Source organism: Ovis canadensis, chromosome 9 (assembly GCF_042477335.2).
Source record: "Ovis canadensis isolate MfBH-ARS-UI-01 breed Bighorn chromosome 9, ARS-UI_OviCan_v2, whole genome shotgun sequence".
Lineage (NCBI taxonomy): Eukaryota > Metazoa > Chordata > Mammalia > Artiodactyla > Bovidae > Ovis > Ovis canadensis.
In genome coordinates, this window is record NC_091253.1 from 65,914,797 (window position 1) to 66,058,975 (window position 144,179).

Sequence of the window (144,179 nt, forward strand, 5' to 3'; positions counted from 1 at the left end):
ACCATCTCATCCTCTGTCGTATATTACCTAGATGCAAAAGAAGATAAAACAGAAGTTGCTGGGAAATGGTATCACAGAAAGTCAAAGAGGTATACAAACCCATGTGTTCAAGTGTATTACAAATAGTAGCTCAATTAATACTCACCAAAGACTGTATAGTAGACCCTGGTCAGACCCACTTGGTCAGACTTCCTAAAACTTCCATAAGCTATTGGTTGTAGCTTTCTTAGGTGTTTCCTGGACACCATCTGAAACCTGCCCCCATACATGGGGAGCAGAGAGAGACCAAAGAAAGAGGCAAATCACTCCACATTGGTAGCTAACAAGTTTTACAAGCAAGGGAACTTATTTGTGCAGTTTTTCTTCAGCATCCTCAAAACAAGTAAATTTCCATGCCCCCACCAAATCGTACAAATTTATATGGAGGCTTTAAGGGTTCAGTCATATACACAGTTTGAATGGCTGAAACATTACAATGCTGTCTCAAAACTGTATCTTTAGGTAGCTTCTAGGGAGGGGAAGGAAGATGGAGCACACATTCCAAGGGCAGGCTGGGGAGTGAGCAGTCTTCCGATATCAGGTTCAGCTCACAGGTCAAACCAATGGTCACATCTCTTTTTAAATTGGAGTACAATTGCTTTACAATGTTGTGTTAGTTTCTGCTGTACAACAAAGTGAATCAGCTATATGTGTATATATATATATATATATATATATATATATATATATATATCCTCTCAGTCTTGAACCTCTTTCGCATCCCTCCCATCCCACCCCTCTAGGTCACCACAGTACTGAGCTGAACTCCTTGTGTTATACAGCAAGTTCCCACTAGCTATCTATTTTATGGTCATATCTTCTCGACGACCTTTCCCAACACACACCTACAAAGATGTCATCATTTTATGGTTACAATATGACTGGGCATGCTAGATGACTACTCATTATGATAGTTTGTGATAAATGTTTCTTTTGTTCTTATAACAGCAAACAATAACCTCAAGAAGATTTATATGTTCAATAATCTTCAACTCAGTCCTTTGAGAATTCACTTCATCTTGTGAAATAGGTTTTTATTTTGTTTCCATTGTACAAAAAAAGAAGCTGCAACCCAAGGAACTGGGAAGTCAGCTAAGGTCATGCAGGTACCATGCAGTGGAAGAAGACTAAGACAGGCCTTCTGCCTCTTACTGTTTCTACTGCACCAAGTTATGCAAAGTGGGTGAAGATGGAGAGAGAGAATGTTTATTCATGAAAAAGGTAAGGGTAAGATTTAGTGAATGTGAAGAAATGTCAGCTAAGTAGCAGATAAAAACACATCAGCAATCTGTAAGATGGAGCTTGGTTGGTAATGGCAAAATCCAGGATATGAGAGTAATAAGAGCAATGTGAGGAAATGGAAGTTAGGGTCACTGGCATTATATTGAGTAAGGAACTCTGATTCAATATCTCATAATCATTGTGGATATTAAAGTCACTATTTAGTGGGAGGTAAGAAATATGAAGAGTTACTATGTATAAAACAGATAACTAGTGAGAATCTACTATAGAGTGCAGGGAACTCTACTCAATGCTCTATAGTGACCTTAATGGGAAAGAAACCCAAAAAAGAAGGGATATATGTATAGCTTATTCACTTTGCTATACAGTAGAAATTAACACAGCATTGTAAAGCTACTGTACTCCAATAAAAATTTTTAAAGAAAGAAATATGAAGAGAGTAATATAAAAGTGTGTTCTCTTTGCCAAGAGAGTACACTGGTCATAGCAAACACCCTCTTCCAACAACACAAGAGAAGACTACACATGGACATCACCAGATGGTCAATACTAAAATCAGATTAATTATATTCTTTGTAGCCAAAGATGGAGACTCTATACAGTCAGCAAAAACAGGACTGGGAGCTGACTGTGGCTCGGATCATGGACTCCTTATTGCCAAATTCAGATTTAAATTGAAGAAAATAGGATAAACCATTAGATCATTCAGGTATGACCTGAATCAAATTGCTTATGATTATGCAGTGGAAGTGACAAATAGATTCAAGGGATTAGAGCTGACAGACAGAGTGCCTGAAGAACTATGGACAGAGGTTCATGACATTATACAGGAGGCAGTGATCAAGACCATCTCCAAGAAAAAGAAATGCAAAAAGGCAAAATGGTTGTCTGAGGAGGCCTTACAAATAGCTATGAAGCAAAAAGTAAAGGAAAGATATACCCATTTGAATGCAGAGTTCCAAAGAATAGCAAGGAAAGATAAGAAAGACTTCCTCAGTGATCAATGGGAAGGAATGGAGGAAAACAATAGAATGGGAAAGACTAGAGGTCTCTTCAAGAAAATTAGAGATACCAAGGGAACATTTCATGCAAAAATGGGTACAGTCAAGGACAGAAATGGTATGGACCTAACAGAAGCAGATTTTAAGAAAAGGTGGCAAGAATACCAGAAGAACTATACAAAAAAAGATCTTCACGACCCAGATAAACACGATGGTGTGATCATTCACCTACAGCCAGACATCCTGGAATGCAAAGTCAAGTAGGGCTTAGGAAACATCTCGATGAACAAAGTTGGTGGAGGTGATGGAATTCCAGTTGAGCTATTTCAAATCCTAAAAGATGATGCTGTGAAAGTGCTGCACTCAATATGCCAACAAATTTGGAAAACTCAGCAGTGGCCACAGGACTGGAAGAGGTCAGTTTTCATTCCAATCAGAAAGAAAAGCAAAACCGAAGAATACTCAAACTACCGCATGATTGTACTCATCCCACACACTAGCAAAGTAATTCTCAAAATTCTCCAACCAAGGCTTCAACAGTACATGAAATATGAACTTCCAGATTTTCAAGCTGGATTTAGAAAAGGCAGAAGAACCAGAGATCAAATTGCCAACATCCGCTGGATCATCAAAAAAAAACAAGAGAGTTCCAGAAAAATATCTACTTCTGTGTTATTGACTATGCCAAAGCCTTTGACTGTGGATCACAACAAACTGTGGACAATTCTTAAAGAGATGGGAATACCAGACCACCTGACCTACCTCTTGAGAAATCTGTATGCAGGTCAGGAAACAACAGTTAGAATTGGACATGGAACAACAGACTGGTTCCAAATCGGGAAAGAAGTACATCAAGGCTGTATATTGTCACCCTGCTTATTTAACTTCTATGCAGAGTACATCATGAGAAATGCTGGGCCAGATGAAGCACAAGCTGGAATCAAGATTGCTGGGAGAAATATCAATAACCTCAGATATGCAGATGACACCACTCTTATGGCAGAAAGTGAAGAAGAACTAAAGAGCCTCTTGATGAAAGTGAAAGAGGAGAGTGAAAAAGTTGGCTTAAAATTCAACATTCAGAAAACTAAAGTCATGGCATATTGATGGGGAAACAGTGCAAACAGTGAGAGACTTTATTTTTCTGGGCTCCAAAATCACTGCAGATGGTGACTGCAGCCATGAAATTAAAAGACACTTGCTGCTTGGAAGAAAAGTTATGACCAACCTAGAGAGTGTATTAAAAAGCAGAGACATTACTTTGCCAACAAAGGTCCATCTAGTCAAAACTATGGTTTTTCCCATAGTCATGTATGGATATGAGAGTTGGAATATGAAGAAAGCTGAGTGCCGGAAGAATTGGTGCTCTTGAACTGTGGTGTTGGAGAAGACTCTTGAGAGTCCCTTGGACTGAAAGGAGATCCAACCAGTCCATCCTAAAGGAGATCAGTCCTGAATATTCATTGGGAGGACCGATGTTGAAGCTGAAACTCCAATACTTTGACCACCTGATGCAAAGAACTGACTCATTGGAAAAGACCCTGATGCTGGGAAAGATTGAAGGCAGGAGGAGAAGGGGACAACAGAGGATGAGATGGTTGTAATGGCATCACTGACTCAATGGACATGAGCTTCAATAGGCTCTGGGAGTTGGTGATGGGCAGGGAGGCCTGGCATGCTGCAGTCCATGGGGTCACAAAGAGCTGGACATGACTGAGCAACTGAACTGAATTAACTGAACTGAATATGAGAAGTAGCATATAGAAGAAGCAATGGCAGGAAACAGCTGAAATGCAAAAAGCACTGAAATGCAGAGAATGATTCAAGCCTTTCTGAGTTCATAAGAATCACAAAAGAAGGCAAAAAATCTATCATCTCTGCATGTATCTATACATCCATGTTGTTTTCATTGCTGTTCAGTCGCTAAGTCATCTCCGACTCTGAGACTCCATGGACCACAACACACCAGGCTCCCCTGTCCTTCACTATCTCCCAGAGTTTGCTCAAATTCATGTCCATTTAGTTGGTGATGCTATCTAATCATTTCATCCTCTGCCCCCCACCCCATTCTCCTGCCTCCAATCTTCCCCAGCATCAGGGTCTTTTCCAAATGAGTCAGCTCCTCACATCAGGTGGCCAAAGTATTGGAGCTTCAGCTTCAGCATCAGTCTTTCCAATGACTATTCAGGGTTGGTTTTCTTTAGGATGGACTAGTTTGATCTCTTTGTGTCTATATTTATACCTATGTGTATATCTATAGTGTTATTTGAGGAAGTCACACAAAGAGTCGGACATGACTGAGCAACTGAACAACAGCAACATTTCCACTGAAGGTGTAAAGAAAGTCTGAAGATGAAGGAAAGTTTCTAGCAGTGAACTAAAGCTCACATAAAAAAGCATGGGAGAAGATAGCTAAGGGACAGGCATGGACAGCCCATGAGTGGAATTAATGGGTAAGCTGAACTAAAATGAGTATAGAGGTGTGGAGAAAGCAAGGAAAAGGATAAACCAGGGAGACAGAAATGGGTGATGTCAGAGCTTGGGAACTATAGAGATAAAAAGGAGTAGTTTTGTGATATTTTAATTTCAAAGTAAGTGGATGATCACAAGAGTAGAGTTAGGCAGAGACTCCCATCAAATTTCAAAATAAGGTATTTTTTTTTACTTCAATGAGCTCTCTTTGTTCATGTACTTTGTACTTTATAGAAAGATCAAGCATTTTCTCCTGCCTGTCTTGTTCTTAAATATACCTCAAATTAGAATCAAGGTGTGTGTGCTTACCAGAAATATGCGACACATCAAACCCAGACCATGAATTTTTTATAGGCACAGAAGAATTAAAAGATCAGATTAAATTCAGAGCAATAACTGAAACCCTGCTCAGAATTAATGTCCCTCATTACTTGAGTGAATTTTTCAAGAGTAAATACTGCTCATTTCACAGTCAGAGCACTGAACTGGTGACATGTTTCTAGTTCGCTCGAGCAATCCACTCACACTTTAATATGATATTTCTTAATTATGATAAAGTATTCAAGGATGGAAATTATGTTTGGCCATTTATGCAAACTTTCATTTTGTGCAAATTAATACAATTCATGACCTGGTATGCCTCAGGGCTTAAATATTTAAATGATGTTTAATATAATCTTTCCCAGTAGACAAAACAATTCTTGGGGAAAAAAAAAAAAAGCAAACTTTGAATGATATTAAGAAAATGTTTACTTAAATCTGTATCTGCTAATGTTGAGAATAAATGCTTCAATTTATTTTATAACTTTCTACTCTGCTTCTCTGTGCTATTTTATTTATTTTTAAGCTATTTGGTTTTCTCTGGGTTTTAAATAATCATATACAAATTTTTTTCTATCTGTGGTCAGTCATTTGCAAAGATAACCCCTCATATACATGCACTATCAAGAGGTGAAGTTTTGTTTTTTTTCTTCACCTTTTTAATCTAGGCTTGGCCATTTGACTTGCTTTGGCCAATGAGATATTAGCAAGCATGAGATAAACAAAGACTTCAAAAGTACTTGCGCATTAGAGCTTTCTCTCTTCCATGCCTAGGTGGGAAGACTATAATGTGAAAGATCCTGAACTCACCTACTAAGCAGACCATTTAGAGTAGAGCAGAGTACCCAAGCTGGACAGTCTTATTAACCACCTCTCTTGTGTTGAGGCCATCTTAGACAATCTAGTCTAAGATTAGTGAATGGCTCCGGGAAGACAATGAGAACTACCCAGCAGAGCTCAAAACCTGCCCAAATTGATGACCCATTGAATGGAACCCATGGAATCATTAGCAAATAAAACTTTTGTTTTTTTACGCTAATAAGTTTTATAGAATTTCTTACACAGCAATAGATAAGTGATAACACTAATACCTATTATCCTCTGAAATAAGTAGCATTCATTTAACAAGGCTGGTAAAGAAGAGTCATGGTAAACAAAGTAATGCTCTAATTGGAAGAAAATGAGGAAATTGAAATATGAGCATTATATTCATTCTCAGTCTGATCCAATTGCCATTTATATCACCACTGACCCTGTTTAGCAAATCCTTAGTCTTCTAAATTGGCTTACAGAGTGCCAAAATGATAGAAATATGTAACTTCCAAATGGTTTCAATTCCTATCCTGCCATCTGAGTAATGCACATAGTAAACCCCATTTCCTAACTTGTTAACAATGGTACCCTGGGAAGCAGTCTCAGTAGTAGATTAGTTTATGACTGCGTGACTAGACTGATCACAACACACCTGCCCCACTACCATTCATCTCATATCATGAATAGGAACGGCTGCCAGGGAACATGGTGCTACCATGAGTTAAACTGAGTTTGGGCCAAGATTGCCTCTAAGACAAGATCCATAAGACAAGAAAAATTAATTACTTATCAGGATTTGTGCTAATGGTTTTTAACCTGGAACAGGCATAATAATCACCAGTGAACTTTTTTTAAAACTACCATTTATTCCCCATCTATTGGAAATTTTAATTCATTCAATCTGAGATAGGGTGCTAACATAGGCTTTGGGGTTTTTTTTATTGATTTGCTCTACAGTTAAATGTACAGTTCTGCTGTGCAGTTAAATGAATCAGGTGTGCGTGTGTGTGTGTGTGTGTGTGTGTATACATATATATCCCGTCCCTCTTGGACCTCCCTCCCACTTTCCCCTCCCACCTATCCAGATCATTACAGAGCATCACCGAGCTGAGTTTCCTGTGCTTTATAGCAGGTTCCCACTAGCTATTTGACAGGTAGTAGTGCATATACATCAATCCTAACGTCACAGGAAATTGCATGCACACTGCTACATAAGAATAACCAGTAAAAGCAAAGGAGAACATTAACAATGTGATATGATTTGAGGGGTAACAAGGTAATTGCTTTAATAATACAACCCCCACTTGCTTAATATCATGCTTAAAGTTACACTGTATCTTCTTTGGCTGAAAATATACTATCCAGAGTCAGAGATCTTATAGTCAAAGGAAAAGGCTTGCAATCAAGAGTCTTGGATTTTCTAATTAGTCACCTAATCTCCGCCCCCCCCCCCACCTTGGGCTTCATTCTTTTTTTAATATAAATGTATTTATTTTAATTGGAAGCTAATTACTTTACAATATTGTATTGGTTTGCCATACATTGACATGAATCCACCACGGGTGTACATGTGTTCCCCATCCTGAAACCCACTTGATGAAGTCATTTAACCTCTCAGTTTCTTCCACAACAAAACAGGGAAAGATTTCTGCTTCCTAGGTTTCTGTGAATGTCAAATGAGATACATGGGAAAGTATTTGGCAAACTCTAAAATTCCATCTAAAATAATTATTGCCCTTCTATAAGAAAAAGCCAGTAATGTCTCTGAACAGACTTACTTACTTGAATTGCCAGCCTATTATGTAATAAACTGATGAATAAAAGAGACTAGGTACAAGCAACTTTGGATTTCCTGGAAGGAAGGAAACCTCTGATGTGAGATAGTATCTAGGAAGGAAGAATCAAGAGTCATCTCCCCCACTTGGGGGACCATCCCCGAGCACCTGAGGACAACAGATGAATGGAACAGAATCAGGAGCCTCAAAAAGGATGCTAAGTGCAAGCACTTCCTACTTCCCAATTTAGTCCACAATCAGTTTGACAAATGGCCCTAAATCAAAATGGTTCAATGGGTTCAAATTATTCTTCAATAATAGAACAGGTTAGATAGAGGAAGAATAAAATAAGATATACCTTGGAATAAATCGCTTGGTTGGATGTTTGAGTTTCATAGGTTTCTCTATCATTTTCCATTTGAAAATCAAATTATTGCCATTTTTCATATTTGAAAGCATAGACCTATAAAAACAGAGTCAGAGGAGGAATTCTGCAAACACAGTAAAAATAAAAGTGAACTGCTCTTGTAATTGCCTGGCAGACTTAGCTTATATGAATAATTATTCATAATCCTTTTTGATTCTGCAGTGTAATAAGAGGTTTTCTTCTTTTGATGGCAATAAAGTAGGTTCCTTTATTAAGGCTATAATGATCAAAATGAAAATTTGAAAAATTATGGGCTTATGCACCAGGAAAAAAAAAAGAGTTTGAATATGTAAAATACTGAACCACAGAAGCAAAGTTTTTCTTACTATAAGCTTTGAAAATGTTATATAAAGGTGAATCCCATGCACTTGTTTTGTTTTTTTAATTTTAATAATATATTTTATTTTACCCAATATATTCAAACATTATAATTTCAATATGCAATCAATAGCAAAATTGAAATATTTTACATTCATTTTTCACACTTAGTCTTTGAAATTCAGTATGTATATACTCACCTCATATCTCAAATTGGCTTAGCCACATTTCAAGTGCTCAGAGCTGTACTGGTAATAGAAAATTGGAAGAACAGGTTCAGAAGGTAAGTATATTCCTGGAAGAAGGCAACAGTTTAGCAAAGAAGCTGAGTCAATTTACATAATAAGGAGCTCAGAGGTGTAGGGAACATGGAATAGGAAGAAATGCCTCTGGACTTGAGAGGGAAAGTGTGGTGGGGTGGGGAAGTGAGAGTAGGCTCTAAGAAGTTGAGGTACTTGGTTGTCCAGTTGAACTGAACAGTCAATGGGGGGAAAAAAGGAGGATTTAAAGGAGTATGGAGGGTTTATGGGTCCTTTTCATAGGGTTAAAGAAAAACAATGATCTTGTTATTTTACTTATTTTTTAAACAATTTCTAAAGGTTACACTCCGTTTATAATTACTGCAAAATACTGGTTATACTCCCTGTGTTGTAGAATACATACTTGTAGCCTATCTTATATCCAGTAGTTCATACCTCCCACTCCCCCACCTTATACTGCCACTTCCCCCTCCCTGACTGATAACCACTAGCTTGTTCTCCATATCTGTGAGTATGCTTCTTTCCTGTTATATTGACTAGTTTCTGTTATTTCTTAGATTCTACACATAACTGACATGTGTGTGTGCATGCTATGTCACTTCAGTAATGTCTGACGCTTTGCAACCCTTTGGACCATAGCCTGCCAGGCTACTCTGGCCATGAGATTCTCCAGGCAAGAATACTGAGGTAGGTAGGTTACAATGCCCTTCTCCAGGGGATTTTCCCAACCCAGGATAGAACCCGTATCTCACATTTCCTGCACTGGCAGGAGGGTTCTTTACCACTAGCGCCACCTGGGAAGTCCAACATCTAAGTCATATAATGCACTATTTGTCTTTCTCTGTATGGTTTACTGCACTTAGCATAATGCTCTCCAAGTCGATCTATGGCACTGCAAATAGCAAAATTTCCTTCTTGTCTATGGCTGAGTACTATTCCATTGTATATGCATTCCACATCTTCTCTATCCATTCATCTGTTCATGGACACTTAGGCTGCTTCCATGTTCTGGCATATTTACAAATATTATAAATATGTTTAAATACTTAAATCTGTATGAACTTTATTCTTCGTCAGGTGCACTGCTCTGGAACTGAGCCACAAGGGTAAAAGCTTCAAAATATTAACAAATATTATAAAGGAGGGCTTTAAGTCAAAGGGCTGTGGGTGGGGAGATAAAATCCCTAATCCATCCATCTTTTCGTTTTCATAGAACATGGCAATGAATGCTTCCTGCTGCCTTCTCCATTGTCATCCACTGCCCTCCATCCAGTAGGTGGGGGTCTGACACTCACTGGGTCTCTCATTTCTGGTTGGAAGGGTCAGATGTTAACAATCACTGGCCCAATATTCTTCCATCCAAGCTGACAGCCACAACACAGGCTCTTCCTTTGTGTTCACCAAATCCTTCCACACCCTCACCCATGTGATAATGGACATGTAATTCCAATGCAATATAGTAACTGCTTTAATGAAACTTTGGTCAAAGTAGCATTAGAGCAAAAAGAAAGGAAGGCCCGGGGTTTGGAGGACATGCTTTGCAATCAATGGGACTCTTTCACTATTCACATCACTTTATATAATGTAATCTTGTCATTCAACATTACTATGGAAATGCTATTTTCTTCCAGCTTTACTGAGATAAAATGGACATTGCAACATCATATTAAAGCATTGTATATAAATTTAAGATTTATAACAGAATGGTTTTATATATATATATATACACTTCAGAAAAATTAAAGATTCAACTCACATAGTTACAAAGCTACAAAATTTTCTGTATGGTAAAACCTTTAAATCTCTCAGTTCGTGCTCAGTTGTGTCCCACTCTTTGCAATCCTATGGACTGTAGCCCACCAGGCTCCTCTGTCCATGGAGATTCTCCAGGCAAGAATACTGGAGTGTGTTGCCATTTCCTCCTCCAAGGGATCTTCTCGACCCAAGGATAGAACCCAAGTCTTTTGCAACTACTTCATTGCCAGGCAGATTCTTTACCACTGTACCACCTAGGAAGCTATATACACCTCCAAGTATATACAGCATAACAAATGAAGCACAGCCCTGTTGGTCATGAGCAGGCTGGATTTCATGCCCCGCTCTTTCAGCCACTGCCCTTATCTATTGAACAGGCTATACAGTAATTGTATTCAGTGGCCTTGAGGGAAGGACTGTAGAGAAATTTGGGTAGGGGGCAGCATAGTGTTAGGTCTCTGCCCCAAATGCCTAACCATAGATCCCTCTGGAACTTTAATGCAGCTTCTTCTAAGGCTTTCTGCAGTAACCCAGGTGATGGCACATGGGTTGGTCTGCCCTGAACCTGAGCAGATGCTAGGGCAAATTTTAAATCTGGCAGGTCTTAGCGGGAAGAAAGATGGCAAAAGAGATGCAAAAAGTGAATACAAACAGGAGAAAAGTGAACTGAAATTATAGAAGATGGTAATAACGCTGTCAAGAAGAAATACAGATGTAAAGGGAAAAAAAATCCAAGTTCAAGAATATTGGGATTTTATCAAAGAGAGGAGTTTTGCATTGGAGAAATTCAAAATAGAACAAATCTAACTTATACACCAACAGAGTAACAGACTCACATGATGAAGACTTCAGACTTCCAAAGATTTAGAGAAGAAAAGAACTGGGAAAAATGTCCTTTTCCTGAAGATTATTTTGCTTTTTTTATAAAGTGGAAATTTTCCTCAGGCTTTCATAATTCTAAAATTACAGTTTTACTTCAAAACCAAGTTAAGTACAATGTATTTCAATATTCATGAACTAAAATGACTTTAAAGCTAACTCTATACATGGTATTAATTACTAAATGTATTTTTATTTTTCCAAATAATAACTACTTTTCAAGTACCTACCATATGCTAGGCCATGAATTTTATAAACTTTGCCTCAATTAATCCTTCCACCTCTGGAAAGTAATAATTAATATGCACATTTTATACAGAAGAAAATTGAGATGTCAGAATATCAGGTCAACCTCCAAGGGCCTCCATTCTATTGCATATTGTGACCCATGCTTCCCAGGAGCTATACAACCTGGTCGTGTGAAGTAACTTGCCCAAGTGCACCCTTAAACTTTATTTTTTGAGGCTCCAAAATCACTGCAGATGGTGATTGCAGCCATGAAATTAAAAGATGCTTACTCCTTGGAAGAAAAGTTATGACCAACCTAGAGAGCGTATTCAAAAGCAGAAACATTCTTTGCCGACTAAGGTCCATCTAATCAAGGCTATGGTTTCTCCTGTGGTCAGGTATGGATGTGAGAGTTGGACTGTGAAGAAGGCTGAGCACTGAAGAATTGATGCTTTTGAACTGTGGTGTTGGAGAAGTCTCTTGAGAGTCCCTTGGACTGCAAGGAGATCCAACCAGTCCATTCTGAAGGAGATCAACCTTGGGATTTCTTTGGAAGGAATGATGCTAAAGCTGAAGCTCCAGTACTTTGGCCACCTCATGCGAAGAGTTGACTCATTGGAAAAGACTCTGATGCTGGGAGGGATTGGGGGCAGGAGGAGAAGGGGATGACCGAGGATGAGATGGCTGGATGGCAACACGGACTCGATGGACGTGAGTCTGAGTGAACTCCGGGAGTTGGTGATGGACAGGGAGGCCTGGCATGCTGCGATTCATGGGGTTGCAAAGAGTCGGACACAACTGAGCGACTGAACTGGACTGAACTGAACTGAACCCTTATCGCTAGAAGAGGAAGTCTCATTCCTGCCACTCTTTGTACTGCACCAAAAAGTAAATTTCCATTGCTTCAAAGTTTTAGGAAATCTTACAGTTGTGACTTGAGTAGCAGTTTATGGAGTTACACAATCATTAGGTATTTATTGAACCCTCCCTGTGTGTTAAGCACAGTATTTGGTGTTCTGCATGTTATTTTCATTTAATCTTCACAGCTTTCTGATGTAGATCCTAGCATTACGCTCATTTCACACACAAGGATACTGAGATGGAAGGTTAATCATCCTGTTCATGATAGTCAGGCGGGAAGTGATGGATTGAAGATTGAACCCAGGTAACCCTGACTCATTGTGCAAAGGTAATCTCAGCACACTCCTCAAGTTGACTTCCCTACAATGGTTAATCTGAAAGAAACTTCCATTTATCTCTTTCCATATAAACTGTCAGGCTATTTTACAGTGATTTATCACCACATATCAGATTTTATAGTCACCTCCATACAAACCTGTGGTTGATTAATTAACTAAAATTGGAAGACATTTTGATGATGAAAAGCACTAACTATTCCTATGAATAATAATTAGTGTAGGACTGCAACTAAATTATGTATGTCAGTATTGGGAATCAATCAGACAGGCAGGGTGAGACCTCAGACTCCAGAACTAGGTAAGATGGATTAGTCAGGGCAACATAGATGACTAGAGCAGATATTAGCAGCAAAAAAGCAAACTTACTAGACTGCTAGTATGTGCCAGGCACCACTCAGGACTCTAGAGATACAAGGCTGAACAAGATAGGAGCCAAGTCTGCCATCAGGGGTCTTGCATATCTCTGCCATCAGGGGTCTTACAGTCCAGAACAGAGCGGACTTCAGAGGTGGCCCTATCACAGGGGAGCATGGCATCAAGGAAATCTTGCTTGGTCAGCAAGCCAACAGTAGGAAGCAAGTACATGGCCAAGGTGGCTGTGATTTAGGGTCTGCACTCCAGTCCCTGGGAGGGTTGAGATGGTATGAGGCAAGGCTGCAGTATCAGAAAAGAACCAGGATGGATGAGGCATTATGAGTGGGACTTGCCCACAGGAAGTCAGCAAAAGCTTGGTTTCTGGAAACAAATCAGGTCCTGCCCATCAGTGAGGTGAAAGTAAAGTTGATCTTCAGGACTAGAATTTCATAAATCTTCCTGCAACCTTCTGGAAACAGAAATGATCCCAGAGGCTAAGGTACACATGAGCCTCTGTCTTGTGGTACAGAACTGGAGAGCTGTGAAAGGAGAACTCCTAATCAGCCATCTCCCTCCCCCAGAGGGAGCTTTTTTCTCTCTCAGATGGCTCACAACATTTATGTAGCTGTAATGAGAGATCTGGAGAAGGAAAAGGCAACCCACTCGAGTATTCTTGCTGGAAAATCCCATGGACAGAGGTGCCTAGCAGGCTACAGTCCATGGGGTTGCAAAGAGCCAGAGGAGGCTTAGTAACTAAAAAACAAGAGATCACACCACCAACTAAGTTCCAAACCAGAAGCTGCCAAATAGTAGGCTCACATAGGACTTTCCTCCTTGCCTACCAAAGAGACGCTTTGTCTAACCATCAATTAGAAAGATGGCCCACAAGAATTCTTGATCAGTAATTCCACTCAGAAGCAATTACAGTCTTCTTTCCTGGAAGCTGGACTCCCATCTTGAAATGGAGCAGGACCCTGGTACTCCTGGGCATAAAAGTTTTTCTGTGCATGCACTCCCCTCCCCTCCCCATTTTCTTGCTCTCAGGCTAAGCTTCATTCAGCCTCCATGACTTCCCTTGAGTTCCAATGGGCAATTCAAATAGTTGCTAATTAAGGAAGGGATGGGGTGCAGAAAAAAGGGAAAAACAATCAAGAAACAATAGTACAGCCTTGGAGCAAGGTTCTGGTTCCCCCCAAGGGATATGTATGAAATGAAAGTGAAGTCGCTCAGTTGGGTCCTACTCTTTGCGACCCCATGGACTGTAGCCTGGAAAGCTCCTCTGTCCATGGGATTGTCCAGCAGGAATACTGTAGTGGGTTGCCATTTCCCTCTCCAGGAGATCTTCCTGACCCAGGGATCAAACCCAGGTGTCCCGCATTGCAGGCAGACTCTACCATTTGAGCCACCAGAGAATCCCATGTATCTCTGAGCTGTTTTAAAGGCACTGAAGCCCCCAACCAGGTGGAAGAAGCTAATGGTATGCTGCCCACAAGCAGAAGACCCCAGACTGGTTCGAACAAGAAGGTTGATGATGCTGACTCCCACTTACCTCACCACCAACCAATCAGAAGAATGTTCACAAGCTGAGCACATAGACAGTCTCTTTGGGTCATTTACTAGGAAACTCCCAACAAGACCCTCTGGGTCAGGACTCACAGTTTAGAGTGCATTAGCCCACTGTGGCCCCTGTTTGCCTGGAAAAGCAATAAGGTTCTTTTTTCTGCTTCACTCAAAACTCCACAAATGAGATTTAATTCAGTGTCAGAGTACAAAGGGTAGACTCAGCTTAAGCCTTTGCTCTAAGTGATGAACTTGCTTTAAAACATGAAGCAGTCCTGGTCTTTGGAGCCTTACCATTTCTGGGTGTGAAGAGTTCGACCCCACAGCCCCAAAGCCAGAAACATCACCCGCCTGCGATACTACTTTGAAATGAAAATATCTCCTACCATACACAAGAAATGTCAGTCAGCAATTTCTGGTCTCCAAATTTGAATGGGGAATCCCGAAACTGCAGTCCAGCAGTTGCCGCCAGCCTCCTCGATCAGTGATTGCTGAGGAGCTCGGGGTATACAGGAATCAGTCATCTGCCACTCCATAAGGTGAACAAGGAAACAGGATTTGGCCCCAGATAGCTGAGGTGCATATGAAAGGACTCTTGCATCTTCCCACACAGAGAACACTAAATTCCTTAACTTGATACCTGATCTTTGTTGTTCAGACTGCCTGTTCCCTTTGTTGCAAACTTGTATATAGCCTAACTCCTGCCTCCTTGGAGCACTTTTCTCACAGAGAGTTCAGCTGGTAAAGAAGCTGCCTGCAATGCAGGAGAATGAGGTTTGATCTCTGGGTTGGGAAGATCTCCTGCAAGAGGGCCTGGCAACCCACTCCAGTATTCTTGCCTGGAGAATCTCCATGGACAGAGGAGCCTGGTGGGCTGCATCCATGGGGTAGAAAGAGTCGGACATGACTGAGCAACTAACCATAGCACTGAGATGCTGTCTCCTGGACTTGGAGTCCTAAACTTTCCCAACTCTCTACTTTCAAGTTGTGACTATATTTTTTAGTCAACACTGATGTGCCATTCATGGCATCCGGTCCCACCACTTCATGGAAAATAGATGGGGAAACAGTGGAAACAGTGGCTGACTTTATTTTTCTGGGCTCCAAAATCACTGCAGATGGTGACTGCAGCTGTGAAATTAAAAGATGCTTACTCCTTGGAAGAAAAGTTATGACCAACCTAGACTGCATATTAAAAAGCAGAGACATTACTTTGCCAACAAAGTTCCGTCTCGTCAAGGCTATGGTTATTCCGGTGGTCATGTATGGATGAGAACTGGACCATAAAGAAAGCTGAGTGCCAAAGAATTAATGCTTTTGAACTGTGATGTTGGAGAAGACTCTTGAGAGTCCCTTGGACTGCAAGGAGGTCCAACCAGTCCATCCTAAAGGAGATCAGCCCTGAGTGCTCATTGGAAGGACTGATGCTGAAGCTCCAATACTTTGGCCACCTGATGAGAAGAGCTGACTCATTGGAAAAGACCCTGACACTGGGAAAGATTGAGGGCAAGAGGAGAAGGGGATGACAGAGGATGAGATGGTTGGATGGCATCACCGACTCAATGGCCAAGGGTTTGGGTGGACTCCGGGAGTTGGTGATGGACAGGGAGGCCTGGCGTGCTGCAGTTCATGGGGTCGCAAAGAGTCGGGCATGACTAAGCAACTGAACTGAACTGAACTGATGTGCCCAACATTGCTGTAGAGCTGCATAGCATCACCACAGGCCAGGGCCCAGCCACACCAGAGAGCTACACTGAGCTGGAGTCCAGCCTACTGGTCTGGACTCCTGACTCTTCCACAGCTGAGACCCTAGAACCCCACCCCCAGTTTCCTTCTCCTTCAGACCCAGACGTCCAGCACCACACCCTCTTCCCCCAACATCTAGAAGTCCAGGCTCCCCAGCCCCCGGAGCCCGCAGAACTAGGTGGCAAGGTCCTCAACACCTCCCCACCTCCAACAGAACAGACCTCTCTGCTTGCCTTTCCCTGGGACCAGACTACCCCAGGTTCCTGCTCCCTCAGGACCCAGGAGCATGGGGGAAGGCATGGAGCAGGATCCTGTCCCGAAGCAAGAGCTCAAGCCCGCTGCCCCTTTTCTCTCCAGGCCTGCCTTCCCACCCCAGTCTCCTCTTCCTTCACAACCAACTGTCCTGGATGGAAGCTCCCCACCCCAGTCTCCTTCCATCCCTGAAGGCAGGACTCCAGGCGCCTCAGCCTCTCTCAAGACTCATGGGCCCAGAGCCCTCAGCTCTGTCATTATTCGGTGTTTGTTAGTCACCCAGTCGTGTCCAACTCTTTGCCACCCCATGGACTGTAGCCTGCCAGGCTCCTCTGTCCATGGGATTCTCCAGGCAAGAATACTGGAGAGGGTAGGCATTCCTTTCTCCAGGGGATCCTCCCCACCCAGGGATAGAACACACATCTCCTGCATTGCAGGCAGATTCTTTACTATCTGAGACACCAAGGAAGTCCGCGTTCATTCAGAGAACAGAAATTCCAGCCTCCAGTCCCATCTCTGCGAATCCAGAATTCTGCCCCCCGTCCCCGCCCCCATCGGGGCCACCTCCACCTCCACACGTACCCAGTCCAGGCGTCCAGACTAGCTGCAACAAGTTCCCCAGAAGCTGGAGCGGTATGGAAGGGCCCCCTGCATCCGGGGGCTCTGTGCACCCTAAGCCCGCCAGGCTAGCGCCTTAACAGGACCAACAACAGCTGCGCTGCCATGCTGGTGATCACCATGCCCTCGATGCCTGTGCTTTTTGGCCTCTATTTGATTCCCTTGGGGTCTTAGGTGGAACAGGGGCGGAGCCTGAGAGTGGGAGGGGTGGGCCCCTGTGAGATGCTCATTCTGCAATTTCTCAACTCAACGTCCCTAGCCCTATCGCTATTCTGCTTGGCTGCTCCTGGCCTCTACGTGTGTGTGTGTTCCTCAGCCTGTTTGGCATTATCTTTGCATTGCATAACAGTACAGAGCCCTGGCAGCCTTAATGCATTAGCACTTCCGTGTGAGCACACCTGGTCAACAGGTGCACCCTCCTGAACCCCTATCACCTGGCCTGTGGCTGTGCATTGCTGAATTCCCTGGACAATTCTGAGCACATGACCACTGAATGCTCTACTTTGTACTTCTGATTCCTAAATACATCCTAAATCCTAAATACACTTCTTAAAACAACAAAAAAGTGAGGCAGGCCTGACAAAGATGTATACCCAGATGTGCACTGTCTTGCTTTGCAGATGGCCTTCCGTAAGACCTACTCAGTTCTCTAACTTGAATTCTCATCAGGGAGTCAGTTTCTTCAAAGGCTCCATTTCAGTCTCTTCCAATTCTGTGATTAGTCCCCTTTCCTACTACAGAGGAAATAGCCTCTCTTTGCTTTGACCTTACTCTCCATTCATTTTTCAAATACAATAAGGGAGTAATTTTCCTTCACTGATGCTATATGTATATCTATAGGCTACAATCTCTGACAGTGAAAGGCACAAATTGCATTTATTTGATCCAACAAGTTAGAACTATTATCTTTTCCAAAGCTTTGTTTTTGCAATGTTTTTCCAAAAGATAGGATTTTAAAATAGGATGTTTAAGCTGTCACTTACCCCATTTTCTTTTAAGGTATGTCTTCTCAAGAGAGTAATTAGAAGCTCTCAACTCATTTGCATCTAAGCCTGGACTTATACATTGCCAAAGCTGTCAAATATTTCACAATAAGTGTTTGTAAATATTTCCATTTAACATATATATTAAAAGTCTAAGTGACTCTTCTGTGAGCACATGGTAAATATTCAAGAGTCAAATAATCTGCATAACCCTGGATGGTTTAGCCAATAACTTCCAAAGTTTTTTCATACTTCCAATTATGTTATGCTTGAAACAGAGCAGGTATGATGCCCAACCGGCGGTGACATCTCATGTGAGACACGTGGAGTGTCTATGATCAGAGTGACTGTAGCTCATATCTCCTGGCTGAGTTCAGTGCTCCTCACTCAGGCGTCCTATGCTCAAAACCTGTTATCATTTGTCAATATGTTTCTATCCTTTGAGGAAACTATGCTATATTCTGAATTTTTAATAAATCTTTTCCTATGGAAGCTTTATGGAAGAAATAAATGTGACAGCTGAGTTGCCACTTTTTATGACACGCTTACAGGCAAAGCACAATTTATAGTCCATCTTAGTCTGTTCAGGCAGCTATAACAGAACACCACAGACTGAGTGGCTTATAAACAACAGAAATTTATTTCCCACCGTTCTGGAGGCTGGGAAGCCCCAGGTCAGGGCGCCACCGTGATCACATTCTGCTGAAGGTTCTCTTCCGGTTTCTTTCATGATGGCACCTTCTCACTACATCCTCACTGCGAGGAAACAGAGAAGGATTTCTCGGAAGCGTTTTGTAAGAGCACTGATTTCAATCATAAGGATTCTGCCTCCTGACATAATCACCTTCCAAAGAACCCACCTCCTAAAATCATGGCCTTTGGGAGCTGGGCTTCGACAAACGAATCGGGAGCGGGGGCCTAGGATACTGAACTTGAGCAAACTCCTGGAGATGATGAGGGACAGGGAAGCATGGCATGCTACAGTCCATGGGGTCCCGAAGAGTCGGACACAACTTGGTGAGTGAACAAGCTAGGATGCATTCAGACCACCGCATAGTTCTTTGTAGTCTACTTGCTAGGCTTTTTTTTTTTTTTTTTTTCTGCACTCAGCCAGTCTTAGTTGCCTGTGGCACCCAGAATCTTCGCTCTTCATTGCTGTATGCACGATCTTCATTTTGGCATATGGGATCTAATTCTCTGACCAAGGATCGAACCCAGTTTCCCCGCATTGGGAGCACGGAGCCTTAGCCACTGGACGACCAGGGAAGTTCCTTGCTAGGCTTTTCAGTGTCTTTCATATGTGGACCTCCATACTACCATGAGAGAACTTGACAGACATCCAGATTTATAGGCATGGGTAAAATGCAGATTTGTATGAGAAGTTACATATATTAAAATAAAGAGCATGGCAGCGAGATAAATTGCTGTTATCCTTAGCGTGACTGAGGAAATTGAGGCTATCTCTGGGTATACCAGGTCTTGAAAATACTGAATCCTTTTCAAGAATGTTCAGTTGGTTACCTTTTTTCTGACTTGGAAATTTTTAAATGAAAATAGATTCTTGAGGATACCCCAAAGTAGACTGGAAGTCTTATTTTTTCCCCTCTAGGCTGATCAAATCCCCCAGGCAAAGCTGGTAAAGAATCAGATAATGTATGTATAGAGGCCATGAAATATCATGGAGAAATAGCAACCCAGTGTACTCCTTTCTATATTATACCATAAATGATGGAGAAGGAAGATTATCTGTTAAATTATATTAGTAATTAAATACCTACCAAGTAAGTATGAATATCAGGTACTACTGCTCTTTGAGTTTTACTGTGAATTATCACATTTAATTCTCACACCTTGATATAGGTACTATTATCTCAATTTTGCAGATGATTAAACTACATACAATGTGGTTAGGAAGGTAACTCAAAGTCACAGTTACTATATGATGTTGCCTGGATTTGAACCAAGTCGGTATAACTCCAGAGACCAGACTCCTAACCACTAGACCCCTTGCTCCTCACTGATAAGGCAACACACACAGACACCCACACACAATGTGATTTCTACATGCCAGTCACCACAGTCAGGACTTTTACATGTAATCTCACTGTGTCACCATAATAAATGAGGCATAATTTCATTATTTCCTTGTTCTATTTTTGTATATAAATTTCCTAATTTCAGAAATACAAGTGTGAGATGTATTGAACTCCCACTTTTCTAGTAGGTGAGATTAATTATTTAAATTGGGTAAATAATTAGGCATTTTTAAAGAGCAAAAAGTGAAATTCCCCAAAGGAATAAAAAGAGAGGAGAATAAATACCTCACAATGAAGGAACTTTCATACCTCCAAAGGGAGTAGAGGGGAGTAATTCAAGACACTAGAAAGATGGAGCTATAGAGGCAGTTTCCATCAGGAAATTAAGGAATAAACAGACAACACAGCAAAAGGCTTTGTCATAAACTTCAGAGAAAATAAATCTACAAGTAATTGCATTTACAAGCTCTAAAGTGTGAATATTTGGAAGAAGCAGATTTCTGAATTTCTATTAAAAATCAGAGACAAATTCAGATGATTGATAGTAAATGGAAGCCTCAACTTCACAATTCTAAAGTGATAGTAAAAAATCATTATTCTGCCTTGCTATCTCCATCTCTCTCTCTCTCTTTCTCTCTCTCTCTCTCTCTCTCTCTCTCACACACACACACACACACACACAAACACATACACACTCACAACACACTCACACATTTTCTACTATGTGCACAAGTGAGTATCAATCTGCTAAGGAGAAGGAAATGGAGGAGCCAAGAGAGAGAAAGAGAAAGAGCAGAAATACCACATAAACCCAAGGGAGAGAGACAGAGAGCAAGGAAGGAATGGATGAAAATGACTTTACACTTCAGGTGTGGTGTCTGACTTCACTTCTTTATTGTGGTTGTTGTTCAATCGCTAAGTCATGTTCGACTTTTCGTTACCCATGAAACTGCAGCACACCAGGTTTCCCTGTCCTTCATTTCTCCCAGAGTTTTCTCAAACTCGTGTCCATTGACTCAGTGATGTCAACCAGCCATCTCATCCTCTGTCATCCCCTTCTCCTCCTGCCCTCAATCTTTCCCAGCATCACAGTGTTTTCCCATGAGTCGGCTCTTCACATCAGGTGGCCAAACGTTTTGGAGCTTCAGCTTTAGCTGAATGGATAATGTATTATCAATGGATAATCAGGGTTGATTTCCTTTAGGATTGACTGGTTTGAGATCAAACCCATCAAATCAGTCAGTCTTCTCCCTGGGTCACTGTATCTTTTTAAAATATTTCCATTTTTGCTTAAATTAATGTGAGTGGGCTTTGGTAAGTGGCAAGCACCATTCATGAGTCTGAGAACATGACTACAAAAAACAAAATTATGGACTTTTCTACAGACTGGTCTTAGTACATAAGAATGATGAACAACATTGATTCCACAGGAAATTGTGTACCAAGTCCCTGGTAACCAACTTATGGGGATTTCCCTGGTGGCTCAGATACTAAAGAATCTACCCGCAATGCAGGAAACCTGGGTTCGATTCCTGGGTCAGGAAAATCCCCTGGAGAAGGGAATGGCTACCCACTCCAGTATCCTTGCCTGGAGAATTCCACGGACAGAGGAGCCTGGTGGGCTATAGTCTATGGGACTGAAAACAGTTAGACATGACTGAGTGACTAACACATACACACAACCAACTTATAACATGCAACAATCCCATTAGTCAGCTAAGGAATTTTTATATATCTCTATAACTATGCATATATTAATAGCAGTTTCTCAGTTAAACATTTACTACCCCATTTATTCATCCATACACACATAGCTAAATAAATCTTGATGTTTATAATCCACAGTCCATAGAAACTGGTGTCCAGATCTCAAATGCCTGGTCATGACCTCTTGTCATTTTTTCCGAAGATATTACATCAAATTTCTAATATATATTTTAAGTCTAAAATAAAGTTCTAAATTTCAAATATTTTTAGATTTCCGTATAAAGCATAGTTCTAAGGACATGTGTTTTTGTTTGTTTGTTTGTTTTTTTCTTAGTTTTCTGAATGCTGAATTTTATTTTATTTTATTTATTTATTTATTTTTAGTTAAAATTTTTATTTTTTTTCTTTTTAGTTTTTTATTTTTTTAATTTTAAAATCTTTAATTCTTACAGGCATTCCCAAACATGAACCCCCCTCCCACCTCCCTCCCCATAACATCTCTCTGGGTCATCCCTATGCACCAGCCCCAAGCATGCTGTATCCTACATCAGACATAGACTGGCGATTCAATTCTTACGTGATAGTATACATGTTAGAATGCCATTCTCCCAAATCATCCCACCCTATCCCTCTCCCTCTGAGTCCAAAAGTCCGTTATACACATCTGTGTCTTTTTTCCTGTCTTGCATACGGGGTCGTCATTGCCATCTTTCTAAATTCCATATATATGTGTTAGTATACTGTATTGGTGTTTTTCTTTCTGGCTTACTTCACTCTGTATAATCGGCTCCAGTTTCATCCATCTCATCAGAACTGATTCAAATGTATTCTTTTTAACGGCTGAGTAATACTCCATTGTGTATATGTACCACAGCTTTCTTATCTATTCATCTGCTGATGGACATCTAGGTTGTTTCCATGTCCTGGCTATTATAAACAGTGATTCGATGAACATTGGCGTACATGTGTCTCTTTCAATTCTGGTTTCCTCGGTGTGTATGCCCAGCGGTGGGATTGCTGGGTCATAAGGTAGTTCTATTTGCAATTTTTTAAGGAATCTCCACACTGTTCTCCATAGTGGCTGTACTAGTTTGCATTCCCACCAACAGTGTAGGAGGGTTCCCTTTTCTCCACACCCTCTCCAGGATTTATTGCTTGCAGATTTTTGGATCACAGCCATTCTGACTGGTGTGAAGTGGTACCTCATTGTGGTTTTGATTTGCATTTCTCTAATAATGAGTGATGTTGAGCATCTTTTCATGTGTTTGTTAGCCATCCGTATGTCTTCTTTGGAGAAATGTCTATTTAGTTCTTTGGCCCATTTTTTGATTGGGTCGTTTATTTTTCTGGAATTGAGTTGCATAAGTTGCTTGTATATTTTTGAGATTAGATGTTTGTCAGTTGCTTCATTTACTATTATTTTCTCCCATTCAGAACGCTGTCTTTTCACCTTGCTTATATTTTCCTTTGTTGTGCAGAAGCTTTTAATTTTAATTAGATCCCATTTGTCTATTTTTGCTTTTATTTCCAGAATTCTGGGAGGTGGATCATAGAGGATCCTGCTGTGATTTATGTCTGAGAGTGTTTTGCCTATGTTCTCCTCTAGGAGTTTTATAGTTTCTGGTCTTACATTTAGATCTTTAATCCATTTTGAGTTTATTTTTGTGTGCGGTGTTAGAAAGTGATCTAGTTTCATTCTTTTACAAGTGGTTGACCAGTTTTCCCAGCACCACTTGTTAAAGAGATTGTCTTTACTCCATTGTATATTCTTGCCTCCTTTGTCAAAGATAAGGTGTCCATATGTGTATGGACTTATCTCTGGGCTTTCTATTTTGTTCCACTGATCTATATGTCTGTCTTTGTGCCAGTACCATACTGTTTTGATGACTGTGGCTTTGTAGTAGAGCCTGAAGTCAGGCAAGTTGATTCCTCCAGTTCCATTCTTCTTTCTCAAGATTGCTTTGGCTATTCAAGGTTTTTTGTATTTCCACACAAATCTTGAAATTATTTGTTCTAGTTCTGTGAAAAATATTGCTGGTAGCTTGATAGGGAGTGCATTGAATTTGTAAATTGCTTTGGGTAGTGTACTCATTTTCACTATATTGATTCTTCCAATCCATGAACATGGTATATTTCTCCATCTATTAGTGTCCTCTTTGATTTCTTTCATCAGTGTTTTATAGTTTTCTATATATAGGTCTTTAGTTTCTTTAGGTAGATATATGCCTAAGTATTTTTTTCTTTTCGTTGCAATGGTGAATGGAATTGTTTCCTTAATTTCTTTTTCTACTTTCTCATTATTAGTGTATAGGAATGCAAGGGATTTCTGTGTGTTGATTTTATATCCTGCAACTTTACTATATTCATTGATGAGCTCTAGTAATTTTCTGGTGGAGTCTTTAGGGTTTTCCATGTAGAGGATCATGTCATCTGCAAACAGTGAGAGTTTTACTTCTTCTTTTCCAATTTGGATTCCTTTTATTTCTTTTTCTGCTCTGATTGCTGTGGCCAAAACTTCCAGAACTATGTTGAATAGTAGTGGTGAAAGGGGATACCCTTGTCTTGTTCCTGACTTTAGGGGAAATGCTTTCAATTTTTCACCATTGAGGATAATGTTTGCTGTGGGTTTGTCATAGATAGCTTTTATTATGTTGAGGTATGTTCCTTCTATTCCTGCTTTCTGGAGAGTTTTTATCATAAATGGATGTTGAATTTTGTCAAAGGCCTTCTCTGCATCTATTGAGATAATCATATGGTTTTTATTTTTCAATTTGTTAATGTGGTGAATTACATTGATTGATTTGCGGATATTGAAGAATCCTTGCATCCCTGGGATAAAGCCCACTTGGTCATGGTGTATGATCTTTTTAATGTGTTGTTGGATTCTGATTGCTAGAATTTTGTTGAGGATTTTTGCATCTATGTTCATCAGTGATATTGGCCTGTAGTTTTCTTTTTTTGTGACATCTTTGTCAGGTTTTGGTATTAGGGTGATGGTGGCCTCATAGAATGAGTTTGGAAGTTTACCTTCCTCTGCAATTTTCTGGAAGAGTTTGAGGAGGATAGGTGTTAGCTCTTCTCGAAATTTTTGGTAGAATTCAGCTGTGAAGCCGTCTGGACCTGGGCTTTTGTTTGCTGGAAGATTTCTGATTACAGTTTCAATTTCCGTGCTTGTGATGGGTCTGTTAAGATTTTCTATTTCTTCCTGGTTCAGTTTTGGAAAATTGTACTTTTCTAAGAATTTGTCCATTTCTTCCACGTTGTCCATTTTATTGGCATACAACTGCTGATAGTAGTCTCTTATGATCCTTTGTATTTCTGTGTTGTCTGTTGTGATCTCTCCATTTTCATTTCTAATTTTATTGATTTGATTTTTCTCTCTTTGCTTCTTGATGAGTCTGGCTAATGGTTTGTCAATTTTATTTATCCTTTCAAAGAACCAGCTTTTGGCTTTGTTGATTTTTGCTATGGTCTCTTTTGTTTCTTTTGCATTTATTTCTGCCCTAATTTTTAAGATTTCTTTCCTTCTACTAGCTCTGGGGTTCTCCAATTCTTCCTTTTCTAGTTGCTTTAGGTGTAGAGTTAGGTTATTTATTTGACTTTTTTCTTATTTCTTGAGGTATGCCTGTATTGCTATGAACTTTCCTCTTAGCACTGCTTTTATAGTGTCCCACAGGTTTTGGGTTGTTGTGTTTTCATTTTCATTAGTTTCTATGCATATTTTGATTTCTTTTTTGATTTCTTCTGTGATTTGTTGGTTATTCAGAAGTGTGTTGTTCAATCTCCATTTGTTGGAATTTTTAATAGTTTTTCTCCTGTAATTGAGATCTAATCTTAATGCATTATGGTCAGAAAAGATGCTTGGAATGATTTCGATTTTTTTTGAATTTATCAAGTTTAGATTTATGGCCCAGGATGTAATCTATCCTGGAGAAGTTTCCATGAGCACTTGAAAAAAAGGTGAAATTCATTGTTTTGGGGTGAAATGTCCTATAGATATCAATTAGGTCTAACTGATCTAATGTATCATTTAAAGTTTGCGTTTCTTTGTTAATTTTCTGTTTAGTTGATCTGTCCATAGGTGTGAGTGGGGTATTAAAGTCTCCCACTATTATTGTGTTATTGTTGATTTCCCCTTTCATACTTGTTAGCATTTGTCTTACATATTGTGGTGCTCCTATATTGGGTGCATATATATTTATAATTGTTATATCTTCTTCTTGGATTGATCCTTTGATCATTATGTAGTGGCCTTCTTTGTCTCTTTTCACAGCCTTTGTTTTAAAGTCTATTTCATCGGATATGAGTATTGCCACTCCTGCTTTCTTTTGGTCTCTATTTGCGTGGTATATCTTTTTCCAGCCCTTCCCTTTCAGTCTGTATGTGTCCCTTGCTTTGAGGTGGGCCTCTTGTAAGCAGCATATAGAGGGGTCTTGTTTTTGTATCCATTCGGCCAGTCTTTGCCTTTTGGTTGGGGCGTTCAACCCATTTACGTTTAAGGTAATTATTGATAAGTATGATCTCGTTACCATTTACTTTATTGTTTTGGGTTCGGGTTTATACACCCTTTTCATGTTTCCTGTCTAGAGAATATCCTTTAGAATTTGTTGGAGAGCTGGTTTGGTGGTGCTGAATTCTCTCAGCTTTTGCTTGTCTGTAAAGTTTTTGATTTCTCCTTTGTATTTGAATGAGATCCTTGCTGGGTACAGTAATCTGGGCTGTAGGTTATTGTCTTTCATCACTTTAAGTATGTCTTGCCATTCCCTCCTGGCCTGAAGAGTTTCTATTAAAAGACCAGCTGTTATCCTTATGGGAATCCCCTTGTGTGTTATTTGTTGTTTTTCCCTTGCTGCTTTTAATATTTGTTCTTTGTGTTTGATCTTTGTTAATTTGATTAATATGTGTCTTGGGGTGTTTCGCCTTGGGTTTATCCTATTTGGAACTCTCTGTGTTTCTTGGACTTGCGTGATTATTTCCTTCCCCATTTTAGGGAATTTTTCAACTATTATCTCCTCAAGGATTTTCTCATGGTCTTTCTTTCTGTCTTCTTCTTCTGGGACTCCTATAATTCGAATGTTGGAGCGTTTCATATTGTCCTGGAGGTCTCTGAGATTGTCCTCATTTCTTTTAATTCGTTTTTCTTGTTTCCTCTCTGATTCATTTATTTCTACCATTCTATCTTCTATTTCACTAATCCTATCTTCTGCCTCCATTATTCTACTATTTGTTGCCTCCAGAGTGTTTCTGATCTCATTTATTGTGTTATTCATTATATTTTGACTCTTTTTTATTTCTTCTAGGTCCTTGTTAAACCTTTCTTGCATCTTCTCAATCCTTGTCTCTAGGCTATTTATCTGTGATTCCATTTTGATTTCAAGATTTTTTGGATCATTTTCACTATCAATATTCAGAATTCCTTCTCAGGTAGATTCCCTACTTCTTCCTCTTTTGTTTGGTTTGGTGGGAAACTCTCCTGTTCCTTTACCTGCTGAGTATTCCTCTGTCTCTTCATCTTGGTTATATTGCTGCGTTTGGGGTGGCCTTTTTATATTCTGGTAATTGGTGGAGTTCTCTTTATTATGGAGCTTCCTCACTGTGGGTGGGGTTGTATCAGTGGCTTGTCTAGGTTTCCTGGTTAGGGAGGCTTGTGTTGGAGTTCTGGTGGGTGGAGCTGGGTTTCTTCTCTCTGGAGTGCAGTGGAGTGACCAGTAATGGGTTATGAGACATCAAAGGTTTTGGAATAATTTTGAGCTGCCTGTATATTGAAGCTCAGGGGAGTGTTCCTGTGTTGCTGGAGAATTTGAGTGGTATGTCTTGTTTTGGAACTTGTTGGCCCTTGGGTGGAGCTTGGTTTCGGTGTATGTATGAAGGCATTTGATGAGCTCCTATTGCTTAATGTTCCCTGAATTCAAGAGTTCTCTAATGTTTTCAGGCTTTGGATTTAAGCCTCCTGCTTCTGGTTTTCAGTTTTATTTTTACAGTAGCCTCTAGACTTCTCCATCTATACAGCACCGATGATAAAACATCTAGGTTAAAGATGAAAAGTTTCTCCACATTGAGGGACACTCAGAGAGGTTCACTGAGTTACAAGGAGAAAAGAAGACGGAGAGGGTAGTTAGAGGTAACTGGAATGAGATGCAGTGAGGTCAAAAGAGGAGAGAGCAAGCTAGCCAGTAGTCACTTCCTTATGTGCGCTCCATAGTCTGGACCGCTCAGAGGTATTTATAGAGTTATACAGGGAAGAGGAGAGGGAGGAAGTAGACAGAGGTGGCCAGAAGGATAAGAGAGAGGAATGAGAAGGAGAGAGACAAATCCTGCCAGTAACCAGTTCCTTGGGTGTTCTCCACTGTCTGGAACACACAGAGATTCACAAAGTTGGATAGAGAAGAGATGGGGGAGAAAAGAGACAGAGGCCACCTGATGGAGAAAAAGGAGAGTCCAAAGGAGGAGAGAGTGGTCAAGCCAGAAATCTCGCTCTCAGGTAAACTTGGGTAGTGAAGTTTGGGTTTTTAAATGTACAAAATTGACAACAAAAACCTAAGAGCAAAGATTAAAAATCTAGAGTAGAGGTTGGATTTTCAAAGATACAATATTAAAGAAAAGCAGAAGGAAAAAGGAAGAAAGAAAAAAAAAAGAATTATTAAAAAGCAAACAAACAAAAAAAACAGCAAAAACAAACAAACAAACAAACAAAAAAACACCAACAACCATCCAAAGACTATATATGGTGTTTGCCTTAAAAAAAAAAAAAAGTCTTTTTTTTTAAATAGTAATAGTAGGTTATAGAAATAAAAATTAGAGGAGAAATAGAAGACTTAACAATTAAAAAAAAGGAAAAAAAAGAAAAACAAAAAACAAAACAAAACAAAAAAACAAAAGGAACGATTTTAAAAATAGTAAAAATATTTCTAGCCCTTCTCTGATGTTGTGGGCCATGTGGGATCACTTCCAAGGTGGTTCCTTCTGTTTAACTTCTTCTGTTTGCTGGTTTTTTAGGCTCACTAGTTCAGTTGCGCTGTGGGGAGGGGGAATGCTGCAAACAAATAGCACTGTCATGTGCACACAGTGTCTCAGCCCCGCTTGACCTGTCCCTTCTCGTGGCGCACAAACCGCTCTGGCTCTATGATGCTCAGCCGGGAACCGTCTGGGGCCAGCCCTAGGCTGCGTGCACTTCCCCGGTCCAAGCCGCTCAGGTTCGGCGCTCAGGCAGCCCTCAGAGGCACAGATTCGGCTGGGACTGCGCTTTGTGCCCTTCCCAGGTCCAAGTAGCTCAGGAGTTTGGCGAGCGCGATCGCCTCGGCTTGTCACCTTTTCTGCCGCTGCTGCTCAGCTTTCTGGGTGGACCGCTGGCGCCCCCCGTGAGGCAGATTGTGACTGTCCAGCACCCCCAGAAGTCTTAGCAAAGGAGCCTGCTTGCAGTTAGGTAAGTAAAGTCTCTCCGGGTCTGCAATTGCCCCTTTCCAGTCCTTACGGCTCTGGCTGTCTGTCCCCGGCGGGGGATGGTCTGCAGCCGGCTTTTTCCGCTCCGTCCTTTGTTCTGTGCTCGGTCCTGGCGGTGTCTCATGTTCGAGCTTTTCGTGCGGTAGCTATCCCACAGTCTGGTTTGCTAGCCCAAGTTAGGTCGTTCTGGTTGCGCGTGGGGCGTTCCTGCCCGATTCTTACAAAGCTCTGCAGCCCGCGCCTCCCGCGCGTCCCTGCCCTGCCCCCACTTCCCAATGGCGGATGCAGGCGTCTGTGCTGCTTTTCCGCTGGGGGAGTTACTGTTGGGCTTGTAATCTCTTGGTTTTAATTATTTATTTATTTTTCCTTCCTGTTATGTTGCCCTCTGTGTTTCCAAGGCAGACTCGTCAGGGAGAGTGTTCCCTGGTGTTTGGAAACCTCTCTTCTTAAAATTCCCTTCCCGGGACGGGCTTCCCTTCCCGGGACGGAGCTCCCTCCCCACCTCCTTTGTCTCCTTTCTCGTCTTTTATATTTTTTCCTACCTGTTTTTGAAGACAATGGTCTGCTTTTCTGGTTGCCTGATGTCCTCTGCCAGCCTACAGAAGTTGTTTTGTGGAGTTTGCTCGGCGTTGAAATGTTCTTTTGAGGAATTTGTGAGGGAGAAAGTGGTCTTCCCGTCCTATTCCTCCACCATCTTTACCTCCTTCCTCAGGACATGTGTTTTGAAATCAGACAGATTGGTGTCCAAATCTTAGCTCTGTTACTTTGTGCATAGTATTAAACTCTACTGGCCCATAGATTTCACATCTGTAAAAGGAGGATAATCATCTTTATCATATAAGATTAACATGAGGGTTAAATCAAATTAAGTAATATATAGATTAAGCCCATCTCTTCTAGTACAAAGTGAGCATTCAAAACTTACTAATGTAAAGTAGTCACATGTGTGCACATGCACACACGGGCTTAGTCTCTCAGTCGTGTCCGATTATTTGCGACCTCACAGACTATAATGCACAACAGGCTCCTCTGTCCATGAGATTCTCCAGGCAAGAATACTGCAGTGGGTTGCCATTCTCTTCTCCAGGGGGTCTTCTGGACCCAGGGATTGAACCCAGGTCTCCTGAATTGCAGGTGGATTATTTACTGTCTGAGCCATCAATAAAGCCTATAAAGTGGCTACATTTTACTATTTTTTGAGCTAAACATCAAAAGAATTAGTTGACCTGGAAGCCCTTGAGAAACAATAGGCTTCTGTGTCCTCTTCTGATGAGAATATATCAGAAAGTGAAAGTAGACAAGTCCTATTTTGGAGCTAAGTGGTCAACTTTATTTTTCTTTCCACTCTAATTCTCATTATTTTATTTCATCCTATGATATGTGGGATATTCTCACATTTCTCCTCTACCATATTTTAAGGAAGCAAATACAGTAATTCCATGAATACAAATACAACCTCAACCTGGGAGATCAGCCAAACTGCAAAAGAACAGCTGAAAGTGATATATTTTTTTTTAATTAAACCTCTAAATCCATCTTACAAAACCTAGGGGGCAGATGTGGATATAAATGATGTATGAATTGCCATAAAACCCCTCCCCATAAATAATCTTACTGGACCTGGAAATGACACTGATTGGGAAATGACACTGATTGAGAAATGACATGCTATTTCTCACTTAAGGTTATTAACTAAGATACCTCTTTAACATTCCTTTCTTTCACCTCTCTCCTCAGGGCAGCATTTCACTATACAATGCTAGTCTGGAATTGACATTTGTTCTGAAGGAGAAATTCATTTATCTGCAGCTCTTCTTGAACAACTTCTACATTAAGGAAACAACCTCATATCCTTCCTTCAGTTAGCTTCCAGAAATCCATCCTTCAGTTAGCTTCCTCAGCATCTGACAAATGAGGAAAAGTTTTTCTAATCATTCAAATGTCAAGCAAGAAGGAATAAAATTGATCTTTAATTGACCTTCTTAGTAGAAAATTAGAACTACCCTTTTCCAATAATGAAAGTCCTCTTAAACCTTCAAAAGGGGAGGAGGGGTCAATTAAAAGTCAAAAAGTGCAGGCAGAAAGCAAGTCCAGGTGACTACATGGTTAGAAACTATTCAGTCTAGTACATTATTGCAGGTCCTGGGACTGACGATTCACCAAAGGGTAGAAACCTCTGACTAGGTGGGAAAACATTCAGATACAGAGAGAATTCAGAGTTTCTGTTTTCATAAAGCGCCCTGGCCTTGAATACAAAATACAGAGTTTCTTCTTCACCAGAATCCACAGAATTTATCAACCCTGTGTTCTGCCTTTCACACCAGTAATTTTTTTCTTATTTGCATATTGTTCTTAATCACTAAATCACTCAATCAGTCTGTTAGGGCTATTTTGAAAATATGAACAAACAAGATCAATAATAATCAAGGCGTAGGCATAAAATAAATACAGTTGTTTTGTCTTCATAGTTTCTTTACATCTTGTTTTTGAAAACCCCAAGTCCACGTATATTAATATATCTTTGCAAATGCTTTGGGCTTCCCTAGTGGTTTAGACTGTAAAGAATTTGCCCATAATGCAGGAGGCCAGGGTTCGATCCCTGGGTTGGGAAGATCCTCCTGTTAGGTAGTTGGAATAGGATAAAGGAGTCCAGCATGGCGGTGGCTAAAAGACAAAGAAGGGAAAAATCCACAAAAATAGAACAAAGGAAGGTCCGAGGAGACCTCAGATAGAACAAACAGCAATCCTGGCTAGCCCAATTTACATAAAGCAGGCCCAGAAAGAGGAGAAAAAAACATATAAAAAGAGGAGCCAAAGGGCTGGCGGGGGGTCTCTCTCTTTCTCTCTCTCTCTTCTCTTTAATTCTTTTGGGTCAGCATGCCCTCACGCCTCAAGGATGTATTTTCCTTTATTTTCTAAATAAAACTGAGCTGTAACAGGGAGCTGTAACGCTGGTCCATCTGAGGGATGTAACATTGGTCTATAGCTTCAAATTTTTGTTGTGATGAGGCATAACCAAGGAAATTACACCCCCTCAACACTCTGAAGGAGGGCATGGCTACCCATTCTACCCATTCCAGTATTCTTGCCTGGAGAATCCCACGGACAGAGGAGCCTGGCAGGCTACTACAGTCCATGGAGTCACAAAGAGTCAGACACAACTGAAGCAACTTAGCACACAAGACACAAATGTTTTATATGGAAAAATACATTGAAATAGTCTTTTTGCATATCCACCTCTCTTATTAAACTATAAGCTCCTAATTACAAAGGCCATGCCTTATACATCTTTGTAGTAGGATGTAGGATAACATCTTGGAAATTTTACTTCTGTTTTTAATCTATTTGCATTTAAATAAGCCAAATTTAAGGATGAGTTTGAGTTGAAGTTATTTGAATAGAAGGCAGATTATTGAACAAAATACCTAGCTTTGATACCAGAAAAGTTTGTATAAACTTTTGACCATTAAAAGTATATATGATAAAGGTGGCACTGCAAATTTATGAGGAAAAGATTGACATTTTTATGTAGTGTTGGAACAAAAGGCAAACATTTGGAAAACGATAAAATTGGATTTTCATTTCACACTCACACCAAATAAATCAAAGACCTAAAATATAAAAATTAATTTCCAAATTATATCATGGAGAAATAAAATAAGGATGAACTTCTTTACAACTTGAAAGTTGGAAAAATATTCAAAATTCAGAAACAATAAAAGAAATAATGTTTGACTGCACTAAAATATGAAATTTGTATTGAAAAAATATCATAAACAACTGCAAAGGATATACTGAGAAAAGATATACAATTTACAAAAGGATGACAGTTCCCAGTACAAAGATATTCTAAAAATTGAAGCAAAACAACCACAACCAGATAGAAACATGGGCAAAAGATGTAAATAAACAGTACATAGAAGAAGAATGAAACATGAGTTTAGCAACATAATCATAAACCAAATTTTATTACGATATCACTTCTCATCTATAAGATTGGCAAAAATCCAAAAATTTGAGCCTATATTCTTTTATTGTGACAGAGCAACTCCTTGACAGTGAGAATACAGAAAGAGATAACACTGATAGAAGAGAACTTGGCAGTAACTAGAATTGTTTATGCTTTCTTTTTGACTCAGCAATTCCACTTACAGGTATCTGTGAAGAAATGGCAAAATTAAGAATTTTTTATATACAAAATTACTCATTGCAGAACTATTTTTAATACCAAAACCTCAATGGTAATCAGACAACTCAAATGGTCATCAGTAGGGACTGATTACATAAATTATGGTAAATTAAATATTATATAGTCTTGAACAGGATTGAAGAAGATCATATCATACACTGATACATAACATACATTGGCACATACACGAATATACTATTAAGTGGAAACTTAAAATGCAGAATAACATAGACAGTCTGCTATCTTTTATATAAGAAAAGAATTCATATTTATTTGGCAAATTGCATTTGAAGTAAGAATTTGTTATAGTAACCTTATAATGAGCAGCAATTTTAAAAAGAGAGAGAGAAGGTAGAGGATCAATGAAATTAGAATTGAAGAGCCCTTAAATATGAAAAAAAAAGGTGAAAGCATGAATCAAATTGTACATCAAGTTAGAGACACAAGAAAACACAGAAGAAATTGTTTTGCACAGGTTTTTAACTTTTCATATTTAATTGAGTATAACATATTCTGTGAATAAAAAGAGTTTAAAAGAAATCTTAAACTATACAGTAAGTAGTATACTTACTCATAGCTTTATTTTTAACATATATATCTATGTAAATATGTAATTAAATTTGATATTACATAGTGAAATACTTCTTGTAAGAGAAAAAGTACAAGTATAAAATCAAAAAAGTTAAACTATTTTAATGTTTGATCTGAATTTGAAAAATCATTATAAACTCCTGATTTTTCCCTACTTTGGAAAATGCAAATTTCCTAGCTCTGTTCACTGAAGAGGCCTAGAATCAATAGAACTGAAGAGGCCTAGAACCAATAGAACCAAATAGAACTGAACACAGTTAACACCTAGATTATGGTTCCTAAATGTCATTTGCTATTAAAACATCTTAGCAGCTTCAGAGGAATAGCTGATTCTAAATGTTAATCTGGAAATACACAAGACGAAAATTTTACTGTGCCAAAAAGCAAGGAAATTATCAGTCAAAGAATCATTTCCAAAAGTCAAGGAGCCAACATAAAGGAATGGCTACTGGCCAAATTTGAGATGATTTGATTAGCTAATATAATAATGAGCATAACTTCAAAACATATTGAATATAGATATATTTTAAACAAGTAAATAATAGTAAAGTTAAAAAATGAAACCTAGTTAATATATAGCATTTTAAAAATCTCTACTTCATTGTGATATGTATATACAATGGACTAATCAGTTCAGTTCAGTTCAGTTGCTCAGTCGTGTCTGACTCTTTGTGACCCCATGAATTGCAGCACACCAGGCCTCCCTGTCCATCACCAACTCCCGGAGTTCACCCAAACTCATGTCGGTGATGCCATCCAGCCATCTCATCCTCTGTCGTCCCCTTCTCCTCCTGCCTCCAATCCTTCCCAGCATCAGAGTCTTTTCCAATGAGTCAACTCTTCACATGAGGTGGCCAAAATATTGGAGTTTCAGCTTCAGCATCATTCCTTCCAAAGAACACCCAGGACTGATCTCCTTTAGAATGGACTGGTTGGATCTCCTTGCAGTCCAAGGGACTCTCAAGAGTCTTCTCCAACACCACAGTTCAAAAGCATCAATTCTTCAGCACTCAGCTTTCTTCACAATCCAACTTTCACATCCATACATGACCACTGGAGAAACCACAGACTTGACTAGATGGACCTTTAATACTCAGCCATAAAAAGGGACGAATTTGTGCCAGTTATAGTGAGATGGATGAACCTAGAGCCTCTTATACAGAGTGAAGTAAACCAAGAAGAGCAAAACAAATATTGTACCTTAATGGATATATATGGAATTTAGAAAAAGGGTACAGACGAACCTATTTGCAGGACAGAAATAGAGACACAAGCATAGAGAAAGGGCTTGTGGACACAGTGAGGAAAGGAGAAGGTAGGGCAAATTGAGAAAGTAGCAGCAGCAGCATTGACATATGTGCACTGCCATATGTAAAACAGGTAGTTAGCAGGAAGCAGCTATATTGTACAGGGAGCCCAGCTCAGTGCTCTGCGATGACCTAGAGGGGTGGGATGGGGGTTGGGAGGGAGGCTCAAGAAGGAGGGGTATATGTATACTTATAGCTGATTCACAGTGTTATACAGCAGAAACAGCACAGCATTGTAAAGCAATTATCCTACAATTAAAAATAAATTTTAAAAAATACTGCAAAAAATTTCCGTTGAAAATTATAAAATTAAGTTCCATCTTGCCTTCACTCTACTAACTATATTTCAAGGATTCAAAATCTTCCCTCTTAATGAGACAAAGTTCTCCTTTATGGAATAATGTGGATGAAAGTATAGAACTGTGGTATAGAAAGTATGTATGTGTGTGCTCAGTTGCTTCAGTCGTATCCTACTCCTTGTGACTCCATGGGCTGCAGCCTGCCAGGCTCCTCTGTCCATGGGATTCTCCAGGCAAGAATAGCGAGTGGGTTGCCATGCCCGCCTCAATATAGAAAGTAGAGAATTCTTTAAATGATGTTTTATGACCCCAGTGAAATAAGTGATTCAAACATCATCAACAGATGAAATCATTGGATGACAGGGACCTTTACAAGGAGAGATCAGGCATCCAAAACTCACTGATTAATCTTAGCACCACAAAAATTTAGATAATCCGTGTACCCTAATGTGTTGTGACATGGGACACATAGCACTATCTCTGAGAAATTCTTAAAAAATTTTTGAGGGAATCGATATGAAGGGAAGGAGGCATTCCTGGCTTAACTATGATGGAGACACCAAAAGCAGATGTTCAGCAGCCATTACCCAGAAATCTACATACCACACACGTTCCACAGTCACAGGGTATTTTGAAAATAGCTAAAAATGCCTTCCTGATAACTGTCAGTCAGCTCCAGGGCAGGTAGCCTTTCCTGAGATCTGCAGTCAGGCAGAAGGAAGGCAATAATAAGGGGGGAAAGTACAAATCAATGAGATATGAAGCAGAAAATACTATAGAGAAAATAAATGAAACCAACAGTCAGAACGATTAAGGGGGAAAAAAGGGAGCAAAGACACAAATTACCAATGTCAAAAATGAAAGATAAAACTTAAATAGAAATCCTACAGACATTATAAGGATAATAAGCGAGTAATATAAACATTCACATTACTTGAAAAACAAAAAAATTCTAATTATTTGTATAACAACTGAGTAAATGCTCTGATAATATGCAGTTGGGATTGGATTTCTGGCTTCTGGGTTGTCTGAAGATTCAGGACCTCCTAAAAAGCCTGAACTTCTCTAATGCATGATTTTTTTCTCCTCTCTTCAGAAAAGAAATAGAGTCCCATAGAAATACACAAAAAGAACCAAATCAAGATGTAAAGAAAGCATTTCATGCCAACAACAAAATGTTAGTAAAACTTGAAGTTGAGTTACCCCTTGTTTAGTTTAGAGAAATAGTACATATTTAAAAAGGAAAAATCCCAGTTTTTTCTGAGAATGCAATAAGGTTTTTTCATTGAGTAAGTATGAAATACTTTCAAAAAATATATACTGGTATACCTTTGTCCTTTCCGGAGAATATTAATAAGCTAGATTATAAATTCTCAGAGTTTGATAGAGCCTATTCCATGATTGGTTTATAAAGGCTCAGATCAGTTCAGTCACACAGTTGTGTCCAACTCAACTGCTGGAGCTTGCTCAAACTCATGTCCGTCGAGTTGGTGATGCCATCAAACCATCTCATCCTCTATCATCCCCTGCAGTCAAATGCTGCTCAAATCTAAATCCAGCTACCTCACTTTCCCTTTTTGGTAAAGGTGAATTCCATGAATACTTAACCATTGTCCAATACTTTATTATATACTTGAAATGTGGTAACAGAGCAGATCTTAAATGTTCTCACCACTATAGAAACAAACTAAAATGACAAACACTTATGACAGGAACAAAATGGAGATGGTCAACACAAACACATAACGGAAGTTTAAACAAACTTTACAGGAATTTACAGCTCTTCTCAGAAATCATAGGAGGACAGCAATCAGTTTCCAAACACCAAATCTTTTCACACCATCTTGGAACTTCCTTGTTCTCCTCACTCAGCTATCCTGATTTAAATAGGGAAGAAAACCACTAGGGAACTAATTAGCTGAAAAAGCCAAATAAATTACATGCTCACCTTACAAAAGCTCCTGAGTCTGTGAGTAACTTGGAATTCGTTGCTACCATAGCTTTGATTTTCCTGGCTCACAGGTCGAAAGTCTTTCAATAGACTTTTGACTTTATTCTATCCAGTATGCAGAGCCAAAGCAAAAACAACACCCAGTTGTGGATGTGACTGGTGATAGAAGCAAAGTCTGATGCTGTAAAGAGCAATATTGCATAGGAACCTGGTATGTCATGTCCATGAATCAACGCAAATTGGAAGTGGTCAAACAGGAGATGGTAAGAGTGAACGTCGACATTCTAGGAATCAGCGAACTAAAATGGACTGGAATGGGTGAATTTAACTCAGATGACCATCATATCTACTACAGAGGGCAGGAATCCCTTAGAAGAAATGGAGTAGCCATCATGGTCAACAAAAGAGTCCGAAATGCAGTACATGGATGCAATCTCAAAAACGACAGAATGATCTCTGTTCATTTCCAAGGCAAACCATTCAATATCACAGTAATCCAAGTCTATGCCCCAACCAGTAATGCTGAAGAAGCTGAAGTTGAACGGTTTTATGAAGACCTACAAGACCTTTTAGAACTAACACCCAAAAAAGATGTCCTTTTCATTATAGGGGACTGGAATGCAAAAGTAGGAAGTCAAGAAACACCTGGAGTAACAGGCAAATTTGGCCTTGGAATGCGGAATGAAGCAGGGCAAAGGCTAACAGAGTTTTGCCAAGAAAGTGCACTGGTCATAGCAAACACCCTCTTCCAACAACACAACAGAAGACTCTACACATGGACATCACCAGATGGTCAACAGCGAAATCAGATTGATTATTTTCTTTGCAGCCAAAGATGGAGACGTTCTATACAGTCAACAAAAACAAGACCAGGAGCTGACTGTGGCTCAGATCATGAATCCCCTATTACCAAATTCAGACTTAAATTGAAGAAAGTAGGGAAAACCACTAGACCATTCAGGTATGACCTAAATCAAATCCCTTATGATTATACAGTGGAAGTGAGAAATAGATTTAAGGGACTAGATCTGATAGACAGAGTGCCTGATGAACTATGGACAGAGGCTCGTGACACTGTACAGGAGACAGGGATCAAGACCATCCCCATGGAAAAGAAATGCAAAAAAGCAAAATGGCTGTCTGGGGAGGCCTTACAAATAGCTGTGAAAAGAAGAGAAGAGAAACGCCAAGGAGAAAAGGAAAGATATAAGCATCTGAATGCAGAGTTCCAGAGAATAGCAAGAAGAGATAAGAAAGCCTTCCTCAGAAATCAATGCAAAGAAGTAGAGGAAAACAACAGAATGGGAAAGACTAGAGATCTCTTCAAGAAAATTAGAGATACCAAGGGAACATTTCACGCAAAGAGGGGCTCGATAAAGGAGAGAGATGATACGGACCTAACAGACGCAGAAGATATTAAGAAGAGGTGGCAAGAATACACAGAAGAACTGTACAAAAAAGATCTTCGTGACCAAGATAATCACAATGGTGTGATCACTCACCTAGAGCCAAACATCCTGGAATGTGAAGTCAAGTGGGCCTTAGAAAGCATCACTACGAACAAAGCTAATGGAGCTGATGAAATTCCAGTTGAGCTATTTCAAATCCTGAAAGATGATGCTGTGAAAGTGCTGCACTCAATATGCCAGCAAATTTGGAAAACTTACTAGTGGCCACAGGACTGGAAAAGGTCAGTTTTCATTCCAATTCCAAAGAAACGCAATGCCAAAGAATGCTCAAACTACCGCACAATTGCACTCATCTCACATGCTAGTAAAGTAATGCTCAAAATTTTCCAAGCCAGGCTTCAGCAAAACATGAATCGTGAACTTCCAGATGTTCAAGCTGGTTTTAAAAAAGGCAGAGGAACCAGAGATCAAATTGGCAACATCCGCTGGATCATGGAAAATGCAAGAGAGTTCCAGGAAAACATCTATTTCTGCTTTATTGACTATGCCAAAGCCTTTGACTGTGTGGATCACAATAAACTGCGGAAATTCTGAAAGAGATGGGATTACCAGACAACCTGACCTGCCTCTTGAGAAACCTATATGCAGGTCAGGAAGCAACAGTTAGAACTGGACATGGAACAACAGACTGGTTCCAAATAGGAGAAGGAGTGTGTCAAGGCTGTATATTGTCACCCTGCTTATTTAATTTATATGCAGAGTACATCATGAGAAACGCTGGGTTGGAAGAAGCACAAGCTGGAATCAAGATTGCTGGGAGAAATATCAGTAGCCTCTGATATGCAGATGACACCACCCTTATGGCAGAAAGTGAAGAGGAATTAAAAAGCCTCTTGATGAAAGTGAAAGAGGAGAGCGAAAAAGTTGGCTTAAAGCTCAACATTCAGAAAACGAAGATCATGGCATCTGGTCCCATCACTTCATGGGAAATAGATGGGGGAAACAGTGGAAACAGTGTCAGACTTTATTTTTCTGGGCTCCAAAATCACTGCAGATGGTGATTGCAGCCATGAAACTAAAAGACTCTTACTCCTTGGAAGAAAAGTTATGACCAACCTAGATAGCATATTCAAAAGCAGAGACATTACTTTGCTAACAAAGTAATGAACTGAACTGAACAGATGCAGAGTTGGGTTTTTGATAACACAAAATTGAAATGGTAATTAAATTATGTGATGTCATTGAGGCGTTCTCTAACACTTTATGGTAGTAACCATCTTATTCAGTTCAGTTCAGTTCAGTCACTCAGTCGTGTCCGACTCTTTGAAACCCCATGAATCGCAGCACGCCAGGCCTCCCTGTCCATCACCAACTCCCGGAGTTCACTCAGACTCACATCCATCGAGTTAATGATGCCATCCAGCCATCTCATCCTCGGTCATCCCCTTCTTCTCCTGCCCCCAATCCCTCACAGCATCAGAGTCTTTTCCAATGAGTCAACTCTGAGCATGAGGTGGCCAAAGTACTGGAGTTTCAGCTTTAGCATCATTCCTTCCAAAGAAATCCCAGGGTTGATCGCCTTCAGAATGGACTGGTCGGATCTCCTTGCAGTCCAAGGGACTCTCAAGAGTCTTCTCCAACACCACAGTTCAAAAGCATCAATTCTTCAGCGCTCAGCCTTCTTCACAATCCAACTCTCACATCCATACCTGACTACTGGAAAAACCATAGCCTTGACTAGACTGACCTTAGTTGGCAAAGTAATGTCTCTGCTTTTGAATATGCTATTTAGGTTGGTCATGACTTTTCTTCCAAGAAGTAAGCGTCTTTTAATTTCATGGCTGCAATCACCATCTGCAGTGATTTTGGAGCCCAAAAAACTAAAGTCTGACACTGTTTCTACTGTTCTTCCATCTATTTCCCATTGAGTGATGGGACCAGATGCCATGATCTTCGTTTTCTGAATGTTGAGCTTTAAGCCAACTTTTTCACTCTCCTCTTTCACTTTCATCAAGAAGCTTTTTAGTTCCTCTTCACTTTCTGCCATAAGGGTGGTGTCATCTGCATATCTGAGGTTATTGATATTTCTCCCAGCAATCTTGATTCCAGCTTGCGCTTCCTCTAGCCCAGCATTTCTCATGATGTACTCTGCATAGAAGTTAAATAAGCAGAGTGACAATATACAGCCTTGACACACTCCTTTTCCTGTTGTTCCATGTCTAGCTATAACTCTTGCTTCCTGACCTGCATACAGATTTCTCAAGAGGCAGGTTAGATGGTCTGGTATTCCCATCTCTCTCAGAATTTTCCACATTTTCTTGTGATCCACACAGTCAAAGGTTTAGGCATAGCCAATAAAGCAGAAATAGATGTTTTTCTGGAACTCTCTTGCTGTTTCCATGATCCAGTGGATGTTGGCAATTTGATCTCTGGTTCCTCTGCCTTTTCTAAAACCAGCTTGAACATCTGGAAGTTCACGGTTCACATATTGCTGAAGCCTGGCTTGGAGAATTTTGAGCATTACTTTGCTAGCGTGTGAGATGAGCGCAATTGTGCAGTAGTTTGAGCATTGCGTTTCTTTGGAATTGGAATGAAAACTGACCTTTTCCAGTCCTGTGGCCACTGCTGAGTTTTCCAAATTTGCTGGCATATTTAGTGCAGCACTAAGTTGAACCCTTTAAACTTACACAGTTTATACAAATATTTCTCAAAAAAGCTGGCAGAAAAAATAAATCGAAATTAGCAGTTGTCTATAATGACCCATCCTGTTGTGACTATTTTTCTCACAGAAGCCCCAATATATTATTTGTTGATGACACTGCTCAAGAAGCTATACAAGATGCTTACTTTAAAACAAAACTTGACTTATAAGCCTCAAAGCCCTGGAGAAGTAATGAAATTTTTATATTTTTAAATCCACATTTATAACAAAGAACAATTCAATTAATTTCTGTCAATTAATTCCTACATACCCTATACCAACATTCATTAATTGTTAACATTTTACAAATTGCTTTCTCCCCTTTCTTAATAATTACTAACGCTGATCCATTTGAAAGTTAGTTGCAGATATCATGACTCATTATTTTTTAATATTTCTGTGTTTATCCCCTAAGTATAGGAACATTCTTTTACATAACCAGAATATAGTCATCACATTTAGAAAACCCAATATTTATATGATATTTACAATATAACATATTAATTACCTCCTAATGTGCTGCTAGTGGTAAAGAACCTGCTTGCCAGTGCAAGAGATGTAAGAAACACGTGTTCAATCCCTGGGTAGGGAAAATCCCTTGGAGAAGGAAATGGCAACCCACTCCAGTATTCTCACCTGGGAAATCCCACGGACAGAGGAGCCTGGTGAGCTGTAGTCTACAGGGTCACAAAACAGTCAGACACAGCTTAGCGACTAAACACTCGTATGCTAAGCACTCATTCAAGCTCGTGCTCAGCCAGTAAGCACTATTATCAGTCAATCAATCAATGTCCTTCACATATTATTTTCCTGATCCAGAATTCAATCTAGGATCACTTGTTACAATTAGTTGTAGTGTCTCTTTAGTTTCTCTTTGGTTTCTTTAGAGCAGTTTCTCACCTGTGCTTGTCTTTATGACATTAATATTTGTTAAGAGTGCAGGTAGTTGTTTTATGAACTCGGACTTTTTGATGTTTTGTGACAATTAGTCTTTGCCTGCTTGTCAGGAGCACAAAAGTAGCCCATGTTGTTTTCTCAGTGCAACACATCAAGAATCACAGGATATTAGTTTATCACATTACTAATGATGTTAACTTGGTTCAGATGGTGTCAACAAGATTTCTTCATGTAAAATTATCGATATTCCTTTTGTACTTAATAAGCAATCTGTGGGGAAACACTCTGACACAGTTTAATTATTTGCTCCCCATCACACTTTCACCTCATGGTGTTAGCATTTAGTAATGATTCTTGCCTAAATCAATTATCACTATGGTAGTTGCAGATTGGTGATTTTTTTCCCAACTCTATAACACTCTATGATAAAGAAGAGCTTTTTATTTAATAAGTTCTTATCTATTACTGATATATTTGTGTTGATGAGACTGTCCCATCAAGAACCCCTCAAACTGGCTCCAGTGTCCTTTCTACAATGTTCATTTCTTTTCAGAACTTCCTCAGTTTTTGACACACTGAAGCATTTCAGACTCATCTCAGATTTTTTCTGTTCCAGCCATGGAGTCAACCATATTTCTAAGATCTTCAGAAACCATTACATGGTTTGCTTAACTCTACCTAGAATGTTTGTTCTCTACAATATCGACAAATTTATGTCTCCTCAATGTGAACCCTTAGGGAATATTTTTGCCCATGTATCTAGATGGCACTCTCATGCTGACTACATGAAAAGCTGAGTTTGACAAGATCATCCTGCCCTAGTTCCTTTTAGTGGAGAATTATTTTTCAAAACCAAAATCCAGGTAGTATTACACAGGGGTATAATTGCTTCTAAGCTCATTCAGTGGATAGAACCAAGAAATACAGACTTTCATCATAAATATGGTAAATTTCAAATCATGAATTAGTATAAATTCATTTATACTATGAATTCTTATATCCCTAATTCCAATCTGGGGGCTTCCCTGGTGGCTCAGATGGTAAAGAGTCTGCCTGCAACGTGGGAGAATCTAACACCACAATATTCTTCTCTACCTTCCCCAATTCTGTATTTATATCTCCTTTTTCCTACAGAGATGAGCCTGACTCCAACAATAGTACATTTAGTCAGCTTTTCAATCTTATTGTATATGCAAAAGGATTCCAGGATTTTCACACTCTTACTACAATTACAAGAAACAGTGTATCAAAGTTCAAGGTTTGAAGGGTTTTTTACTTTCTTTGCGGGGGAGAGAGAGGGAGTTTTGTTGTCTTAAATTGAAGATATATAATCATATCACTGTATTTTAAAGTTTTGAGCTCATAGTATTTTAAATCAGAACAGTTAATATGTACAGAAGAGTTTAATCCTCCTTATGCTAAAGTTCTATCCTAGTCTTTTTTAAAAATAGTACCACTATATACTACAATTATTTTTTAAGTAGATAAATTACAAGTTTGAGTTGGAATTTCAATATCAAACTCTCAAAAATTAACAGAGTGAATGTACAGAGAAGTATAAGTATATGGTAGACCTATGAACCAGTTCAACCTAATGAAGATTTATACAATTTTTAAAGCAACAAAGAATTTGTAGAATACACATTCTGTTTAAGTTCCCATCAACTGTAAACTAGGAGACACTGGAACATATCCAGGGACATAAAACAAGGTATAAAAATTTTATGGTGTAAAGGTATGAAATCATACAGAGTCTATTCTCTTCTCACTGTGGAATTATGTTAGAGATCAATATCAAAAGATATTTGGAAATAATCCACATGTCTTCAAGTGCAATGTGACATTTACCAAGAGAAATCTTTGACTTAGCCACTGAAATCAATAAAGTTATAAGACTGAAAACCACAGATGACTGCAGAAAAGAAAGCATTTAAATGAGAAAATATCTAAATGAGAAGTTGATGTCAAAGATACTTTAAAAATCTCATGTATTTGGAAATCAAGTGTCCAGTTTTACATGATGGCTATATCTAAGTAGCCAAAACAAGTAAAATTAGAAATATTTTTAATAGAATAAAAATGAAAAGAGAATTTATCAGAATTTGTTACATGCCTACCCTAGACTTAATTATGCTATAATCTACATTACAAAACCCCCATAAACTCTCACATTTTTGCTGACTAACATTACCCTTATTACATCCTGATGTTTTCCGCTGTTTTTAAAACCTTGTATCCTATGCAGAGTCACACTGAACAGGTACAGACTGCTTTTCCTAAAGATTCCAGTGAACGCACGCTTAGTAGGCTTTTATTATTGCACAATGAGTAGACTGAGTTATACAAAGAAAGACAGCCATGAAAGTTAGTCTTAAAACTATTTTGAAAGGGACTTTTTCAAGTGTTTCTCATCACTAATGCTGTTCTTAAATTCCGAATCACAGAACCCATGGATTTATATTTGTCAACACATATGTACTAAGGACCTTACGATCTGGATATCCATTCCCATTAGAGATCAAACTGTGGGCTCCCTAAAACATCTCCAGAAGCAGGAAATTCGCAGAAACCAACAGACAATTGCCACAGCCGCCAACATGGCCAATTGTGGAAACTCTTACCTGGTCCACTCTTCTGAAAAGTGTTACCCCAAACATATCTAACACACATGCCCCAACTGAACTCAAGTGAAAGTCACTCAGTCGTGTCCAACTCTTTGTGACCCCATGGACTATAATCCACCAGGCAACTCTGTCCATGGAATTCTCCAGGCAAGAATACTGGAGTGGGTTGTCATTCCCTTCTCCAGGGGATCTTCCCAAACCAGGGATCAAACCCTGGTCTCCTGTATTGCAGGCAGATTTTTTACCATCTGAGCCACCAGGGAAGAATTGAACTCTAGGTCTCCCACAATTACTGCTGTCACATATTCCAGACCTCAAAATCACCCATGGGATGTAAAGGGACAGGTGACTAATAATGTAAGTTATGATTCAACTATTTTATCATCAACTAATTCAGAACCATCACATGGCTTGTTTAAATCTACTGAGAATGCTTGTTCTTTGCAATTAGACTAATTGCAATCAAGCAGCAACTGATATGAACTGATTTATCTTTAAATCCTCTTAGAAATCCCATGGATAGAGGAGCCTAGCAGGCTACAGTGACTTAGCGGCTAAATAACAACAATACACATCCAAGGGATTACTTTTCCTCTGTAATTAGATGGACCTCAAAAATGATCTACACTTTGACAAAATCATGTTGCCTTTCTTGGGATTCTAAACAAATCCCTCTTCTCATATTTTTGATGAGGAGCTTCACATGGTAACTCATCAGAAAAGATTCAAGACACCAGACGTCATGTGGATTTCTTCCTCAGACTGAAATATGTGATCCATGAAAGTGGAATAACTAGTTTTGAGGGGGGCGGAATAGGCACATGGTTTTTAAGGCTGCCTAAACTGATCTATGAGCCTTACACCCCTGGTTGGTTCTAGGCCAATTAAAATCTAAGTACAAACAGTGGGATTCCAAATATTTCTTTTGATAGTTAGGATTCATCTTGCCTTTTCAAGTGAATGATATGCAGGTGCCTAAAAATTACCAGTGTCACTATGCCAGGCTGACACTCAGCTGATGTTACTGTATCAAAAAGACTGAACCCATTGTGGCTCACTCAGGTAACTTTGACCAAATGGAGGACCAAGTTATTCTAATAGAGAAATGGCGCAGTCTTACCTTAACGATACAGGAGAGTCCAGCAGAAGTCCAGCCAAGAGTTCAGCAGTAGCCATATCCAGAAATAAGACATACCACTTTCAGTCACAGAATTTCTCAGAAAACTCATAAATAACTGAAGTGGCCTTCCCTGGCAACTGCCAGTCCCTAAGGAAGGCCACCTTGCTTCAAGAAAAATGTTCCCCTTAATAAATGTTAACTAATAACTTTGCCTAAGGGCCAAAAATAATATTTTATTTTCAGATGCTGTGTGTGTGTTTTATAAACCATTCCTGGGCTTTCCCTGGTGATCCACTGGCTAAGACTCCATGCTCCCAGTGTAGGGGCCTTGGTTCAGTCCTTGATCAGGGAGGTGACTCCCACATGCCACAGCTAATAACTCACAGGCATAAACTATAAGATCAAAGGTCCCACATGTTGCAACTAAGACCTGGCTCAGCCAAATAAATAAATAATAAAACCATCCCTTGCTTTGTTTCCATGGTTGATCTCCATCAAATACGAGTGAATATCAGCTATGCTTTTAATCACACTGAATACATCTGAGTTATTCTTTAGCAAGATGATCCTCAATCTAATCAAGACCCAAAAGTTGACTTCCATTTACAGGGAGCTCAGGAAAAAGTTAAGTGACCACATAGAAGCAAAGAGGTATATTCAGAATGGAAAATAGTTCATAGGACAATTAACCCAGTTTCTATAATAACTCAATGGCAAGACTTTTTAAAATGAAGGCAGGGTTGCTCCACATTAAAAGAGATTTGAGAAACTTAAAACTGAATAGTATGTGTGCACCATAGCTAGGTCCCATTTCAAGCAAATAAACTATAAAAAGGCATTTTCAAAGCAATCATGAAAATGTAATTCTGAGCCAGGTATTACATATTACCAATGAATCATTATAATTAAGTGTGGTATTAGAATTGCATTTATGTAAGAAAAGGTTCATATGTTTAAGAGAGATACCTACATAGATATGCAAGAAAAAATTTCAATAATGTCTATTTTCTCTTAAAGATTCCAACAAAGTTGGAAAAAATAAAGAAAAATAAAAGAATAGAAGCAAGGAAATGCTGATCATTTTTTAACCTGATTGATGAGTTCATTGTTTGCTCTCTTTTCCTTTGTGTCCATTTGAAATTGTTCATCACAAAAATATTCTTAACTTTGAAATCCTTTTTTCCAAAAGAGGACATTTCCTGCATTTCCTAAATAAACTCAAAGAGCAAAACTGTGGGAAATTTTTTTTTCTGCCACAATAGGCACCATTTGCTACCTACATCTGCACATTTCCCCCTTGTCACTGACCTTAATTCCTGAAAAGTTAGATGTAATTACTTGCATTATGATTGAGGAAGCAGTTGCAGGGGAAAAAAAAGGATGAATCCATCAAGATGTAAAAAGATGAGAAAATAAAGAATGAGATTCTACTGTCTATATGAGAACTCAAGGTTAACATTACAGTCAAACTGAATTCTTAACAAAATCACTTTTAAAAAATTCTACCTATACCTATTAATTCAATTCCATCTGGTAATGAAGCAGGATGGGGTGGGGGAAGTTCAGAGGATAAGAGAATGAGTCAATAAATGATTAGGAAAGTATCTTTGTCTTTTTGTTGTTTTTGTGTGTTTTGTTTTGTTTAATTAAACTTTTCATTTTATATTGGCGTATAGCCAATTAACAATGTTGTGATAGTTTCAGGTAGATAGCAAAGGGACTCAGTCGTGAACAAACTCCCTTCCCATTCAGGCTGCCATATAGTATTATGCAGAGTTCCCTGTGCTGTACAGTAGGACCTTGTAGTTATCCCTTTTAAACATAGCAGTGTGTACATGTCAATCCCAAACTCCCTAACTATCCCTTCTGGAAAAGTATCTTCAGAAGGCAGCACAATAAATTGCTTTTTCTTTTCTCTTTCTTAATTTCCCCTCCTCCTTCCAGATGTGATTTAAACAAGACCAAGATCTTAGGCAACCAATGTTACCTGTATGTATAGGGCAATGCTTACAATGAGGTTTCTATTTAAAAAGTAAAATAAAATAAAGCCTGTCTGTGGGATAAATGGAGTGAGTCATATTTCTCCTAGGTTTCTCTTCCAGGCACTTCAATATTGTGTCCGGTGTTCTCACTAGAGTATTGTAAGCTAAAATGCTGAGTGGAATCCCAAAAGGAATCAATTTCCCAGCTTCAGTGGTATCCTACTAATGTTCTCCTTGGACTCAACTGTAAGTCAGCTCACAGAAAGAAGGAAAACAGCACAGTAGTTGCTGTCAAGATAGCAAATAATTTTCAACATTATCAATCTAATATAAAAATTCAACTTATTAAATTTATATTAAGTCCTTCTTACGATCAAAGTAAATTCATGTCCAAAAAGTTCAATTATAAAATTATCAATAAGACTTACTAATTTCAATAAGTCACTCTGCTTTTGGGTAAATTATTCTAATTACTAATATGTATAAGTCCCATTTGGACATTAAAAAAAAATCATAGGTACAAAAAAGGAGATAGTAATTAACTATCTATTCTTTTCCCCCGTTTTGGCCACACTGTGCAGCATGTGGGATCCTAGTTCCCTAGCCAGGGATCAAACCCATGCCCCCTGCACTGGAAGCACAGAGTTTTCACCACTGGACTGCCAGGCAAGTCCCAGCATTCTCCATTTTTAATAACCAATCTAAGAGGAAAATAATACAGTATGTTAATTCACCACTGCAGAATCAACTATAACTCACCAAACATTATAGATTTCATTGAATGAAAATATATTTTTCATTATATTCTCATTCATTAAATATTTTTTTTCATTATTAAGGAACATAAACTCCCTCCTTGGAATGACTTTCCCGTTAAATAAGCCATATCCATGGTTCTTTTAAAGGACATCACTACAAACAATAAATGCTGGAGAGGATGTGGAGAAAAGGGAACCCTCTTACCGTGTTGGTGGGGTTGTAAGTTGGTATAACCTCTATTGAGAATAGTATGGAGGTCCTTTAATAAATTAGAAATAGAGCTCCCATATGACCCAGCAGTCCCCTTCCTTGGCATATATTTGGAAAAGAACATCATTTGAAAGGGTACAAGTACTCCAGTGTTCATTGTGGTACTGTTTATAATAGTGAAGACATATAAGCAACCTAAATGTCCACTGACAGATAAATGGATAAAGAAGATGTGGTACTTGTGTACAATAGAATATTACTCATCCACGAAAAGGAATGGAACAATGCCATTTGGTGCAACATGGATGGACCTAGAGATTATCATAGAAGTGTTAGAGAAAGACAAACATCATATGATATCACTTATATGAAGAGTCTTTAAACTGATACAAATGAACTTACTTACAAAACAGACTCACAGACTTAGAGAACAAATTTATGGTAACCAGGGGGGAAGGATGGAGGGAGGGACAGACTGGGAGTTGGAAATGACATAAGCACACTGTCATATTTAAACAGATAATCAATAAGGAGTTACTGTATAGCACAGGGAAGTTTATGTAATATTTTATAATAACCAAATGGGAAAAGAACTTGAAAAGGAATGTGGTGGTGGTTTAGTTGCTAAGTCATGTCCGACTCTTGTGACCTCATGGACTGTAGCCCACCGGGCTCCTCTGCCCATGGGATTTCCCAGGCAAGAATACTGGTGTGGGTTGCCATTTCTTTTTCAGGGTATCTTCCCGACCCAGCGAATGAACCCAGGTCTCCTATATTGCAGGCAGGTTCTTTACCAACTCAGCCATCAGGGAAGCCTGAAAAAGAATAGATACATGTATACATACAATTGAATTACTTTGCTGTGCCCCTGAAACTAATAAAACATTATAAACCAACTATACTCCAATACTAAATAAAAAATAAGGGACTTTCCTTGGTGGTCCACTGGTTAAGACTCTGGGCTTTCACTATAAGGGTCACAGGTTCAAGTTCTGGCCAGGGAACTGGATCCCACATGCTGCAACTAAGTGTTAGAATGCCTCAACTAAAGATTCCACAAGCCATAAATAGGACCTACTATGACCAAATAAATAAATAAAAACATTTTTAAAAAAATAAAATAAAACAAAACAAAAAATAATAAAAGATGTCAAATTCTTTTCATTTTTCATTAATCTACAATATGGCAAAATCATCAAAATGTTAGTCAATTAACTTTTTTAATGTGTTACTATTTTAGGTACATCTCTAGATATTTTCAGCTTTAACTGAATTTCCAACCACCTAAAAAAATTCTATGATTTTTTTTATAAATTTTCTTTGTGATCAACTGAATTTCAATCAAAACAATTAATTCAATTCTCACAATATCTGTCCTATCTCACTCACTTTCAATAATTACTTTAAGATTCTTTCCCAGACAGATTATTCTTAGCAGAAAATCACCTGAGTATATTAGATGACATCAGTTAAATACTCCAAAGAAACTGTTCTCTTCAGTTTGGAAAGATATCAACACCTCAGGCCTCCTTGAAGAGATGATACACAATACACCAAAACTCACAGTAATTAATCTCTGTTAGCACCCCTTTGATTTTCACAACGTCCTCTGACTACTGCTGAAGATTTAAAAAATTACCAAGGATCTTCTAGTAACATGAGCTTTATCCCTCTATGTCCTTTTGGGAGTGGGGCAGGATATGAATAAAGATACAATAGTAAACAGCTTAGTACCTGCTCCCTAGATGAGCTAAGAAAAGAAAGGTGGTTGAAAGTATTGCTACGGCTTCACTGGGTTTAATCGTTTTGCTTTATTTTCAACAGCGTTGAAAACTGTTGTTATTTCACAAACATTTATTGACTCTCCACCCTTGCTGCAGTCCATGGGGTTGCAAAGAGTCGGGCATGGCTGAGTGACCAAACTGAACTGACCATGTGAATCACGAAGCCAAGCACTAAAAGGGATCTAAAGACACACACTACCCAGTACCTAACTTTAAAAGTTTAAATGTATTGAAAACTAAAGCATAGTAGCTATAACTTATTAAATATCCATGGTGGTTTAGGCAGCTTACACACGGCAACCCTTCAATTTACTCCAAACGCTGTAACATAAGAATAGTTGTCCTTATCTGCATGGCACAGATCTAGTACTTATTGTTTCATTTGGTATCCATCCATTCCCATCAAGGGCTTCCCTGGTGGCTCAGTAGTAAAAAACCTGCCTGCCAATGCAGGAGATGCACGTTCAGTCCCCGGGTCAGGAGGATTCCCTGGAGAAGGAAAAGGCAACCCACTCCAGTATTGCTGCCTGGGAAACCCCATGGACAGAGGAGCCTGGTGGGCTACAGTTCATGGGGTCACAAAAGAGTTGGCCATGACTCAGCAACTAAACGACAAAAACATCCTCATCAAAACCATTTGCTTCTAGGAAAGCTGATTCTCACCTTCTGACCTCTGGGACCCACTCAATCTCTGTAATTAGATGAGCCAACCAATCCCCTTTTATTATCAAAGTCAGTTTGCATTTTTTTTCTATTCTTTGCAACCATAAGCATTCTAACTGATACACGGGATAATAACAATCATCCTCCAAAATTAGTAACATTTTCTTAAAGAGGTGGCAGTTAATTGATTTTATAATTTTTATATTTTATAATTTTTAGACAATAAGGAGAAAATTAGCTGATTTCACAATACAAAAGCCTGAAATTTCTTTAAATATTTGCTGAATGAATTAGCAGAACAAAAAAATGAGTAATGACTGAACGAGTGATTATGAAATAATTTTTTGTTCCTATTTTGCCCCTATCCTCTCAGGCTATGATGTGTTATGTTAAAACATTGTTATGAAATTGTTATGCTAAAAGAAAATACAAAACAATAATTGCTGCAACTCAGCTCTTTTAACTTAGTTTTTATTAGCCAGTTGATGATGATCTCCTATCTTTATATTTCACAATGCTGTGTGCTGTACCATGCCAAGTCACTTCAGTTGTGTCTGACTCTTTTCAACCCTATGGATTATAGTCTGACAGGCTCCTCTGTCCATAGGATTCTCTAGGCAAGAATACTAGAGTAGTTGCCATTTCCTTCTCCAGGGGATCTTCCTGACCCGGGGATCTAACACACATCTCCTGCATTTGCAGGTAGATTCTTTGGGCCACCTGGGAAGCCCATATTTGATAGTAGGTCATATTAACCTACTACCTCCCCTGTTTGACATTATTTGAAAATAATACATAACTTTAGGTTAAGTACCTACCATCTGGAAAGTCAGAAATAGAAAAGATTTACACATTTGACACTTGTCCCTGTGTATATTGACCTCCATCTCACATTCCTATCTGTCAGTAGGTAAAGTTCACCAGAGATTGAGAGATTAGATCGTAAAATGTGCGCTTTATTTTGTGTTATTAATAGTGATCAAAAGTGCAATAGATCTTGTTCAGCTGCCAGTGATGGTTGTTAAAGGCATTAACACCATGACTTAGGGACCTTTTCTCCAAGGACGCTAATAATGGGTAGAGATGACACACAGTCTAAGGGGAAAGGGTGTGGTGGGAAGAAGAGGAACACTTTAAAGATATTAATCATACAGACCTGCTGAAATCCCTTATCTCATGACTAGTAACTACTTCACTGAGAAGGAATTAGCTCTCACATTTAAAATGGGAGATGACTATAAAGAAGGGGAAAAAGGTTATTTATTTCCAGACACTGCCAACTTCCATATTGCTCTGTTGCTGTGTCATAGTCACAGACCTGTACAATGACAGGAAAAATAACTTCTAATCTTCCTGTTCAAGAAATGATTTTATTGATCTCTACTCTATCTTTTATTTTTCTTGTGATTCAGCAGGTCAGAACTGCACGTGCTCCTGTAGCTTTCTATCATTCAGCAAGATATCCATTGAGTTAAAAATGTCTTACAATAGGAGAGGATGATATTTATTTCAGCACCAAGGAGAGTACCCTGTTCGTTTCAAATGGTGTTATGCATTCAAAACTGCATATTATTCCTGAGGCTGGAAAGAAATTGAAAGGTGGTTTGACAGAAAGCTGCTAAAACCTTATCTCATAAGACAGCTTATGAGAAAAATTCTAACCATTTCTATAAAATTAAAAACTTGCCAAACTTTTGTACATGTATCTGATTTCAACAACGCACTAATCTTTTAGCTTTAAAATACAACAGGATTAGAGATTATTTGTCTATTTCTCAAATGTCAAAACCACAGACTCTGGATGGACTTAGGTTTAAGGAAGTTTTAGTGAAGTCACAGAAAAGTTAAATTACCCATAATTAAAAACTCCATGATGCAATGAGACATTATCATCCTAAGTGAAGTCAGTCAGAAAAACAAAGTAATAACCATGATAGGAATCCAATGAACCTGTCTATAAAACAGAAACAAAATCAGGGACATAAAGAATAAGACGAGTGGTTGCTGAAGGGGAGATGGGTGGGAGAGGGTAGGAGAGAGGGCTTAGGAATAGCAGATCCAAAATGGTATACATAAGGTGGATAAACAACAAGGTCCTACTATATAGCACAGGCAACTATATTCAATATGCTGTGATAAACCATAATGGAAATCGTATGAAAAAGAATGTATATGTGTGTGTGTGTGTACATATATAACTATATATATATACACATTATAACTGAGTTTCTTTGTTGCACAACAGTAATAAGCCCAACATTGCAATTCAAATATAGTTCAATAAATTAAAAAAAAAAAAAAAAGTCCATGAGGTCCATGTGAACAAGTCCTAAAATCTTGCTCACTACCTTGTCCTCAGAGCTTGGTACATGGTAAATGCTCAATAAATATTCATGAGAGTCAAGTGAGAAAGAATGAATTAATGAATGGCATTCATTTAGTGAGTAGGAAGGAATTAATGACTATCTGGCTCATAATGAAAAATCACTTTCTGCAACCAGTCTCAGAGGTCCTCACACTGCTGCTGCTGCTGCTAAGTTGCTTCAGTCGTGTCCAACTCTGTGCGACCCCATAGACGGCAGCCCACCAGGCTCCCCTGTCCCTGGGATTCTCCAAGCAAGAACACTGGAGTGGGTTGCCATTTCCTTCTCCAATGCAGGAAAGTGAAAAGTGAAAGTGAAGTCGCTCAGTTGGGTCCGACCCTCAGCGACCCCATGGACTGCAGCCTTCCAGGCTCCTCCGTCCATGGGATTTTCCAGGCAAGAGAACTGGAGTGGGGTGCCATTGCCTTCTCCGAGTCCTCGCACTGCTCAGCCTGAAACATGGACCCACCTTTCTCTGCCCTGTATCAACAGTGACTCTGGATCTCAGGGAAAAAATCTTGTTCCAGATCACACTTTACAACTCCACTAAGCTTTCAGTGTAAATGGTTCTCCTTAGAGCCCTGGAAAGGTCACTGAGGTTTCAAATGGTGTAATCCTATATCTCCAGGGCACCATAGCATCCACCCACCTGTGGCTCCTCCAATGCTCAAGTCAGTCAGTCATTCTGGCTCTGCCCTGTTACCCGTTGGACAGGACGTTAACTCTCATCTTCCCAAAGTCCCCAGAGAGACAACTACTTGTCCCTATTCCCTAGCAACCCAGCAGCCCATTCCTTGTGTGCCAAAAGTAGAAAGCACCAGATCTTGCTCTGCTGAGAGATCCCCAGGAGTCCAGAGACATTTAAGTTCAGCTGTGCTAGAAGACAAGTGACAATCATGCCTTTCTGCTTTTAGTTGTCACCACAGCCAGACATGGGGTCACCCTGAGAGACTAGAATCTACCGAAGACAAGGCCAAAGGTGAAAGAGAAAACACGAGCAAGTAAAAACAATGTCTAAATAGACGTTTCCAACAGTCGGCAGGTTGGGAAGACTTCTCAGGCCTCTGAAACCCTTTCCTTTTTCCTATGTCTATTTGTGCAATGAAACAAGTGTGAATCAAGTCAAGCCTCCTGGCTCCTAGGTAGGTACAGCCCAGTTCTTAGCTCCTAGAAGGATTCTGGGCTAAGGCTCCACTCTACTTGGACTGTACTATCAGGCCCCCAAAACGGGGGGAGCTGCCTGGGAAGGACTGATTTCCATTTCAAACTGCATTCTGGTACTTTGTACTCCAGCACCATTGGACGATCAATATTTAATGCTTGGAGATTCTGACTCTGCGGGAGTCATGTCAGGGGACCTTGGGAGCCAATCTGCTTGAGCTTCTGAGTGATAATTATTCATGGGCTCCTGCCTCTTGCTCTTTCTCTCGCACGGTCCCACTCTGCAGACTCAGTGCCTTATTCAGTCTTCTCTCTCGCTCTCTGCGCTGCTGTAGCCGGACCCTCCGCCTTCGCCACCGCTCAGCATCTGCACATCCCTACAATGGCTAAAACAGCAATGGGTAAGGCATCGCGCCTCGTTCTTTCTCGGCTCCACCTGAAGCCCACCTCTTACCTTTTCTGTTAGAGCTTAGAAGGCATTCGGAGATCATTTTCTAGAAGAAAAGACATAACTGGTAACGTAAGAATTGGGAAGGATAGAGGCAGCTCCGGGGTTTGAGGGAGGGCAAAGAGGGGATCTTTGAAAATCTAAAGCTAAGGATTTTTTTTTAAGGTGGAAGCAGGTAAGTCGCCGTCCCATGGGGAGCGAATTTATTCTGTTTCCATATTTAAAATTAAGGCTTAGCCGTGGGGGGAGGGGGCTACCTTAACTATATGCCTTAAATGCGGTTAAGGGACATTTTGGAAAGTGCTTTGTAACGTCCTTTATTTCTTCTCTAGTTAAAGATTAAGAAAGTAAGAAAATAGGGAAGAGGAAAGAGGATGGGAGAAAGGAAAAAGAAAAATGTAAAGTCAAAGTGGTCCCATCTAGGCTGTTTGGAAGATGGGTGGAGACGAGGGGAGGCGGGTGAACAACCGGGCAAATTTTATGGTATTGTCTGGTGGCAAAAACCGCTAGTCCTGGGGCGCGCGGTGTGGGGAGGTAAAGGCGCGGGGCGGGGTTGCGGGGAGACCTACACTCCTTTGTTTTAGGGAGAGGGAGGGGATGGAGAAAGGAAGTCGGGAGGGCACAGAGGGCGCGGGTGGGCAGCTGCAGGGGCGGGGAAGCGCGCGGTTAGGGAGGGACAGCGGTTTCGCAGGCGCTGGGGTGGGGTTTCTTTGTGTGAAGACTAGCCGTCCCGGGGGGGGGGGGGGGGGGAGTGGGGAGGTGGGCGGGGGGAAGGCACCTGCAGCGCGGGGCACACAATGCGGACTGCCCCACCCTGTGCGAGCCGCGCCGGCGCCCTGCCCCCGCCCCCCCCCCCCCACCGGGTGCAGCATCTCCCGCGTACAGGGGGGCACGGGTGCGGAGCGCAGCGCGAAGCCTGGAGCCCAGCCCTGGGTAGACAGCGACGCCACGCCCCGCTCCTCGCGCTCCAGACTCCCAGCCTCGGCTTCCGAGTGAGACCTGGCCATTACCCCGCCTTCCCCACCCTGGCCTCATTGTTCTGTTTATAGAGAGAAGAGGAGAAAAGTGGGTTAAACATTTTTCTTTTCAAAACCACATCACTTAGGGTGATTAGACTTAAACGCGATAAATTCTTGCTTCATTAATTTGATCGGTGGGGGGGAAAAGCTTTTGGAAGCTAGATATGAGTACACATAATAATTCAGATACAAAAGAGGTCAAGGTCTTTAACTGAGCCAAGTGATATAACAGTTTTGTAGGTCAAACAGTGCCAAACATCCGCAATTTTCATAGGCTCAGCCGGTATCAAGAGACAGATACCAAACGAGGTTCCGGATCCAAGGCCTCCAACCCCAACCCCTGGGTCTTGCGCCTCTAGGGCCCCTCAGTGGCCCCCGGGGACAGGCAGGGAGGGGCTGGAGCTCAGGCGGCGGCTGGAAGCACCCCTCCCCCGGAGCGGGATGCGGAGAAGGGAAAAGAGGCGAAAGAGGTTTCCTCTGGACCACTTCGCCCTGCCCCACCCTCCCAGGAGGAGCCCAGGAGACCTCCGGGTCAGATTCTTGGCAAAGGGGAAGGGGGCTGAGGAGGGGGCCCTAGAGCGATCTGCAGTTCTATAGCCCTCTTTTCCAGCCCCGCGGTCTAGAACAGACAGGACGCCCCTCGATGTGCGCAGACCCCGGACGTTGCTCGGAGTCCGGGCTCGGAGCCGCTCCCAGCCCACGGAGTGGCTCTGCAGAGAGGCCGGCCCGAGCCCCGCCCGGCCACACAAAGGCGCGGCCCCACCCTAGCCGGCCGCGGGCCGCAGAGGTGACCCCTTTCCAGGAGTGCGAGGGGCGCTTCTCTTGCCCTCCCACAGTCCAGGGAGCCTGGGATTGCTTCCCCCAGCCGAAGCACACGACTCACGCCCTGTTCAGGTGGAAACCCCTTGGGTGGTCTTGGTGCGAGAGACCCTCGCTCCTCGAGCGAGGGCTCGGCCCCACCCTTCCCAGCTGGGGCGCAGACCCGACAGCGGCTGACCGGATGGGGGCGCACTTGGCGAGCAGGCGAGTGGATCGCAGCCAGCCCTGCAGAGCCCCGCGCCGCGCCCTGCGCGCCCCTCCCCGGAGCTGGGCGCTCGCCCCCGTGGGTGCAGCCCAGGAGACCGGTTTCTACGCAGTGTCCTGAACTACCCCAGCTCCCCCCAGTCGTGTTTCGCCCTCAAGTCGGGAAAGGGTCAGAGAATGGGGGCTGGGGGCGATCTGGCTCTGCGCTCTGCACCCCCACCGAGAGGTTTCTGCTGCAGGAGGGCTTCTGCAAACTCATCACCATCATCAGTATTACTGCTGTTATTTCAAATTATTATTGTTTGATGACTCAGGTGCCATATTTGTTCAAACGGTTTGAATGATCGCATTTCAATGAGGATTAACCCTTGCTGCGCTAGCTTTTCTTCCTCCTATTCCCAACTCCCCTCTCCCAGAAAAGAATGCATTTCTTCTTTAATTATACTTTATAAAACAAGTACATGTTTGGTTGTTGTAGGGATTTTGTATATTCATAAGTGAAGGTGCTTGCTAAGGGCAGGGCTTGTGTGCCAAAGATTGCTGGAATATTCTCTGCAGAGAATTGTTTGTGGCTGCAATATTAATATATAATTGAAATATTATGATCTTAGCACTTGTATTCCATAGGCCATATCTATAAACATATCAACGTACGTTATGCACAAAATTTTAATTGTTTCTTTTTTATTTTTGAAACTCAATTTTGCACAGAAACGTGGGTCGTGAAACGGTAGCCATCGTTCCATTAATAAAAATTCCACCCCAAATACGACAAATGCAAGGGCCCTTTCTGCCATGAGTAAGCAAATCAGGAAAAGAAGTACAACCTCTGCGTTATTAAAATAATGGATTTTGAAATCATTCCAGTTCCAACACATAATCAATTAATCACCAGGGCGGATGCTTTCTCCTGATTCATTAAACAATTATTGTATTCAGCATGATTGTACTTGATGCATATAATACTCCCTGTTACCGTCTCTAATGAAGTGGACACCTTCTAAATGGATACATAAATAACTGGAAGTGGAAAGAGGAGGATTTGGTCAAAATTTCAGGATAAGATGGAAAGAGAAATAGCAGTAGCTTATCATTTAATCTTATATGTATAGTTCATACCAGGCAAGTAAGCTGAGCCTACAGTAAGCATTACTGACTCAGTGTAGCCAAAGGCAAGTAGCTGTTTTAATGATATAAATTGATACATTTGCTGGTGGTTGTCTTACCTGAAAGAAAATAAAATTTTCAGTGATAATTAAGATTGGATGGTTTGTCATATTAAAATCTGCAACTTTTAAATTAAAGTTAATTAAAAGTAATCATGCTTTTGTGGTGTGACTTACAGATTTGTACTAAATTATTCTAAGGAGAAAAGGAGTATTTTTATTGTCAGAGCAATTGTCTCTGCCCTTAATCATTAACATTTTTAGCAGAGTTGTATTGTTACATTCAAAATGCGTTTGCTTACTTTTGTATTTTTTAATTATTAATGGATAGAACATGCAATAAGCATTTGACACATTATGTCTTACATCAAATAATTCGTTCTCAGTGGTGAAATGCTGCAAGAGGTTACATTTTTCTCAGATTCAAGAAATGTCCTCTCATAAAGTGTCATAAAGCCAGTTCATGCAATGAAATAGTTTTCTTCCCTGTAATTTAAGATCAAAATAATTACTCAATTCTGTGATTATCTAGTTGTAGCTATCAAGCAGAATTTTTAAGCTAAATCTGTAAAATTCAAAATGAAATGGAAGATAAATCAATTGCATAATTAATTAAAATTTTTGTCATTGATAAATCCAAACCTTTTTTAAGAAAATGCCTGATTTATCAATAAATGTGTTTTTTTATTCCAGCCAACTATACACTTACCCCACCCGAGCCCCACTCCCACCAGCTCGTTGCTCACAGAGGCTGGAGGAAGCTGGCCTCAGAGCCGAGGGCTACCCTTTTTGGGTGTGGTCACCCCAGGCAGCTGATATTTAACTCCAATTCACTCTAGTTTCCCCGGTGGTCTGAGACAAATACACATTATTCTGTTGTCACACAATCTGTGACCTTATATGAAAAACGCAAGAAATTTTCGAAAAAAGAAAAAAAATACAGAATTAGCCAGCGACCCAGATGTTTCCAGAACCAAGGCTCTTTGCTGGTTCTTCGAACTGGAAAAGCTTGGCGCCTGCATTAACTTTTCACACCACTAGAGGGCAATCATGTTCTCAAAAAAAGTAGATTTGCTTATTTTAATATTAAATTTGCTTAAATAAGCAAATCTTACTTGCTTATTTAAGCCCCGTTTCAAATACTTGCTATTTATTATAATAACTTATTTTACCTGAAGCATTTCACTTGCTTATTGGATAAGTTAATGTCATGCTTAACCTAGTGAATGAAAAGGGTTTGTGCACTTTTTCAAGGAGACATGAAATGAGCCATCTTAACAATCTGAAAGTAGGTGTTCAGTTCAGGAAGTAGGTGTAGGTCCTGGTTAAGCCTCTGATGATTTTACTTTTCTAGTATCATTACATTGTTATTGTAATGTCATTTATATTATCTGGGGAGTGGATACATAGTAGACAGTGGTCAGTAGTAATATCAAGATTATATAGGTACAGAATGTTTCAATGTTTAAATAAATTAATTTTTAAAAAACACTGTTTACTTATTCATTTATTTAAAATGTGCTTATTGCTGTGGACGCAACTGAATGTCACTCTCCACCTTCAGGGATGTTGCAAGTTAGTGGCTAAAGCAGACAGATGCAATGTGATACTGAGAGGGCTCCCCCATCCCCCAATTGGCTGTTACTGTTTCCTTCTTTTTCAGGTTTTTTTCCATTTAAAGGATATCTCTTTTAAATTAAATCCAGTGTGATTTCAGCTCGAATATTTAAATCTAATGTTTTGTCAGCTTTCAATAATTATTGAGTATCCCCATGTAGTAGTTTTATTAGTTCAGTAGAAAATTGATGTTAATTTTAATGAAATAAGAAACAGATAAGCATAAACCAATTTTTAGGATTATCAAAATTGGATTTTTTTTAATGTTTGCATTGGTAAGGAATTCTTTTTCTCTTATATTTCATGTAACTAAAATCCAACCATAAAATATTTAATCAGTTCATATTACTATGCTTCCCAGATTTAATGGGCATGTGAATTACCCCTGACTTTCATTAAAATGCAAATTTTAATAGAGTAGGTCTGGTTGAAGCCAGATATTCTGCATTCTTAACAAGTTCCCAGAAGATGCTGATTCTAACCACTAAATACATTGATTTAAGAAATATAAAACTGTGATATATATGTACCTTCCACAGTAAGCTCTGACATTATGTCTTAACATTTTCAAGTCTATGGCAATCTTTACAAAATATTTCACCTCCAATCTCATACACTTAGGGATTTTATTCCTCTGGGAGTTCTGTGTTCTGTGCCATCCATTCTCTTTTAATTGGACTTTTAAATATATTCGTATATTGCAGGACTCAGCAGAAGACCTTCAGGAGAATGTGGAAATAAGAATTTGTGCATGTGTATGTACCTGCGTGTGTATAAGAACAGAACGTAACTTGCGGTACAGTTGAGAAGGATGACAGATCAATAATGTTCATTCCTGTCATTCACAAAACAATATGCAGAACAAAAAGTTCAATCAGAACCTTTTACTTGTGGAATGTTGTGCAAAAGTCTGTAACCCCATTTACCACACTGGACTAATTCATTGCCAGGACTCCACACACTAAAGAAATTAACAAGGAGGATCTAGCAACACTAAAATTTTCTCTCAATATATCCTGCATTTAGCACTTACCAAATTATCTAAGAGCATTTCTTCCTGGATACCATATTAGCAAATTATTAATAATCTACTGAGCATGGATGGGTATTTGAAAACAAATTATGTGTCTGTTATCTGCTTATGTAAACTAATAAGGGACTTCTGTTATTCAATAGTGACTTTCTAAAAAGGTGACCTAGAGGTAAAGAAATATGCTGTCAAGGAATATCATCAAAGATATCCTACATCAGTCCTTCCATGCAGTGGGTTGTTGACCATGTAAAAATTGCATGTCTGGAAATGCTATCCTGATACTATGCATGAAATACTATGCATAGAAAAGGTACTATGCATGAAATATCTCAAATTATAGATTTACTATTTCCCAAATAGGGCATTAAAAACACGGTCCCAAAATAAAGCTGACCAGAGATAGTACAATACACTGTTTTTCTCTGTGAAGTTGGAGTAAGCCTCAAGGTTATCCATTCTTTTCTTCCTCCTGTCCATTTCAGGTCTCTCAAAAGCTAGGAAACTTTCCCTTTTTGCAACTCCTAGTACATTTCAAAGGGAAGAAGACAGCATTATTAACGTAATACGTGTTTTGAACATTTAATCCTAGCAGTCTTGATAGCTGGATGTGTACTTCATCAGGACATAACAAAAAAATCTAAACTAGTGGTCCTGAAAACTGAGCCAAAAAAAACTTGCTGATTGGTCCTTCAATCAATAGTTTTCCTATGATGCTGGTTGTTTTCAAGAGTCATTTTTCTGGCATAGAAGTAAATTTCAGAGTGTCTATAAGAAATTACTTTATTGATTTCATCCTTACATAGCATACATAACATGCTAGACACTAAACACTTCACACATTTCATTATCCAGGCTTCCTCAACAGTCAGTACCATTACAGATGAGGAAACTGAGGCCCAGAGAAGAGGAATGATTTTCCCAAGGTCACATAGTTACTCAGACCCAGAATTTGAACCCAGGTGTCTCCAGAATCTTCATCTTTAATGGGTAACCTTACATGTCAGAGGTTTTCTCAATGGGGTTTGAACCAGTGACACCACCATTTTGTTTAACAGGCCCAATGGGCTCATCCTTTCTGAGCACAGAAGCACCTTGAAGATGAAACACCTTCAAATTAATGACTCGTTATAATAGCTAACCTGGGGCTTATTACAGTAATTGCCATGATTCAGGCTTTTGGAGAAAGAGAGCTATGAGACCTTGGGGGCTGTAATGTATGGCACCACCTGGCTTTCTGAAGCCTCAGCTGAGAGCACAGCAGGGACTTCTCATGTGGACACAATGATTTTCTTTCTTGAAAAAAAAAAATCTTAATCTAATCAGTGTCATCCTGGTTGACACATTTCAAATGGACTCTCAGCTGTCTCCATAGGCCCTAGATGTATAATTTTAATATTTTGTTTTATGAAATAAATCCAGAGCTAAAAGAGAGATACAGCAGTGGTATCCACATTGAGTATAACCATTAGACATTACTTGAAGATTTCTCCATCATATTATCTCAAAAGCAGACAGGCAGACAAGATTGATCTGTGAGAAGGTTCTGAATCACCTGTGACACATTTTAAATTATCTTTTAATAAAGGAATCAGGTCCTGTCATTTGTCAAGGAGACATCTGCAGTAGTAAAATCTGTGTTTATATAGCCCATTTTTATTAGTTGTGATTAAAGATAACAATTTGTGTTCATTTGTTCTTGCAAAACACTTTTATGTGAATGTAAAGGTTAATTAATGCATCTCAGCAATCATTTTGCTAGTCATCTGGAAATATAGCTTCTCGAGGAATTGTACTTAAGAAAAGAAGCCACACACACATAAAACCATAACCAAAATGTTAAGGTTTTTCTCATTTGTAATTTTGTTGACCTCCAGATTAAAATATTTAATACTTTGAAAAATTATAAGATTCCAAAAATTTGTTTTTGTGACCAAACATAGATAATTATAGTTCTTGCATAGTACATTAAATGTAATGCTTTCTGGAATTGATTTTTTAAATCATAAAGTGGTGGCTATAAGAATGCTTATTTAGCAGTTATTCTTCTGGAGTAATTGTACTTCAGACGTCAGATTGTTTATCATTCGTTAGCACAAGTACTAAGTATAACAGTAAATCATCAGTGATATGAATCTGTCGATCTTTTGGTTATATGTCTCTATCAGTATAAAAAGAAACTGATGAAATTCATCTAGACTTAGTTCCACAGATACTTGCACAAGAAAGTATTTTAAAGTTTAGATTTTCATTCTACTCCCTATCTTGGAAGATTTTTTTTCCCCCTTTTAAAAGCAATCATAATGGAGCCAGTTTTGTTCCAAAACTGATTACAGTAAGCCTAGTAACAGTCTTTCAGTTTGGGCTTTCTAGTAAATAGAAGCCTAACTCACATGATGAAGTTCAATCTATAAAATGCTGTTTCAGAACTGAGACAAGATGAGAATATCATATCAAGATGTTACTGCTTAACAGTTCTAGACTCTTAACGGGGAGGAGCACTGGTCACGTCAAGCAATTGGAGGGAGGCTATGCAGCCTGCCTTAGAACCCTGCTACAGAACATTCAGACTTGTCTTTACTACTCCATGCTGCTTTTTTTCCTAACACACTAATGTCTATTGTTATTTAAGTCTTAGCTTTATCTGAGCAGTGTCAGTTAGCACCCTTCTCACAGTAGTTGTTCAAACACGTGAAATACCACGAGCTGATTCTAGTCTTTTGATGTCCAGGTTGCATGATCCAAGACTCCTGTTACTTTAAAAGTCATCTGTTCATTCTACTTCTGACCTACTTTTTCCTTTTACAATTAAAAAAGAAGCAGGTAAACATAGAAGATTGAAAATGTTCAAAAGAAGAATTAGCATGACCTATCATTATGGGACCTTGTGGTTCTCAGAAAATATTCACAAGCTCCATCCTTTTTAACTTTCAAATACTCCCTATGAAATGAGCATAGTATACATGTTACTCTGTTTAAAAATGCTCAGAAAACTTCCTTAAGCAAGTTTACATATGATAAGCTTTAGAGCCAGAACACATTGCATTATACATGTAATAGTACATATAACATATATATGGTATATATAATATATTTTATTATTATACATATTTATATGTGTAATCAAGATATGTATATATCTTTATTAGACCTTTATATACATATCTCTTTATTAGAACACAGGTCTAGTAAAAATACACATCTTTATTAGACCTGTATATGATTTTACTGATATATGAAATCTATAAAACAAAATAAAAATTCATAGATAGGTAAGGGGGTGCAGGATTGGGCAAAATAGGTGAGAAACATTAAGTACAAATTTTCAGTTATAAAATAAATAAAGCACAGGAATATGATGTACAACATAGGTAATATAGTCAATAATATTGTAATAACTTTGTTATACATGATGACAGATGGTAACTAAACTTATTGTGGGAATCATTTTATAATGTGTAAAAATATTGAATCAATATGTTGTTCACCTGACATTAATATAATATTAAAGTCAATTATACTTCAATAAAAAGATGTAGATATCTAATATACATTGCATATCTTAAGATTATATGATTAGGTAGAATTAGATTAGACACGATATCTATGATATATATCATACATATCACATCTGTTTTAGATATGTTATGATAATATATAATTAAGTAAGCTAATAAAGTTGAGCACTTTTTCTCCTGTCCAGTAATGAAATATGCACAAGTGAAGAAAGGCAGGCATTGAGTGGGTTTGCCTTCAGTCTAAAGTTATTATTGGTTAATGGCATTAATTAAAATAGATTCAAGCACCCATTCCATTCTGATGCCTATGCAAGGTGTTGTAAAAAAAATATAAATAATCATGGTCCTCACCGTTGGAGAATTTAGTTTTTTGAAGAAAACAGGACCCTGAACATCCAAAAAATAATAATAATAACCAGTAATAATAGCTTATAACTATACATAGAAGTGTCTGCCATTTTAACAATTTTGCTATACTACCCTGAAGTATGGAGAAGGCAATGGCACCCCACTCCAGCACTCTTGCCTGGAAAATTCCATGGATGGAGGAGCCTGGTGGGCTGCAGTCCATGGGGTCGCTAAGAGTCGGGCACGACTGAGCGACTTCACTTTCGCTTTTCACTTTCATGCATTGGAGAAGGAAATGGCAACCCACTCCAGTGTTCTTGCCTGGAGAATCCCAGGGACGGGGGAGCCTAGTAGGCTGCCGTCTGTGGGGTCGCACAGAGTCGGACACGACTGAAGCGACTCAGCAGCAGCAGCAGCAGCAGCAGCACCCTGAAGTATTATTATAATACAGTACATGATACACTAAGACCGTCAATTAGGAAGAACAGAGATCCACCCAAAGGCTATTAAGGCACCTCTGGCAGATCAGAAGTGGATATGGGGGTTAGATGGACATAGGTTTAAGTCTTGACCCATCTATTCACTATCTGATAATCCTTGAGTGAATTATCATCTCTATACTGCCATTTTCTCAATCATATCTCACAATATATCTCAGGGAAAAATAATACCACCTAAATTACACGGTTGTTGTCAGACAGAAAAAGGCAAATACTGTATGATATCACTTATATGTGGAACCTAAAAAAAGTACAAATGATATTTTTGCATACATGCAAACCAGAAACAAACACACAGACATAGAAGGCAAGTTCATGGTTACCAAAGGAGAAAGGGGAGAGCGGAGGGACAAATCAGGGGTATGGGATGAACAGATACAAACTACTATGTATAAAATAAGTAAGGATATACTGTATAGCACAAGGAATTACAGCCATTATCTTATAACCTGTAATGGAGTATAATATGAAAAAATACTAAATCCCTGTTCTGTACACCCGAAACTATTGCAGTGTTGGAAATCAACTATACTTTGATTTTTAGAAAATCACATGGTTGTTGAGAGGTTAAGTAAACAATTCAATATTAAGTATTTCATAATCCAAATCCATCACAGGCTTCCCTGTTGGCTCAAACAGTAAAGAATCTGCCTGCAATGCGAGAGACCTGGGTTCGATCCCCTAGAGAAGGGAACAACTACCCACTCCAGTATTCTTGCCTGGAGAATTCCATGGACAGAGGAGCCTGGTAGGCTACAGTCCATGGGGTTGCAAAGAATTGGACATGACTAAGCGACTTTCACTTCACAATCCAAATAGTAATCCCCTTCCCTGACACCTTCAATGGATGATGAAAATAGTAAACAAAAATATTAATTTAAACAACTAAATTATTTTACTTTGTAAATTTTACATATAATAACAAATCTACTAGAATTACTTGGAATTTAGGAAATGATCATTACTAAATAATTCTTTGTGGTAGAGGGAGAACTGATAACAATATTTAAGAAACAGCTGCCAATATCATATATCTCTAAGATAAATCCATTCCAGGAAATGCCAGAATCAAAAGTATTGGGTTGGCCAATAAGTTCATTCAGGTTTTTCCATAAGATGTTAGAGAAAACCTGAGCAAACTTTTTGGCCAATCCAATGCATTTCTTCTGAATTTATTTCTCATCTCATGTTTCCCTGTTGTATTTCATATCTCATCCTCCCTCAAATATATATATAGCATGAATAAAACTAACCCTCTTGCCTACCTAGTAAGGCTCATCAACATAAAATAGCATATTCAGTAGAAATAAAAACTGATTCCAGAAGCATTAAAATGTAAAAGTCCTCACTGAATTTTCTTGGAGAGCAGTCTCTTGTGCTTAAAAAGGTTATTAACCTGTCAGTTTTGGGGGAAATTATATCACATGCCACACTCAGACACACACACAGACTCTCTTGTTCTTAAGGTCTTATCAGCCCATCAGTTTTATCCAAATCTGACATCACTTGACTATTTCATAATCTCTCTTTCCTATTTCTTCTATTTCCTCCCTACCTAGAACCCTCCTGCTCCCTTCCATTTCAACACCCATCCTTCAGCTAGATCTTTTCTTTCAGGAATAACTTCAGATATTTCTTACCTGGACCAATTTAGCCTTCCTACTCTCCACCCATTAGTAAATAAGCACAACAAAAATAACTAGAGCCAAGCAGTAAAAACAGAATACTCCTTAGATAACTCTATGGGCAAATGGATACAGAGATGTACAGTTTGGTAGTGTTCTCCAAGTCATTCATAAAAATAATACCTTTTCAATCAATAGTGTTCCAAGTACTGCTCAGTAAAACACTATAAAATATTAGTGGAATGTTATTATTTAAATAATTACAATAAATAAGTAAGATTAGCATTCATCTAACATCTGACGTTAGAGACTTAAGGGAGCATAATTGACTACTGACTTAAAGGGGCATTATCACTATTTTGTTTTGCCTCCAATCCATCAATTCATATAAATATATGGTACATAAGCCTGGAATTATATTTATGACATAATTGTAGGCATATGAATAGAAACATGTTTACATTTACAAGTGTAGTGTAGTCCTTTGACAAATTAGATACTGTTGATGACTGCCATCTACATATAAAAATGCTCCATATTGTTCACATTTATAGGCCATAAAATGCAGATGATAAAATATCATCTTTCTACTCTCTCATAAACAAGAAATAATGACAAAGGAGGAGCTTTATATGAAAGCAATTTACAATTACAATTGTAATTGTAATTAATTGTACAATTAAATTTACAATTTAAACACTCACAGGGTTATAATATATTACACTGAGTAGAAAAATTAAGCTGTAAAGAAAATGTAGATATTCTCTCACCTTAAAAAGTCAAACAAGGTTCCAAATGCCTAACCAAAACACGAAAGTACAGAGAAAAGACCTGCATCTCTTCCATTAACAAAACACTTGGTTTTTAAAAGAGCTTAGTAGTAGAATAAAAGAAAATGCAATGCAGTATCTAAGATGAACATTTTTTATAAGTTCAGCATTAACATTGAAGAAATATTGAATTAAGCTGCTTTGAAAGAATTGAATTCCACCTGCTGAAATTTTTCTTAAGATGAATTTTTTAAGCATACACAGTAGCAGTCTGTATTGGGGTTTTGAGTTTCAGGAAGCTATATTCCAACACATGCAAGAGAACAGTCGCAGAAAAATGTAACTTGGGAGAGCACAATGAATTTTATTACCTGCTTGCAGAGCTGAAAAGAATAAACGCATACCCACTTTCGCTGCTGTGTGTGTGTTGGGGTTTCCCTGGTGGCTTAGGTGGTAAAGAATCTGCCTGCAATTCAAAAGGCGTGGATTCAATCCCTGGTTCATGTAGCTCCTCTGAAGAAGGAAATGGCAACTTATTCCAGTATTCTTGCCTGGAGAGTTCCATGGACAGATGAGCCTGGCAGGCTACAATCCATGGGGTTGCAAAGAGTTGCACATGGCTGAGTGACTAACGCACACACACGCTTCGTTGTCAGTAAAAGAATCGCAGAAAAATACATAAATTGGGAGAAAGCAATGAATTTTACAACTTGCTTACATAGCTGAAAAGAATAAATGCCTACCCACTTTTGCTGCTACTGACAACAAATAGCCAACATTTTATCACTTTTGATAAATTTTAGAAGTGAACGCTGAATACATGGAGTGAGGACCAGTCAGCTAAGTCAAATAAGATTTCTCAGAACTGCTTCTGAAAAAGAGTTTGGTCTCCTAGAAACAAAGAGTAAGCAGGCTTTGCAAATCAACTTCAAATCTAGCTCTCCTTGATCTTTCTTCCTGTGAACTCTACAGGTTTACCATTTAGCAATGCACTAGGCAATTAGCCACATACTGACTTGTAGCAACTTTCTGTGGTCATCATATTCCCTGTCGTTTATCGGCCTCCTACTATGCATGAACCAGGGACATGTCACATACCCCTCTGCCCTTTTTCCTATTTCATTTTTATGTCAACTCTTAAACAGGTTTCATTATCCCCACTTGACAAGGAAGGAAGGGAGAAGCCACAGGAAGTTCTGTAACTTTGTCAAAGTCACATACATTGTTCAGGGCAGAGGCAGGTTTCAGGTCTCAAGCTCCCTCTATTTGCTCCAACTGCCTTGCCAAGAATGGTTGTTGACTTTGTGTGTTGCTACAGACATTATTTGTCTTATATGCAACTATACTAAGGGTTTCTTTTAGGCCAGAACCACATTTCATGCACCTCATCTCCCCTCATGGCTGGCAGTAATAATACTGTTGGCTAATGTGCATTGAGTATTTAGTGTGCTGAGTGTAGTGACACTGGGCCAAATACCTTAAGATTATTACCATCCCCATTTCACAGGTGGGCAAGGGAGGGAGGGCAAGTCACCCACAGCTCGTAGGTGCTCGGGCTAGGATTTGAAACAAATCAATCTGACCCCGGAACCTGCATGGGCAACAGTGCTTACAGCCTCCCTTGGACACAGCAGGGGCTCCATTTGTGTTCAGTAATTTGATAAGGATGAAGTGAAGTCTCAGAATTACAAGAAGAAAAATGCCACAGCATTTCACTATAGCCACACTCTGCAGGACTTCAAAAGTCAAAAAACAAAGAACATGCTAGAGAGGATTAATCTTTGTAACAATATCTTATACTAGTTAGCACTTCGGTTTCGCAAAACATCATTTAATTCAGTCTCGACAATGATATCTTATCCTACCCCCATTTTTTTGGATTAACTCATATTTAGAAGGTTTAGTAAATTTGTTAAAGTTGGATAGATCCTAAACTAGAGCGTAAATCTTCTTATTTTTTTTCTATTATGCCAAGGTAATATTTATTCATCTTTTGTCAGTATCATGGGCTTCCCTGGTGGCTCAGCTGGTAAAGAGTCTGCCTGTAATGCAGGAGACCCAGGTTCAATCCCTGGGTTGGGAAGATTCCCTGGAGAAGGAAATGGCAACCCACTCCAGTATTCTTGCCTGGCAAATCCCATGGAGCGGAGCCTGGCAGTCAGTTCTCCAGGCCAGAATACTGGAGTGGGTTGCCATTCTCTTCTCCAGGGGATCTTCCAACCCGGGGATCGAACCAGGGTCTCCTGCATTGCAGGTGGATTCTTTACCAGCTGAGCCACCAGGGAAGCCCAGAAAAGCAACAGAACCTATAAATGAATGCAGAGGAGACATTTACCTGCCTCTTTTTTTCTCCTTACATAGAGGGACGTGCTTACCAGCTGTGAAGTTGACCTTATGAAAGACAGGGTGAGCTGGTTGCTTAAATTTTGCCTGGAAACTGAGCAGTTATTGTTGTGTTACTAACTAGCACCATTTGAAACTATTGCCATAGTTCCAGCTATGGGATAAGGGCTAAGTGACAGAGGCAGGCCACCACAAAGCATGGAAATTCCTGTCTGCAGCATAAAAGGAAGTTAGTAAATTTACTGAAGAGAATCAGTGAGCTCAGTCTGGGTCCAACATCTGGGCTCTTAACCCCCCACTCTTCACCTATCCTCTGTGGGGAAGCCAGCTGAGCCACAGAGAGATGGGGGGTGGGAGGGGACAGGGGAACGGTGTGTGTGTGGGGGGGGGGGGTGCTGGTGTCATTTGCAGCTGGTGACAGCTCCTCCCTGCTCAGCCACCAAGAGATTAGCGTTTATAGAACACTAACTGCCACATCCCTGGAGAAGGAAATGGCAGCCCACTCCAGTATTCTTGCCTGAAAAGTCCCATGGACAGAGGAGCCTGGCAGGCTACAGTCCATAGAGTAACACAGAGTTGGACGCAACTGAGCACAACTACCTCACACAACTCTATATGCACACATTAAATGAGACACCTTCTCTCACCCTCAGAACCTTAAATATGGTTGGGAAGAAATGATTAACAGCAAATGCAGCAGTAAAGGAACAAGGGCTAAGCTTAACAAGCCAGGAATAGGACTGTGGCTTTCAAAGGAGAAGAGACTCAAAGGCCCTTGCAATGGAAACCATCAAGTTTGAGTCCCTTCTGTGTTTTGGAAGTCACAACCATGAGAGACATTTCTGAATTTTCACCTTAACCTGGTATTCCGATCCTCTGTCCTGCTCTATACATTATTACTTGGACAATTCTTTGAACTTGTGAACAATATCCCAAACCAAAAGTACACTTTTTCATGAATGTGTTTAGGCTGAACAAATCTAGGGAAAACAGAACATAAAGGAAAACCCATATTGTGCCTATAAGTATGTATTACCAAGCTGTGATTTTTAAAATAATATCAGCAATTTATTATGCCAAATTCCTATTCATATTTATCTAGACAGATCAAACACTTGATACTAGTTTGCCTTCAGGTTTTTAATTAGGAATGTTCATGACCAAGTCGAGGGCTACTTGCTATGTAAAAAAAATAAGTCTGGTCTCACTCAACCAGTAATGATATGTAATCTTTCTCATATCTTAGAAATGAGTATTATAAACTCAAAAAGAACTCAAGATGGCATCCGAAACCTTACATTTTCTGCATCACCTAGTCTGCCTAATTGTGAAAATAGATACATATTTAAAGCCAAAAATAGATCTTCCATGTAGTATGGGGTAAAGTTGTTTGCTCAAATAGTTAGACAATTTGAAATTCAAACCACAAGTAGCTTTGTGGATCACATTATATGTAACATTTTGTGTCTATCATGTAAATATTTATTATGAAATACAAAGTTTTGGTAAGAGGAAAATTTACAAAGCAAAAATATGAAGAGAAAGTTTTCCTTTTCTTTAAAAATGTAATGGCTTAAAATAATTTGTTTAAAAGATAGATAAAGGAAACCCTTAGCAAAGAAAACACAAAAGAATGAATCAGCACATAATGAGAAGCTAATTCATTTAAAGACAAAATTGCTAAATTTGTAGAATCATAAAATTCCAGAGCTTGGGAATACCAACTATCAATGAGAAGAAAAAAAAAAATCCAGAGAAATTAAATAGCTTGTCCAAAGTCTTAACATAAAAATCTTAAGTTCTGAGACGACTTCAAAGTTCTGTTCTTCCTTCCAGTTCTGAGATGCTATAGCTAGCTAGTGATTCCAACTGCATTAAACAAAATGCAGTCCTAATAATATTTATGTTGATGATCTTAAAGTAAGTTTTTGCAAAATAGTGCTCACCAATTCAAGTCAACCAGACTTCATAGAAGCAGAAAAACAATGCATAACCAGAACATAATAATGTTTTGTTACATTATTTCCTCAGTAATAATATACTTCCTCAAAGTATGAACAAACTCTCCTGATCACTCAGTTATTTTTATTTGTATCTTATAGGTTGAGTGTATTGTGAAATTCACCCTTAAGAGAACATACAGTTACTTTTTAAATATTTCTGGACTTTTTGTGACATATGTTGCTTATTTCAAATAAATCAAAACCCAAATTTCAGTATCTTTAGCCTTTCTATAGCCATTTGCTTTATTACAACAAAAGGCAAAAGGATATTTTGTCATGCAAAGAACAATAACTTAATAAAACTACATTCATCTTAGTACAAGCGTATAAAACTTTTGTGCTGATGAAAATGACCATTTCTTAGAAAAGCTTTAATTTCCAGAAAAAACAAAACGATGTGAAAGAAAGAAAATTTAGAAAACTTCTCTTGGACCAAGTTGCCTTTTATATTTTAATCTTGTTTGTAACAGTCATGACCCAAAATTGGGAATTCAAAAGCTTCTGACATTTTACTTACTTGCTTTTTATATTGCTTTTCATCCCTTGCAGAAAATTATACTTACGTAAGTTCAAGTATATGATGGGAAGAATCCTATTTCAGAAAATGAGTCTTTACATGGTAAAGCCTAAGGAAGTAGCATTTGATTTTCAAAACAGAAAGCAGTTTCCATGGCATGTTTAGGTTAACCTCGAAATTCCTTCCACACTGTTTAGCTGCCTCGAAAATGGATGCTGGAGGTAATCACCCAGTGGAAGCTATACCATTAAGAGACTTCACATTCATTTCAAATGCTCTGGTACTTTCATCTGTTCCCAGAGATATTCAAGAAGAGTATCACTTAATTTGTGTTTTTTAATATTGGTAGGAGTTCTAAATTTTGATAATGTGTCTGTTTTTCTTTAAATATTTATTTGTTTGTTCTATTGTCTATGACACAAAATGACTGCAGGACATATTACTTAAGTGTGACTAACAAGGTCACAAGATTTGTTTTCATTCAGGGGAAGAAATTTACCTGACTGCTCAGTTTTTGTTCCCTACTCCAGTTACCTAGGCATTTAATACACAGTTTTTGAATGGATGACTAGAAGAGAACTCTGAGCAACGTGCTTTGAAAATCCAACTTATAGAGCACTAGTGAGTAAATGTTACATACAATAAGACTCTAGCATTCTCCTTAGGTTTTGAGAAAAAAGCAAAATACTGGCTCCTATATGAGGCTTTTGTGGCCTTTTCCTGAAATATTGTCTATTAATCATTTATATACCATCCATTTCCTAAGAAAAATTTTAGGGAGACTGCTATAAATACAGCTTGTATACTACCCAGATAGGAATTCTAGTCAATGGAAACTTATTAAGTATTATTTAACAATACCAGTAAGTTAAATGCTTCTTTTATTCTCAGTTGATGCTAGTAACTATTAAAAGTAGTAAGGATTTTTTAAGACCCATTCAGAACTAAAACAATGATATGGAACTCTTCAAATGCATAGAAATATTCCACCATTCCAAGGGAGTAGAGGTTTGTGTGAAAACTTCAAGAAGTATGCTTTCAACTTCTAGCAAATTTTCAGATTGGTAGAGGAATTAAATCAGGATATAACTAACAGGGGACTTCCCAGGTGGCTCATGGCAATTCACTCCAGTATTCTTTCCTGGAGAATCCCATGGAAAGGGGAGCTTAGCAGGCTATAGTCCACAGGGTCACAAAGAGTCAGACACGACTGAAGCGACACAGCACGCACGTGCACGCGCGCACACACACGCACACACACACACACGCACGCGCGCACACACACACACACACACATAACTAATAAGAATTGCCCCACAAATTATTGCTGAATCCCTGCTTAATCAGACTGTTTTCTTCTTAATGTTCTGTGTAAATTAGCATATTCCATTATCTGAAGATAAGCAACCCCATCTTGTAATGACAGAGAGGACTCCCTTTGAATTCATTGTATCTTCAGCATCTAAACCACTGATCAATTCAAGGAAAAAGTCACCTGGCCCATTAAGTGAGATAAAGTTATGTGAATCTTACAATTTTTTTCTGTTTCTCATTTGTCATAAAAGTCTTGCATTTTTCATTTCTGAAAGTTCTTGCTTGCACTGAGAATATAATAGGAAATTCACCATATATGCAGTTTTATACTTCCTTTTGCAGTTCAGAAACATGAATCACAGTCAGGCTTAATTCTAAAATCCATGGGAAGGGGAACCTAGGACTTATTTTCTAGAGAAAGACAACAAAAAGAATAAAGAAACCAATATCCTCCTCATTGACGACCACAACATTTTCGATTCTAGAATTTATACCATAATCAGTCTGCATAGGAAGTATGAGTTTTGCTGAATTAAGAATGGGTACAGGGTATTTTTCTACTCTCAGTCAAATGTTAAAAAGTAATAGGACAAGATTTAAATCAGTTGGGTGTCACATTTAGCCATTTTGAAGACACAATTCAGAGAACATCATGGCAGCCCCTGAAGGGCCCTTCCGTGGTATCTCAGATGGTACAGAATTTGCCTGCAATGCAGGAGACCCAGGTTTGATCCCTGGGTCAGGAAGATCCCCTGAGGAGGGGAATGGCAACCTACTCCAATATTCTTGCCTGGAGAATTCCATGGACAGTGGAGCCTGGTGGGTTACAGTCCATGGGGTTGCAAACAGTCAGACACAGCTGAGCAACTAACACTTTCCAGTTCAGGAGACCACAGGGAAGAAGAGAAAAAAAAGCCGTTGCTCCATGAGAACTTCACTCAACCAGATGAACAGAGTCTCTGTTCTTTCACTCTGATTTTCTCTCATTTTAGTCCCAACCAATTTAGCTATCATCCTAGTCTTGTGACTACTGCTGGAGACTTAAGAAAAGTATATCCTTTGGTACCTAGAATTAGGCTTGGTAAGAAAATCTTGACTTGCAGACAAAATAAAGTGCTTCCATAACTCCTGTGTAAACCACAGTTTAGTTTGGTCTCCATGTAAGACTACAAGAATTTCTTTCATCACGGGGAAAGATAAAAGAACAGCACTCTGCATCATTAAATTCTCATTAAACTCGACAGACCTTTGACTTGGAAGTAAGAGTAAGGTGAAGTTCCAAGTTGATACAATTTACTGCTTTTATTACAATTTTGACCACAGGGGCTGATTCAGGTCACCCAGTTTCTTTTCCTTGTTACAACTGCTTGACCAATTATCAGTGGAATTGAAATTTAAGAGTCTCATATGCTTCTGTAAAATCCAATGATGGGTTGTACAGCTTTGACCTTCTTAAATGTCCCTTGATTTGATTTGATATCTATTCCTACAGAAAAAATACGCTGCTTTGGCTGATCAAAATGTTAACCTTTCAAAACCTCCGTGGCTATTATAGCTTAGGAGATCATAATTCTTATGGGGAGATGTGCATGGAATAAATACCAGCTGAATCCATATTTATACTAAGCCAATTAGCATTACATCATCATGGCAGAAATATCTAGAACATTACCTCATATCAGAGATCTTCTGGGATGTTAAAATAGATCATGAAAAATCTGAGATTTCTTTTTCATGTAAATGTTAAGTTCTCAATTATGTATTCATCAAGCAAAGTTTTTTTAGGGCCCAGATAGAAGCCAATATAGTATGCAAATGTTTTAAATAAAGTCATTTTCATGCATTTCATCCTTCAATAGGAAAATCAGTCATGGAGCTCTTGAAAGTATTTCTAAATGGGATGATAGATTTGACTTTTAGAAAATAATCTGACCTGAGGCTCTAGGACCCCAAAACAATCAGACTACCAAACACAACACACACACACAATATGGTCAAAATCAAGTTAAAGTGAGCAGCAGGAGCTTAATTTATGACATGAGTAAAGCATCAAAAAAAAAAGCTTATAGGTAACTGATTCTCACCTATTTGAAGACTTAGAAAATAGGAGGGCTAGAGAGAAAGACAGAGTTAGGAGATCAGTGGTAGAATGTGGGTTCGGTGTTTAATGATTGTGGTTATAAATCTTGAGTCTTTTTAGAACTGATTAGCCTAGGACCCTGTTTCTCCCCTTATGTCATTGAAACCGTGTCACCAGCACCCAGAGGACTACCAAGAATATCCACAACTGTCACCCCCATTTGCAGATTCTAAAGATGCCCCTACCTGAAAATGCTAGGCTTTTTTCCCCCAAAGAAAGAGGTACTTTTAATTTACTGTTTATATCTAACAAATTGGAAAACTTAAAATGTTGTCAATGAAAGCTCTTAGAAACCAATGCAAATATATTTGCTGTGAAACCAGTGCTAGGGAACTATATCCTACATTATATATATCATCTACCTTGGCCCTTTACTTTCTGCCTAGAGACCTTTCAAAAGAAGAAATTGAGATTGACTCCAAGTTGTGTATTTTAGGACTTGCAAAAAAAAAAAAAAAACCTTTGCTGGACTAAGATGATCACAGGGAAACATGAGAAAGGAAAGGAAGAAAGGAAGGTGCTAACAGACCCTGAGCATCCTTCATCAGAGCCCCTGAAACCCAGCTCCATAGTCAGGTGGTCAATGCCCTGAATGACTGTGTTCATACAGATGTTAAGAACACTGTTCTGTGGCAACACAGACAAGCAGCCCATTCAGAGATTATGAAGTATTTCTTCCCAAAATAGTATATAAATGATATTTCCAGAGCATTCCATAACTATCATTCATATATTAATAGGAAGTCTAATACATATCACTTTATTTTACACTCAGCATTGGCCAAAACTGAGAAGTCAAATAAAATTTTTCTCAGAATGAGTAAGCAATTGATATTTTTGTCCAAGTCAAATAACAAAGTGAGTATGAGAAGTCATATTTATGGCCACTCCCACACCACCCAGGTGAAATACAAAACTGAACATTTCTTAAAAACTCATTTTTAATTATTTGGACCTTTCAAAAACAATGTGGTATATTGCCATGAATAATATACATTATTTTCTTGTTGAAACACAATATGTATAAAATTAACATGTATTTAAAGTTTAGGCAAAGGGTTGGAGTCTGATATACATTTAGAAGAATGGGAAAAATGATTTTATACATACATAATTTATATGCTGTATGTTCCCAACCCAGGGACTGAACCCAGGTCTCCTGCACTGCAGGCAGATTCTTTACCACCTGCTTCCCTGGTGGCTCAGACAGTAAAGAATCTCCCTGCAATGCGGGTGACCCAGGTTCGATCCCTGGGTCAGGAAGATCCCCTGGAGAAGGAAGTGGCAACCCATTCCAGTATTCTTGCCTGGGAAATCCTGTGGACAGAAGAGTCGGCAGGCCACAGTCCATGGGGTCAGAAAGAGTCATCAGACATGAGTGAAGTGACTTAGCATACACATTGCTATTATTCAGAGTTCATTGTAGCCACTTGGAAAAAATGGAAAAACTACGTGTTCATACACCATTAGCTTAAGTGGATATTGCTATAAAATCATTATACATCATGTGGGTTGAATTTTAAATGAATTTACTAGAGAAATTCACTTACTTGAAAACATTAATAGTTAATAGCAAATGCAGCCAACAGTGAAAGCTATTATATGGAATTACCTACCTCCGCCTACATCCTTACAAGCATGCACACTCTGGTGTTGAGTGTAGTGAAAAGATTAATATATGCTGACTTCCAAAAACCAATGAAGGAAATGATTGTCAATTCAAAGGGTGAAATTTCAATAGTGAAATCTTAATAACATGTTTCTACTAGCATTTGCACTTGCTTGGGATTTGTTTTATTGGTAATAAAAAGTTTATCCAAATTATGTATATTTCAGTACTTCCACCCATGGTCTGTTTTCTGCAAAGCCAACTTATCTTACTGAACTCAGTTTTAGCAACACTTTCTCTGGAAAGCTTCCCTTGGCTACCCAGCCATGAGGCTCTCTCACTCTCTTCCCTCTACCCTTGACTCCAAATTTCTATCAATTCACCTTTCATAAAATCCCTTGCATCTTCTCTTTCCTTTTCCTCTGCTTTACCATTTCCCAAAGTCACACTGCATTCTCTACTGAACTTTATTCCGTTGTTTCTTAACTTTATTCAGTGTGTCTCCTGGTGTCTTTCCTGAATAAAATGGCCAAATAGATCTAAGAAGAACCTTTCATCAGGTAATCCCACTTTCAAAATGTTCAACGGCTACCTATTGCTAGGATCACTTGTAACAGACAAATTTTCCAGCCATGAAAGAGGATGTCATTAATGGGCTTAAACCAGAGCGACACAGGCAAACGAGAATTTACAGAAAATCAACCCAATGCCAACTCTGTGCTGCTCAACTTTCTCACACAAATATTCCTAAGGGTGGGATCAAACTCTCACGTTCAAATTTCTTTTAAATTTACACATTTAAAATTCTTAAAATACCAACGTTTTAGTATATATTCATGTTTGTTTTAATATAAACATAATGTTTTAAGTCACAACAATCCTTTCACATGAGCAAAAATTCAAAACATCTTACCCACATCCTGGCATACAACTGACCTCAAAGAAGACTTATGATCAGGGCACAACTTCTAACACCCCTTTGTGGCATAGTCTTTGAGAAGGCTATGTACTGAAACACGGAGGACGCCATTCACAAAGATTAGGAAGTGAATGATGCTCCCTGGAATGAGCTGAGTCATTCATCCTTAAGTGAACTCACTGTTCCACCCATAAAAGTTTTCCATATGGTCTCTTTAGAAGACCATTTCCATGTCAACAATAATAAACTTGCCTTCTCTCTTCTTTGTTTCTCTCTTCTCTTCTCAGGCTTACAATTACAGTCCACTTGGCTCTGACCGCCATATATTGGGTTGGTCAGAAAGTTCATTTGGGAACTTGTTATGGAAAAACCCAAATAAGCTTTTTGGTGAACCCAATAAAATACAAGATAATCAGTTAAAGTTAAATATTAGAAAAGCATAGAATGGCTTTCGGTATATCCCATGCAATATTTAGATTAAAACTTAACTAGATGTTGATATTTTTATTTGCTTTAAATCCAGCAACTCTAACGATAAAGTCATTCCTGACCACCCTCTCCACAAACCCAGGACTTGGAGGTTCTTCTGAATTTCTAATATGAATTATCTGTGCCTCTATTTGACACTTAACTTATTTTGCATGTGTTTCTATCGCTTTTTAGCTTCCCTGGTGGCTCAGATGGTAAAGAATCTGCCTGCAATGAAGGAGAACAGGGTTAGATCCCTGGGTTGGGAAGATCCTCTGGAAAAGGGAATGGCAACCCACTCCAGTATACTAGCCTAGAGAATTCCATGGGCAGAGGAGCCTGGTGGGCTACAGTCCATGGGGTCACAAAGAGTCAGATACGACTGAGCAACTAACATGTTCACTTTCACACTATTGCTTTTCACATCTGTATACTTCACTTCCCTGACTTGAAAGCTCCTTAAAAATGAGGACACATATACTATATCTCCTTGTAATTCCATAATGCCTCACAGAAACTGTTGACCATGGATAGTGACCATAAATACTTTTTAATTGAGAGACATTCAAAATCAATGAGCAAAATAGCCAACAATGATTCACAAAGCAACTGCTTTCTGTTCTATTCAGGACTATGCTGTAAATTAGTTTATAAATGAGTAAGATGCAACATTTGCCTTTAAAGAGCTTAGTTTAGTAAACAAAAAGTACACATCAAAAACGAGTAATGCAGGAGTCTTGCTGTTGTTCAGTTGCTAAGTCATCTCCGACTCTGCAACCCCATGGACTATAGCCTGCCAGGTTCCTCTGTCCAGAGGATTCTCCAAGCAAAGATACTGGAGTGGGTTGCCATTTCCTCCTTGAGGGGATATCTCTGACCCAGGGATCAAACCCAGTGTCTTTTATGTCTCCTGCATTGGCAAGCAGGTTGTTTACCACTAGCACCACCTGGAAAGCCCAGAGTTGGCTCTAATTGTGTCCACTGAGCCAGAGATGTTATCTAACCATCTCATTCTCTGCCACCCCATTCTCCTCCTGCCTCCAATCTTTCCCAGCATCAGGGTCTTTTCCAATGAGTCGGTTCTTTGCATCAGGTGGCCAAAGTACTGGAGCTTCAGCTTCAGCATCAGTCCTTCCAGTATATAATGGAGCCTAAGCAGTATATAATCAAGTAGAGCAATATAATAAAGGTTAGGTATTACAGCCTACTAAGGACAATAGGAGATCACTGTGAATAGCGGCCCTAAGAGAGGGAAACAGTGAGGAGCCGGGATCTGAATGGAGATTGAGATCTTGGGAAGGATGTAGATGAGAGGAGAGGATTAGAAAGGGCAGTGCCACCTAGGGGAAAGTGTGGGTAATACAGCAAGGGAGGAAGAGACCTATCTTCACAGTCTGCCTTTGCTACCTTGTAGCTCAGTCGGTAAAGAATCTGCCTGCAGTGCAGGAGACCCAGGTTTGATCCCTGGGTTGGGAAGATCCTCTGGTGAAGGAGATGGCAACCCACTCCAGTATCCTTGCCTGGAACATCTCATGGACAGAGAAGCCTGGTGGGCTGCAGTCGCAGAGTCGGGCACGACTGAGCAACTAACACTTACTTACTTTGCTACCTGGCAGCAATCAGAATTTCCTCGGGTGTGGTTTCAACTGGCTTAAGCGGTTGCCTAGGATTCAGATGGGTTTCCCTGGTGGCTCAGACGATAAAGCGTCTGCCTGCAATGCGGCAGACCCGGGTTCGATTCCAGGGTCGGGAAGATCCCCTGGAGAAAGAAATGGCAATCCACTCCAGCACTCTTGCCTGGAAAATCCCATGGACGGAGGAGCCTGATAGGCTACAGTCCATCGGGTCGCAAAGAGTCGGACACGACTGAGCAACTTCACTTTCACTTTAGGATTCAGAGCAACTATAGAAGTGAAATAGACAGAGTCAATCACACCATGTAGAGTCACAGGTCCTGATTTTTTAAAAATAAAGTGCACTGTCATGTGTAAAGCAGGTAGCTAGTGGGAACCTACTGTATACAGCAGGGAGCTCAGTTCGGTGCTCTGTGATGATCTAGATGTGGGTGGGAGGGAGGCCCAAAAGGGAGGGAATATCTGTACAGATATAGCTGATTCACTTAAATTTACAGCGGAAACTAACAACGTTGTAAAGCTACTATACCCCAGTGAAAAAGAAGGATGCTATTGAAGAAATCCCACACAAGAAAGAAATCACCCACAGATAACAACTGGGGTTGTCCCCAGACCACCTCAGAGTAGGAAAAACAGCGTTTCTATGGGTCACAGTTATACATTACCCATGGGCACCAAAGGTGTTGGTTCCTGACAACGTGTACACTCATATCAAGCACAATTAGAGCAGTGAGTGACCTTACTGAAAATTCGTGAACTGCATTTCCAAGAAACCAAGGACTGATGGTGAAGAGTGTTTTCTTTTGCAGAAAATCTTTTTCTTCTACACCTTTAATCTATTACCGCTATAAAAAGGAAAGCCTTTTTTTTTTATTGAAGTATAGTTGATTTACAATATTGTGTTAGTTTCAGGTGTACAACAAAGTGATTCCATTATATTTTTTTCAGATTACTTTCCATTATAGGTTGTTACAAGATATTGAATATTTTTCCCTGTGCCATACAGTAAAGCCTTGTTGCTTATCTGTTTTATGTGTAGTAGTTTGTACCTGTTAATTCCATACTTATAATTTATCCCTGGCCCCAATTCCTTTCCACTTTGGTAACTGTAAGTGTGTTTTCTGTCTATGAGTCTGTTTCTGTTTTGGATATAGATTCATTTGTATTATTTTTTAGGTTCCACATGAAAGTGATATCATGTAATATTTGTCTTTCTCTGTCTGACTGACTGTACTTAGTTTGATATTCTCTAGGTCTATCTATGTTGCTGAGAATGGTAATATATCATTCTCTTTTATTATATATATAATATATTATGGGAACAATATATAATACATATATATATTTGATGGGAACTTGGGTTGTTTCTATGCCTTGGCTATTATGAATAGTGTTACTGTGAACATTGGGGTGCATGTATCTTTCCAATTTAGAGTTTTCATCTTTTCTGAATATATGCCCAAGAGAGGGATTGCTGGATCATATGGTAGCTCATTTTCTAGTTTTTTTAAGGACACTCCATACTGTTTTCTATACTGGCTGCACTAGTTTACATCCCCACCAACAGTGTAGGAGGGTTCCCTTTCCTATGAGACAAAGTATCTTTTATTTTGCTTTTGGATTGTCCTTCCCTAATGAGGTTGATATCTTTAACATGTGCTTCTAATATGTGTTTCATTCTGTAAAGTATTTCAGATACCATACGGCATCCTCTTACTAAAAACCTTACAAGCTGCAAAGCCTTGCTGTTTGGTTTTAATCAGTTCATGGAATTATACACATTAAACCACAGAATGTTCTTATCTGATACTATGATTCACAGTGAACATCCATGTGAAGATTGGCTTGAACCTTTTTAAGGGACCTACTTTTATTAACTAAATAGACACATAAAACAAAGACATATGGTTTCAGCCTTCTAAAATTCCAAAGGCATTCAATAAAATCTCAGAGAATAGGTATTAGCAGAACTGTTTTGGTACAAGGCAAATTGTGTTACTTATTTTAAGGAAATAAACTAAATAGGGAAGGAAATTCTTTTAGACAGAGGCTCAGGATGTGTTAGGTTGCACCATATGCAATATGGCAATATTTGACCTTTGTATGTGGTTCACAAGGCTTCCCTGGTGGCTCAGATGGTAAAGAATCTGCCTACAGTGCAGGAGATCCAGGTTCGATCCCTGGTTTGGGGAGATCCCCTGGAGAAGGGAATGGCTACCCACTCCAGTATTCTTGCCTGGACTATTCTACTAGTGTATCTAGCCCTCTCGACACACTGAACCTCATCTTGAAAGTAGAGCTAGAAACCTCTTGGCAATCTTAAGACCTTGATTTACTACATTTTCTCAAGACCCCAACTTTGTCACTAGTCATATATGATGTCAGCCTCTGTGGTCCATTTCATCTGCAAAATTAATGGTAAGGTGGGTGGACAGTTGACTAAATGATCTCTTAGAACCTTCCCAACCTAAATTTGTGTATCTCTAAAGCATCCAGATATTGAATCTATTTTCTACTGGCTAACTACAGATGCACCTGGCAATAATGCCCAAACAATCTTCTGCGAGTTCTCACCTTCCCAAGGTACTTCTCTCCCATGGGTTGCATAACCATCAGAAGACCCTGCCAAGAGGCTCTAGCTCCCTGTGAGGTTCAATATGTTAGGACCTCACCATCTGTTTATATGTTCTCATAAGTTAGTGAACAAAGTCTCTCTATGATTCTTCTTTCATTTTCCTTAATTTATTATTCTTGAGAATTAAGAATCAACAAAGGTTAGAGAATCCCACCTCCTTATCACCATCTGTTGTCTCAGTGATGGCTAACAGTGATAAGAGGCCCCCACGGTCACCTAGGCAGGAGGTTTCTTGAGGGGAAAAGGGAAAAATGAAATGGGGGTTGGGAGGGGTGAAGGAGGAAGGAGGTCCGAATCCCTGCAGCTGCTTGGCATTCGAACTGAGTGTGCAGAGAAGAAGGGAGATCCTTAGCAGATCTCCGATCCAGCTTTGTTGTTTTGTGGAAAGAGGGAGATAAATGAAAGTGCACTTGGGGATGAAGAGAAGGCAGCAACACTGTTCCCTGGAGCATGTATTTGCTTAGTAATGGTCCTGATGAGTTCTCTGCCTCTTCCCAAATGAATATGTGGCCATCCAGATTTAACAAAGCACACCTCCTGAAACTGACTTATATACAACAGACCTGCGCACACGTGTATAGAATGCACCTATCTCTGTCCATTTTGTCTGTTTCCGTTTCCTCCATATCTGTCCTGTCTCTCCCTCCTACCTTTCGGGATCTCAATTCCTTCTGCCTTTCTTTCTTTAGCTCCCTTCCCCTCACTTCTTATCTAACCTGCAGTAATTTGCCTTTTATGTCCTCTGTAATAAGAAATATGCACCTCAGAGTTCTGTTTCCATCGAATTTGTGAGAGTCCCTACCAACATTGATTCTACAGGAGTAGAATATAATAATAACAATATATAATAATAACAATTATTCAGGTGAAACGAAGCATTCAGAGGAAATTCAGGAAATGAGAGATACTAATCTTGAGCTGTTTGTTTCAGCCTACAAGGAAAAAATGAAGGAACTGTCCATGCTGTCCCTGATCTGCTCTTGCTTCTACCCGGAACCTCGCAACATCAACATCTACACTTACGATGGTGAGTTGCCTACAAAATGCCCCTGCTGGCTGGACCAGCTTAAAAAGCTTGGATGTGGTTGTTTCTCTCTCACAGCTCCTCATATAATGAAATCAATATTTTGTAGATCTTACTATTGACTTGCCGGATCTAGCTAATGGGTCTTATTGATTGCTATTTGCTGAAAACAATATGAGTTTGATGCTAATAACAGCACATTAATGTCTCTTAAGAAAGATGGCTGAGCTGTTATTAGCCATCTTATCCAGCATATCAATATCCACAATATGTTCGAAGCTTCTCTTTGCAAATAACATAATACACTAAGCTATAATTAGAGAAGATCACTGTTTGCAAGAAAATGCTTTATAGTTAGAAAACTCGGGAAAGAAAATCAGCCACCAACAGTTTATGCTTTAATGTAGTCTTTATGAGGGTTTCTCAGGTGGCGCTAGCGCCAATACGGGAGACATAAAAGACGTGGGTTTGATTCCTGGGTTGGGAAGATCCCCTGGAGAAGGACATGGCAACTCACTCCAGTATTATTGCTTGGAGTATTATTGCTCCTCTGTCCATGGAAATCCTGTGGACAGAGGAGCCTTGTAGTCTATAGTCCATGGCATTGCAAAGAGTCAGACACGACAGAAACAATTTAGTACCTGAGGTCTTTATAAAATCCCCATATTTTCTGTATGCATCTCAACAACCTAATACATTCCAATAATAAAACTGACTTATGACTGAAGTCCAGATAAAGAGGGTTTTAAATGAAAATCCTGAATGATTGGCATAGCTATGAACCTTATTTTGCAGTGAAAACCTTTTGGTAGTCTGATGACCATCCTGGTTCTACCACTATCTGCCTGACCTTGGGCAGGTAACTCAGATTCTTTGAGCCTTTTTTAACCCTAGTATCTTCCTACCAGTGTTTTTGTGGAGTGTTTTAAATGGTTTAATGCGAGTTTGTGGCATTTAAATGGTTTCATGTTTAGCACAGAGCCTGTCCTCTTGTAAGCATTCAGAATGGTAGCTGTCATTATCAACAATACCATCTTCACTTGATGTGATGTATATGTGTTCGGAGCAGTCATGTCCCACTCTTTGCGACCCCATGGACCATAGCCCGTCAGCCTCCTCTGTCCATGGGATTTCCCAGGCAAGAGTACTGGAGTGGGCTGCCGTGTCCTTCTCCAGAGGATCTTCCTGACCCAGGGATCAAACCCACGTCTCTTGCATCTCCTGCATTAGCAGACAAATTATTTACCACCAACACCACCCGAGAAGCCCAACTTCACTTAATTCTGTCCATTTATCAAAATGTTTGGTGCTGTTACATGTGTAGTAAAAATGAGGGATGTTTGGCTACCTGTTTGGCTCATGACAATTTTTTCTTTTCCGTGTATGTAAGGAAATACATTACAGGTAAGGCGAAGGGATCTATGACAGTTAACTGCTTCTATGCCTTTAAAATATTCCAGGACTCAAAGGAGCTTTTCTTCCAAACTGATTCTATCATGGCATAAGCATCATGAATATGAATTAACTGTTTCACAAGGGAATGCCTTTCATGCAAAAAAGTTTCAGCTTCCAACCAAAATTCTCATTAGCAGGCAGGCCCATGCTGACTTTGTATAAGTCCATGCAGTCAGCAAATACACTGGACTGCTCTTCTGAGGCACTAATATGTCACCATGTGTTGTGGCTGGGGCTTCAGTGATGACTGTGGCTCAGGAAGGTGCCAATGACAAGTACGGCTAAGGGCCTCTTCCAGGCACTCATGGCCTTGGAGAGAACTACAGCACACAGATAGCCAGTGAGTGGAGCACAGTGCGGATGAGACAGAGGTTATACACATTTACTGGTAGGACGCAGAAGAGTGATGGTGTCTGCCTGCTTAGGGATTGGAGAGGCGAAATGAAAATCAGAAGTTGTATATAAGCTGAGTCTTAGAAGTCAGAAAGACAGTTCACCATAGCTCCTGTACTATTTCCTTAAAGAATTGGTAGAGAATTTCAAATTCCCAAAGTCTTTAACCTTGCCTTGTGTTTCTGTACTGGATAATATTTATTGTAGACAACATTATAACAAGCATTTACTGTAGACCAACATTATAATAAGAATTAATAATAAGAAGAATTGTTTAAATTTGTAAAGGTGCTTTACATTTAGTATCCTTTATAAATCTTTTTGGAACATGTTCACAATTTAATTTTTTTTAACCGCTATATTGAAGTAACATACGAAAGGCTACACACATTTAATGTATGTAATTTGACTGGTTTGGACAAGTAACCTTTATCTTTTAATTTCACCATGGTCTTGTGAGAAAGGTGCTTTTCATCTGCTTCTTTTATATGAGGAAAAAAGAACTTAAAGAAGTGAATTCATCTTCCCAGTATCCCACGCCTAGTAAGAATGACTAGTTGCGTTCTGATAGAGCAATATAAATTGGCCTTGTTGAAGAGGATTCCTGGGTTTCATCTTGGCTGAAAGTGAAAATGAAAGTGTTAGTCGCTCAGTCATGTCTGACTCTTTGCGATCCCATGGACTGTAGCCTGCCAGGCTCCTCTGTCCATGGGACTCTCTAGGCAAGAGTACTGGAGTAGACTGCCATTCCCTTCTCCAGAGGATATTCCTGACCCAGGGATCGCTATATGGATGCAAATTCAGGCAGTTCTGATTTTGGAGTCTCTAACTCTATCCATTTAAAATTCCATCAGTTTATCAGACAAGTGATTTTTGTTTGCCGCTGTTCTCTTAAAATCCTTTTCCGTCAGTTTTCGTATTTTTTATAGAATTGTACTTAGAGTATAAGTACAAATTTGGATGCCTGCACAAAGATTTTGAATATGTTTATAATTGTGAAAAAAACCCACATCATTTTTAATATACTTATTGAACTGACTTTGTCTGTATGAGCGACTTCCCAGGTGGTACTTGTGGTAAAGACATGCCTGCCAATGCAGAGAGAGGCAGGTTCAATCCCTGGGTCGCGTAGACCCCCTGGAGAAGGAAATGGCAGCCCACTCCAGTACTCTTGCCTGGAGAATCCCGCGAACAGAGGAGCCTGGTGGGCTACAGCCCATGGGGTCACAAAGAGACATGATTAGCAACCAAGCGTACACATATGATCTGTTAACATTCATAGGATCTAAATAAGTTCAGTTCCTGTTCACCTGGGGTCGCTGTAGACCACAACCTCAAAATACACTAATCGGATTGCTGAAAGAATTTAATGGAAGCTAATAGTCACATCAAGAGAAGGGATATTTCTTCTTTGCTCTGCTCTAGTCAGAACTTGCCTGGAAACCTGGCCAGCTTGGTTGCCACAGTTTTCAAGGGACATTAATAAATTAGGAAGCCCTGTGAAGTTAGGGAGTGATGTAGCAGTAAGGATCTAAAAACAGTGTCATTTGGGGGCACTGAGAATGTTTTAACCTGGGGAAAAAGTTGAAATGGAAGATCATAACTATTTTCAAATACTTGAAAGATGGTGATGCTCAACAGAGACTAGCCTAAATCTGGGTGGGTCCAGAGGACAGAACAAGAAACAGGGGGCTGAAATGAGAGGGATGCAGTCTGGGGATGAAAATCAGAACACTCATCTAAAAAAGAGATAGAGAGTTGTCTAATTAGCTTTTTAACATCAGTACATTTCACTAAGCTATAAGATGTGTAATTGCATTAATGTCCTAGCAGATGCTAGCTGTCACTCTATTTTATTTTATAAATTATATTTTTATATTTTGAATCATATTATGCATTTATTTTCAGGTTTTTTTCCCATTGAATTATTATGCAATTATGCAGTTATTGAATGTAAATATTGTTCAAAAGTACAGAGTGTATAAATTAGATAACCACCACAATGCCTCTTCCCCCCGGCTCCTGTCTACAGCTGGGGAATGATAAAGGCATTCCAAGTAGCAGCAAAGTTCAAGCAAAGGCATTACCACGGGACTCTGCCTTACTGTCTTCATTAGAGTGTAAGCACCTTGAAGACAGGGGCTCCCATGACAATGTCCTCCCCAGGGCTGACGTTATGATGCTTGATGGCTCAGATCAACAGCCACACTGAAGGGCAAAACAGAAACCAGTAGGAAACCCTGCACATTAGCCTTGAATAGGTTGAATATTGTGTTGGCCAAAATGTTTGTTTGGGATTTTCAGTAACATTGTACAGAAAACCGCAAACAAACTTTTTAGCCAACCCAGTATTTCCAACCATTCAGGGAGCTCTATTGGTTTTAACCCAGCTCCTTCCTGTGATTCCCAACCATAGGATTAGGTGTGAGAACTGGAGAACTTTGCTATTTTCCTCATTAATGAGTTTCCAACTATGTTTCCAAATGTTTCCAACTAAGATGATTTCCAAAAAAATAAATAAACCTTAATCAGAGCTACTTGATTTTCATATGAGGCTCGTGTTTATTCAAAAGGAAAATAAAGTTTAGTTTAAAACTGAGTCAGGCTAACTTTTTTCTGGGCATGCCTACCATGCTTTAACTCCCTATGGACAGTGTTGAATTTCCTAACACTGTAAGTATTTGATCAGTTAAAATAGATCCTTAAATATACTAAAGAAAGAGATCTTATATGTGCAAAACAAGGTAGAGCAAATGATCACATGTAGCATTTTATTCATCTTCATCAGAATGACAAGGCCACTTTTAGCTGCCAGAGTGCAAATTATTTAAGTAAATGTGTGCCTGTATTCTGTATGCTTAACCTTCTCAAATATTCATCTCTCAGATATGGAAGTGAAGCAAATCAACAAGCGTGCCTCTGGCCAGGCTTTTGAGCTGATCTTAAAACCACCATCTCCCATCTCAGAAGCTCCACGAACTTTAGCTTCTCCCAAGAAGAAAGACCTGTCCCTGGAGGAGATCCAGAAAAAACTGGAGGCTGCAGAGGAAAGAAGAAAGGTAACTTTTCCATAGGTTTTTTGTTTGTTTTTTAAATTATGAAAGTATAATAACACATTTATAGGAGACTTGGGAAATAGAGGGCTTCCCTGGTGGCTTAGGCAGTTAAGAATCTGCCTGCAATGCAGGAGACCCAGGTTCAATCCCTGGGTCAAGAAGATCCCCTGGAGAAGGGCATGGTTGCCCCACTCCAGTATTCTTGCCTGGGAAGTCTCATGGACAGAAGAGCCTGGAGGTTTATAGGCTGCTGGATCACAAAGTATTGGACATGACTGAGTGGACTAACACTTATTTAACACTGGAAAATACAGAACAAAGTTGCATATAGTTCTGCTATCTATTACAGTTACTTTTTAAGTGGATAAATTAAGATTTTAGTTGGAGCTTCAATATCCATAGGTTTTTAAATTCTGCTCTCCCTTCTTAACCTTCTCTCTCTGCTGCTCTTTCCCTTCCCTGCCCCCTCGTCTTACACACACACACACACACACACACTTCTAGCAGAAGTTCCAAAAGACAGTGATGCCTGAACCTGCAGCATTCCAACACATGTAGGTCTTCTAGACATAGATCCAGACTGCTGCTGCTGCTACTGCTAAGTCACTTCAATCGTGTCCAACTCTGTGTGACCCCATAGATGGCAGCCCACCAGGCTCCCCCATCCCTGGGATTCTCCAGACAAGAACACTGGAGTGGGTTGCCACTAGTTCAAGTAAAATCTGCTGCTTTGAGGGTAGTTAAAAGCAAAGGTCTCAGACACTGAATTTCAATGCTTTAGTGCCCTTTCCCTATCTTGGGTCCCTTTTGATAAAAGTCTCCCTGCCTTAGCCTATCCTCACTGTCAGGAAAGCACAGCCTTAGATAAGGCGCCTCCAGGGGTTGCATGGGGCGAGGGGCCAAAGTGTTGAGTCCTCCTTTTCAGAGTCTGCGTCATGGATGGTTTTCCTCAGAACCAAAAAGCACCAGATAACCCCGCTGAGATGTTTCCTGCCCAGAAATGCTGTTCACCCCCAGGGCTTGCCCCTGTCCCCTAGGCTTCAGTCCCTGTCCTTAAAGTTGGTTAATCCAAGATCAGTATGCTCTCTGGAATCTATGAGTATCTTCCTGTACTCATATCTAAGCCTTGATGGCATTTTTTCTCTTTTTTCCATTGGTGTTTATTTGTATCCAAGAGCTTTATCTTACAGAACTAAATCTTTAATTTTCCACAATCGGCTGAATTTAAAAAAAAAAAGCCAAGGGTATTAAAAATGGAAGACATTCAGAAACCCCAAGGACTACGTACATAGAGACAGAAATTATGCTTGAATATGGGTGTACCAGTTTTGTGATTATGGAAGTCCATCCCATCAAGATGCTCTTGATTAATTCAAATGAAATTACTATGTTGTACTTTTCACTGACTTTATCATGGGACATTTTTAGAACCATGTCACTAAGAATATGCTGCATGCATGCTCTTAGGATGTGACTGGGAATGGCATTTATAATAATTTTAAATTTCATTTAGATGCTTGTAAAAAGTCAGCCAATAAATTAAACACTTCTGTGTTGTATACCTACAAAGAAAATGAAGATAGCGCTTTTCCTAAAAATTCTCTAACAGGGAATGCAGAGCAAACCCAAATGTGTGTGTGTGTTTGTGTGCTTATATATACCTACATATTCACACAATCACACAAATACACACACTTACCTGTGCGTGTGTGCTAAGTCGCTCAGTTGTATCTGACCCTTTGAGACTCTATGGACTGTAGCCCTCCAGGCTCTTCTGTCCATGGAGTTCTCCAGTCAGGAGTACTGGGGTGGGTTGCCATATATCATCAAATAACAACAGTTAAAGATTGTAAATCCTAGATTAAATTTTCTGAACCCAAAACTACTTTTTGTCTTAACCTTTATAGTTGGAAAGTCTTCCTATATTGTGTCAATCCTGATCACAATTTCAGTTTTTACTCATGAAGTTCTCTTAACATCCAATGAGTATTTCTTTAGATATCATTTATCGTATTTGGCCAATTGCTGTTGTTATACAGTTGGATTTCAAAAGGAGGAAACTAAGTGACTAACCCAAAATATATATACAGGAAGTTGTTTTAGAAAAATTTATGACATTTTGCTGTCATTTATAACTTTGTTCTCATAGCAAACCTGTATTAATGTAACTACAGTCCTTCAAGTCTGTCTCTACCAGATATTAATGACTAACTACAGTAGTAGAGAACATGTCACAGTCAAGGTAATTTAAAGCTCTCCAAAGCATTGGCATCTTATAGGTAACAGGTATAGTTATAGGACATAGGTTGAAATATAGGGATGCTATGACTTGATTAGAATTCAGAGTCACTCACTGAGCTGAAATTGAAAATTAGAGATGAAAATTCAACATCATGGTTTAAGGTGTTGCTGGCATACTTAATTAGAAGGAAAATATTAAAAGAAAAAGAACACAGAGATGACCAAAATTAACTGGATATTCTCATAAAGTTCCCTGAGTTAACTAATTACTGATTATGGTAAAATTCATGTACCCTGATGACAATAAATTATCAACACTTTTACATTTAAACAATTGAATTGAACTAGAAATTGGCTGAGTGACTAAAAGACATCTACAAATGTAATCTTTCAACATTGTGACACCCAGGAAAAATGTTCTTTGGAGCCCTTTAAAAATCAGCATTCCGTCACATTTCTGCTCTTATTAAAATTTGCAAGGCAAAAAAAATTATATAGATTACATCCTGGTAGTGGAAATTAGAAGAAAATGTAACTAATTAACAGGAAGTGCCAACTTAAGAAATCATTAAGTGATTTTTCTTTTCTATTGGGTTGTGCTGACTTAATTAGCACTCATTTGAAGAACTTCTAATTCTCTTCAAAGACCCTTTAGCAAGTGCATATATCTCGGTAACTGAGGGCAAACATATAACCGAAACACCAACTCAAAGCAGAAGGGAGTATGGGACTAAAGACCAGCTTGATCCAGAAAATCGGTATTTCTTTTTACATTTTTCTTTTCTTTCTGCAACTAATTGGCTTCAATATCAAGGAATTTTTGTTTTAGTCCGTCCCAAATTATTTTTCTCACAGATCAGCAACTCCAGCAGAGAGCTTCTCTTTCCTAATAGTTCTAACAAAAGTTATAGAACTGAGTCTCAGTGACTGTCCTGGGTCACATGGCCAACCCAATAAGATGGTACTAAGTAAAGGAGGGGGCTTCCCTGGTAGCTCAGCTGGTAAAGAATCTGCCTGCAATGCAGGAGAGCTGGGTTAGATCCCTGGGTTGGGAAGATTCCCTTGAGAAGGGAATGGCTACCCACTCCAGTATTCTGGCCTGGAGAATCCCCATGAACAGAGGAGCCTGGTGGGCTACACTCCATGGGGTCGCCAAGAGTCAGACTAAGCACAGCACAGCTTTCAAGTATAGTAGACTCTTCATGTGGTCCACTGGAGAAGGGAATGGCAGGCCACTTCAGTATTCTTGCCTTGAGAACCCCATGAACAGTAGGAAAAGGCAAAATGATAGGATACCAAAAGAGGAACTCCCCAGGTCATTAGGTACCCAATATGCTACTGGAGATCAGTGGAGAAATAACTCCAGAAAGAGTGAAGGGATGGAGCCAAGCAAAAACAATACCCAGTTGTGGATGTGACTGGTGACAGAAGCAAGATCCGATGCTGTAAAGAGCAATATTGCATAGGAACCTGGAATGTCAGGTCCATGAATCAAGGCAAATTGGAAGTGGTCAAACAAGAGATGGCAAGGGTGAACGTCGACATTCTAGGAATCAGCGAACTAAAATGGACTGGAATGAGTGAATATAACTCAGATGACCATTACATCTACTACTGCGGGCAGGAATCCCTCGGAAGAAATGGAGTAGCCATCGTGGTCAACAAAAAGAGTCTGAAATGCAGTACTTGGATGCAATCTCAAAAATGACAGAATGATTTCGGTTCCTCTCCAAGGCAAACCATTCAATATCACAGTTATCCAAGTCTATGCCCCAACCAGTAACGCTGAAGAAACTGAAGTTGAACGGTATTATGAAGACCTACAAGATCTTTTAGAACTAACACCCAAAAAAGATGTCTTTTTCATTATAGGGGACTGGAATGCAAAAGTAGGAAGTCAAGAAACACCTGGAGTAACAGGCAAATTTGGAATGAAGCAGGGCAAAGACTAATAGAGTTTTGCCAAGAAAATGCACTGGTCATAGCAAACACCCTCCTCCAACAACACAAGAGAACACTCTACACATGGACATCACCAGATGGTCAACACTGAAATCAGATTGATTATATTCTTTGCAGCCAAAGATGGAGACGCTCTATACAGTCAACAGAAACAAGACCAGGAGCTGACTATGGCTCAGATCATGAACTCCTTATTGCCAAATTCAGACTTAAATTGAAGAAAGTAGGGAAAACCACTGACCATTCAGGTATGATCTAAATCAAATCCCTTATGATTATAGAGTGGAAGTGAGAAATAGATTTAAGGGACTAGATCTGATAGATAGAGTGCCTGATGAACTACGGAATGAGGTTCGTGACATTGTACAGGAGTCAGGGATCAACACCATCCCCATGGAAAAGAAATGCAAAAAAGCAAAATGGCTGTCTGGGGAGGCCTTACAAATAGCTGTGAAAAGAAGAGAGGTGAAAAGCAAAGGAGAAAAGGAAAGATATAAGCATCTGAATGCAGAGTTCCAAAGAATAGCAAGAAGAGATAAGAAAGCCTTCCTCAGAAATCAATGCAAAGAAGTAGGGGAAAACAACAGAATGGGAAAGACTAGAGATCTCTTCAAGAAAATTAGAGATACCAAGGGAACATTTCATGCAAAGGTGGGCTCGATAAAGGACAGAAATGGTCTGGACCTAACAGAAGCGGAAGATATTAAGAAGAGGTGGTAAGAATACACGGAAGAACTGTACAAAAGAGATCTTCACAACCTAGATAATGATGATGATGTGATCACTAATCTAGAGCCAGACATCCTGGAATGTGAAGTCAAGTGGGCCTTAGAAAGCATCACTATGAACAAAGCTAGTGGAGGTGATGGAATTCCAGTTGAGCTGTTTCAAATCCTAAAAGATGATGCTGTGAAAGTGCTGCACTCAATATGCCAGCAAGTTTAGAAAATTCAGCAGTGGCCACAGGACTGGAAAAGGTCCGTTTTCATTCCAATTCCAAAGAAAGGCAATGCCAAAGAATGTTCAAACTACCGCACAATTGCACTCATCTCACATGCTAGTAAAGTAATGCTAAAAATTTTCCAAGCCAGGCTTCAGCAATACATGAACCGTGAACTCCCTGATGTTCAAGCTGGTTTCAGAAAAGGCAGAGGAACCAGAGATCAAATTGGCAACATCCGCTGGATCATGGAAAAAGCAAGAGAGTTCCAGAAAAACACCTATTTCTGCTTTATTGACTATGCCAAAGCCTTTGACTGTGTGGATCACAATAAACTGTGGAAAATTCTGAAAGAGATGGGCATACCAGACCACCTAACCTGCCTCTTGAGAAATCTCTATGCAAGTCAGGAAGCAACAGTTAGAACTGGACATGGAACAACAGATTGGTTCCAAATAGGAAAAGGAGTACATCAAGGCTGTATATTGTCACCCTGCTTATTTAACTTCTATGCAGAGTACATCATGAGAAACGCTGGGCTGGAAGAAGCACAAGCTGGAATTAAGATTGCCGGGAGAAATATCAATAACCTCATATATGCAGATGACACCACCCTTAGGGCAGAAAGTGAAGAGGAACTAAAAAGCCTCTTGATGAAAGTGAAAGAGGAGAGTGAAAAAGTTGGCTTAAAGCTCAACATTCAGAAAACGAAGATCATGGCATCCAGTCCCATCACTTCATGGGAAATAGATGGGGAAACAGCAGAAACAGTGTCAGACTTATTTTGGGGGGCTTCAAAATCACTGCAGATGGTGACTGCAGCCATGAAATTAAAAGACGCTTACTCCTTGGAAGAAAAGTTATGACCAACCTAGATAGTATATTCAAAAGCAGAGACAGTACTTTGCCAACTAAGGTCCATCTAGTGAAGGCTATGGTTTTTCCTGTGGTCATATATGGATGTGAGATTTGGACTGTGAAGAAGGCTGAGCACCGAAGAATTGATGCGTTTGAACTATGGTGTTGGAGAAGACTCTTGAGGGTTCCTTGGACTGCAAGGAGATCCAACCAGTCCATTCTGAAGGAGATCAGCCCTGGGATTTCTTTGGAAGGAATGATGCTAAAGCTGAAACTCCAGTACTTTGGCCACCTTGTGCGAAGAGTTGACTCATTGGAAAAGACTCCAATACTGGGAGAGATTGGGGGCAGGAGGAGAAGGGGACGACCCAGGATGAGATGGCTGGATGGCATCACAGACTCGATGGACGTGAGTCTGAGTGAACTCCGGGAGATGGTGATGGACAGGGAGGCCTGGCGTGCTGCGATTCATGGGGTCACAAAGAGTCAGACACGACTGAGCGACTGAACTGAACTGAAGTAAAGGAGGACAGAGGGAAATGATCGTTCTGTGGTGAAAAGTGCTCTTCATATGATGTGGTCAGAAAAGGCCTCTTGAATGTAAGAACATTTGAAAGGAAGCATGAAGGGAGTGAGGGAGAACATTTGAAAAAAGGCAGGAAGGTAAGGAGTAAGCCACATGACTCTTCTCTGGGGCAGAATTTCACGTAAAGAGAATAGTAAGTGCAAAGGTCCTGAGGTAGCAATCTGCCAGGACTGTTCTGGAAATAACACAGAGGACAGAATGGCAGAGCAGAAGGAGCAGGGGGAGATGGTAGGAATTGAGGTCAGAAGGCAGCATTTTTGAAGACTGACTTCAAATGAAAAAGGAGGTCATTAGAAAGATAAAAACCAGTTCATTCCTTGTGAATCACAGCATTTTTACAGAGAAATGCCTACTTTAAAAACCTGAGTGACTAGGAAAATGCTTTTAGATAAATAGAGAAGACATGAAAGCATTCTCGATGTGAAAAAGGGCTCCCAGAGGTGAGATTGCAGGAAGTCTGTTTTCAGGGCCATGGGTAGACCTAGCAGTTTGAGCTAGTGGACTTGGGTAAGGAGTTGGAGAGCAGAGAGGTGAGATTGTGGAGGGCCTTGAATGCCAAGTTAGGTGCTCAAACTCCACTTTATCTGAGAAATGAGGAGTCACTGACAGCTTTCAAAAGTACACAGATGTCCAACCTAGCTAGTGACCAGCAACATTTGTTTCACCCTAGTTCATTTCCTTTCCTACAAGCTAAAAGTTTGTAAAGATTCTGCCCGCCGAACAGGACATTTAAATAGGTATTAAACAATTCCTTTTGTCATGGTTATGATCAAAGCAATCTATCAGTTCAGTTCGGTCACTCGGTCATGTCTGACTCTTTGCGACCCCATGAACTGCAGCACGCCAGGCTTCCCTGTCTATCATCAGTTCCCAGAGCTTGCTCAAACTCATGTCCATTGAGGCGGTGATGACATCCAACCATCTCATTCTCTTTTGTCCCCTTCTCCTCCTGCCTTCAATCTATAACTACCAATTAATACTACTGAATATCATAAAATAAGCATTAACTCACTACACTGACATAATTCTACCTCGAAGTAAATATAGACACAAAGGTGAAATATGATTTTTGATATGGCCTTTAAAACAAAAAGGCTATGAGACCTCTCCCCCTCCATTGGGCTTCCTTGGTGGGTCTCCTGCACTGCAGGCAGATTCTTTACTGTCTGAGCCACCAAGGTCCCCTACCCACTCCAATAATCTTGCCTGGAGAATCCCATGGACAAAGGACCCTGGCAAGTTATAGTCCATGGGATCACAAAGAGTTGGACACGACTGACCTATTAACATTGGTACTCATTGCTACTCCCCCTCCATTGGTACTCTTGAAAGATTTGCTCCTGGCACCTAAGTCAAGGGATCACATCTGGGAAGCAATGACCTAGGCTGTGCTGCTGGAGACTGCTGGATTTAGAGCTGGAGGGCTGCCTCTGGGGCATCTCCCTGTGGGCTCAAATTCACTTTGTGTTCAATGCTTTGGCGGTTTCCCCAGCTCCTCACTCTGTCTGTTGATATGGCAGCACTGCCCATCTGGTCACTACATTAAACGCTCCTCCCATCAGGTCCCTCTGAACCAGAATTAATGCTCCACTGGTGATCTGATAGAAGATCATTATAAAAGAAAGAAGTCCTTTTCCTGATTTTTTCTTCCTTCTTTGATTATCTCTGAGAATCAGTATTCATCCCCATCAAACCACATTACCTCATGAAGTCAACATAAAGCTCATTATTTGAAGTTAAATATTCCATCCAGCAGCTTACCCACATGGATGAAATGATATGAACACTTCAGTCATCTCTCCATCCATCCATTTATTTATTTACACAGCAAACATTTATTTAGTGAGAGGCAACAGAGCTAAGTCAACCCTATGTCCCAGTTGGCCCAGGACAACTCCAGCTTATTCCTGCTGTGTAGATATCAGTATTGTCTCAGTTGATTATCAGGATCTCAGATTAGACAGTAAATTATATGATTATTGTAAGCCAAGCATAGTGTTTAAGAATATCTTTTAAAACATCATGGTTAAGAACACATGGTTAAGAGAATGCCTTTGATCAAAGCCTGGTTTCACCACCTAATGGTTGTGTGACCTTGGGCAAGTCACTAATCTCTGCTTTATTTTGTCCATCTGTAAAATGAGACTAACAATAGGACCTACCTCCTGGAGTTACTGTGTGATTTAGAAGAGTTACTCCACATAAAGGCATATCACAAGCACTGTGAAAGTGTGAGCTACTTTCATGTAAAAACATATCTCATTCCCAGCCTCACAAAGATGACAATCTAGTAAACTCATGATTTTATAAATTTTCTCATTAACATGGATATTGAAATGTTACATACATTTCGTGACTATTTTTAAACATTATAAAATACCAGTTATCAAACTATAAGAACAGTTTGATAGGTAACATATATAAATAGTTCAGCCTAACTAAAAGTAGCTTGAAAAAGATGGATATTATGAAAAAATGATGGAAATTTAAGGAATTGGATGGCATTGATAAATCCCATGACAACATAGATTAATTTACAAAGAATGCTAGTCAACCACTCCAGTAAACTATAACTGGCACACTGACCCTATCGGCACTATCAACTCCAAACTCACTGAACCTCTGAAAGAAAGTCGTGTTGCTTATTCTTAATAATATGGCCTCAAAGTGGTCATTTGTCACCAAATCTTGCCTCTTCTGTCTGTGGGTATCTCATACTGCAGACAGCAATTCAAGTTGAAGTCAGAAAAAGAGGGGTGCTTTGAATAACAATGGATTGTGACTCACAATGGATTGTGAGTCAGAGTGTTAGCTTATTCACAATTCAACGTTCAGGAAGCATTCTGCTCCTTAGAGAACATAACACGTGCCCTACAGACTCTTCATGCATATTATCCCCTCCATGTAGAGTGCCCCCCTCCCCACCTTCTGCAATTCTTTTCCTGGGAGTTAACCACAGTGAGTGCATTATAGAGTCTGGCAAAGGGCTCATTCTAAAGGTCTTTGGATTTTAATCATTTTAAATTTTGTCATAAACATCTGATTCTTCTATGCAAATTGAATAGTAAACCCTCTTGTTTTACATAATTATATTCAATCATCATATTTAACGGGGCTTTATCTGTGACTTTAGCTGGGTTATTACTGTTTTTTCATTGTTAATAGGAAAGCAAATAATTAGATACACATCCTCTAACCTACTACCACAAAAGCACTTAAGAATTAGGAGATCTAATATCTGATAAATGGTTCTAGAAGGCAAGGAATAGTAATATAGCCAAATGATGCAAGGGGACAGGAACATAACAAGTTAGAAATATGTTTACTTCAGAGCATGTAGAGAGACACTAGCACTCTCTAAACTATAGTCTTAAATCTCCTCTGTGTACACAAAGTAAAATGAGTTTTATTACACCACTTAACTCAAATTTATCTTCCATTTCATTTATATAGTAATTAAATGCTTATACTCAGTAATATAAGAAATGGTAATGAACCTCTTTGCAAAAATTATATAGTTAAAGTGTTCCTAAATGCACAATAACTCTGCTCACTATCTCATTATTTTTCCCTTCACATACCTCTCTTGTAATTATTCCAGTGGTACCGAGTTCAGTGTGAGGAAGTTTATGCCTTGAATAGGCCGTTCATCATTAACGAGCCTCCACTATTACAATAGCAATATGGAGACCATCCGTCCCTTTATCTCCCAGAACATCATGCTGGATGTCTTAGTTCTATAAATACTTTGCCTTGACATTTGCATTATACCAGCTGATCATTATCATGCCCTCATTTTCTACTTCCAAATTTTTGTGACCTTCAACATTAGGTACGTGCTATTCAGAAATGTTTCTCCAGGGTCAGATCTTTTTCCCTCAAGCAATTTATTTTTAACAACTTTCAACAAATCGCGCTTCTCCAGCTTCCCCATCAGGCAATCAAGATTCCTTTCTGCCAATGTGCTCAAGTGAGAAATAAGACAAGAATACCCACTCAACCAGGGCTTCCCAGGGGCACCAGTGGTAAAGAGCCCACCTGCCAATGCAAGAGACATGAGACGTGGGTTCAGCCGCTGGGTTGGGAAGATGGGTTGCCATTCCTCATGGAGGAGGGAATGGCAACCCATTCCAGTATTCTTGCCTAGTGAATTCCCATGGACAGAGGAGTCTGGTAGGCTCTAGTCCACAGGGTTGCAAAGAGTCGGACATGACTGAAGCAACTGAGCACGCACACACACACACAAACTCAACTGTGTAGCAAAATCTTCACTTCTACTGAAATTAAGGAAAGTGCTTCCACTTTTGGGTACTTGATCCTCACACTCATTCATGTCATGTTTTAGGGCAGTTCTCTGAACCAAATGCTTATTTGCTCCTTGATAGAAATATTAGAATCAAAACTAGCAAGGCTGTGACTGAGAGATTAAGCTATATTCATGAGAGAAGCAATTTATCCCCAGCAGTAAAGTTAGAGAAGTTATTCCGAATGCCAGACTTTGTAAGGAAGAATTATGACTTTCTGCAGCAATGCAGTTCCAGAAATCTTAGAAACTGAGCTTGAGGCCCTCAGGTCTGTTAGCTCCATGAAAGAATTTAAGAGTTGAGTGTTTATGAGGAAGAATCAAAATGGGGAGGAAGACATTTGCTCAGTGAGGAATTCTCTCCATAATTATCTCATCCTATATTTGAAACATATATAATTAAGAGGTCCTACGAACACCTCAGTGGAGGCAATGATGGCTATAACAAGAGAGCGGGCCTGAAGGGCCGCCTGGCCCAGCTTGGCAGGCCTACTTCATTTAGCAGCGGCCTCACATGAGAACGCTCTATTCTACCTTCTGCTTCTGTTTCACCCCATTAATTGAACTGGAGAAATGCACTTGACACCTAGGCTGGGTAATCTCATTTAGCCCCAAGACTGCAAAAGTACTAATGCTGTTAATTGAGGCATTTCAAACTAAGCCAAATGCCACACTCCGCTCAGGGCACTAAGCCTCCCTCCATTACTGTTCATGGGCCCCGTGGGAAAGTGTGTTCACACAGACCAAATGTGTCCCATTCCGGCAACCGAGTTGAAATGGAATGTGTTGCTCTATTACCCTTTTAATGCCAAAGCCTTCTCTTCTCCATCCTATTCCCCTGCTGTCTCCCGGCTGCTTTCTACTCTTTCATAAAAGAAAATTAAAACTGCAATTGTAAACCTCAACCTACAATGCAATTTCACTAAGTTCCAAATTTTAAGCATCTGAAATTTGAAAATGATGCAATTCCCTCTTGAAAACTATTAAAACCAGAAATTACACAATTGCCTCTTGATAACTGTCTGTGGTAACTCTCTCCATGAGAAATGGATGCAAAAAGTCCAGGTAGATCCTCTCTGGGCAGCGCTGGAAGCTCTGATCTACGGGAGGAGGTGGAGGGGAAAGGGACTTACTAACTCACTGAGCAGAAGGTTCACGTATCTACTGCCTTCAGCAGCCTTGGCTGATGGACTTTGTTGTCAGAGGAATACAATCTAAAAGCACTGCTGTAGTGGATTTTGAAGAGTTAAGCTTTGTTTTGCTTTATTTTGATTGATTGGGTTTTCTTTGATTTCCTGAAGCTGCCACATGGTTTTCTGCCCAATACAAGAGAAATGTAAGACCCTAAACGAAGGCAATGGCACCCCACTCCAGTACTCTTGCCTGGAAAATCCCATGGACGGAGGAGCCTGGTAGGCTGCCATCTATGGGATCGCACAGTCGGACACGACTGAAGCGACTTAGCAGCAAACTTGTCTCTCATTCTCAGATACATTGCATCCTAGTTTTGTGATAAGACAGACTACAAGGTTTTCTGGACTGGAGGTTATATAGATTGAATGAACGTTCTGAAATGAAAAATCCAAGTCATTTCCTCTTACTTTTTTCTGGTGCTTCCTTAACTGTGACAGTTCCTATCAACACAGCCCCATTCAGTGCACTGCAGACAAGGAGTTGGGGAAGGGCTGACTGGCACCAGGAGGACACCTGACTCCACTAACTGGTGATAACTAAAGGAATTTGGACAAATATCCTGAACATGTGAGATAACCAAGATTCTACATTTGAGTTTAGTTGTAGCAGGAAGTTCAGTTGCCATCAGCTCCAGTTACAAGTGTGTTTTGAGTTTTACTTTCAATAATAATGGCTGCCATTTGCTCAGCACTCACTTACTCAATATGAGACACTGTGCTGAATACTTTGCAAACATTATTTCATTTGATGCTGGCAAAGAGTCCTATGAAATAGGTACTATCTTTACCAATATGCAAAAAAAATATAATAAATGATATAAAATAAAATAATACAATAAAACAATATAAAATATAATAAAATAATAATCCCATGAAGACTTTTCTCAGAGAGAAACTTGAAACACACACGTTTAGCCAGTTTCCCTTGCCCTGTGTCAATTCTGTAATCCTGGTAGCAAGACATAAGCAAAAGCAATGCAGGATGTTTTACCAGTAGTCCCACCTAGAGTCAGGAGGATGAATAAACTAGAAAATATTTTTTGTTTCTTCCAGAAGAGTTCCATTAGATCTTGAATTTCTATTAATATTTTTATCATTTTTCATATTAGATTTTTACAAGCTGTAACAAAGCAAGAATGAAATTGGGTCTGCTGAAGATGTCAGTGAAACTACTATGGGGTTAAAACAAAAAGTGCGCCTAGTCCCCAAAACTGTCTGTTTAATGTCCAGTGAGTCACTAGACATACTCCTGGTAAATGTCAAAATAAACACATCCGCAAAGACTCTTAAGGTTATATGATTTTACTATTCCTGTAGAATTTCATCTGAAGAGAATTTTCTTCCCCTCTCAGACTTCATATCTTTAATACATCAAGAGCTTACCAGTAAGGTCCCACAACCACTCCCATCAACTGAAATGTCTATTAATGTTTTTAATGGTAATCAATATTTAGCCCATGGAATATTTTTTAATCTACTGTTGTTTAGATATTCACATTTACAATTATTCCTATGAAAGTTCACTTCAGAGGATCAATTGATCCCAAGGAATAATCCCAGAATGATGGATGTGTAATAATTTAGGCTTAAACCTGAATAGTTCAGTCTTGGGTAAGGCTTCTCTTAGCTGCTTGATTGTGGAGGAAAAGATGAATGTGGAAAGATGTTAAGGTATCCAGGCGCAGGACTGAAACACAGGCCTGACACCAAAGCCCATGCCAGTGTGTTTTTCAGAAAGTAGTCTGAACTGCCTGCATTACAATCACAGGGGATGCTTATCAAAAATACAGATTCCTGGGTCTCACCAAGGAACCGTAGAGTTAGAATCTCGAGGTGGATACTAGGCCTCTGCGTATTTACCAAGCACCCCTGTGATTCTTAACATACAGAACCATTCAGCTTCTTGATGCTGCAGGAGAATTACAGTGCACAGAATGTGGGGGCTGTGCGGGAAGGGGGTACACAGGGCTCTGATGATTCTTCTGTAATCCCTGAGCAATCTCAGGGTTTCAAAGATGACCCACGTGGCTTTGGCATGTTCAAGACGGGTCCATAAAAGGACTTTCTGTTGTCTGTGGCCACATGGCCATGAAGTTTGCAGTATTCACCAGTCTCCAAAGACAGTTTGGTGCAAGGGAAGAGAGGGTAGAGGCAGGCATGGAATAAAACAAGAAAGTGAATTTGACAATTTTACCAGGGAAAGTTGAAAGATCAGCAGGGCGGAGCGTACAGCTGATCAAAACAATGAGGCAGGGAAAAGACGGGAACTTGCCCCAGTCCTCAGCTAGTTTCCACAGGCTTCCATGGATGTTGTCATCCACTGATTGATTACAGCATTCCCTGTTGCATAAACGCTTAGCAGCAACTCATTAAAACAAGAACAAGAACTCTTCCAGCAGGGTTAAATGCTTCTTTAAAAGTCTGTCCAAAAGACTCACAGCTGAAAATTCAGCTCACCACTATTCCCAACTCACTGATTCTATAGAAAACTCAAAGTTGTGAAGATGAGAAGGGAATTGACAATGATGCTCAAGGCTAGAAGCACTATTCATTTGAAAATAATGCTCTTTTGAATCAGTGGACCGTTGTTCAGCCAGGTTTGTGTCTGGGTGATTCTGAGATGGCTGTGTCTCTCTTCCCCAGTCTCAGGAGGCTCAGGTGCTGAAACAGCTGGCGGAGAAGCGGGAACACGAGCGAGAGGTCCTCCAGAAGGCTCTGGAGGAGAACAACAACTTCAGCAAGATGGCAGAGGAGAAGCTGATCCTGAAGATGGAACAAATCAAGGAAAACCGTGAAGCGAATCTAGCTGCTATTATTGAACGTCTGCAGGAAAAGGTAATCGTAACAGAGAACCGAGCAGGTGCACATTCATTTGCAACACACAGCGAGTGAATTCTCAAATACCCGGCCTCGGAGACTTAAACTCTGCTGCAGATGCGGAAGCACCTAACCCCATGGGCAGTGCCTGTCGCTCTGCAAGGTGATTGAGGCATATAAGTGTGACTTACAACCGGAATTCTCTCAGGGTTTCCAGTACTGAATAGACTAAGGGAGGCTGGTTCCTGCTTTTCAAATGTATGTGAGGCTTCAGTACAAATCTTAGAAGCTCACCTACTGGAAAAATATTAAATTGGAAATGTTAACTATTTTATATAAGCAATAATACATATCAATAATATAATGAACATTTTTAAAATAATATTATTATAAAACAATAATATAAAATAATATATTTAATATTCAGTCTAATGTTTAATTAATATATAATATTAAATATGTAACTCATTGTTGAAATATATTTGGACATGTTTCCATAGGTTTGGAAAAATATATTTGTCAAAAGAGGACAGAATATTTATGAACAGTGGAAAGCCCTTGTAAGAAAATCTACATGGAAAACTGGGCTTTCCTTGTGGCTCAGTTGGTAAAGAATCTGCTTGCAATGTGGAGACCTGGGTTCAATCCCTGGGTTGGGAAGAGCCCCTGGAGAAGGGAAAGGCTACCCACTCCAGTATTCTGGCCTTGAGAATTCCGTGAAATGTATAGTCCATGGGGTCGCAAAGAGTCAGACACGACTGAGCAACTTTAAAAAAAAAAAAAAAAAAACATGGAAAACTAGTAGAGGAAGTTCATTACCTCCAGATCTGGCACCCTGGTATTTTTTTTTCTCATCAATCTGAATATACGATGGCCATTTCCATCAATCAGGATGAGCAGTACTGGAGATCCTCTGGAAATTGTTCTCTCAGAATTATGATATCTTTTATTCAGGATAATTGTGAATCAACCTTCATCTCTCATCCTAGGCACTTTTAAAATAAAGGCCTAGGCCTTTAAAATATAGGCCTTTAAAATAAAATGGCATTGCTAGGAATGGGGCATGCTGATCTTATCCAGGATTGGCAATTAGACCTCTAATCTCAAGTGCAAGATTGATATCACTCCTCGGCAATCCAGGAGCATTACTGTTTTTTTTAAATTACACGCACTCGAACACAGAGCACATCCTTCTTGATTTCAATTGTAAAAGAGGTCATAAAATTTGCATATTTAACTAGTATTTCCAGGAGTGTTGGTTTTTAATGGGCAATTTATTTTTCTCTGCATATTTATCTGCACCCACCCACCCCCTTCCACCAGCTCCTTTTTCTGTCTTACCACTCTCATCCAAAATCAGGCTCCTCCATACAGACAAACATACATTCATATGTATATGCCTGAATACATACAGTTTGTCCCATAAATATTCGGCCCATGGAATTCTTAATATTCTTCACATCAAGCTACAGAATCTCCATGGGTGGGACTCAGGCAACCATATTTTTTTTAACTTTCCAGATGATTCCAGTACGCAGCCAGGTCTGAGAACTAGTGGTTTGTAGTCTGTTCTGATATAAATCTCAGCTGGCAGCATTCTATCTTGTGCTGAATTATGCAGCTCACATCATATGTAAGACCACATTTTCCCTTATTCCACAGCTAGTGACACTTTTCAAATCTAACAGAACCTCTGACCAGTGACAGCCAAGATCTGTTATCTTTTCAGTAAAGTGGAGATACTCCTTAGAGAATACCAACTTTCCTTCCATTTGATGTATTTTAAATACACTGGTTTTTGTTTGCATATGGTATATGTGTTTGTATATACTAAAACTACTTTCTTTTTTCCTAAAATAAGAAAAAGTAAATTTTTTATTATGGCCAATTATCTAGCCTTTTGTCTGAATGAAATTACTACAGTGAAGTAAGAACTTTAAAAAAAAAAGGAGTCAATAATAATACTGAAATTGTATGAAACTGCCGCTATAACATAAGCTCTTCTGGAATCTCCCACATCAAAAGATGATCATTACTGAAATGGTACTTCTTAGTAAGTCGTCATGAGGTGACCACACTAAGTACCTTTTATACATTTTAATTGCTCACCGTTTTGACAGTCTTCCCTGGCCCTACCAATTAGCCAAGAGATGTGATAAAATTCCACATGAGGTTTTGCAACAATCTGCCTACCACCCACCACTCCTGTATTCTTGCTTGGAGAATCCCAGGGGCAGAGGAGCCTAGTGGGCTGCTGTCTATGGGGTCGCACAGAGTCGGACACCACTGAAGCGAATTAACAGCAGCAGCCTACCACCCAGCCCTCAGCCCCCCTCCTCCTTAGTGAAGTGAACTGAGTATTTGAACAGAGCCTGTCCCTCAATGGTGGCTACAATGGTGTCCTCCGTGTCATTCACTCATGAATTCCCACAAACCTCTCGGAGTCCCAGCCATATTAGCTCAAAGCCTTTATGCTCATGTTAGTTGCTCAGTTGTGCCCAACTCTTTGCAAATCCATGGACTGTAGCCCGCCAGGCTCCTCTGTCCATGGAATTTTCCAGGCAAGAATACTGGAGTGGGTTTCCATTTCCTTCTCCAGGTGATCTTCCTGAGCCAGGGACCCAACTCATGTCTCTTGCATCTCCTGCATTGGCAGGAGGATTCTTTACCGCTAGGGAAGCCCCTCAAAGCCTTTAGCTGAAAGCCTAAACCAAAAGCAATTCCAGTTGCACTTTGGAACCTCCTGACGAGCTCTTTTAAATGAGAGCTTCTAATGTAACCATCTAGGGCAGAACCCAGAGATCAGCATTATTTTCAAAGCTTACCAGGAGACACTGGTCGGACATGAGCAACTCAATGGACATGAGCAAACTCCGGGAGATAGTGAAAGACATGTCTGCAAAGAATCTGACATGACTTGGCATCTGAACAAGAAACAACAACAAAGTAGACACTTGTATTGGCCAGAATTAAGAAACTCTGAGTTAAAGGCTTCTTAAATGTTTTATTTTGTTGTCATAAGTTATCTTGAAATCTTTTCATCTTTGTTCCATGAAAGTGTTCTTTCTTCCTCCAAAGAATAATGTTACACTCTTTTTTATATATATTACTATTTGCTTATTGAATAAATGAGCAACTATAAAAATATAAAAGCACCAACATGTAAGTAATATGTAGGGAAATATTGTGTCTATATGCTTCACCACTGAACACACAGCACCTAGAATGTTGCTTGACACAGAGGAAGAACTCCACAAATATTTTTGAATACATACATACATACACATCAATGCATACATACATAATTTAGCTCATGGTCCTTCTTCTCTCTCTGTTCTTTTCCAAGGATTCCTCCTGCCTTCCACAATTTCTACTATCTCCTGTATGAGAACTTACCCTCATGATTATTAATCATTAGCTTAAGAATTATTGATGATAATAAATGTAATTGTAATGATGCTACATTTACCAAATACATATTATGACACATATTAGCTTCATGCTCAGTACAGTTTTGAATGTTACTCTCTCTCTAAAATTTCCATTTCTCTTTCCTTAGCACTACATCTTAACACTCCCACTTATACAGAAAAGACTTAAGTGACAAGGGTGTGAACAAAAAGATACCTGTGCCACAAAGACCTACAGTAGGCTGATATGTTTCTGTCACTCAAATTGATATAAACAGTCATGCCCAGGACACAATAATGTAACCTGGGGATTATGACAAACACTGAGGTGATATTGAAAATGTTCTTATTCTTTGAATTTCTATTTCTAAAAAAGAGGGGGAGGGGGAACACCATGCAGAAAGGATAAGAGACTCTTTCTCCCTCACCCAGCACTTCTTTCTTCCCCTCGTGCACTAGACTATATCCCTCAGAAAGCTCACCATTTCACACATTAGGCACCATGAGCAGTAGCAGCTTTGTTATCAAACCCAACCAGGAACTGGAGTGAATAGTTATTCACAAAAAATCAGTTAAGGCAGATCGAATCATTTTAACAATACATATATTCATTAAGACTTCCCCAGTGGCTCAGAGGTAAAGAATCTGCCTGCAATGCAGGAGATGTGGGTTCAATCCATGGGTCTGGAAGATCCCCTGGAAAGGAAATAGCAACCCACTCCAGTATTCTTGCCTGGGAAATCCCATGGACAGAGAAGCCTGGCAGGCTACAGTCCATGAGGTTGCAAAAGAGTCGGACATGACTCAGCAACTAAAACAACACAACATAGATGATAGCTAGATTTAGGAGACAGGATAAGGCTCATGGCGGGAATGGGGACTACTAACCAGCCTAACAGGCTATTCATTTAAGAGGATTTCTACTGAACCTTGTTGAATTCTTCTCTTAATCCAATTTGTAAAACATCTTCATGGTTTCAAAATTTTACTGTCATTCACTAGCCAGTGCCAAGACCTCCCAGCCTGAAACTTTGTAACAAATACTGAAGGAGTTTTAGGTGTTTAGGAGTGAAAGAAAAGAAAAAAAAGAAAACAGACTTCCTTGACAACTACTATACCTTATTCAACCACAAAGTATAGAAATGAGACACTGTTTCAATGTAATTGATACTTTTACCTCTAACAATGGATGAAAGGTCAAGTGAAAGTATTATAGTTACTATTTTAGTGATAATGGTGTTACTAATATGACTTAATTTAAAAAGATAAAAAGTTTTTTAAGAGAGTAAGATTCTGTGATTCTTTATCTCAGAGATAATTTTGATAACATATAACTGTTTAGGTAGAGATTTCAACCATTATCAATTTCCATTTATTGTAACCTTTCATCCTTCTCATCTGATATTTGGGTTTTGGGGGCATTTTTTGTCATTCTGACTCATGAGTGACATCTGTGTAACTATTTCCTACAGAATATGTCTGATAAATGAATCATAAAAGGAAAAAGAGGATTAAAACTAACTGTCATTGATTTCTCATTGTAAGCCAGGTATTTGGCACATACTATGGAATTTAATTCCAGAAGGAAATACATCCCCATTTCACATCTAAAGAGCTCAGTGGGTAGAGAAATCAAGCCATTTGGTAAAGATCACAAAGCTAAGGACATCAGAGTCTGAACAAGTCTCTCTGACTCCGAACGTTTATGCTAAGTTAAAACTGTAACTTGTGCCAACTCCGCACAGTAAGCAGACTGGATTGAATTTGGCAATAAGGAGTTCATGATCTGAGCCACAGTCAGCTCCTGGTCTTGTTTTTGCTGACAGTATAGAGTTTCTCCTTCTTTGGCTACAAAAAATATAATCAATCTGATTTCAGTATTGTACATCTGGTGATGTTCACGTGTAGAGTTATCTCTTGTGCTGTTGGAAGAGGGTGTTTGCTATAACCAGTGCATTCTCTTGGCAAAACTCTGTTGGCCTTTGCCCTATTTCATTTTGTACTCCAAAACCAAACTTGCCTGTTACTCCAGGTATCTCTTGACTTCCTACTTTTGCATTCCAGTCGCCTTGGGGATGTTAGTTCTAGAAGGTCTTGTAGACAATTACAAGACAAATGTTGTCTTGTAGACAACATTTTGCTGATTGAAAAAACAGACTATGCTGAAAATGACAGGCCCACTCCATATCTCCGTTTGATTCTCCCACATTTTTATATGGAATTGCATTACAATTTTAAGTATATATTTGATGATTTGAATATAAAATTTTCAAATAACAGATTTACTAAAATATGTGAAAATAAACAATATTTTCCCTAGGAGCACAGAATTTAAATTTCCTGTTTTTCTTTTTTCTTCAGTTCACAGATTATATTTGTTCTCTCTTATGTCAAAATCTATTTCTTTACAACTAATTTTTAAGTTGAGTAAGAAGTGTGCTCCAAAGTCGCCTAATAATATTAATTATAATCTTTCCTGTTATACTGTAAATTTGGGTTTATATGAATCTTTAGACTTGAGGCTGGTTTTTTTCTTAGCATAGTGATGGTCTGGGCTTTTTCTCAATTTTCGTCAGAACTGAGCTCTTACTAATTAGTTTCTTCCTGCATGAGAAAAAGATTTCACAGCATCTTGTTCCTCATCAGAGCAGAATAGAAAGAAGGAAGAGTCAGCTGCATCCATGCTAATTCCCCCATGACATTTCCAAACAGGACATGATTTCTCTATACATGCTTTTTTCCCCTTCGCTCCATGGCTTTTGAATGCAGACGAAAAGCTCATTTAAACCAATTACATAAAATTGCTTTTAAACTCTTTCTCTAGAATCAACTTGCTGCTTTGTGTAATCCTGTATTTTTGAAGAAAGTGTGTGGCTATATATATTTGCCTATTTCTCCAAGAACCTACATTTGTAAAGACACATTTTTTTCCACACAACTATAAAATTTTCTCTGCTCGCTCATACTAAGACTCCATAGCAGTGGTTGAGGGGTGGGGTTGGCTGCAGAGCCAGGCTCTCTGAGTTTAAGTCTCAGCTCTGCTACTTGTTGGTTATGTGATCTTGGGCAAATGACTTAGTCTTTTTGTGCCTCAATTTCTTCATCTGTAAAATGGGAACCATAATAGAGTCTCCATCACAAGACTGTTGTGACGATCAAGGGAATTAATACAGGTAAAATCTGTACTTATGCAGAACTGGTACATGTTAAGTGACTAGTATATGCTTAGTGTTATAAAGGACCTATAAGCAAAAACTTCTTGAGATCAATAGAGCTTAATGATAAGATTTACTTTATGGCTGGTCAAGGTCATTGCCTCTAAACTAAAGGAATTTGTGGAGCTACAAGAAATTTCTGGACCTACAGGGGGGGAATAGCAATATAAATAATATTCTAAGTAAAAAATAAATAATAATAATTATCATTTTCAATTTTAATTTAATAAACATCTAGATCTTATAATAGGCAAGGGGCTAAATTAAAACTGAAAAATACTAATTATTATTATGAACATTTATTTTTCTATTTAGAATATTAGTTATATTTACCAACACTTACTTAGCCTCTTTAATGGACAAGGGGCTCCCCCAGTGGCTCAGTGGTAAAGAATCCCCCTGCCAATGCAGGAGATGTGGGTTCAATCCCTGTTTCAAGAAGATTCCCTGGAGAAGGAAATGGCAATGCACTCCAATCTTCTTGCCTGGAAAATCTCATGGACAGAGGAGCCTGGTGGGCTACAGTCCACAGGGTCCCAAAAGAGTCAGACATAACTTAGAAAATAAACAATAATGGGCAAAACCATGTGCTCAGAAGAATAATGTACTAAAAATAGCATTCCACATTGTCTATCAACTCCCTCCTCTGAAAGATTAGTTCCCAAAGTCAATTTAGTACCTCAGCTTCTCATGTAAACAAACATTCATTGATCATATACTATATGCAAAACACTCTTCTGGGCCCTGCAGATGGAACAAAAGTGAAAAAATACAGCCCTGGCCCACAGGGAACTTCTAAATAAGCACCTGTCAAAGAGAGCAGATGAAACAGGAGCAGCAATGCCCAAAGTACAGGTTAGAATAAAATGGTTGCCCCGTGAAAGAGATTTATGCACATCCACAAGGGGAAAGTGAGACCGTTTTCAGTCTCACAAAAATCTTCATGAAGAAAGAGACAACCACTACAAGGATTTAAAGAGTCTTCTCCTGATGGATGGAGATAAAAGACTAGGAATCTCAACAATTGAATATCTCATTACAATTCCATTAAACCAAGAAATCAAGTAGGTGTAGGAAAAGGGTAGAGGGTAAGATTGGAGAGGTCATTTGGACAGCTCAAGTTTTGAAAGACTTTGTTTGATTAAGGAGTTAAGAATTTAGGAAGCATACATAGGGTCTTCTTCCTACAACTCATCCTCCCAAAGTGTCCATTGGCAATTATAAATCCCTTAAAGTGTTAGAGAAAAGGAAAAAGACCATCAAAAATCATAGAGAAAAAAGAGTGCTATTTTATTGCTATTCTGATGATTGATACAGTCCTAATTAGTCAAAATTTTAGTCCTAATTGTCAAAATTCTCTTAACCATATGATTGTTTTGTCATCATTTTAATCAAATACAGTGGCAAATTTTTTAAGACAGACGAGACTGTATAGTATTTTATTACTGTTCTCTAAATTTAGACAGTAGTCCTGAGAGTCAAAATTCTCTCAATCAAAAAAAAAAAAAAGAAAAAGAAAATTGTCTTAATCATGTGATCTTTTGGTCACTATTTTAATCAAATACAGGGATAGTTTTTTTTATCGACACTATTAGTCTTCCATGGTCTTCTGTGACACGACGCTTATTGGTTGCCATGTTTTACTTTCTTGCGACATGAGAATGTTGTCTGCTAAACGTAGACGCTAAATGGGAAGGAGATGGGGGTGGGGGCGGAGGAGCTACTTTCTGTCAAGCCCGTAGTATGTAAATTAGTGGGCGGGCTCTCCTGCTTCTCTGTGGACCCAGCGAGGCTCGTGATGTCTATTCTCAAATCTGGTGTTTTTCAGGAGAGGCATGCGGCGGAGGTGCGCAGGAACAAGGAGCTGCAGGTCGAACTGTCTGGCTGAAGCAACGGAGGGTATGGCACGCCCCACCATTAGTAAATCCCCCTGCCTATATTATAATGGATCATGCGATATCAGTATGGGAAATGTATGACATGGTTTAAAAAAGAACTCATTATAAAAAACAAAAAACAGAATCAAAAATAAAAAAAAATCAATGCGGTCTCTTTGCAGAATGTTTTGCTTGATGTTTAAAAAATACCTTGGATCTTATTTTGTAAATACTTACATTTTTGTTAAAAAATACAAGTATTGCATTATGCAAGTTATTTCATAATCGTACATGCCCTGTAACAGGCTTTCGATGTTGTGTCTTTCCACTCAAATGAATTTGCTAGGTCTGTTCTTTTGGAAGCTCCCCACGTCTGACTCCATTCCCTGCCCTTTACATTCCAACAGAAAAATGAGGTCAGTAGACAGTCTTTGGTGCTAGAAACCCACCATTGCCTAATGACCTAGACAGCTTTGGACTTGACTGAGGCCATACTTAGATCACTGGTATTATAACTCCACACAAACCACCACATTTGTTCGCTCATAATCTACTAACTGCCTAGAAACTACAAAACCAGGCTAAGTAACACCACCGCTCGTAGCAATTACTTCTGCTTCTACTGGATTATGTGCTACAAATGTGCTTTGGCTTTAGAAAGGGATGGATGAAAAAGACAGATCTGAGATCAATCTGGGTAGAAGCAAAAAGCTGAACCTTTTAAAGTGCTGAACACAGATCCCAACCCAAATGGTTCAAGCAGCCGTGAAATCGCTTTTCATGAAGTGGGCTTAATTCTCTAGTTTAAGTTCTTTTGATGGAATGAATTAATGTGTCAGGTGGCTTATTTGTGGATGCCATGATTGATGATGTTCCTTTTAAGCTCTTACCTATAGTACAAGTACATGATGCTACTGAATATTTTTCCACTTGGAAACTGTGAGCTGGTCGTTGCATTCAAACATACACGCAAACACAATCAAAAAACACTGCGGATTTTCACTTAAGCTGGTCTTTCTTCCCCAGTGTGAGGCAATCCTGCCTATTAAAAAATTTAAAAAAATTACTCCATCTGTGAGGGCTGATGCAGTCGAGGGGGCTAGGCAGGGTGTTTGTGCCAACTAAGAGAATCACCAAATACCCACCGTGAGTACCTATCGCAGTTTTGAAGTCGTTTCTCCCCCCAACTCCCAACTCCTGAAGGTTGCTGCCTGCATACTTACTCTTCATTAGTGCTATTTTCCTGTATGTCATTGTGAGCAAGCTGTGATTAATAAAGAATTGGAGTTCTGTGAACTAATACAGGTTTGGTCTGTTCTCTTGCCCTTCTGTGTGTCTGACCCTGGAGTTCAGATTTTACTAGTGTGGCTGTTGGATTAGACAGTCTCAGAAACAGACAGAAATTAGAGTTTGAAGGAGACCAGGGCCCCTGCTGATTCACTTCCCTTCTAGAGCAGCAGGAAGCATCATTTTTCTCTCTCCCTCTGACAGCCCAACACAGCAGGAGAAGTCTTCAATCTGTTTCCCTTGAAACCGGTCAAGATTGAAGGAGACACCACGGTTTCAGACCAGTAAGTCTACAGAAGAGACCCCCTCTCAAAGCGCTTGGAACGTTCCTGGCACAGCCTCACGTTCTCCCACATGGCCACTGGACACCTTCCGCAGACTGTTAAAATGCAATTTCCCCGCCATACTGCTGAGTTTTGCACTGCCAATAAACACACTGCACACATGGACACAGCAGGGGGCCTGTCAATGACCCAGATGGATCCTGCAGGACCAAAGGAACCACGTCCAGTCTTAGCAGAAAATCATAAATAATTGAAACCACACAGACTTATGAATAAGCAAACTGGGCTGTCATCCATAGGCGTGCTAACCAGCCAAGCTTAAGGTGGAGGCCACCTGGTCCCTATATTGAATATCCTTTATTTGTGGGAATCTAATACTGCAACCATTGAAACACATCCTTAAAAATATGAATTCCATGATCTTCCTTTGGAAAATCAATCAGAGCTTCTGATGAGCAGAAAATAAGCTGTATTTTCACAGTGATACTTTTTCCTTATTTATCTACTTTTTTATTTTTCATTAAAATCCAGTTTGATCTACAATCGTATGTTAGTTTCAGGTGTCCTACATAAAGATTTGACATTCGCATGCATTATAAAATGATCACCACAGAAAGTCTAGTAACCATCTGTCCCCATACAAAGTTATTACAGTATTATTGATTGTTTTCTTTGTGCTATTTGTTACATCCTTGTGGTTTATTTATTTGATAACTGGATACCTCTTAATCTTCTTTACCTGTTTCACACACTCCCAGCTTCCTCCCCTCCAGCAACCACTCATTTGTTCTCTGTATCTATGAGTTCTCACAGTGATTTTTATTTCATGTTGGAAAACATTACTTGAAGGGCTTCCACTAGGCCAGAGCCTGTGATTAAGCTCTGGGACTATGAAAACAAATCACTGTGAGGAGCTCATAGTCTCATAGCTTGTTTTAGCCCAGAAGTGCTCAGTCCTTGAAACATATTGAGGGAAAGCATAATCCCATCAGTTCTCTGACGATTTCTGAAATTTTAGAAATGACCAACAAACTCCTGGTGCTGCTCTGTGGTGCCTAAATTGCAGCTGCCAACCAGCCTGCTGCCTAGTCTCAAAGATGAAGAAACTAAGGCCCTGAGAGGGATAGGTGATTTTGCTCCAGGTCCCAACACACACTTCTCACAATCTCCTTACTAGTAAGTGGCTTATCAGCAGACCATCCCCAAATCTCACCACGGCGGAGCAGACAGGTTATTTCTGTGTACTTCCCTAGACCAGTGGTCCTTATTTGAGCTTCATATATGCTTCAGAGTCCTATCTGGAGGGTTTGTTAAAAAAAAAAAAAATACAGGTGAGCTTCTGATTCCTGGAATCTGTGTAGAAGCCTAAGGATGTACACTCTCTCACGGTCCCAGGTGACACTAGTGCTACCTGTATGCACACCCAACCTGAGAAGCCCAAGACACACAATGAAATGGACCTAGGTAGTGGAGATTCTTGGTGGCAGCCACATCGAGAGCATCTATTTCGGTCAGGGCATGTTCCATTGGGGAATAGGGTTCCATGAAATGAAACATTCGATCCCACTCAAAAAAGTGGGAGTGGAACACAAAGGAATCCAAGAAGAAGAAAAAATGAACAACTACACTTGCAAAATAATAAAACTAGAAAGAAAGCACCTAGGGGCTGGAGTAGAGAAGGCAATGGCACCCCACTCCAATACTCTTGCCTGGAAAATCCCATGGACAGAGGAGCCTGGTAGGCTGCAGTCCATGGGGTTGCTAGGAGTCGGACACGACTGAGTGACTTCACTTTTACTTTTCACTTTCATGCATTGGAGAAGGAAATGGCAACCCACTCTGGTGTTCTTGCCTGGAGAATCCCAGGGAGGGTGGAGCCTGGTGGACTTCTGTCTCTGGGGTTGCACAGAGTCAGACACGACTGAGGCGACTTAGCTTAGCAGGGGCTGGAGTAGGGTTAAGAGACAAGTGAGGTCAGGGAACCAATGGTCTTGTGTCTCTCATACAACGTATGGTGCCAGGGTCCAGCCCCGGTGGATCCAGGCTGATTCGAAGGTGGGGACGGAGTCGGCATCTTTGGAAAAATACATATTTAATCACAGGTATAGAGAGATTAGAAATGGATAGTGTAGTAGGAAGATTAGTGGAGAAAAAGAGGCTGAATAACTTGGATTACGTGGAATAGTATCCATGCTCCAGATGGGAATTCAGCCAGAAAAACGGGAGCAAGAAAGAAACGACATGAGGGAAACTGATCTGATTTCTTTATTTTTGAGATGGCTTATATACCTTTTGTTACACATAGGGATGAATACAGAGTCACGCGGGAGTCAGCAGTCCTAACCTTTATCAAAATCAGGTGCTTCACATAAATGTATAAAAAAGGTACATCATCTTCTGGCCATGAGTGAGACCTGCTGACATTTTATGATCCTTTCTTTCTGATAACCAAAAAACTTATTTCTTCCAAAGGTGTTTTTTCTTAAACCAGGCACCACCCTCCAAATAAAGTTACATTCCTATAGGGTGAGGGTGTAGTGAGTTACAATCAAGAAAGGAATTTACTTAACCCAAGGTTAACATGATTAGTCTTAAAGGTCAATACTTATTTCTCCTATATGCTTAAAGGTTAATACTTATTTCTCCTATATGTTAGTTATATTCATTATAAGGGTAGGGAACATGGAGATTTAGCAGCAAACATCAGCCCAACAAATGAAAATCCTTTCACCAATGCTCCCCTTAAGATCTATTTAGTCTTAAGATATGATAAAGTTACATTTTTACATAGCAAGGACACAGTGATATATAACAAAGTACAGTGATCTATTACAAAAGAGAAAATCCATTAACTCAAAAAGTCTAGTATCGCTAACATCAAAAACTACTATATTTCCTTTGCTATATTCCAAATACATTAATATATTCCCAGGTGCCTAAGGATATGGAGGCCTGGTGGCAATCATTGACTCAACAAGAAGGAAAAGCCCTATGCTAATTAAGACTCTCAAAATACTCCAAAACTCTCTGTGCTATTTATGGTTAAGAGGTAGTAAACAATCATGTGGCAGGAGTATGGATAATCCTGTCACACAAGCTAGTCTGTCAGCAGAGGGGTTTGACCTGAGACAACCTTGTCCCACCCAGAGCAGGGAATTAGCAACAATTATTGACACAACAAATGAAAAACCCTTCACCAATATAATTCCTAGCCAACCCATTATACCAATAATTCTAACTCCCCAAAAGAATTCGCCTTTAATAAGTCTAAAACATCTCATGCCTCTCAGGTTGGGAGGCTGTAAACAATCACATGTGGCCAGACGAACCTATACAGGCGGGCTAGATAACCTTCAGAGGAGTCCGTAAGCTGAAACACTCTTGTCACGCCCAGGAATTTTTATTGCCTTGGAGCTGCGCGTTTACTCCTTCTCCAAGAGAAATGGTTATGGGGGAGAGCCCCCCGTAAAGTCAGAGGTGTAGGAGAGAGCATAAAACAGACTCTGGTTTTGGGGTTAGATGCTCGGGAACAGGGGGTTTCCTGAGGCTTGATCACGCCTGTGTGTATGCCAAGCCTCCTTCCTCATGACCTTTGCCATGGGCGGAGTTCCTCACGTTGGCCCCCGGCAGTATGGTTTCAGTAGGGTTCCCTGGTGGCTCAGACAGTAAACGATATGCCTGTAATGAAAGAGACCCAAGTTCAATCCCTGGGTTGGGAAGATCCCCTGAAGGAGGGCATGGCAACCCACTCCATCTTGCCTGGAGAATCCCCATGGACAGAAGAGCCTGGTAGGCTACAGTCCATGAAGTCACTAAGAGTTGGACATGACTGAGCGATTAACACGCACTGAAACACCTGAAGATGCTCCTGTTCCTTTAAGAGATGAACTAGGCGCTCTTTGTAGAGATGGTGCCATTTTGTGAAATATGCAGTTTATTTGCCTGGTTACACTTAAACAGATTTTTTTTTTCATGGAGTCTTGATTTCCTTAGGACTACATTTAAATTGTGCATATGACTTTGAAATGTCCTTTAAAGAAATTCACATAATCCCATTGATTTGAAGGTTCACCCTCCTTGCATCTCTTCTAGTCTCAATAACATGTGAAACAGTAGAGGACTGATAAATGTGATTCTCCTCCCTGGATCAGGCATCAGACTTTACAACATTTCAGAGGAGGAAGGCAAAGGTAAACGTGTACTGATCACCATACCCCACCCCTGCCATTGCTCCTCCCACTGAAGGAGAGAATGAGAAGGGGGAGACGTGACACCCTTGACTTAAGCAATTAAAGGATCATTCTCAGGATAAGACGAAACAATCGTCCTTGATTTCTAACCAGGTGATTTGCTGAAAACTACTAAGGCAAACATGGACCCTAAAGCAAAACTAACATCCCCAAGCTCCCCCAAATTATCTCAGATCATTTTCGATTTCTCACTGTCCCCACCACACCTCCAAATGATCACCGAGTAGCACCGACTGACCTCCAAGTTGCCCCTCTTTCCTTGCTCTCCACCTTCCATGACCACTGCCCTAACCTGGATACTATTAGACTCTTAAAGCAACCAACTAATAAGTCTCTTTTGCTCCAATCTATAGCCTCCTCTCCAATCTGACCAAATCTCTCCCATAATCCACTACCTCCTCCCCTTTATCAGCAGGATAAAATCTGCACTTCTGTGAGAGCCATTAAAGTGTTCTCACCATTCCTTTCTTTTCTCAAGAACATTACTCTCCTAAGACACCAAATTATTCATCCTGGCATACCAATGACATGCAATTTCGGGCCTCCATGCATTGACTATACTCTGTCTAGAATCATCTTCCCTACAACATCAGTCTGCAAAGGCTAGATTGAGCTGTGATTTAAAAAAAAAAAAAAAAAAAAACAAATCCTTCAAATCTCAGTGAAATAAAACCACATAGATTTATTTCCTACTCCAGCTATACAAGTTCAACGTGGGTCATGGTGGACGCTTCTCTGCTGTATTCCTCACTCTGGGGCCAAAGACCTGTGGGATGACCCATATGTGGAACGTTACCTAAACATGTCAACTCACACACTGGTTCTCTTAAAGCTTCCACCTAGAAGTAGGACAAGCTATTGATCAAAGTAAGTGATGGCGTGGCATGTGTGGGCTCATTCGTGTCTGACTCTGTGACCCCATGGACTGTAGCCCACCAGGCTCCTCTGTTCATGGAATTTTCCTGGCAAGAAATACTGAAATGGACTGCCATTTCCTTCTCCAAGGATCTTCCCAACCCAGGGATCGAGCCCTCATCTCTTGTGCCTCCTGCATTGGCAGGTAGACTCTTTACCACTTGCTCTACCAAGAAAGTGATACAACCACATTTAATGCAGGAAATGAGCAGAAAAGTGTCGTTCCATCATAAACTCAGAAGGAAAGCCAGCGCCAATGACTATCACCCTACTGGTCACCAAGTAGCAGGTTCACTCTTCTCCCCTGATGTAAACACATTCACTCTGTCCCTAAGATGTAAAATCCCTAAATCGCATTTGGCCTTGACATCAGGCTCAGTGTCCATTGTGATGCACAGTACCCTCTCCAACAGATGTGGACATGTGTCCTCTCAACCAGAGATTAATAAATTAAAAAGACAGCTGACCTTCCCTAATACAGTCAATACACGATGGTGAAATGGGGACAGATAATCAACAACAAACAAGCTTGTTCAAAGGGGAAGCAATAGGGAACACATGGCATTCACTGATGATAGAAATTCTGGTGTGCTGTTGAGAGGCTCCTCTGTCCTTGAGAATAGGGATCACTCCTTGCTTCTATCTTGCTCCCAGAGAGGAGCTTCCCAGTCCATGACTCTGCTCTGTCACCTAAGCAGATCTTCCTGTTCCTTCATTCTCCTTGGGGCATTGGAGGACACACCCTCTATGGAATCTGAGCAGCTCTTAGCCAGCCTGTTGCCCACCAAAACTGTAGATCCAAGAGTCTTTACACTTTTGCTGATCATACCCCCTGGCAAGAAACAGATAGCATACTATAAAGGGTAAATGACATATATTTAGTGAAGATTCTCTTTCTATGAGGATGTGGACAGATTAAAAGAAATCAGCAAAGGGTGGTGAAGGACCTTGGGTGTACCACCAGAAAGAAGCCATTTCCATCTGAGGACTACAGACCCTAGAGACAGTTGTAGCTATAGAAGAAGCCTGTCTGATTAGGGCCTTTGACCTTGAAGAGAAGAATTCAGCCTCTAACAAATGCAGCCCAGCAAGGAAGGATCCATAGAATAGATAACCTGGCATCTTTCTTCCCTAACTCTTCAAACTATAGCCAAAGAGTTGCAGTGGTCAAATCAAATGAGAAACCAGAGGGCAAGGGAGCCCAGGAGATGCATTGCATAGACGTCAGCCTCTGGAGCTGAGCCGAGTGCAGAGAGATGGAAAGAGAATCAGGAGGGGTGAGCAGAGGCCATGGCCACCTGCAGTCCAGACCACAGTCAGAATCAGAATAGTGCTAATGACAACTAGGATACCTTCCATTTGCTCATCATTAGTGCTGTTCACTGAATATGTTTGGCTTCTTTCCTTCTGGGATTGATTCCACTTCCCTGACACTTCTAGTGAGGTGTGGTTGTGTGACGTGCTCTGCTCAGTGTAATATGTGCTGGAGTAACTGGTGCCTTTTCCAGGCAGAAACCTTAAAAGTCAATTCCCGATTCACCATGCCTGGTTTTCCCCTCCTATGGTGACCTGGAAGAAGATAAAGCAGAGCACAGCTCCCATCTGTGACAGATGCATATCAGGAACGGGATGAGCTCTTTTTATTTTATGACCCTTTAACTTTGAGATTCCTTGTTATTCACTAATAAATATTAACGAATTGAAATTCTCTTCACAATCACATAATGCATCTCCTAGCCAGCCACATCATCCCTGGTCCAGAATTGAATGTTTCAACCACTTTCAAGTCGCTCACATATTTTCAATTCATTTGAATCCTAAATGTCAAAAAACCAATTAAAGCTGTGATATTGGAAAGCAAACCTGACCTAACCAAGTGAACTATTTATCTCAAATACTGAAAGGCAAATTGAATTTCTTCATTGGTTTATTTTGAGCTGTAGTCACCTGCATTGTTTTAAACAATAACAAAGTGAAAGTTCAAAACTTTGGATGATACACAACATTGTAAAGCAATTATACGCCAATTAAAAAAAAATCCTTGTATGAATTCTGGCATGCAAAAAGCTTCACATGCATGCTTATACCAGCTACCTCTAAAAGTTATACTTTCCTAATCCGCATGGAACAACAGACTTTGCTGTTGTTGTACTTTGCCAAATCGGGAAAGGAGTACGTCAAGGCTGTATGTTGTCACTCCGCTTATTTAACTTACATGCAAAGTACATCCTGAGGGACGCTGGGCTGTAAGAAGCACAAGCTGGAATCAAGATTGCCAGGAGAAATATCAATAACCTCAGATATGTAGATGACACTACCCTTATGGCAGAAAGTGAAGAGGAACTAAAAAGCCTCTTGATGAAAGTGAAAGAGGAGAGTGAAAAAGTTGGCTTAAAACTCAATATTCAGAGAACTAAGATCATGGCATCTGGTCCCATCATTTCATGGCAAATAGATGGGGAAACAGTGGAAACAGTGTCAGACTTTATTTTTGGGGGGCTCCAAAATCATTGCAGATGGTGACTGCAGCCATGAAATCAAAAGACGCTTGCTCCTTAGAAGGAAAGTTATGACCAACCTAGACCAAACTTGACCAACCTAGTTTATTAAAAAGCAGAGACATTGCTTTGCCAACAAAGGTCCATTTAGTCAAAGCTGTGATTTTTCCAGTAGTCATGTGTGGATGTGAGACTTGGACTACAAAGAAGGCTGAGCACCAAAGAATTGATGCTTTTGAACTGTGGTGCTGGAGAAGACTCTTGAGAGTCCCTTGGACTGCAAGGAGATTCAACCAGCCAATCCTAAAGGAAATCAGTCCTGAATATTCACTGGAAGGATTGATGCTGAAGGTGAAACTTCAATACTTTGCCACTTGATTGTGAAGAACTGACTCATTTGAAAAGAACTGACAAGATTGAAGGCAAGAGGAGAAGGGGACAACAGGAGATGAGATGATTGGATGGCATCACCGATGCAATGGACATGAGTTTGAGTAAACTCCAGGAGTTGGTGATGGACAGGGAGGCTTGGCATGCTGCAGTCCATGGGGTCACAAGGAGTCGAACACGACTGAGCGACGGAAGTGAACTGAACTGAACCCACATAGTTCCATGACTGAGGCTTCAGCAGACCCTTTTGTATGTGAAAGAATGGAGTAAGTTTTACTAACCTACCATGAGCTTGGAATATTGTGTAGGATTCCATTTCAAGCAATGGGGACATCAAGAAAGTCTTTTCAAACCTGCTTGTGATACATATGTTACCTCATATTTATTGTATTTAATGCCAATTAAATAAATGTATCGATTCAGTTCTGTAGGCTACAAGACAGACACTGAGGGAGACTACACGTTATATGCAAAAGCACACACAATCATTGAAATCATTCCCTCTCCCTCTTTTTTTGAGTCACATTCAACTCTTTTCTCTCCTCACCTCCCACCATCCAGCAGGACATCTTGTACAGAAGGGCAAGGATGTGATGGATATTCTAGAGATCAAACCTTAATGCAACATGACCTCTCTACTAACTTTCAGGTCTCTGAAGAAAAAATCCCCAATGCTAATCTTCTATCTTATTCCCATCCTGTTGTTTTATTTTTTTTTTCCTACCCACTAAGGTGGGTAGGCACAAGCTTCCAGAGCCTGTTTCTCTTTCCACACCTCCCATGTACCGTTTAACTCACCCACCTGCCTTCTGTTCTCACCTCTCCAGTGAAACTGCTTTTACCACTACCTATGCCCTCCTTGCTGCTAAACCAGATAGAAACTCCCAGTCTGGCCAAATCTTACTCAGGACCAGCTCCAGGCCCTTCCTTTCCTACACATCCTGCTTAAACCCTTTATACCCCTATAGGCTGGTAAGCCACCTCCCCTGTGTCCTTCCTAAGTAGCCTGTGCAAAATAGTGTAGTGGTCAAGGGCATGGGATCCAGGGATCAAGGTTCCCAGCTCTCTCACCCTGGGCAAGTTGCTTACCTTCTTTAAATGTCCTCACTGGTCAGCTGGAGATGACACAATAGTCAGCACCTACGCTTGACTGAATCACTGTTCTCAGCTCTTCACTCTCACCTTGTGCCTGCAGGAACTCTCAATTGAGGAGGCAGAGGACATCCCCCACCCTCTGGTGCTGGGCTTGACCATGCATCAGACCTTGACCAGGGGTTTACTAATGGATTTGCCATGAGTGAGGGCTTTAATATGTCCTGGAGGAACTGCTATAAAAGGGAGAACACGGAGACATGTGAGCAGACCTGAATCCAGAAGCCTGGAGCCAAGTCCAGCTGACCAATAGTCTAAAGCAGAAAAAAGAATGCAAGAGAAGTAAATATTTGTGGTCATGAGCCACCGAGGTTTGAAATGGTTTGTAACACAGCTTTATTATGAGATCATTAATATGGTGTGTGAGAAGACTGCAGACAAGATTAAATGAACCAATGTAAAGGATCTTTACAGAGTACCCGCTGCTGCTGCTGCTAAGTCGCTTCAGTCGTGTCCGACTCTGTGCAACCCCATAGACGGCAGCCCACCAGGCTCCCCTGTCCCTGGGATTCTCCAGGCAAGAACACTGGAGTGGGTTACAGAGTACCTAGTGCTTACTAAATATTTTTAAATTATTAATTATTAACATATGTCCCATTATATTATAATTTCTGTTTGCTTAGCTGCTTCTCTCATTTAACCTTAAGCTCCTCCAAGGAGGAAAATCTCTATTTTATTGCTGAATACCTAGTATTTAGCAAGGATTCGATACACATACACACACACACACACACACACACATTTTGGTAAGTTAATGAAAAAATGAACAAATGAATGAAAGAATTCAAACGAGGAAAATCCTTACCACAATGCTTGGCATACATCAGCACTTAATATGCGTTCCCATCTTCTTTCCCTCCTCTATGGTCTGACAGTTTCTTTTTGGTTTCAAATTATCTGAGCATGAAATTAAGCTTTAGGTATACAAAAGACCATTTTAGATGATCAGAAAAATAAACCTCTGCAGAAAAGGGAAAACTTTTTAACACCAGGTGGCGCTAGTGGTAAAGAACCCGGCTGCCAGTGCAGGAGACAGAAGAGACTTGGGTTTGATCCCTGGGTCTGGAAGATCCCCTAGAGGAGGGCATGGCAACCCACTCCAATATTCTTGCCTGAAGAATCCCCATAGATAGAGGAGCCTGGTGGGCTACAGTCCATAGGGTCGCAAAGAGTCGGACTCAGCTGAAGGGACTTAGCATGCACATAAAGGAAAAACAGAATAAAATCACTCAGAGGCAACTCCTTGATAGGAGTTTAATGGTAACACTTTGAGCAACTGGCACCAGTGAAACCAACACTGGTCCCAACAGATCACACCACGCGGGCTCTTGATTCTGTTTGCTAGTGATGCCACTTCAGTGAGCAGCTCCTCCAGGGCTCTGAAGCCTGAAGCTACCATTTGTTCCTGAGGAAATGGAGTCTAACTGAACTGAACTCTCTTCCAAAATGGGAAAGTCCAGCACCGGCACAGTTCTCAGGGTTTGGTAACAAAAAGAAAAAGAAAAAAAATCCCTGGCATTTCTGTGCTGAATACTGTATAAGCATTGTCTCTTTTAAGCCTCAAATTCCCCATGTAAACAATGTCTTTCCCAGTGGAAAGTCCCAGTGGAAACAATGTCTTTCCCTCTCTCCCCTGAGGATTCTGCTTCCCCTGTAGGCTTCTCAAGGACTGCACTCTTATTTCCCACTTTCGGGTCATTCTAACTCCTCCCTAAAACACCCGCACTTGCTTCTCGTGTGCATGCATGCTAAGTCACTTCAGTCGTATGCGACCCCACGGACTGTAGCCTGCCAGACTCCTTTGTCCAAGGGATTCTCCAGGCAAGAATACTGGAGAAGGTTTCCATGCCCTCTACCCAGGGATCAAACCCGGGTCTCTTATGTCTCCTGCACTGGCAGGCGGGTTCCTTACCACTAACACCACCTGGGAAGCCCCCTTGCATCTCATGTCACCAGACTATCCAACCTTTTATCTTCATTGCTAGGGTTCACCACTAACCCCCTGGTGGTGTTTCCCTCATTTCCTGGATCACTTTTGCCCTCTTCAACTCTACTTCTGCGTTACTGGCAATATCCTTCCAAATGAAGTTCCCACATTCTGCTGAGCTCCTTGACCTCCCCTCCTCTATTGATCTTGCTCTTCAATCACTCAGTCTACTGGTTATTTCCTAGACCTCATCAATAATCATATTATCAGTTATTATCAATAATCATAATCCCCCATTATCTCCATTCTACCATCCCACTCTTTGATCACAACCTCCTGTCTTTCCTTTGGCACCTGAACTCCTATCTTTCACTCACTCAGACTCCAGCTCCTTGATAGAACCTTTCCATGTTCCTTACTTTCCTCAGTCATCCCTTCCCTCCTTACCAGCTTATCTTCCATGGACAATTATTGCAATCTCTACCTTATCCCTCCCTACAACTCCCTCCCTGAATATGTTGTTCTCAGTTGGCCAGACTCACGTGCCAGCTAAATTAATTCTATCTAGTCCATGCTTGGACCAACGCAGATGAACACACCTGTAGATACCATACAGCTATTCTCATTGGTCTTTCTTTAACGTCATGAACACGAACCCCAAGTGAGCCCTTAATTTTCCCCAGAAATCACATTTTATTTCTCCTGCTTTATTCTTTTTTTTTAATTGGAATATAATTGCTTTACAATGTTGTGTTAGTTTCTGCCTTATAACAAACTGAATCAACTATACGTATATCTGGGCTTTCCAGGTGGCCTTAGTGGTAAAGAATCTGCCTGCCAATACAGGAGACACAGGAAAGTCAGGTTCAATCCCTGGGTTGGGAAGATTCCCTGGAAAAGGACATGGCAACCCACGCTACTATTCTTGCTTGGAGAATTCCATGAACAGAGGAGCCTGCCAGGCTGCAGTTGATAGGGTCACGAAGAGTCAGACATGACTTGAAACTACTTTGCATGCACACACACACACACACACACATACATATATATATATATACATATATATCCCCTCCCTCTTGGACCTCCCTCCTACCCATCCCCCCACCATCCCACCCATCTAGGTCAACACAGAGCACCAAGATGAGCAACCTGTGCTATGCACCAAGTTCCTACTAGCTATCTGTTTTAAGCACAGTAGTTTATTATTCTTATACTCTCTCAAACCACCTGAAAATTCAAATACCTCCTCTTACCTGTCCTCACACTTAGCTTATGAGTCTCCTTCATTGAGCAGATGAAATAACTGTATGATCATTTCCACACACTCCCACTAACACTTAGCCCACCTTCCACACTTCCACTCGGCCATCCTGTCTGTTACTACAGGTGTGCTGTTCAAAGGCAGCCCTTCCATCTGTGCCCTAGATCCCACCTCCTCTCACCAGCTCCAAGAGATCGCTTCAGGTATTCTCTCCTCTCCCTTCCAGTTCATCATGTTTTTCTTTCTACAGTTTCAACATTCAAACAGCCTATTATTTCTCCCACTATAAAACAGTTGTTATTGATTTTTCCCACTAGCTATTGACATTTCCCTCTTGCAGCAAATTCCTAAGAGTGCCCTCACTACGCTGTGTCTCCTCTTCTCATGAACCCTCTCCAATAAGGCTTTCACCGCCACTCTACGACATCTACACTGTGCTGGTCAGGTTATCAGTGGTTTCCAGGTGCCAGCTGCAAAATGGTAAATACTCAACCCTCATCTTATCTGACCTATTACTTGACATAACTGATGACTCTCTCCTCCATGACATCTTTCTTCACTTGGCATTCACTACCCTAAGTTGGAAAAAGCAAGAAGAGAATTCCAGAAAAACATCTATTTCTGCTTTATTGACTATGCCAAAGCCTTTGACTGTGTGGATCACAAGAAACTGGAAAATTCTGAGAGAGATAGGAATACCAGACCACCTGATCTGCCTCTTGAGAAATCTGTATGCAGGTCAGAAAGCAACAGTTAGAACTGGACATGGAACAACAGACTGGTTCCAAATAGGAAAAGGAGTACGTCAAGGCTGTATATTGTCACCGTGCTTATTTAACTTATATGCAAAGTACATCATGAGAAATGCTGGGCTGGCAGAAGCACAAGCTGGAATCAAGATTGCTGGGAGAAATATCAATCACCTCAGATATGCAGATGACACCACCCTTATGGCAGAAAGTGAAGAGGAACTAAAAAGCCTCTTGATGAAAGTGAAAGAGGAGAGTGAAAAAGTTGGCTTAAAGCTCAACATTCAGAAAACGAAGATCATGGCATCCGGTCCCATCACTTCATGAGAAATAGATGGGGAAACAGTGGAAACAGTGTAAGACTTTATTTTGGGGGGCTCCAAAATCACTGCAGATGGTGACTGTAGCCATGAAATTAAAAGACGCTTACTCCTTGGAAGAAAAGTTATGACCAACCTAGATAGCATATTGAAAAGCAGAGACATTACTTTGCTGACTAAGGTCCATCTAGTCAAGGCTATGGTTTTTCCAGTGGTCATGTATGGATGTGAGATTTGGACTATGAAGAAAGCTGAGTGCTGAAGAATTGATGCTTTTGAACTGTGGTGTTGGAGAAGACTCTTGAGAGTCCCTTGGACTGCAAAGAGACCCAACCACTCCATTCTGAAGGAGATCAGCTCTGGGATTTCTTTGGAGGGAATGATGCTAAAGCTGAAACTCCAGTACTTTGGACACCTCATGCGAAGAGTTGACTCATTGGAGAAGACTCTGATGCTGGGAGGGATTGGGGGCAGGAGGAGAAGGGGACGACCCAGGATGAGATGGTTGGATGGCATCACAGACTCGATGGACGTGAGTCTGAGTGAACTCCAAGATGGTGATGGACAGGGAGGCCTGGTGTGCTGGGATTCATGGGGTCGCAAAGAGTCGGACACGACTGAGTGACCGAACTGAACTGAACTGAACCCTAAGTTATTTTGGCTTTCCTTTCATCTCAGTGTTGCTGCTTCTCCCTCTCCTTTGCAGAATCCTCTGCTTCTACCCAACCTCCAGGTGTTGGAGCCCCTCAGGGATCAGTCCCTGGGCCGATCTACTCTCACTCTTACTCCTTCAGTGTTCTGTACCAGTCTCAAAACCTACAACCTACAGCAAGGAGCTTAACTCCTCTCCCTCTGTTTATTCAGATAAATTTGGAGAATGATAATAGTACCAACCTCATAAAGGTATCAGTTCAGTTCAGTTCAGTTCAGTCACTCAGCTGTGTCCGATTCTTTGTGACCCCATGAACCGCAGCATGCCAGGCCTCCCTGTCCATCATCAACTCCCGGAGTTCACTCAAAACCATCTCCATTGAGTCAGTGATGCCATCCAACCATCTCATCCTCTGTCGTCCCCTTCTCCTCTTGCCCCCAATCTTTCCCAGCATCAGGGTTTTTTCTAATGAGTCAGCTCTTTGCATCAGGTGACCAATGTATTGGAGTTTCAGCTTCAACATCAGTCCTTCCAATGAACACCCAGGACTGATCTCCTTTAGGATGGACTAGTTGGATCTCCTTGCAGTCCAAGGGACTCTCAAGAGTCTTCTCCAGCACCACAGTTCAAAAGCATCAATTCTTCAGCACTCAGCTTTCTTCACAGTCCCAATCTCACATCCATACATGACCACTGGAAAAACCATAGCCTTGACTAGACAGACCTTTGTTGGCAAAGTAATGTCTCTGCTTTTTAATATGTCATCTAGGTTGGTCATGCTTACTTCCAAGGAGTAAGCATCTTTTAATTTCATGGCTGCAATCACCATCTGCAGTGATTTTGGAGCCCAGAAAAATAAAGTCAGCCACTGTTTCCACTGTTTCCCCATCTATTTCCCATGAAGTGATAAAACCAGATGCCATGATCTTAGTTTTCTGAATGTTGAGTTTCAAACTGGCTTTTTCACTCTCCTCTTTCACCTTCATCAAAAAGCTCTTTAGTTTCTCTTCTATTTCTGCCACAAGGGTGATGTCATCTGCATATCTGAGGTGATTGATATTTCTCCTGGCAATTTTGATTCCAGCTTGTGTTCATCCAGCCCGGAATTTCTCATGATGTACTCTGCATGTAAGTTACATAAGCAGAATGACAATATGCAGCCTTGATGTACTCCTTTCCCAATTTTGAACCAGTCGATTGTATAGAATAGGGTATAAATAAATATGTTTCCACTCACAATTATTGTGGCCACAAAGCCCAAACATGTTACCAAAATAGATATTCTGCTGAAGGAATACAACATTTAACACAACAATAAGGACCACTTATAAATTTAAGCAGTTGTCAACAATTTTCTGTCTGTAACTTATTTGTTTATTCATTAATAAGCACTCATGTCACCACAATATTTCGCCTATATATGTTTTTTATTATATACTGGGAGGAGAACAGTTACTTACTAAATTATACACTATTAAAAATAATGAGGAACAACAAAACTCCTCAAAGATTTCCCCTAGAGTTTAACCTTTAAATAATACCTCTCTGGGAAGATTTTAATGTTGCTGCATTCAATATGAAGTTCATGGTTACAGAAGAAAAAAATAATAATTTCTAGTCCAGAGCTATAAATCAAGCCTAGTTATGTATTATCACAAAAGGAGTGGAAAATTTATTATTGTTGTTGATGTTTAGTCTATGTCATGTCCATGGACTGTAGCCTGCCAGGCTCCTCTGTCCATGGGATCATCCAGGCAAGAGTAGTGGAGCAAGTTGCCATTTCCTTCCTCAGGGAATCTTTCCAACCCAGGGAGAGAAACTGTCTCCTGCATTGACAACATGAGCAATTATAGAAGGCCCATTATAGATAGTCTATTACAAAATCACATACAACCTTCCGGTTAAACTAGCTTTTATTCTTTCTAGGGTTTCAGTTTTGTAAAATTCTGTGTGCGGGTGCTCAGTCGCTCAGTCATGTCCAACTCTTTACGACCTTATGGATTGTAGCTCACCAGGCTCCTCTGTCCGTGGGGTTTTCTAGAATAGGTTGCCATTTCCTCTTCCAGGGGATCTTCCCTACCCAGCGATCAAACCTACATCTCCTGCACTGCCAGGTATATTCTTTATTACGGAGCCACCTAGGAAAACCTTTGTAAAATGGTCTCAGAGCAAATGCAAGAGAAGAGCAAGAAAAAAGTGTAAGAATAGGACAGTCTTTGCAAAGAAAAAATCTTACCCACCTCTAATCTGTTCTATGTATGATAGCCAAGGTGGAAATTCATAAAATTGATATCTGATTGGGTCACTTCTCCACTTAAAATATTTTGGTGGCTTCTCATTGCCTTTTCACTTTTCACTTTCATGCATTGGAGAAGGAAATGGAAACCCACTCCAGTGTTCTTGCCTGGAGAATCCCAGGGACAGTGGAGCCTGATGGGCTGCCATCTATGCGGTCGCACAGAGTCAGACACGACTGAAGCAACTTAGCAGCAGCAGCAGCAGCAGCAGCAGCAGCATTGCCTTTAAGTTATTCTAAGTGCCCTAATATAATTTACAAACCTTTGGTCTCACTGCTTTCATCTCTTATCATTACAACCCTATAATCTATGTGACAACCTTACTTTCTTTAGTTTCTGGAAAATACCATGACACTCTCTCCCAACATTTAATAGAGTGCCTGGTTTATAGCAGAAGCCCAAAGAACATTTGTGGAGTGAGAAAAAAATGAAAGAAAATGAATGAAACAAAGGGAATGATTTGATTCATTTCTTCCTTTCACAGTTCAGTGCAGAAGCCTGACTAATGACATTTTACCCTCTCTGGAGGGTAAAAAAAAAAAAAAAAACCTCAGAAGCAAAAGTAATCTCAAAGGATTAACAAACTGATTTTTCAGACATTGAGCAGATCTGCACATAATGTATAGGAACAGATTGTTGTGTTATAAATCGAGGGCAATAATTTTGAATAGACATATTTCAAAAATTATTTCTTAATTAAAATTCTGAAAGCAAAGGGTGGCTTCCTCTAATTTGAGCAAGTGTGAAAATGGTTTAAGGAATATTTTTTTTTAAGAAAGCATAATTAAGAAGTCTCCAGTTAGAGAAAGATGGAGGTTTGGATGCACTCATTTCTCATTGTTTTTGCCCAAAATTTGTGAAATGACATAAAAGATAATTAAGATAAAATAATTCCATTGCAATATGGAAAATAGAAGTGTTATAAATGGATCAGAAATTTTGAGTAACCTTTGAAAAACAGTGGCTAGTTGGACTCAGATCTGTACAGAAATCCAGCTAGAGGAAGGCATGCATCTTAAAGATAGGTGCAGCTGAGGGGAGTGCTAAGTCCAGAGTCAAGAGGTAACAGGTGCCAGGCAACCAGGCACTCTGAATGTTTAATTCAGAGTGTACGGAGGAGCTTCCCAGGTGGCTCAGATGGTAAAGAATCTGCCTGCAATGCTAGAAGACCCAGGCTCAATATCTGGGTTGGGAAGATCCTGTGGAGAATGAATGACTACCCACTCAGTATTCTTGCCTGGATAATTCCATAGACAGAGGAGCCTGGCAGGCTACAGTTGCAAAGAGTTGGACATGACTGAGTGACTAACACTTTCACTTTCTCTTTCATCTAGACCAGCTGATTGCTTTCCCCTTTCCAGGCTTTAGTAAGCTTTAGGCAGCAAGTCATCTGTGTATTCAAATGAAAGCAATGAGCATAAGCCCTAAGGACATACAGGCAAAAAAAAATTTTATATGGGTGAAAGTGGAAATACAGCATACCAAAACTTATCAAATGAAGCAAAAGTATTTCTAAGAAATTTACAAAATTGACAAAACTACCTAGACTTACCAAGAAAAAAGGGGGGAGGACTCAACTAAATAAAATTATAAACAAAAGAGAAACCATTACAACTGATACCCAATAAGCATGACAGATCATAAGAGACTACTATGAATAATTTATATCCTAACAAATTGGACAACCTAGAAAAAATGGATAAATTTTGAGAAACATACCACCTACCAAGTCTGAATCATGAAGAAAAAGATCTGAGCAGATCAATAACAAGTAAGGACAGACTCAGTAATCAAAACCTTCCAACAAAGAAAAGCCTGAAACCAGATGGCCTCACTGGCAAACTCTACCAAACATCTAAAGCAGAATCAATAAGAATTCTACTCGAGCTCTTCCCCCCAAAAAAATTAAAGAGGAAGAAACACACTCATCTTACTATCTAAAGCAATCTACCAATTCAATACAGTTCCAATGACATTTTCAATATTCTAATGACAATATTCCAATGACATTTCCCCAGAAACAGAACAAATAGCCCTAAAATTTGTATGGAACCACAAAAGACCCTGAATAGCCAAAGTAATCATGGAAAAAGTAACAAAGCTGTAGGAATCAAAATTCCTGACTTCAAGTTATATCACAAAGCTATAATAATCAAAACAATATGCTACTGGCATAAAAGCAAATCAGAGGAACAGAAAAAGAGTCCAGAAACAAGCCCATGTGCATATGGTCAGCTAATTTTGACAAAGGAGTCAATAACATAAAATGAGGAAAGCACAGTCTTTTCAACAATAGATACCGGGGAAACTGGGCAACCACATTCAAAAGGTGAAAACAGACCCCTAACTTACACCAAAAATCAACTCAAAATAGATTAAAGACTTGAACATAAAACTACTAGAAGAAAATATTGAAGGTAAGATCATTGGCATCAGTCTTGGCATTTTTTTTTTAATTTGACAACAAAAGAAAAGACAGAAGGAAAATGGATTCAGTTCAGTTCAGTTCAGTCGCTCAGTTGTGTCCGACTTTTTGCAACCCCATGAATCCCAGCACGCCAGGCCTCCCTGTCCATCACCAACTCCCGGAGTTCCCTCAAACTCACATCCATTGAGTCAGTGATGCCACCCAACCATCTCATCCTGGGTCGTCCCCTTCTCCTCTTGCCCTCAATCCCTCCCAGCATCAGAGTCTTTTCCAATGAGTCAACTCTGAGCATGAGGTGGCCAGAGTATCGGAGTTTCAGCCTTAGCATCATTCCTTCCAAAGAACACTCAGGACCAATCTCATTTAGAATGGACTGGTTGGTTCTCCTTGCAGTCCAAGAGACTCTCAAGAGTCTTCTCCAACACCACAGTTCAAAAGCATCAATTCTTTGGCGCTCAGCTTTCTTCACAGTCCAACTCTCACATCCATACATGACCACTGGAAAAACCATAGCCTTGACTAGACGGACCTTTGTTGGCAAAGTAATGTCTCTGCTTTTGAATATGCTATCTAGGTTGGTCATAACTTTCCTTCCAAGGAGTAAGCGTCTTTTAATTTCATAGCTGCAATCACCATCTGCAGTGATTTTGGAGCCCCAAAAAATAAAGTCTGACACTGTTTCCACTGTTTCCCCATTAATTTCCCATGAAGTGATGAGACCGGATGCCATGATCTTCGTTTTCTGAATGTTGAGCTTTAAGCCAACTTTTTCACTCTCCTCTTTCACTTTCATCAAGAGGCTTTTTAGTTCCTCTTCACTTTCTGCCATAAGGGTGGTGTCATCTGCATACCTGTGGTTATTGATATTTCTCCCGGCAATCTTGATTCCAGCTTGTGCTTCTGCCAGCCCAGCATTTTTCATGATGTATTCTGCATATAAGATAAATAAGCAGGGTGACAATATACAGCCTTGACGTACTCCTTTTCTTATTTGGAACCAATCTGTTCCAAACCATTTTTGGAAAATGGATTGAAGACCCCAAAATTCATCTCAGAGCTCTTCTGGATTACTTGGGTGAGTGATGAGCAGTTTGTATAGGAAATAAGAAAAAAAAATAATAGAAGAAAATTCCCTAGCACTACAGGGCTTCCCACATGGTACTGGTGGTAAAGAATCTGCCTGCCAATGCAAGAGATGTAAGAGACATAGGTTCTACCCCTAGGCCAGGAAGATTCCCCTCAAGGAGAAAATGGCAACCCACTCCAATATTCTTGCCTGGAAAATTCCATGGGCAGAGGAGCCTGGTGGGCTACAGTCCATGGGGTTGCAAAAGAGTTGGATGCAACTGAACAACTGAGCACAAAGCAACATGAGTCAAAAGACGGAAAGAACTAAGTGCTGAACAGTAAATGCAAAAAGACCACTCACACAGATGCTAAAATTTGTAAACATCCACTCTTTTAAATTGCCAACAGAGTTAAAAATAACTTACCTACAAAGGAATGAAAATCAGATTGCCTCCGACTCCCTGTTGGCAACTCTGAATGCTGAAAGGTAGAAGAGAAATATCTATAAAGTCTTGAAGAAATAATGTAGGGTTCTATATCTATCAAAGGATCAACCAAATGCAAAGGCAAACTAAAGATATTTTCATTCATATAAGACAGAAAAGGTACTGCCCAATTTTTGAGAAAATCGCTCAAGGATGTACTCTGTCAATATAAGGAGCCTGTGAGATTTAGCTCTTCTAGATTATTGCTGATGAATATGTTTGGTATTGTCTAACATCATTTAGGGTCCTTCTCACCCCCTGTGCTTTCCCCAGAAGTGCAAGCCCGTGAACTACACTTCGTATCTTCTTTGCCTGCAGAGTTCCTGGTATTCTATAGATTCTTCCAGTAAGTCCTTGTATTAGATTTGGAAGGTGGAAGGGAAGTAGAAGTCATACTTTTCCCCCTGGAATTGGCAGTGGATGTGTGGGCTTCCCTGGCAGCTCAGTGATAAAGAACTTGCCTGCCAATAAGGAGACTTAAGACACGTGGGTTCAATCCCTGGGTCAAGAAGTTCCCCTGGAGAAGGAAATGGCAACCCACTCCAGTATTCTTGCCTGGGGAATTCCATGGACAGAGGAGACTGGCAGGCTACAGTCCATGGGGTCACAAAGAGTTGGACATGACTGAATGACTTAGTAAGCACGCACATGTGAGCTTAAGCAAATGTGTAGTGATCACATGTTTGTAGCAGTCACACCTGTGACTTCTACAGCAGTCACATTTCTCTGACAATGCCTTACTTCAGAACAACTGTGGCCGTGGACACTGGCCTTTCCTACCATCTTTCAGCTCCTGGGTGACGACAACTGTTTCCTAATTTTCTGTTCCATACAGCTAAAGTGCCTCTGACTTTCACTCCTTCAGCACTTTCGAAGTTCTGGAAAACATCAAATCCACTTAAATCTCTTTCTGTTTGACATAATTAAAATGGTTTCTGATTGAATTTTTACCAATAGAGCCCATTTCAAAAGTAATAACCATTTGGAACTTTTCAGAAAACGCTATCCAAAAAAAGTATTATTTAAAAAGAGAAATTCTCTGGAGTTCAAATCAAGCTTCTTTCCAAGCCTCTTATCAGACTCCTTCCACACTTAAAGGACCCCTTACATATCATTAAAGAATTCACTAAGTTTGAGAATACAGGAAACCTCAGTAAGAACAGATGATTCTTTAAAATTTTACAAAATCTAGAACTCTTGTAAATTGTTGCACTTGACTCTTAAATTTTCAAATCTTCCAGAAACTGCAATAAATTCTAGAAACGTCTTGCCATGCAATAAATTCGCTCTCAAGTAATATATTTATTAGAAGACCCATGAATTTCAGTTAGTTTCTGCAAAGGGAAAAACACTGAAAAAAAACTTCTACAAAATGAATTTTGTTCTGTCTATAAGTGTAAGGTAATATCCTGCACTATGAATAAGCCAAACCACAATTTTCATGGTGGCATATACAGAGCAAAGCTTCAAAACTTTAAAGTAAGGGTCAACTTCTAGAAGTTAAGCCCAGATTTCAGGGGCTTCTCCTCATTCATCTCACAGTTGAAACCTTACAAAACGTGGGTTGGTAGTGTTTAGTCCCTCAGTCATGTCCGACTCTTGCGACCCCATGGACTGCAGCCTGCTAGGCTCCTCTGTCCATGGGGTTTCCCAGGCAAGAATATTGGAGTGGCTTGCCTTAAGCAAATCAATGATCTCAGTCTTTAAATGGCATATTCAACAAAGGCACTACAGAATGAGCAGAACACCACCAAACTGAAACCCAGGGTAGAACATGATTAATTCAACTGGCCCGGTGCCTGGCACATGATAAACGTGGAATGAAACTTTGCACAATCTGTAGAACTTCACTGCAAGCGATTCAGCTCACTATTTCTCTGGTAACGAGCGCTACAGTTCACTGATTCATTCAGCGAACGTTCGTTGAGGATCTAGCACGGCGTTTACGCAATCTGAGAAAACTGTCACGCGCATTCTCCCGCTTTTGCTCTTTCTCCTACGCACGGACCTGTGCCCATTCTCTTCGGTTATTTCCCACTTGCATTAATCATCCTCAGGATCGTCCTTCTCCTACTCCTTGTTCTTACTGATTCGTGTCTGCATTCAATATTTAAAGAGTGATTCCTGCACACCAAGCCCTGAGTATATAAATGAATAGAACCTTGTCCTCAGCTGTAAGGCCATCCAGATGATAATCCGCCTGAAAAACAAATGTAGAGGCTTCCCTGGTGGTCCAGTGGTTAAGACTCCATATTTTCATTGCAGGGGATCTAGGTTTGATCCCTGTGGGAAACAAAGATCCCGCATGCCTTGTGATCTGGCCAATATAATAATAATAAAAGTTATTTTAAAAAGTAAACACAGATGTAGCTATCTCCTGATCTGACAATGGCTGTCAGTTGTCCCCCCAATCCTTGATGGTCCTACCCATGGTGCCTCTGAAATGACTGAATTGATAATCACAGCTCATAGAGCTGTGGTTCTTCAGCCTTGTGCTTTTGCTCAGGTGATCTCTCTGCTTGCTTAACTTCCTCCCTCTGCAGCTCACATGTCCACTGTTTCCTTAGGAACCTATCTTGAACGCATCTTGATCCATTCCCACTTCTCCACATTGGCTGGCTCTCCTCTCAGCTTCTGTAACTCCCTATGTTTGCTTCTATCAACAATTATCAGGACTTCCTTGACAGTCCAGTGGTTAAAACTCTGCACTTCCACTGCAGGGGACCTGGTTCTATCCTTGGTAGGGGAACTAAGATCCCACATTCTGCGCCATGTAGCACAGAAACAACACAAATAAAACACAAAATAAAAACACAAATAAAAATAAATAAAACACAAATAAAAACAACACATTGCAACTAAAATTATTTCTTCCAGTTTTATCCATTCACTCCACTGTTGATGGACTATTAAGTGCCAGATACTTGGCTAGCTGCTAACTGCACAATATTGAGTCAGACAGATGGGATTCTTGTTTCCATGGATCTTACCTGATTGTGAGAGGAGACTGACAACAAATAAGTAAAAATGTACGTCATACATCTTGGGGAAATGGCCATGAAAAGAATGAGATTCATATTCTGTTAGAATAAAGGGATGCGTAAGATAAAATTGTCCAAAGATTCTTATCAAAGGTGGTAACAAATGCCTGACATGGAGTAGACGCTCAATAAATGTTTCCTTAACCTTTAAAACTGTGTTTGGCAAAGTTACATTGGAATTAGAAAAGTTATGAATGTTTATGTATAAAAATAAAAACTACAATATGGCAGTTACGATGGTGTAAATAACATGGTGTAGTAGGGAGAACAATAGAGAAAGAAGTTGCAAGTGTGTGATGGGGAGGAGAGACAGAGAGGGGCCCTCAGATCCCTCAGGCTAGGATGTATTACATGTTTCCCTTCAGGATGTATGTTTCGCTTTCTGGAGAAAATGTGAGATCATTTTAGACCACCAGAGGGCAGTATCTGACCACGTGTGACAACATCTCTTCTGACCCAGACACTCATTTTGTATGGGACCTACTGCTATCTGTCTCATTTATTAAAAATAGAGGGAGTGGACATAAAATGCTATTCACTCCTTTCACATTACTAATAAAACGTATAATCATCAAAGATGACAAATATTGTAATTGGATTAAACGTATTAAAACGGAAGAAAAAAGAGGCATTTCACATTAATAATTCTATAATTATCCTTATCTAATGGAACACATCTCTACTTCCTAATCATTTAAAATTTTCATCACTCCACACTAGGTCACAGCAGGTATTAATATCAGGAGAGAAGGAATGTTCCGGTTTGTATTCCGCATTGATGTTGTTCAAGCACTTCCAAGGCGTGCTTCCTTCACGCTGAATAGTCTGGTTTAGCCTCATCATAACTCATTGAGGTAGATGAGAAGCAATTATCATTTTTGCTTGGCAGATAAGAAGCGCAGAGGAGTGCTCTGCTGGTTGAGGCAGAATAGAAAATGGCCACCCAAGTCTGACAGGCTGCCCAGAATTCACTCCACTCACTGTCAGCCAGAATGAACAGGCCCTGGAGCGCTGCCATCTCCTGGCAGAAGTCAACAGTCAGGTGCGTTCAAGAGTGTGTTGTCTGAGACACCTAGAGATGTTATTCCTGTCAGAGCACATCAGAGCCCTTATAAAAAGCTTAGAGCCCCTGCTTGGCCCAATGAAGTTTGTCCCAGAAGTCTCAGCAACTTCTTCACTAGGCAGCATTCACGGGAAAGACCACATACTGTTCCAGGGAAATAAAAAGCCATTCGAGTTGGAAAGAAATAATCCAGGCTTGGCTACCTGGTTATTCAATTAATAGACACCCATTAAACAGCAGGGCTTCCCTGGTGGCTCAGCAGTAAAGAATCCACCTGCCGTGTAGGAGACCCTGGTTTGATCCCTGAATTGGGAAGAGCCCCTGGAGAAGGAAATGGCAACCCGCTCCAGTATTCCTGCTTAGAGAATCCCATGGACAGAGGAGCCTGGTGGGCTACAGTCCATAGGGTCCCAAAGAGCTGGACACGACTCAGCTCCTGAGCATGTTCGCAAGTAGGCACACTAAACAGCACTGCGTGACTCACTGGGGAGAGCAATGTGTAAAATATTGTCCTTACCCTGAAGGAACTTAGATGTAATTATAAGGGCCTGGCATGCACGCATAAAAACGTTTGTTAATAACAATGTAAAACAGATTCTATTTCTGTATGGTGGAGGCCAATGAAGATGCTCAGTACATATTTGTTGGTCACCAGCTAAGGTTCAAACATGAATGAGGCACAGGAGTGTATATAAAAGGCGCTGTGCTTGCCCTTGCAGACTTTTCACTCTGGGTGTAAAGAGTATGAGTCGTTCTATTTATTCATTTAAAAAATATTTATTTGGCTGTGCCAGCTCTTCAATCTTCATTGCGGTATGTGGGATCTGTAGTCATGACCTGCAGATTCTTAAAAAGTGAGAGTGAGGAGTCCCATTCACCATTCCTTTTTAAAATATTTTTATTTGTATATCTGGTGGTGCCAGATCTTAGTTGTGGTTTGAGGGATCTAGTTCCCTGACCAGTGACTGAACTCAGACCCCCTGCATTGGGAGCGCAGAGTCTTCGCTACTGGACCACCAGGGAAGTCCCTCTGTTTATTAATTTATTTAATGAAGATTAATGGACCACCTATAACATATGAAGCATTGTGTTAAACAAGAGGAATGTGAATAACCCACAGTCCCACTCATGAGGAACTCGGGCTGGTAGGGGATGTAGACCTGTAAACACACGGTTTACTTTCAGTGTAGTGTATGTGTCTGTGCAGTAATAAATGTTGGAGAAGGAAATGGCAACCCACTCCAGTGTTCTTGCCTGGAGAATCCCAGGGACGGCGGAGCCTGGTGGGCTGCCATCTATGGGGTGGCACAGAGTCAGACACGACAAGCAACTTAGCAGCAGCAGCAGTAATAAATGTATTTGTTATTACTTTGAAGATCGAACTACTTGTAGATAGATAAGTATCTACACATACCTATAATTATTGATAAATAAAAAGATAAATTGTAGATAGATTAGACAAATAAATAATGCTTAAGATAAGTGTGAGAACTAGAAGAAACATCACCAAAAAGGTGGCATTTCAGGAGAGTCTTGAAAGTGTTTTCCAAATAGACTCATGACTGAAGGGTCTTCCAGGTAGAAAGAAGTAAGTGTACAAAGGCACAGACTTAGGAAATAGACTTAATGGACTGAGATCAAGGTAAAACTGAGCGATGATGGGAAGTGAGAACAGTAGAGTGGGCAGAAGGGAAGGAGAGTCTGGTTTTACACAATAGAAATCCTGGCTTACAGCCACAAAAGAAAAACTGTAAGAAAATGAATGGGAGGAATGGAGGATAAAGATTTCAGGTTGAGCATGTTGAGTTCAAGGTACATGTGAACCAGCTCGTGGAGATGCCCCATAAATTGAAAGCTAAGGTGGCCATAGAATACTTCCTGGGAAATGTACTAGATTAATTTAGGTCCAAAAGAATCAGTAGAGTCTGTGGAAGAGAGGTAAGGAAGAGGGAAGGAGTTGAAAGGGAATGAAAGACCTTCCAGGCAAAGAAATATTCTTAATGAAAACAAAGCGGTAGGAACAAGACAGTATATGAGACCACCCTGAACAAAGCAAAGGGGAGGAGAAAGCTGATGCTTCACAGATGGAAAGAATCCAAGGTCATGTTAAAATTGAGCCCTGAGGAAGAGTATCCTGGTGATAAAGTACAATACATGGGTTAGAGAATCTGGATCAAAGTGGCAAATGGCAGGTTAGGAAATTTTTCAGTGCGTGAAGAATATGAGAGCATGTCATTTACCTTAAAGTAAAATGCAAAACCTCCAAAATTTAGTACCCAAAGTAGAGTTTCCTGGTGGAAAAGAGAGGTTGATATAATACTTACTATATGCTAGGCACTGTTCTAAGCACATCATGTATATCAATATATTTCATCTTCCCAGCAACCATATTGAGTGTTTATCATTATTGTCATATTACAGATGAGGAAACAGACATAGAAGTTTCTAGTAATTTGATAAAATTCATACAACCAGCTAGTGGTGGAACAGGGGTCTGGCTACACAGCCTTTACGCTACATCACCTCCCAAGTACTGTAGGTGATCTGACTTAGTCCCTTGCCTTGAGCCCACCCACTACAACTGGCATGCTGATTCCAGGGGAGCTGGGCTCTATCCCTTTGCAGTACTCACGCAAACCAACGCCTATAAAAGTCTTTACTAAATAAGAAGGGAAAATAGAGTGGAAATGCAGAGCAAGTACTCAGAAAAGTAATCTCACTTGTGAAACACAAGTCTCCAATCCTTTTCTAACTAGCTTGCCCTCATCTTCATGTTTTTCTCTGAACACCACACTCACTCCAAGGGCTGATAGCTCTGGGTACCACTTGCCTGAGATCCGCACCTTTTAACTTGCTCTATGTGGTAAAAGCATCTTTAAAAAACACATGATACAGAGCAACTACCAAGACATTAACTTAGAGTTCTCTATGAGAGGGGCTCCTTCCACATTTCCACAGATTGATGTGGTCCACCTTTTCCCAGGTAATTGACATCACACAAGATTTCATTCTACCAGTAAGATTTCTTGTCCGGAACCCCTGTGCCCACAACCTTCACCCTGAAGTGTGTCTTCACTCTTCCAACATCATTTTCTGACACACAACACCAAATATTGTGTCCAAATGGGAAGAATAACTTGCCTGTAAAACAGTGCTTCCTCACAAAATGATGGGGTGAGGGAGGAATTTGGGCATACAGAGGGAAAGGTTGGCCTTGACAGGGCTGATTGGTGCTTTGCTATAAGACTTGAAGCTGAACCCCAAGGCTCAAGTCCAGATGACAGAGAACTAATTGTACTGAGACATTCAGGGAAGTCGGTGTGAAGAACGGGTTTGGGGAGTTAAAACAAAGAATGTGTTCTTATCCAAGTTGTCTGGGAGATGAGGGAGCGCAATCCAAGTACGGATGTTTGATGGGCAACTGAATGCCTAAGGCTGGAGATAGAGATAAAGATGTCATCAGTGCGAAGGTGAGAAATGACAAGGAATTAATAGATGTTCCAAATTCTGAAGAAGAGACCTTCAGAATCTCCTGATCTGAGATTTTACCCAAGGGGGCAAATTCATTAGTTCAGTTCAGTCGCTCGGTCGTGTCCGACTCTTTGTAACCCCATGAATCGCAGCACGCCAGGCCTCCCTGTCCATCACCATCTCCCGGAGTTCACTCAGACTCACGTCCATTGAGTCAGTGATGCCACCCAGCCATCTCATCCTCTGTCGTCCCCTTCTCCTCCTGCCCCCAATCCCTCCCAACATCAGAGTCTTTTCCAATGAGTCAACTCTTCGCACAAGGTGGCCAAAGTACTGGAGTTTCAGCTTCAGCATCATTCCTTCCAAAGAAATCCCAGGGCTGATCTCCTTCAGAATGGACTGGTTGGATCTCTTTGCAGTCCAAGGGACTCTCAAGAGTCTTCTCCAACACCACAGTTCAAAAGCATCAATTCTTCGGTGCTCAGCTTTCTTCACAGTCCAAATCTCACATCCATACATGACCACTGGAAAAACCATAGCCTTGACTAGATGGACCTTTGTTGGCAAAGTAATGTCTCTGCTTTTGAATATGCTATCTAGGTTGGTCATAACTTTTCTTCCAAGGAGTAAGCATCTTTTAATTTCATGGCTGCAATCACCATCTGCAGTGATTTTGGAGCCCAAAAAAATAAAGTCTGACACTGTTTCCCCATCTATTTCCCATGAAGTGATGGGCCCAGATGCCATGATCTTAGTTTTCTGAATATTGAGTTTTAAGCCAACTTTTTCACTCTCCTCTTTCACGTTCATCAAGAGGCTTTTTAGTTCCTCTTCACTTTCTGCCATAAGGGTGGTGTCATCTACATATCTGAGGTTATTGATATTTCTCCTGGAAATCTTGATTCCAGCTTGTGCTTCTTCCAGCCCAGCATTTCTCATGATGTACTCTGCATATAAGTTAAATAAGCAGGGTGACAATATACAGCCTTGACACACTCCTTTTCCTATTTGGAACCAGTCTGTTGATCCATGTCCAGTTCTAACTGTTGCTTCCTGACCTGCATACAGATTTCTCAAGAGGCAGGTCAGGTGGTCTGGTGTTCTCATCTCTCTCAGAATTTTCCACAGTTTCTTGTGATCCACACAGTCAAAGGCTTTAGCATAGTCAATAGAGCAGTTCCAGAGAGTATCTAAAACTCTCTTGCTTTTTTTCAATGATCCAGCGGATGT

General features: G+C 40.0%; 1 protein-coding gene and 1 non-coding gene across 2 annotated transcripts; both read left to right on the forward strand.

Moving 5' to 3' along the window:
- Positions 1-55,388: 55,388 nt before the first annotated feature.
- STMN2 (stathmin 2) lies at positions 55,389-114,711 on the forward strand. Its single transcript, XM_069601063.1, has 5 exons — positions 55,389-55,836; positions 85,013-85,108; positions 89,840-90,012; positions 104,736-104,927; positions 113,363-114,711. Exons 1-5 carry the CDS (start codon positions 55,818-55,820, stop codon positions 113,420-113,422), a joined length of 540 nt encoding a protein of 179 aa, XP_069457164.1. The 5' UTR covers positions 55,389-55,817; the 3' UTR covers positions 113,423-114,711.
- On the forward strand, positions 70,511-70,582 carry TRNAY-GUA (transfer RNA tyrosine (anticodon GUA)). The gene has a single exon. It is a non-coding gene; the product is annotated as a tRNA-Tyr (tRNA).
- Positions 114,712-144,179: the final 29,468 nt, after the last annotated feature.

Coding starts and splice junctions, on each gene's coding strand:
- STMN2 (XM_069601063.1), top strand. Junction 90,013..104,735: donor CTGCAGAGGAAAGAAGAAAG/GTAACTTTTCCA, acceptor TCTCTTCCCCAG/TCTCAGGAGGCTCAGGTGCT. Junction 104,928..113,362: donor TTGAACGTCTGCAGGAAAAG/GTAATCGTAACA, acceptor GGTGTTTTTCAG/GAGAGGCATGCGGCGGAGGT.